This window comes from Schistocerca gregaria, chromosome 8 (assembly GCF_023897955.1).
Source record: "Schistocerca gregaria isolate iqSchGreg1 chromosome 8, iqSchGreg1.2, whole genome shotgun sequence".
NCBI lineage: Eukaryota > Metazoa > Arthropoda > Insecta > Orthoptera > Acrididae > Schistocerca > Schistocerca gregaria.
This window is the reverse complement of record NC_064927.1, coordinates 325,453,163-325,575,961: the sequence shown is the minus strand read 5'-3', so window position 1 is coordinate 325,575,961 and position 122,799 is coordinate 325,453,163. Positions and strand designations below refer to the sequence as shown.

At 41.9% G+C, this 122,799-nt stretch overlaps 1 protein-coding gene across 1 annotated transcript; it reads left to right on the top strand.

Annotated features, from left to right (window-relative positions):
• The first annotated feature begins 40,963 nt into the window (after positions 1-40,963).
• LOC126285168 (odorant receptor Or2-like) lies at positions 40,964-110,452 on the top strand. Its single transcript, XM_049984478.1, has 5 exons — positions 40,964-41,793; positions 59,801-59,900; positions 78,428-78,529; positions 81,697-81,852; positions 110,387-110,452. Exons 1-5 carry the CDS (start codon positions 40,964-40,966, stop codon positions 110,450-110,452), a joined length of 1,254 nt encoding a protein of 417 aa, XP_049840435.1.
• Positions 110,453-122,799: the final 12,347 nt, after the last annotated feature.

The following is a 122,799-nucleotide window of genomic DNA, read 5'->3' as shown; positions in this document are numbered from 1 at the left end:
TTGCTGTCTCTGACAGAATTACGATGTCATCGGCGAACCTCAAAATTCTTATTTCTTTCCATGGATTTTAATACCTACTCCGAATTTTTCCGTTGTTTCCTTCACTGCTTGCTCAATATACAGATTGAATAACATTGAGAACAGACTACAGCCCTGTCTCACTCCCTTCCCCACCACTGCTTGCCTTTCATGTCCCTCGACTCTTATAACTGGTTTCTGTACATGTTATAAATATCCTTTCGCTCCCTGTATATTATCCCTGCCACCTTCAGAATTTGAAAGAGAGTATTCCAGTCAACATTGTCAAAAGCTTTCTCTAAGTCTACAAATGCTAGAAACGTAGGTTTGCCTTTCTTTAATCTAGCTTCTAAGATAAGTCGTAGGGTCAGTATTGCCTCAGGTGTTCCAACATTTCTACGGAATCCAAACTGATCTTCCCTGAGGTCGGCTTCTGCTAGTTTTTCCATTCGTCTGTAAAGAACTCGCGTTAGTATTTTGCAGCTGTGACTTACTAAACTGATAGTTCGGTAATTTTCACATCTGTCAACACCTGCTTTGTTTGGGATTGGAATTATTATATTCTTCTTGAAGTCTGAGGGTATTTCGCCTGTCTCATACATCTTGCTCACCAGATGGTAGAGTTTTGTCAGGACTGGCTCTCCCAAGGCCGTCAGTAGTTCCAATGGAATGTTGTCGACTCCGGGGGCCTTGTTTCGACTCAGGTCTTTCAGTGCTCTGTCAAACTCTTCACGCAGTATCGTATCTCCCATTTCATCTTAATCTACATCCTCTTCCATTTCCATAATATTGTCCTCAAGTTCATCGCCCTTGTATAGACCCTCTATATACTCCTTCCACCTTTCGGCTTTCCCTTCTTTGCTTAGAACTGGGTTTCCATCTGAGCTCTTAATATTCATACAAGTGGTCCTTTTTTCTCCAAAGGTCTCTTTAATTTTCATGTAGGCAGTATCTATCTTACCTCTAGTGAGATAAGACTCTACATCCTTACATTTGCCCTCTAGCCACCCCTGCTTGGCCATTTTGCACTTCCTGTCGATCTCATTTTTGAGAAGTTTGTATTCCTTTTTGCCTGCTTCATTTACTGCATCTTTATGTTTTCTCCTTTCATCAATTAAATTCAATATTTCTTCTGTTACCCAAGGATTTCTACTAGCCCTCGTCTTTTTACCTACTTGATCCTCTGCTGCCTTCACTACTTCATCCCTCAAAGCTACCCATTCTTCTTCTTTTGTATTTCTTTCCCCCATTCCTGTCCATTGCTCCCTTATGCTCTCCTTGAAACTCCGTACAACCTCTGGTTCTTTTAGTTTATCCAGGTCCCATCTCCTTAAATTCCCATATTTTTGCAGTTTCTTCAGTTTTAATCTACTGGTCATAACCAACAGATTGTGGTCAGAGTCCACATCTGCCCCTGGAAATGTCTTACAATTTAAAACCTGGTTCCTAAATCTCTGTCGTACCATTATATAATCTATCTGAAACCTGTCAGTATCTCCATGCTTCTTCCATGTATACAGCCTTCTTTTATGACTCTTGAACCAAGTGTTACCTATGATTAAGTGGTGATCTGTGCAAAATTCTACCAGGCGGCTTCCTCTTTCATTTCTTTGCCCCAGTCCATATTCACCTTCTACGTTTCATTCTCTCCCTTTTCCTACTACCGAATTCCAGTCACCTACGACTATTAAATTTTCGTCACCCTTCACTATCTGAATAATTTCTTTTATTTGACCATACATTTCTTCAATTTCTTCGTCATCTGCAGAGCTAGTTGGCATATAAACTTGTACTTCTGTAGTAGGTGTGGGCTTCGTATCTATCTTGGCCACAATAACGCTTTCACTATGTTGCTTGTAGTAGCTTACCCGCATTCCTATATTCCTATTCATTATTAAACCCTCTCCTGCGTTACCCCTATTTGATTTTGTGTTTATAACCCTGTAGTCACCTGACCAGAAGTCTTGTTCCTCCTGCCACCGAACTTCACTAATTCCCACTATATCTAACTTTAACCTATCCATTTCCCTTTTTAAATTTTCTAACCTACCCGCCCAATTAAGGGATCTGACATTCCATGCTCCGACCCGTAGAACGCCAGTTTTCTTTCTCCTGATAACGACATCCTCTTGAGTAGTCGCCGCCCGGAGATCCGAATGTGGGACTATTTTACCTCCCGAATATTTTACCCAAGAGGATGCCATCATCATTTAATCATACAGTAAAGCTGTATGCCCTCGGGAAAAATTACGGCTGTAGTTTCCCCTTGCTTTCAGCCGTTCGCAGTACCAGCACAGCAAGGCTGTTTTGGTTACTGTTACAAGGCCAGATCAGTCAGTCATCCAGACCGTTGACCCTGCAACTACTGAAAAGGCTGCTGCCCGTCTTCAGGAACCACACGTTTGTCTGGCCTCTCAACAGATACCCCTCCGTTGTGGTTGCACCTACGGTACGGCTATCTGTATCGCTGAGGCACGCAAGCCTCCCCACCAGCGGCAAGGTCCATGGTTCATGGACAGAATAATCTGTTTGATTGCAGCTGTAATTGTGAAATCTAGACACAGTAGAAGCTTGAGAAAATTGTAAAACACATAAAAATTATACACGCACTTATCTGTATACATTGGTAGTTTTTATTTTAAGATACACGAAACTATTAAACTACACTGTTTAAAATATCACGGGATGGAGAATATCAATAGGCCTTCTAACAGAATCAGTAACTCCTCCTCACTGTAAGACAAGACGCTAAATGAACATAGACACATGTGTTTTATAGTTTTCACCCCTGAACAGAAAAAATACTACGAATTATTGCAGTATCCCTACTTATAAATTGTTCTCGTTTCGCCCAACCTGACTCATAGTTGGTTCGGCTTCACCATGGACCACTCTGAATTACCTAACTTTCGTAAATCTTTCGGAAATTTCGTTTCTCACTGCCGTCTGAGAAAACGGCAGCGGGAACTGTCCAGCCACCTTGCTAATTTTCGAATTTTACTTTTTGATAACCAACAACTAAACAATAACGAACTAACCATAAACCATCATAGCCTAATAAAATTTTAATCGATCACAATTGTATCATGCAGAGCAGTGGAGACACAATGAACATGATATAGTTCTGCCATTATCTAGGTTTCATCGTTACTCCCACTATGTTTACAAATCATGTTTTTGCATAGTGACAGGTTGAAAGCTATGTAAATAAATAAAAATATGTCTGAAAGGTATCTAAATAACTAAAAATTTGTTGGAAGTACTCTGTTTCTGATCGTAAGCGAGCGCTGTGGTAATAAATGAACTGTCGTAATGTGAAAGACAAGCTTCACTGTACAAGTAATTAATTGTCATAATGAAAAGGGAAGTATTTCATACTGTAAAAGTTAGCAGTCTGACGGCAAGAATTTTGAACAATATAAATTGCCTGAAAAATTAACTTGGACATGAAACCTAGAGTAATTGGTTTTGCAAAATTGATCAGAAAAACTGTCCCTTAATAAGCTAAGCTAGCCCTGATTGAGTAAAGAAAAAAATCATATTATCTTCCCCTTACCTCTATTCTGAGCCAATATGGATAACGCATTGCATTACTGATCTGTCTTGTGCACCTCTATGCTAAAGCTACAGATTACTGTATCTACACAGAGACACTCGAGAGGTGCCTTGAGTTCTCTGTTAATTGCAAATCGAACAGTTGCTGGGCTGGATGATTCATTGAAAAGAATTGTAAGAGAAAGATTGGTAAGAAAATGAAATATGGGCAAAAATTACATCTCTGTGTTTCTTTATTCTTTGTCTACACCGACATCTATTTCTTCACGGTTACTCAACAGTTCACACTTAAGTGCCTGGCAGAGGGTTCATCGAACCATTTTCATACTACTTCTCTACCATTCCACTCTCAAATGGCGCGTGGGAAGAAGGAACATCTAAGCCTTTCCGTTTGTGCACTGATTCCTCCTATTTTATGGTGATCATTTCTCCCTACGTAAGTGGGTGTCAACAAAATATTTTCGGGTTCGGAAGAGAAAGTTGGTGATAGAAATTTCGTAAATAGATATCGCCGTGAAGAAAATCGTCTTTGTTTCAATGACTGCCACCCCAACTCGCGTACCATATCTGTGACAGTCTCAACCCTATGGCTCGATAACACGAAACGGGGTGCCCTTCTTTGCACTTTTTCGATGTCCTCCATCAATCCTACCTGGTAAGGATACCACACAGCGTAGCAATATTCCAGCAGAGGACGGACAAGTGTAATGTAGAGGGTATGTCGCATCTTCTAAGTGTTCTGTCAACAAAGCGCAGAATTTGTTTCGCCTTCCCCACAATATTATCTATGTGGTCTTTCCAATTTAAGTTGTTCGTAATTGTAATTCCTACGTATTTAATCGAATTGACAGCCCTTAGTTTTGTGTGATTTATCAAATACCCAAAATTTATCGGATTTCTTTTAGTACCCATGTGGATTACCTCCCAATCTTCTTCGTTTAGTGCCACTTGCCACTTTTCGCAGCATACATACATTATGTCTAGATCATTTTTTTAATTGGAACCGATCGACTGATGATTTCACTAGATGGTAAATTACAGCATCATCTGCAAACAATCTAAGGGGGCTGCCCAGATTACCCCCTAGATCATTTATGTAAATCAGGAACAGCAGAGGGCCTGTGGCACTACCTTGAGAAAATGGGCTCAATGCAGATTTTAAGTTTGATGAACATCTCAATATCCAAACGATACACTTTCCTATCTCTCAAATCTAACAACTTTCATAAAAATAATCAAGTTAGTTCGGTGGTGAAGCAACAGTGATAAGAACCATAACATGATTATTGTATTTACATGACATTCCATTAGTTTTCTTTCTTCACAAATCAGTCTCATAATCAGGTCGACTGAATCATCATAATATTGCCATAGCTTCCTCACTTGCATATCACAGATGAACTTCGACAGCATCCTCTACCAAAGCTAAACATTGTCTGCTCCCCATTCCGCCCTCGCACTGCTCAAAGATACTTAACTTCTGCGATACAGCTTCCAAGATCGCTGCTCATCACAGTAGATTCAGTTACCAAAAATTCAGATACAAAATTATACATAACACTTATCATTACCTCGTGGTGCGGCGACCAAAATTTCACATGCGAAGTGTTTTCAGTGGCATTACTGAGACTGGGAAATTTTACTTTACAAAAACATAATTCTGATAGAGAGTTGTAGAAGTGTGAATAAAAAAGTTTACAGATACAGTACGAGTACACAATTAACAATAAAACTATACATGACAGAAAGTAAGTAAACATTATTGCTGGTCATAAACAGCTGCATATCTGGAAATAAGTACAAAACATTACTTGACATTAATAGCTGACTGAATATAGGCACAGATCATTGCTTGACAAAAACAGCTGCATGAATGAAAATAGGTAAGAATCATTACTTGTCATAAACAGTTGCATAATTGAAAATAGGTACAAATCATTACTTGACATAAACAATTGCATAACTGAAAATAGGTACAGATCATTGCTTGTCATAAACATATTGTTGAAGTATATTATTTGCTAAATATTATTTTACACTCAATGTAGTGCACACTGCATCACATGTGTGGACTCTTACTATAGGGAGCTAATAGTATACTGTACATAGCAGTGTCCAAAGCGCAAAGAAAACGTTTATCACCATCCTAGGTGGCTGCACAGTACAGTGTCCTAAGAGCAGTAAAACTTGTAACTGCCAACGGTAAGTATGTAGGCAAACTACATGACACGCCGAGGGAAAATCTTGCAGTCCCACTGACAATGACAGTGTTGAAAGTAAACGTCTACGTTATTTGACACTAAAACAGCTGAGTAAAACTGAACGTACGCAGACAGTTTTCTCTTTACTTATTCTGATCATTGCTAAACTGACAGACCATAATTTAGGGCAACGCAATCTGACTTTTAATAATCCTTACAGAAGAATAGCCGTGAATAACAATAACCTACCCTTCATGAATCACTTACCTCACCAAAATCTACGTTACTCGAACTACTGCAATACAGCGAGCGCCAATAAGCTAAATAAAAGGTTCTAACTACTGAAGGCACTAACTACTGACAGGCATACAGTTAGCAAATGAAAGATTTTGATAGAGAACAAACAATGTATTTACCATTTAACTTAATAATGTTCAAAAGCCATTATATTCATGACATCCAGTTTGACAAATTTCCTTTTCCTCACGGACACACGTCCAGATCGTCTGCTCATATTAACATAACAATTCTCTGCCATCTCTCTCCCCACATCCATCACTGCTGGCGGCTCACCTCCACCTGCCCAACGCTACAGGCTGTTCACATCCAACTGCCCAACAATACACTAGCGAATAATCCAACAGTGAGTCCAACCAGCGACAGATGCAGTCAGCGATTTTAATACAGAGTACTACGAGGCGTCACCAACACAAAAACCTAAACAGCCTATTTACATGCTCCCCACAAAAAATTACAATTTTTTTTTGCAGTGGCCAATACTGCTTTGCTAAAACTTTTCATATTAACAATAACAAATATATCAAACCCACACACTTATTCGTTTGCTTTTGGTCAAAAGTAAAAATTATCCTCACAGTCCATAAAGACAGTCCTGATCACTCATCAGAGTAGTAACTACAGTTTCATGCACAAAGTCTGAGCAGTAAAAGAAAATGCACATGGAAGTAGTGTTTTCCACACAGTCTTGAAAAAGTAGTGGTGTCCTTCCAACGGAAAGACAGTGCTGACTCTTGACATGCAGACCGGTAATGGGCCGCAACAGAGCAAACCCACAGCAGACTCAGTCGAAGTTTTGAAGAATATTGGAAGGTAGATCATCACAGAGAGATAATGGTATTACTGAGCCATCATAGGTGCAGACCCACTGTAGTCCTGCTAGAGACTATGGTACTGTGGGCCCCCACAGGTGTAGACCCACGTTAGTCCTTGTAGACATAATGGTGTTGGACGGCCACCAAAGGTGCAGAGCCACTGTAGTCCTTGTAGGTATGGCTATCAGCCATTCATTGTAACTGCGCGGGTGCACAATCACCAACGAAGAGTCTTGCGGATAATATAGCAAGTCCATGAACCACCACTTCAAAATTCCCAAAAAATTTTTTGAAATGTTGTTAGAACCAGCAATGCTGTTAACGAGTCCCTTGCTGAATTATCAACACACGTGCAAGAACTAACAGTCCTTTTTCTTTTCTTTTAGCTTCTCACATATTGTGCATATAGGCTACTATGACCAACAGAAATGTGTGCAGTCAAATGAAACCCTACGATACACTTAACTTGAAGAACTGGTGTATAATTTTATAAGATGAGAATACAATTACATAGGCACAAAAGAAACTTCGTTAAAAATATAAAGATAACATTAGTAGTAATCCAGGCGTTACAGAAGAATATAAATAAGCATATACATGAGTATTATAGGAATTCAGACATAAGTAAGTAAATGAAAAACATGAGAATATTAGTGTGCACATCAAATTGATACATGAAAATAAAAAGGAAAACATAACAGAATAACTAATATCAAAACATTTTTTTCAAACTAAAGAAAATGTTGTATCTAAGGATAACAGTACTCTTCATCATATTAAATGTACCTTAGTATTAGAAAAATCCTACAACATAACTCTTATCAAATATACACATGAAGACAGGAAGAACATAGACACACAAAGGTACACATAAACACATAGTGAAATAACACAAGAGGAAAGGACAGGGTTTGTTATCAGTATAGCATATGGTACTGCAGTATTTATCGTATTTCATTTGCAAATTAAACTTTCTTTACTTCTCAGAGGTCTCCCTTAGTTTATCAATATTCCCAAAAAGTTATATCTACGTATGATTTCTGAATTAGTATTTTCACGTATTTATTACCCCCTGATGCGTTTTCAAGAAAATCCTACCTAACCAAGTTGTCCACAAGCCCTACTTGTCTATTCATATCCTCATTCAAAATAATTATTTCTCATTGTACAATACTCATTTTGGCCCAAATCTTTTTCATATAAATTCTCAATACTTTTATTACCTATTCTTCATAGTTAGTTTCTTATATAGTATCACCCCTCTTAAACTAACTTAAATTTACTGAGCTCAGATGCATAAACTAAGGGATGAGGGGTTGCAGCAGCACGGACATTAACATCGGCAAGAATAAGGAAAAAATACAAAGTGGCGAAGCAAGCAGCAATAAATGTAAATTATCAAAGAAAATGCAGCATTGCAATTAATATGAGGCAATGTGCAGCAACAAGAAAATAAATCAGTAGTAAAACTGGCTTAATACATAGTAAAGTTCAGTAGGACAAAGCCTGGCAAACAGCAGCAACAAAAGCAATAAACTATACTTAAACATGACAAAGCTCAACCAGAAAAAATATTACAGTTGAGATAGTAAACGTCTAATACCTTTGTCACATTTTAGCACTAGAGTGATTCATCACAATCACTTACTCTACCAAACAAGTTAACAACTCGTTAAAAATTGTGTATGCAATTCCTGTCATGGGAAATGTTTATTTACATCCAAACATCTATATCAGTTCTCCTTCCTGTACTTATTTTTTTTCCTATTGCCCCTTTTTTATGAAAGTAGATCATAAAACTATTATTATTACGCAAGGTGATACTATAGCAGTAGTTTTTCCTGAGGGCATGAACCTTTACTGTATGGTTAAATAATGATGGCATCCTTTTGGGCAAAATAGTCCCCCAGTCGGATCTCCTTGAGGGGATTACTCAGGAGCACGTCGTCCTAAGGAAAACAAAACTGCCGTTCTATGGATCGGAATGTGGAATGTCAGATCCTTTAATCGGGCAGGTAGGTTAGAAAATTTAAAAAGGGAAATGGATAGGTTAATGCTAGATGTAGTGGGAATTAGTGAAGTTCAGTGGCAGGAGGAACATGAGCTCTGGTCTGGTGAATGCAGGGTTGTAAATACAAAATAAAATTTTGGTAATGCAGGAGTAGGTTTAATAATGAAAAGTAGAAACGCGGATAAGCTACTACGAACAGCATAGTGAACACACTATTGTGGCCAAAATCGACAAGAAAACCCAGTTACCACAGTAGTACATATTTATATAACGAATACTTCCGCAGATGATCAAGCGATTTAAGAAAGGTATGATGAGTTAAAAGAAATTATTGAAACGGAGACGCAAATTTAATACTCATGGGGGACTGGAATTCGATAGTAGGAAAAGTAAGACATGAAAAATTAATAGGTGAATATGGGCTGGGGGTAAGAAATTAAAGAGGAAGCCGCCTGGTAGAATTTTGCACTGAGCATAACTTAATCATCGCTAATACTTGGTCAAAGATTCTTGAAAGAAAATTGTATACATGGAAGAGATTGGCAGACAATGGAAGGTTTCAGACTAGTTATATTATGGTAAGACAGATATTACCAAAAACAGGTTTTAAATTCTGATTGTGACAGGGGTAAAACACAAGGATCGGAAGGGTCTTTTGTATTTTAACAGAAACCAGAAGAGTCGAGGGGCACGAAAGGGAGGTAATGGTTGAGAAGGGAGAGAGATAGGATTTTAGCCTATTCTAGATGTTATACAATCTGTACATTTAACAAGTAGTAAAGGTAACCAAAGAAAAATTTGTAGTAGGAATTAACATCCAGAGAGAAGAAATAAAAACCTTGAGGTTTACCGGCGAAATTGTAATTCTGTCAGAGACAGCAAAGATTTGGAAAAGCAGTTGAACGCAATGAACCGTGCTTAAAAGGAGGATGTAAGGTGAACAACAACAAAAGCAGAACGACGGTAATGAAATGTTCAGGTGATGCTGAGGGAATTTGATTAGGAAATGAGGCACTTAAAGTAGTAGATAAGTTTTGCTTTTTGGGCAGCAAAATAACATACAATGTTCTACCAATACCCAAGACGTAGATTGGATTTATTCCCTTCCTTATTCCTGCCGTGCTCGGTCTCTGGGAGGTTGATTCACTGGTGGGGGCATTGCGGCTATTGCAAGGACGGAATGCACAAAACTCCCAGGAGCAAATGCAGGAGGCATGAAGACATAACTGAATGATGAAGGCAGCAGCCAACGGAAAAGGACTGAACTTGAAACAATGTAAGAAAAGACAAGATACCTACATAAACAAAAAATATCCCCATAGCCGTACTACCATACAGCGCGTTTACGAATACATATCTGCTTAAGTGAGTTAAGAAGAAATTCAGCATTCCGAGATTCCGAGGTGTGTTTATGCGGAAATCATTACGAAGACTATGAGGAAATCAGGAGAATGCGGAACTGTGAATCCAGATGTAGCAAGAGGACATGGAACCCACTGGGTAGCATTTGTTAAAGAAATACAAATAACGTTTACAGCATCGACTCATTTGTCGACCTGGAACTTCCAGAAGATTTAAACGATACTTTACCAGAAGGAGATATATTTTCTACAATTGTCGACGCTACTTAAACTTTAATTAATTCTTGTGTGGTCATCCTAAGCATAATGTTCCTCCAGACATTTGGATGAATGATATATACTGAAGCGCCAGTGAAAGTAGTATAGGCATGCGTATTGGAGTACAGAGGTATGTTAAACAGGCAGAATACTGCACTGTGGCAGGAAACGCCTATATAAGACAACAAGTGTCTGGCAAAGTTACTAGATCGGTTACTGCTGCTACAACGGCAAGTTATCAAGATTTAAGTGTGTTTCAATGTGGTGTTATAGTTGGTGCACCAGCGATGGGACGCAGCATCTCCGAGGTAGCGATGAAATGGGGATTTCCCTCACGACCATTTCACGAGTATGCCGTGAATATCAGGAATCTGAGAGGACAACGCATCTCTGACATCGCTGCGGCCGGAAAAGATCCTGCAGAAACGGCACCAACGACGACTGAAGAGGAAGAGAAGTGCATCCTTCGGCACATGCTTGGCCATCAGCAAGTGTCAGTTAGTGACCGATTCAACAATCATCGATAGGGTCATTCTGAGCAAGAAGGCCCACTCCTGTACTCTTTATGTGTGCACGGTACAAAACTTCACACCTCGCCTAGTCCCGTCAACACCTACATTGGACTGTTGATGACTGGTAACATGTTGCCTGGTTGGACGAGTCTCGTTTCAAACTCTATCAAGCGAGTGGAACCAACTTTATGAATCCATGGATCTCGCATGTCAGCAGGGGACTGTTAAAGCTGGTGTAGGTTTTGTAATGGTGTAGGGTGTAGGCCATTTGGGTGATATGAGACCCCCTTGCGTCCAGATACGACTCTGATAGATGAGACATGCGTGAGGGTCCTGTCTGGTTGCCTGCAAACATTCGTGTGCATTGTGCATTCCGACCGACTTGGGCAATTCCAGCGTTGCAATGATACGCCCTACAAGTCCCGAATTGCTATATAGTGGCTCCAGGAACACTCTTCTGAGTGTAAACACTTCCCCAGATATGGACATTATTGAGCATATCTGGGATGCATTGCTATGTGCTGTTCAGAAGAGTTATCCACCCTCTCGTAATCTTAAGGATCTATGGACAGCCCTGCAGGATTCACGGTATCCATTCCGCACTACTTCAGGAATTAGTCGGAAACATTCCACGTCGCATTGCGGCACTTCTGCATGCTCAGTGGTCCCCTACACGACATTATACAGGTGTACCAGTTTCTTTGGATCTTCAGTGCATAAGGAGGGGCATTAAGCATCCATTCAGCAATTAATGATTAGATGCAATGTCGTACACTGTTGCTGTCGTTGTGGTGGTCTTCAGTCAAATTACTGTTTTGATACAGCTGTCCATGCTACTTCATCCTGTGCAAGCCTCTTCATCTCCGAGCAAATATTGCTGCCTACATCCTTCTAAATCTGCTTAGTGTATTCATCTTGTGGTCTACCTCTCCGATTTTTATCCTCCACGCTTCATTCCAGTGCTAAATTGGTGCTCCCTTGGTGTCTCAGAACGTGTCCTACCAACCAATCCCTCCTTCTAGTTGTGCCACAAATCCCCCTTCTCCCCAGTTCTATGAAGACCTCCTCATTGATTACGTGATTTACCCATCAAATCTTCAGCATTCTTCGGTAGCAACACATTCCAAAACTTCTCTTCTTGTCTAAAACGTTTATCGTCCAAGTTTCAGATCCATACTTTCGTAAACGGTTTCCTGATATTTGAATCTATACTCGATGTTAACAGATATCTCTTCTTTAGAAATCTTTTGTTGTCATCACCAGTCTATATTTTATATCCTCTCTACTTCGACGATCCTCAGTTATTTTCCTGCCCAAAAAGCAAAACTCATCTACTACTTAAAGTGTCCCATTTCTTAATCAAATTCTCTCAGCATCACCTGAACATTTCATTACCCTCGTTCTGCTTTTGTTGACTTTCACCTTATATCCTCCTTTCGAGACACTGTTCATTGCGTTCAACTACTTCTCCAAATCTTTGCTGTCTCTGACAGAATTACAATGTCGTCCAAAAACCTCAATGTTTCTATTTCTTCTCTCTGGATGTTAATTCCTACTACAAATTTTTCTTTGGTTTCCTTTACCGCTTGTTAAATGAACAGATTGAATAACATCTAGGATAGGCTACAATTCTATTTCACTCCTTTCTCAACCATTGTCTCCATTTCGTACCCCTCGACTCTTATAACTGCCCTGTGGTTTCTGTATTTTACCCCTGCCACCTTCAGAATTTGAAACCTATTTTTGGAATATCTGTCAAACCATAACATAATCAGTCTGTAACCTTCCATTGTCTGTCAGTCTTCGATGTATACAATCTTCTTTCATGAATCTTAAACCAAGTATTAGCGATGATTAAGATACGCTCAGTGCAAAATTCTACCAGGTGGCTTCCTCTTCAATTTCTTACCCCCAGCCCACATTCACCTATTAATTTTTCTTGTCTTCCTTTTCCTACTATCGAATTCCAGTCCCCCATGAGTATTAAATTCGCGTCCCCATTTGAATTATTTCTTTTATCTCATCGTACATTTCTTCAGTCTCTTCATTATCTGCGGTACTAGTTGTCATAGAAACATGTACTACTGTGGTAAAGTGTTTTTCTTTGTCTATTTTGGCCACAATAGTGTGTTCACTATGCTGTTCGTAGTAGCTTATCCGCGTTTCTACTTTTCATTATTAAACCTACTCCTGCATTACCAAAATCTGATTTTATATTTATAACCCTGCATTCCCCGGACCAGAGCTCATGTTCCTCTTGTCACTAAACTTCACTAATTCCCTCTACATCTAGCTTTAACCTATCCATTTCCCTTTTCAAATTTTCTAACCTACTTGCCGCAAAAGACATTCCACACTCCGATCAGTAGAACGCCAGTTTTGTTCTTCCTGAGGACGACATATTCCTGAGTATTCCCTACAAGGAGATCCGAATGGGGGACTATGTTACCTCCTGAGTAATTTATACAATAGGACGCCATCATCATTTAACCATATTGTAAAGCTCCATATCCTTGGGAAAAATTACAGCTGTAGTATCACCTTGGGTTCGGCCTACGCAGTACCAGCACAGCAATGCAGATTTGGTTGATGTTACAAGGCCAGTTCAGTCAACCATCCAATCAGTTGCTGCTGTAATTACGGAAAAATTGCTGCTCCACTACGGAAACTACACGTCTGGCCTCTGAACAGAAACCCCTCCGTTGTGAGTGTCTGCATCACTGGGACACGAAACCCTTCCCACCAACATCAAGGTCCATGGTTTATGGTTCACGTGGTCCCATGGTTCAAGTTATTTACGTACATTCTAACTTTACAACACGATCGTCTTATTAGGTGCGAATTACTTTCCACCAATTGATTTAAGAGTTGGAGATATCAGACTGATTGGACTGGAGAGGAGCAACACCATACCAAATACCACAGAGGCTAACGATAAACAACATTTGGAAATTTATCGAAAAAGCAAAATTGTGTAAACTGAATCTGTTGCATACGATATTGACGATTTAAACGAAGTGTTAAAACAGTCTGGAAATGGCATTAAGCTCTGCGGAAACATCAATACACATAAATGTCAAATGAGGACCTTCAATGCATCCATTGACTTTAAGCTTAAAGGCTTTAGGCTCACTGCTGGATATCCCAAAGAGACGGATTTTGAACACAGATTCCTGTACATTTTACAAATGTTATCAGGCTGTGGATACTCTCCCTGTCAGTTCAATCGTGGTTGAGTTTAACTGTGCAACGAACGCATATCTCATTGGTAAAATGATTCGTTCAAATTACGCATTCATCCCATTAGCTGGAACAGGGTATAAGTTGTTGAGACTTCTGCAAACGCTACGTAATTTCCAGTGACAGTTCAGACATTCGACTAACTGCAGCTGCGCGCTGTGCGCCAGAATAACCAACTGGTTGACTTTCGTGGTGAGGAAACCATCGTACGACTACATCTTACACCCTACGGGCGTAAGGCATAAAACCAGCGCACACTGAGCGCAGCCCTGTATTTCACAGCAGAACCGCACGGTGGTAACACGCGAGAAATAGTAATTTCTTAAATCAGTAGACTTGAAACCTCCCAATGACGTCGTTGCACAGTATTATAACTCATCCAGTGCAATATGATGAGCGAATGATACGAGAGGAATACTTCTCTCATAAGCCTTATGCTACAATGAAATTTAACAAGAACGATGAAATTAAGATTTTCATCCAGCTCCATGATGTTTATATGTTCCATGTACGAGTTTAAAGACTGGATGAATCGTAGAAGGAAAATGATGGTAGTCATACTGAGGGATCAAAGCTTACTGGTAATGCCTTAGCATTTCTGTTCGAGGAAATATGATGTGAACTGAATGTGGCTCGTATTGATTGTACATGTAATGTGGGCATAGCATCAACCCTTAAAAATATGTCCCATCATCACCATCGGATTATAATTGTTCTGAAAATGCATGTTTGTTCGTAGCTGAACCTCTGAAAGAGAGGCAGAAGAGTACCGCCCATTTACTGACACATACCTCTAAGAGTCGAGGGGCATGAAAGAGAAGGAACCATTGTGAAGAGAGTGAGGCACGGTTGTAGCCTATCCCCAATGTTACTAATTCTGTATATTGAGTTATCAGTATAGGAAACAAAAGAAAAATTTGGAGTAGGAATTAAAATAGAGAAGAAATAAAAACTTTGAGGTTCGCCAATGACATTGTAATTCTGTCAGAGATAGTAAACGACAGATTAGACAATGTCTTGAAAGGAGGATATAAGATGAACATCAACAAAAGCCAAACAAGGATAATGAAATGTAATCGAAGTCGGGTGATGTTGAGGGAATTAGATTAGAAAATGAGATACTTAGAGTAGTAAAGGAGTTTTGCTATTGGAGGAGCAAAATAACTGATGATGGTAGAACTAGAGAGTATATAAAATGTAGACTGGCAGTGGCAAGGAAAGTGTTTCTGAAAAAGAGAAATTTGTTAACATCGAGTATACATTTAAGGGTCAGGAAGTAGTTTATGAAAGTATTAGTATGGAGTGTAGCCACGTAAAGAAGTGAAACGTGGACGATAAATAGTTTAGACAAGAAGAGAATAGAAGCTTTCGAAATGTGATGCTACAGAAGAATGCTGAAGATTACATGGGTAGATCACATAACTAATGAGAATGTATTGAATAAAACTGTGGAGGAGGGAAATTTGTGGTACAACTTGACTAGAACTAGGGATTGGTTGGTAGAACATGTTCTGAGGCATCCATGAGTCACTAATTTTGTACTGGAGGTCAGCGTGGAGGGTAAAAATCGTAGAGGAAGCCAAATAGATGAATATACTAAGCAAATTCAGAAGGATGTGGGTTGCAGTAGGTACAGGGAGATGAAGTAGCTTGCACAGGATAGAGTAGCATGGAGAGGTGCATCGAACCAGTCTTTGGACTGAAGACCACAACAATAACAACCCTCTAAAAATGCTTGTGGAGTACCTTGAGGACGGGCAGCATATTGTTATGAATATTAAACCCGAATTTACAGCAGTACAGAGGGCAAGGGACAGGAACTCATGCATTAAAGGAGCTCAAGAAGAGAACCAGATCATCATCAATAAAACTATATGGAAAATGCCACATAATACTATGGCAGACAAGAAGCTTTGGACCTTCCAAAAGTTCTAAATATTGGTACACATCTGCTATTAACTTTCCGCTCATGGGAGCTTTTTAAGCATCCAGTGCTACTGACAGCGAGCAGACAGACATCGGCTATTAAAACCTCATTGCCCCAGGTGACAAGCACATTCATCATCCTTGAATTTCAGACGTATAGAAGGTGGAATTTAGCAGATGATTCCACTGTATTTGGCAACTGTAATTAAACTAATGCCAGAGTGAACTTGAAGAACAATTCCACCTGCGTGACAACTTACTGCTGCACTGTGACTTGAATGTATACAGTCTAGCATTTGACATGTATGCAAGATTCCATGCTTCTTACCGAGAAGGTGTTGAAGAGGAAGGATGTCTACTCAGTCCACGGAAATTCAAGGTGATGGCATCAGTCTTTGTAACAGACTGTTCTAAGCAGAATAAGATAGTTAAATCAGTACCAATAGATGTACGAATCGAATTTGAATCCTCATTAAATTCTCCAAAAAACATTATAATGTATGCTCTAGTTCTATATGACAATGTGATTTACTATTGCCAGCCTACTGGTGTTGTGCAGTGTGCTTCATAAACGACCCAAGTTCTGTGTCACAGCATTTCACAATGTAACTTGGAGTGTGAACATCGTTGATCACATTCAACATTTCAAAGATGATGATTTCAGATAGTTGATATTTAATATTCATAGCATATACAGAAGATGCCTGTATAACAGAAGCAGCAAGCATTGTATCGCCGAGCCATTTCAGGGATGTGAATTATGCTGAAACACGGAGTCCAAAATGGTCAACGTGTTTCCCCCATGGACTCCACTAGCACGTTTCCAGAATGCCTTATGAAGGTAGGATGATATCGCTTCGAATATTGGATCATCCTGATACTATCACCTACATAATAACAAAAGAGATCACATGGATGCATCAAATCTTCAAGTTTGCATCTATTCAACACCTGGAATTCTTCAGGTGCCCTGTTATCCACCAGCTCATGAAGAAGAACATGTGTGAAACTAGTGTTGTGTCGGCTTATGAAAATTTAAAACTACTTTTAAGTTTGACTAATGAAAATAAAAGATTTTTTTAACCTCACATTCTGTGTTTCTCTTCCTTTCTACATAGCTCCCACTTAGCTTTGTCCGTATCCTACGTCTGTGCTTTCATTCTAGTACAGGTGATATAATACCATACATATGTGTTACACGCATTACGAAGCAGACATGATTACGCACTGCCTCTTCCCTGAAACCTATACATGCAGCACTATAGGCGAAATCCCATACAATAATTACATAAATTTTACTTTCCTCCACCTCAAATAGCACCGAGTTCATGTTGCAAACTAATACCTTGTAAGTCTAGTGCAACCTTTATATACTGTACATTTTTAATGGCAGAGATTTGTTAAATAACAACAAACATGTATGGTAGTGAATAACAACTTTTTTATTCAGACATAAATAATTGCAATAGTAACACAGCTTATCATTCATAAATCGTGTTGTTTTTACAATTCATGAATATATATATTGCTTTTGTATTCATAGTTCTTGTTAGTGCCTGAAATATTTTTACAGTTTTTGCAGTTCTTGGTTTTACAAATAGTAGTACAGGTTGAGAATTTTTTTTCCTTTACATTGCAGTGCTGGTTGCATATTCCTACATCACTAACAGTACTGGGTGAAAATTTCTACATTACATTGCAGTACTGATTACAGCTATTTCTCAGGTACAGTTTCTCTTACACTTATACTGTTAGTATTACTAGTGCAGTTCCTACCAAACAGAAGACGCAAATTATGATTTGAGGTGGGTGGCTCTAAATATTTACCACCTCAAGCAGCTAAAATAATTTAATAATACAGTTAAGTGGTGGGCTCCAAAATGTTCAATTCCAATAGCAGCACTAAAATGAATTGGGTGGAACTCACACTTAAACTAGTATGATTTGGACGGTAGGCATAGGTGAAACTTAAAAACTATTCTACTTACACATGCATTGCCACAATCGCACATGCATGTGAGATGCAAAAAATAGAAATATTGTGAAACACCCACAGTCGCCAGAGGATATGTGATGGTGTGGGGTCCAGCACTGCAGAGGCTGTAGCTGCTTCCACCTCTGTCACGGCCACGAGTGGTGCCTTTAATGGCGATGCACACTGCTTGGGTACATGTTTAACACATGCCCCCACAACCACAGCAGTAGACATCGATGCCGCAGGGAGCTGTTGTGGTGGTGTTGTTGACAACTCTGTAAAAGATTAACAATGAAAAAACACAACACTCGATATTTTTAATATATTCTGTAATAAAATAACAATAACGGAGTAGCTCATCATTCCAGAATAAAAACTATATGCTGTAATGGCAATGGTTGCATTATTATCACCTTCTCCACTCTGGGTCCGTGGACTGAGGAGTTCAAATAGGCTTTCAGGTATTTCCTCCACCCACTCAGGTATGTCCTCCTCATCTAAACGGACCAAGTCAAAACGCCTTTGCGCCTATTCCTCAGAAATTAATTCCTTGGTCCACTCAGGCTTTTCACCCTCGCCATAATTGCGGTGGAGTCATCTATCCATCTTACTGAAGGCTTCTACAACAAGTTATTATAAGAAACAACAAGAAGGAACCAGTCCTGAAACAGCCTACAACGAGATACTGAGTATACATAACAATGAAGAAAAGATTCATACCAGATGGAAGTCATGGCATCACCCTCGCTACAGACTCCTGTAAGATTCATTCTCCCTAATAACATCTACAACAATGAAGAATATATTTCTCATACAACAGTATACGATGAAAAAAGAATTGTCTAACAGCAATATGTTACAAATGTACTTACATTCTCGCTGCCACAGGCTTTTGGCCTCCAGCAACTCCTCATGTTCGGTCAGATGCCGCTCTAATGTTGCAACAGTAGGATCAAAACTTTTATAAACAGTTGTTGCGATTTAAAAACATCAAGAACTGCTTTTTGAACATGTAAACTTCACACACACACAGAACTTGAAGAAGTTATTACATGATGGTAGCATAATCTCTTTGGCTTCGACTTTCAGCATCCAGCTGCCACTTTAACGCTAGAATAACAGAGGAAATGTGATAAGTACTTGTTATTATTTGATTACTTCATGCTACGTTTCCTGAACATATCAACTATCACACCAAATTTGGAAATGTACCTACATGACTGCTTCTCAGCTTCCAGCTGACACTTTAGGGGAGCCAGAATTTCTAGAATGAATGCCACAACACTAAGAAATAGACCTCTTATAACTTATTACGAAAATGTATCAAAATCTTGAAAAATTTGAATACTTTGCTATGAAATTTAAAAGCTGTCACCATTTGAACTCATAATTTTCTTTTTTTAAACACATGCACCTGTTGAGGAAAACCCATGATATCATCATGGAGTTGGGGGAGAAATTTAATAAATATCCAAAATTAGTTTGATATCTAGATTGGGGTCAGAGCCCCACTGCCCCACTACTGACAATATCTCTTTAGTTTCAATAAAGTTATTTTGTTAATGTTATCTGGTGGAGAGCTCTGGCCCTTGCACACCTTCAGCATATGTAGTAGTTTGCTTCTCACATATAAACATTGTTTGTGTTGGTTAAAATCCAAAGGAGATATAACTTCTAATGTTATTCTCAGTTAACTTAAATGATGAATGAATAATAAAAACAGACAAAGAAAAATTCTTACTTAAAGAAAAAAATAAATATAAGAAAAATGATACACTGTGAAGCAAAAGCAAAGTTATATTCACACTCAGTTCATGATTTAATGTTATTTAGAAAGGCTAGAATTTAAAGATTTAAAAAGACTTTGATAAAAAATCGTTCTAAGACAATAGCATTCCAAAGATTTTAAAGAGTTGATAAGAGTGGTAACAGTGCATCACCAATCTGATATTGAGAGTTGTGAGGCAAGATATCTATGGATATTTAGCTTTTGTTAAAGTCATCATAGTTCGATAAGTATAAGCAACTGAAAAGAAAAATTAAACACAAGCAGCAAAAGAAAGAGAAAATCGAGAAGAACACAGTTTCATATGATAAGTCAATAATATTATAATAATTCATATCACTGATACTAGTCATGTAAAATCTTTGTTCGACTGTGTTAGTAAAGAAACCATATATCATCAACAAAGACTGGAAAATATTTTACTTGGATACAAATATGTTGGATTCTTAGAGGAAATAGCTGATTATTATTATGTAGTATTCTTTCTAGTGGCATGCTCATGACTTCCTACAGAGAATTTCTGATGGAAATGTTGTCTTTCTCCATATTCTTCTTTTAGTCTGCTATATCTCCTTCCATCTTTATTGTCATTCAGGTAAATTCATTTTCTTCCTTGTCCTGTAATTTGATCTTTCTTTATGCACTACGTCGATGTCGTAGAGTATGAGTTCCAGGTGTCTAATTATGAGCCCTATCCAGCTGACCTTCCTCTGAAAAATTGCATTCATAGTAATTTTCTTCTAGTCTCCTCAGTAGATGGTCATCAAAAAAGTTGTTCAAATGGCTCTGAGCACTATGGGACTTAACATCTGTGGTCATCAGTCCCCTATAACTTAGAACTACTTAAACATAACTAACCTAAGGACATCACACACATCCACGCCCAGGCAGGATTCGAACCTGCGACCATAACAGTCACGCTGTTCTGGACTGAGCGCCTTAACCGCGTGACCATGGAGGCCGCAATGGTCATCTATCTATACGATTTTCTCTATTCTTCACCATCACCACAATGCAAAACTTTCGAGGTATTTTTCTCCATTTTTCTTGCGGCCCACGTCTATGCTGTATTGAGTGCAATGCTCAGATACAACATCTCGCTATTTTTTTTCTTAGTGACAAACTCACCTTGCTCGCCAGCAGAGACCTCTTGTTGCTGAATGCTGCTTTGAACGTGGCTATTCTTGCTGTAACTTCACTGTCTCGTTTTGACGTTAGCAATAGTAGTAGGGTAATCTCAGTGTGAGGACAACTTTGATATGAAATTGATATAAAACTGATAAGCAAATTAATTAAATTGATTAATTAATTACCCCCATCAACCCCCCATATTGCGTCATGTGTTTTCCTCAGCTGCCACATTTGTGATAGGACGACTTCCACTGTCTCCAACTCCCATTCACCCCTCCCCCCCTTCACCTGTGTACCCTATTGACTAAACTTTCGAACTTTGGCAGGAATTTCGAATTTTGTCAGGAATTCTTTTGTCCCAGAGCTATGCTGAAGTCTCATTCTGCCTCCTATTCTAGGACTGGAGGCAAACTGGAGAGGGTGGCGCCCTTTCTGGGACACAGACCCTGGTCCTTCTGGGCAGAAAGCCCAAGTGCAGTCACCAACACATGGAAACTGTCCAGATGCAGTAGAGGAAGGTAAGGTTAGTGTACTTTATTTATCTTTATAGGAAACTGAAGTAAACATTAGTCATGATTATGTAATTAATCAGAAAGATCTGTCCTAATAACGCAACTATATGCATAGTGCTTAGACATGAAGCCCATGCCTACTACAGTAGTACAAGTTTATATGCAAACTAGCTCTGCAGATGACGAAGAAATTGAAGAAATGTATGATGAGATAAAATAAATTATTCAGGTAGTGAAGGGACACCAAAATTTAATAGTCATCGGTGACTGGAATTCGACAGTAGGAAAAGGGAGAGAAGGAAACATAGTAGGTGGATATGGATTGGGGGTAAGAAATGAAAGAGGAAGCCGTCTGGTAGAATTTTGCGCAGAGCATAAGTTAATCATAACTGACACTTGGTTCAAGAATCATAAAAGAAGGTTGTATACATGGAAGAATCCTGGAGATACTAAAAAGTATCAGATATAATAGTAAGACAGAGATTTAGAAACCAGGTTTAAAATTGTAGGACATTTCCAGGGGCAGATGTGGACTGTGACAACAATTTTTTTGGTTATGAACTGTGGATTAAAACTGAAGACATTGCAAAAAGGTGGGAATTTAAGGAGATGGGACCTGGATAAATTGACTAAACCAGAGGTTGTACAGAGTTTCAGGGCGAGCATAAGGAAAAATTTGACAGGAATGGGGGAAAGATATACAGTAGAAGACGAATGGGTAGCTCTAAGGGATCAAGTAGTGATGACAGCAGAGGATCAAGTAGGTAAATGACGATGCCTAGTAGAAATCCTAGGGCAACAGAAGAAATATTGAATTTAATTGATGAAAGGAGAAAATATAAAAATATAGTAAATGAGGCAGGCAAAAAGGAATACAATCGTGTCAAAAATGAGATCGACAGGAAGTGCAAAATGGCTAAGCAGGGAGGGCTAGAGGACAAATGTAAGGATGTAGAGGCTAATCTCAGTAGGGGGAAGATAGATACAGCCTACAGGAAAATTAAAGAGACTTTTGGAGAAAAGAGAGCCACTTGTATGAATATCAACAGCACAGATGGAAACCCAGTTCTAAGCAAAGAGGGGAAAGCAGAAAGGTGGAAGGAGTATATAGAGGGTCTACACAAGGGCGATGTACTTGACGACAATTTTATGGAAATGGAAGAGGATGTAGATGAAGATGAAATGGGATATATGATACTGCGTGAAGAATTTGACAGAGCACTGAAAGACCTGAGTCGAAACAAGGCCCCGGGAGTAGACAACATTCCATTAGAATCTTGACGGCCTTGGGAGAGCCAGTCCTGACAAAACTCTACCATCTAGTGAGCAAGATGTACGAGACAGGCGAAATACCCTCAGACTTCAAGAAGACTATAATAATTCCAATCCCAAAGTAAGCAGATGTGAAAATTACCGAACTATCAGTTTCATAAGTCACAGCTGCAAAATAATAAGGCGAATTATTTACATACGAATGGGAAAACTGGTAGAAGCCGACCTCAGGGAAGATCAGTTGGGATTCTGTAGAAGTATTGGAACACGTGAGGCGATACTGACCTTACGACTTGTCTTAAAAGAAAGAGTAAGGAAAAGGAAACTTACGCCTCTAGCATTTGTAGACTTAGAGATAGCTTTTGACAATGTTGACTCGAATAATTTTCTTTCAAATTCTAAAGGTGGCAGCGGTAAAATACAGGGAACGAAAGGCTATTTACAATTTGTACAGAAACCAGATGGCAGTTATAAGAGTCGAGGGACATGAAAGGGAAGCAGTGGTTTGGAAGGGAGTGAGACAGGGTTATAACCTCTACCCGATGTTATTTATTTATTTAGTTATTTATTTATTTATGCATTTATTTTACCTGGCAAGATTAGGGCCTCCAGGCCCTCTCTTACACCTAACCAGGCATACTCAGATTGAACGAGTTACAGTTTCTACATAATATTAATGACATATAGCCTATTATGCAGTATTGATGATAAAGAAAAAAATAGATATTATAACAGTAGTACAATGATAATTATAACAATAAAAATAATAACAACAATCAATAATAATAATAATAGTAATAATAATAATAATAATAATGACTATGTATATGAAAGTAAACATACTTTTCTTTTCTGAATGTCAGTCCCATTGTTAGTTGGGAATTTTCTCGTTATATTCTTGCAGCTTGTGAGTTATTCTCATCGAGCAGACACATAAGAGGTGAAAGAGATATATAAGAGGTAGATAGGTTAGAGGAAGAGAAATAGAACGGTAAAATTCGAAGCTGTGATGGAGAGGAGAAAGAAAGAGATGGGAGGGGCACAAGAATGGTGGCTATACCGTCCCTAATATGTAAGTTTTGAGTTCCCTCTTGAATGTTGAGTAGTTCTGGATAAGACGCAGATCACAGGGGAGCGCGTTCCATAGTCATATGGCTGAGATGGAGAATGACACGGAGAAAGATTTTGTGTTATGTAAAGGTACAGCCAAGATGATAGACGTATCCGATCTGGTGTTGCGATTGTGGAATGATGATAGGTGTTTAATGTGAGAAGATAAGTATTGGGGGCACCAGTGGCTAAGAAATCGATGAAGTAAGCACATCGTGTGGAGATCGCCTGCCGTATGTGGGCGTATCCAACCTAGCTGGGAGTATGAAGGTCTGATATGATCATACAACCGAATATTGCACACGAATCTAACGCAAGCATTCATCACTAGCTTGAGGCATCTAGAATTTTCACTATTTGTGCCGTAAAGATTAGGCAAGACTAGTGTTAGGACTAATTTTTGTTTAACATGGGTTGGAAATATTTTTCTAAATTTTTGAATTGCATGTAGGGAGGAGAGCGATTTCCGGCAAGCTGTGACTGTTTGTTCTTCCCAGTTTAGGTGTTCATCCAAGATTATTCCAAGGTCTTTTACTGTTTTTTGGTATGGTAGTTGGGTACCATTGAGGAGTATTTTAGGTACTGTTTCGCGAAAGTACCGGCTGATTAACTTTGGATGAGATATAAGTATGACCTGGGATATCTTGGGGTTTAGTTTCAGACCTAGGTTCTGTGCCCATCGATAAACAGAGCAAAGATCTGCGTTCATACTCGCTACTGCGCCAGCAATGTTTTTGGGGCTTGCACTTATGTACAGTTGGATGTCGTCGGCATAAAGATTGTAGTTGCATGAGTGAATCACTGAAGAAATATCATTAATGTACAGTGAGAAGAGTAGTGGACCAAGGACGGAGCCTTGGGGAACTCCAGAGCGCACGCTTTTCCATGATGACTTTTCCGACCCACAAATGACTTGTTGACTTCTGTTTCTGAGGTAGCTGTCGAACCAGTGTATTGTGCTGTTTGAGAAATTCAGCTGTTTCATTTTAATTAGTAATATATCGAAGTCAACTGTGTCAAAAGCCTTGCTAAAGTCAAGCAGTGTTAGGATAGTAGCTTCACGTCTGTCCATAGCATGTTTAATGTCATCAGTTACTTTGATTAATGTGGTTGCTGTACTATGGTGCTTTCGAAAGCCTGACTGATATTCGTCATGGATGTTATGAGTTTTGAGGTAATCCGTCAGTTGTTCATGGACGATGTACTCTAGGGCTTTAGAAATTGCAGGTAGTATGCTGATCGGCCTGTAGTCACCTGGCGACTTAGGGTTGTCAGTCTTGGGTATAGGCTTAATTAAACTTTGCTTCCACTCAGTAGGATATGTACTACTGACAAGAGACAGGTTGAAGATGTCTGTGATAACTGGAATAATTGTGTCTACGACGTTCTTAATCATGTCAATGCTCACTCCATCATTTGCTACTGCCTCGGAAGAGATTCTCATAATTGCCTTGTGCACTGTGCCGGTAGTGACATGTTTTAGGAAAAACTTGTCTCTCGAGAGATTGATATCTTGGGGCTGGTAATTTGTCGCTGCGTGGTAGTTTGCAGCTGTTGAGAAGAAATCGTTTAATTCTTCTGCAGACGCTTGATAAACAGCATCAGATCTTCGCTTCCCTATACCGAAACTGCGCAGCTTTTTCCACAGTGCAGCAGGTTTTGATATGCCGCATACGACAGAGCGGGCATGTCTGATTTTGGCATTCCTCACGCTTTGCTTGGTTCTGTTTCGGAGTTTCTTATAAGCTTCGTACGCCTCGGGAGTTGGGTTACGCTTGAAGGCCCTATGTGCAGCATCACGTTTATTCATTAACTGGCGTAATGCAGTGGTGAGCCACGGAGCGGGAGCCCTCTTTACCTTAACAGTGCGTTGAGGAGCATGTTTATCATACAGTGCAATAATTTTGCGACATAATTGCCGAATTTTTTCCTCTAAAGTCGGTTCATTGCTTATATCATGCCAAGGGATGTCTGAGCAATCCTTTTGAAGAGCGTCATGGTTAACATTTTTTAAGTTTCTGTAGGTTACCAGGTGAGATTTTTCTTTGGTAGTATGCATTGAGTAATTTAAGAATATCACGTCATGAGCAGAGAGTCCCGGAGCGGATGTCTGATTGGCGCGTATTATTTTATCTGGTCGCTTTTATATCTATGATTGTGTGGCTGTGTGGCGTGTGATGAGTTGGGTCCAGCGGTGTTAAACTCATATCATTGGAGTGGAACAGTCGCCTTAGTTTTTCGGCAGAGGGAGATTTTAACTATAAGTCGATGTTTGTGTCGCCCATAATGATTATGTGTTCATACTGTGTCACGAGTGAGGACAGGGCAGACTGAAAGGAGGACATGGCACCGACGTTTGGAGGTTTATAGATTACTCCAATTAGCAGTTTCTGCTTCTCCTTCGGGCTTTGCATCTGATGTGCATAGCACAGTAGGTGTCATATCAGAGCGAACATAGGCACCCACACCACCCCCACGTCGTGTTTCACGATCTGCCCTTAGGAGAGAGTAACAAGCGATTCGGATAGCGTCGGAAGAAATGTTTGGTTTCAACCAAGTTTCAGAGACGAGGATAATGTGGAACAGCGATTGGCAGAACAGGTCACAGAACTCGTCGAAGTGAGCCGTTAGCGACTGCGCGTTAGCGTGGGCCACAAAGAGCCCGCCGCCGGAACCGGTCCGTCCCATTGTGGCCGCCTGTAGGATCGAGCGCGCTCCGTTTACCTGCTGGCCGGAAGAGGGACAAAAGCTGGATTTCGCGGGGCAAGACATATTTACAGGTGTGTCCAAGGTCGTGACTGACTCAAACGTCTGTGGACTAAAGGTGAAAAACACGCTAGAAGTATCGAAGAAGGGAGTGAAAAGAAAGATGGAAAGTGGCAGTAGCAGTTACGAAAAAGATAGTAGTAGTAGTAGTGGTAGTGGCGAAGATGAAAATAACAGATATAGAAAGGCGGTTGTAAGGAGATTCCTGTTAATGGAGAATGTTAATTCCCATTTGACTGACAATATGAATATACATGAGCACTTATCATAGACAAATAAAGAAACAATATTTTTGTGAAACAATTGACTGATTTTAAATAGAGTACTCATGGTACTTATAGAAATAACGGAGCAGTATTTAAGCTAAAAAAATGAAAAGAAAGAATAAAAATTAACTTATATTAGACCGATTACAATATGATACTTTGTGTCTCTCGAGATTTCGCTCAGTCTTTCAGTTCGAACATGTTTGTCACCGTTTTCCTCCCTCCTTCCGTCTTGATTACGATCCTGCCATCCTGGGTCCATACATTTTGAAGGCCAAACTGTGTGATCGCAGCGTTCAAAACTTTTAGTCTTTCGCGCGTCAGATCTTCCCTCAGGGTAACCCCACTCTTGGCGAGTTTTCTTTTCTGAGCAAACATTTCAGCTCTTTTCCGGTAAGACACAAATTTAATTGTTATGGGCCTGGGTTTCATGGCACCTGGTATCCTGCGCCCAACACGGTGGCTTCTGTCAATATCGCCCACGTCGATCTGCACGCCAAGTTTCTCACGCACGAGGCTAATGCCCAGGTCGTCGGTGTTTTCGCGATCGTTTTCAGCTACCCCGAACAAGCGCAAGCTGTTCCTTCGCTGATACTGCTCAATTTCATCGGTGGCAGCAGACAGTTTAGCCTCTAGGTCGGCAGCTTTTTTCTCTTGTGCGGCCAGGGACTTTCTAAGAGACTGGATTTCGGTGCTGTTGCGCCCGACAGACTCTTGCAGTTTCTCCATGACCGCGGCCGTCACGGTGTCCGTGATGGATTGGACGATTACGTCTAGCGTGTCTTTGCTGTGCAGCGCCGCACTCACCTGGGACCGGAAGAGCTCCCCGATGTCGGGAAGCGGGGCCTCACCTGCCGCCGGAGACCGGGCGCCCGCGCTGCCTGCGCCCCTGTAGCCTCGCCTGCTGCCGCTTACTCGTGCTCTTCCCATTTTTCACTCACTTATCACTTTCACAATCAACGGAGAACAATACACCACGGCAAGTAACACTTGTTTAGTCAGATGCACACGTTGTGGACTGCCGCACTTCTCTGTAACACCTTCAATGAGCGGAAAAACTCGTACATTGAGCAAGAAGTGAAGGAAACAAAAGAAAAATTCGGAGTAGGAATTAAAATCCATGGAGAAGAAATAAAAACTATGAGGTTCGCAGATGATATTGTAATTCTGTCAGAGACAGCACAGGATTTGGAAGAGTAGTTGAACGGAATGGATAGTGTCTTGAAAGGAGGATATAAGATGAACATCAAGAAAAGCAAAGAGAGGATAATGTATTGTAGTCGAAGTCGGGTGATGCTGAGGGAATGAAATTAGAAAATGAGACACGCAGAGTAGTAAATGAGTTTGGCTATTGGAGGAGCAAAATAACTGATGATGGTCGAAGTAGAGAGGATATAAAATGTAGACTGGCAATGGCAAGAAAAGCGTTTCTGAAGAAGAGAAATTTGTTAACATCGAGCATAGATTTAAGTGTCAGGAAGTCGTTTTTTAAAGTATTTGTATGGAGTGTAGCCAGGTATGGAAGTGAAACGTGGACAATAAATAGTTAGGACAAGAAGAGAATAGAAACTTTCGAAATGTGGTGCTACAGAAGAATGTTGAAGATTAGGTGGGTAGATCACGTAACTAATGAAGAGGTATTGAATACGATTGGGGAGAAGAGAAGTTTCTGGAACAACTTGAATAGAAGAAGGGATCGGTTGTTAGGACATGTTCTGAGACATTGAGGGATCACCAGTTTAGTATTGGAGGGAAGCGTGGGGGGAAAATCGTAGAGGGAAACCCAGAGATGAATACACTAAGCAGATTCAGAAGGATGTAGGTTGCAGTAGGTACTGGGAGATGAAGGAGCTTGCACAGGATAGACTAGCATGGAGAGCTGCATCAAACCAGTCTCAGGGCTGAAGACCACAACAACAACAACAACAACAACAACATGCATAGTGCTGCACTAGGAGTGCCTAAAATCATAGTACATCTAAAAAATTGTCGATGCCATACAACAGGTGTTAGCTTGCTGGGAAAAACTTTGTCATACGACTCGACTTAACCTGCAAGCTGGCGGGGAAAAAAGGTAGAGTAAGAGGTATTGTATTAGCTTTCTTTTGAGGGAATTGTGTTCAACTGATGAGATGCTGGTGTTGGACCAAGAGGAATTTAACAAGTGTATTATCTGTATGCATACAGCTGAGGACTGTCTCTGTTGCTGTCTGAATGCCGGCTCAACAATCACCCTGCAGCCCTGGTAAGTGAATCCAATACACTCTACACCAACTGATGGAAGACGCATCGCTGCTCTAATTACACATCGAAATTGTCGTGAAAAAAAAACACTCCTACAGGTCATAATGCAACATATGTTGTGGGGATAATAGTAATCCCAAAAGACTGCAGAGGGGCAACAGTTGACCATGGATTCTCCTCGAAGTACAATCAAAAACTGCAGAAGTTAGTTGCCCTCTTACCCCACCCCCCTCATCCCTTCCCTGCCCTCCCTATCTCCCCCTCCACTTATGGTGGGGACACAGACCTTTACAAATGGTCAACTGCTACCAAGCACCTCGAAGTTTTTCTGCAGCCTACCCCCTGAATACCCACATGGGAACAGCAGTGTAACAATTGTATTTAACGCCAACACAATTGAATTTAACGCCATCACACCTCATATAATCGAGCAGCTATTGAAATGGAAAACACAATCGTGACGATGATAAATGTCCTCTTTCCACAATAATAGGAACAGATCATTTTCTTTCAGTTTTATAAGCAAGATCGGTGTAGTATTCATGTTTGACTGCAGGATACAATTAGCATCTCATTATTTTGTGACATCTAACGAAATGCACCACCACTGATTGCAGATGACCAAATTTCAGATGTTTGGCTATACATCCCTTATACATGTCCCCCTGTGTATGAGTGGAAAAGATACTTCCACTATTTTACTGCAAAAATTACCAATCACTGCAGAATGTCCTCACTCCACTGAATCCGTCATCAGAGTAAATAAAAAGATAAATCCAAAGAAAAATCGTTTATGTTAAGCAATTTCTTTCAAATTAATGGGCAAATTACACGCAGCGGGAGTGTCTCTCACATTCAAATCAGTGTCTGTAAATCATCTGTCATGCACGTATGTGTTACAAACATTTCAGATACTTGAAATAACATTAGAGAATACAATCTTCCATGCAAGTTACTCACATGTCGCCAAAATCATTTTATGTTCAACATCAACACGTTATAATTCAGGAGGATGTTGCTGTTTTGTACATTACAGAAAGTCCTGTTTTACCAAAGCAAAGGTACATCACACTGGCGTTCATGAAACAAATCGTGAGAACCTGTCTTTTAATAGAATATCCCATAAAATTTTCTTCTCTCTCTTTTCTGATACATCGAAAGCATTAATTATTGCGCTCTAGTGTTGTAAGCAATTTCATCATCACAGCGTGTTTCACTCAATCTACTCACATGTGGGGTAAAACACTATCATTTTCAAGTCCCACAACAACCTATAATTCAGGTGGTGTCTACTTTATAATTAGAAATTATGTACCATGAGAAAACGTAGGACTTACGGTATCATCTATTTTTAAACACACGGTCATGTTGATAATAATAAAAACAGTCATGATTCCATGAGAATAGATACAGCTGCTTTCTGTCAGTTTTAGGAGCAAAATCTGCTTAGTTTTGACAGAACTACATGCATCCAAACTCTAACCAATTATACCACTCTTTGTAATAGAGCCTCTTACAACATTTTCTTCTTGTATATCAAAAACCAAATACTGTCTGCATGTTGACATCGAGCATATTACATATACACTTATCACTCCAATGGAGCTGGAGGCTAGTGGTCAAAGTTGTTTGCAGTCTGCATAAAATTTTGTCTATTTTACTGGAGGAAGACCATATCCAACAGATTAAGAATCGCAAGAGCGGGTTCCTGTATTGGTCTTTCATAAACAGGTTAATACATTGCTTTTTCGCCTGTAACATAACCAAGCAGTGTATGACTACATCTTTGTATACCGCCATAGACTTTGCTTCTTTACCATGACTGAACGTCACATGGTGTAATCTATGCAGCTCCCCCACTCACAGGTTGCTAACAATAAAACACAGAGACGATGTTTCTCATTGATAAAATTTGTAAGACTTTGCTACAAATATAAACTGTGAGAGTTTGTGGCATTGTAGAGCGTTTCAAACTGCTACCCCCAGAAGACAACCTATGCAGTTTTTCTTATCTTCCACAGCGATGGGGTGGCAGATGTCTCAGTGTTCCGTTTACTCATTTTGCCGTCATGTACATGATTATTGTTCCAGTGCTGACCATTGAAAGAAGGATACTGAGGTAGTAGAAATAACAAGAGATACGGTTATCTTATGGGTAAAGAAAAACAGACATGTCGAGTGGGTTGCAGCACATGGATATAGGACAAGTATGCAGCATTGAGGAACACTTCCAATCAACTGTCTGAAGGCAGTGATCTCTACTTTTAATCCCATGCTCCACAGGGACAAGTAGCAGATATCCTCCAAGTTTCTCTCCATCTCAACCAAGTGGTGTCAGTTATTCACTATGTGGTTGTCAACAGCTTACCAGTGGATGGATGGGATAGGAAAGCCACAATTTATATGGAACTGTGCACTGAAATATGCACTTCAGTTGTTAGGATGATCAGTTTCAGTAATTTTACCAGCTGTTCCGTAATGTCCACGCGGCCATGACATAGCAGAATGCTTCCAAATTTCTGTATCATCGCTAAATCAGCCCTCCACTACTAATTTTCAGTTACCATATACTAGACCGCAAATGAAGATAGATGACTGTGCAGTATGTCCATTAAATCGTACACATCGAAGTATATCGGTGGTTTCGTAATTTCAGCACCAGCCAGTAACATGGCAGGATACTTTCCAATTTCAGAATCATTCCTAAATCACCTATCCACTACTTTGCAAATACAACATACTAGATTGGGAACACACACAAAAGTGTACCAGAAAGGGTCCTATACTGATACAATTAGGTTATCAACATATTTCCACCGCAGTGAAGAATTAACAAGTACGACTGGTCATCCTTCCCTGTGTGGATGGCAGCCACTGAGTACTCTCGCATACATACGATAAAGTCGCAGATTGACAGATCTCTCCCACATTGTCCTTGACCAGTCTCTCTTGCAACACCAATCTTACTCGTGGCACCCATTAAAACGCACAAGATCTATCCAGATGTGTGTGCCGATGATGGTAGCACCACTTATTAGTGTATAGTAGACATGAGAGTATCTAACATCTATTTTTGACCTATTTTGTATGTGTATCGATATTTCTGTGTCAATTTGTAGTATTGATTACATATGATGATGTATCTATCACTGAAATTCTTTGACTGTGTATACATGTTTCAGTGAATTTTTGAACGATTTTTTTTAATGCTTGTGAATTTCAATGACTATTGAAATGATTACTATGTAACGTACTACAAATGACTTGGTCTATAATTAGGGAATGTAGGTTTAAATGTAAAAGATGTGGGTAAGCTCCACAGCAAGTGAAGTAGCCTGGCAGTGTGGAAAAGGTGTGGTTGGCGGGCAAGCGACAACTCGTCCTTTGTGACGGGTAAGGATTCTAGGTAGAGCAGTGAAGTGCTTAACACCTCGCTAGCATCAGCGGATCATAGTGGCTCATATTCCTAGAGTTTTGAGACCAGAAGCGATTAAGGGCCATATTTATGCGCCTAGGATGCTGCATCTGGTAATACCATATCATAGCATGGTTTTTTGGCCCTATAAATATAACTGCAACGCCAAGATGATATCTAACAGGGCGAGGCAAACGGTATTGCTATGATTGCATCGCCGCCAGGTTGATAGCCACTGCAAACTGCGCCACCAGTCCCACCAGCCTTCCACTAAATTGTTTAACTTTGGCGCTCTGTAAATTGACCAGGTATTTGTGGATTTTGGTCGATTTTGTAATAATTATTGTGGTGTTGCTAAGGTCTCTATCTAACACCTGTGATTATCCCAAATCACAAACGTGGACAGGAATCCTATCCTAGTGAACTTAGTTCCAAGTGTCCTAATTTCTTATGTTGGAATTGTATATAATATTGTGTTTTATTTGCACGCCCAATTATAAATTTGAGTAATCAAAAGACAGCTTATGAAAGCACATTTGTTAATTGAAGAGTTATAGTTTGTTACGCTTTACTTAACCATTAATTAATTATACAAATGCTTACCATTTCTCATACATACTGCTGTACTTCTGGTTAATGAGCACCGTTCTTCAGACCATGGAAGTTAAGGTTCCTCATCAACTAGGCTAATTAGTTAATGAAGCAATGCAAATGCTCCTTCAGAGTCTCTGTTGTTAGATTTGCATTCTGTTTAGTTGCTTCAAACCGAGTTTCAGAAAGACCTATTTACTGTGTTATTTATTCTAATGCCAGTTGGTTAATGCACAGGCATGGAGTCCCTGTACGAAGCAGTGAAGTAGCAAAGTATGATCATTAGCCTACCCCCTGATTTAAATTCAGAATCATTTCAAGCTTTTTCCTATTCAGTATTCCTACTAGTTTCATGTTTGTCGGTAATTAGTTTTATAAGCTGTTTCAACTAGTTCACTTGAGATATGTGTTGTTGAGAGGCAGATGTTACTGTTTACCATATCACTGGCCATTTGTTCATCTGACTTAATTGTTGGTAGCATATTTATCTGTAAAGTTAGGATACTGTGTTGTAGTGTAAACAGATATAAGGAAAGAGCCAAGTGTGTTTGTGTATGTGTGTGTGTGTCAAGAAAGGTTAGGTTAGCCTTAGCACTGCCTTCTGCTTTGTGATTTTGCCTAATTAGGCTGTCGATCGATTCTAATATGTAATGTTACAACTTGCTTTCGTGCTGGGAGAACGTCTGTTCCTGACCCAACAGGTTACTGTTAGTGATACTCTGCTGGAGTGTTTTGGAGATGAATCTCAATTTGATTGTTCTCTTTCCATTAGGCTACTTCACGGTCACAACTATCAAAAATTCTACGCAGAGGTATAACGTTAACCCTGATTGCTGTTTATGGTGGTCGGTGGTACCGTTTCAGGTGTTGCAGCGATATAACAAACGGTTAAGAAGAAATGTGTGGTTTATACCCGATAGAGCTCCAGAAAATGTAGTTTCAAACAGTTTACTTAAGTCCACAATGCTATCAATTATGAAGCATTATTAAAATGTATGAATTAAGTACCGGGAAGGTAGCGGCATCACGGAAATTATCGTAGAGCATAAATACACACTCCTACGGTTACATGGTACTGCACCTAAAAATGCTATGCTGTTCAAGCCATTTGGTTTCCGAAGTACTGCATCGGTAGAGGACACTGCGTGGTACACATTTGTGTGTATTCTCAACCTAGAATATTGTACTTGTAAAGTAGTTGATGGATGATTTAACAATGATCCAGGAATTGGAATGTATTCTGCTTTGTTACTGGCTGGCGTTAAAATTGCGGAACCGCTGGTATAGTTCGAAGTATATGACTGAATGGATGTACTGCACAGTCATCTATCTACATTCACAACCTAGTATATGGTACGTGAAAAGTAGTTGTGGAGGAGTGATTTAACGATGATATAGCAATTGGGAAGCATTCTGCCATGTCATTGGCTGGGGTTGAAATAATGGAACAACTGTTAAAATTGCTGAAATTGATCATTGCGACAGGTGAGTTCGGTTCCTGTACGAACTGACCGAAAATTCCAAAGATGAGTTTTACTGTTCTCTCAATACCAGTACGAGAGTGTGTATCGTCCGACAGCTCAATATGGTAAGACGGACACACTTTTACGTCTTCCGATTGGCCCTGATACAGACTTCGACGCTTCTGCTGCTTCTTATTATCACTCCGATGCTCACTATTCTGAATTTAAGTTGAACTATAGGAAAATTGCCACGGAAGCTATTTCAGATTTTAACATTCTACTGAAATGCATTCCCCCATCTTGGCCTCACTCATTGAATAGCGTAAAGAACTCTTTAGTGCGCTAATACTTTCCCCGTCGGCATAGCCTCGCTGTACAGAAAGGTGTAATTCTTATTCAGAATGACTGTGGACAGTCACGTGTGTTGATCCATAGAGCTTTGCAAAAAGAAAAGCTGCAGTTACTTCACCAAGGACACTGGAGGACTGTTTGTAAGAAATAGTTAGTGCGTCGATACTGTACTTGACACGGTATGGACACCCGAATAGAGCAGATGCCTTCACAGTGTTACACATGAGCGGAAAACTCATTAGTTGATTGCGGTTGACTCGTATACCAAATTTCGTGTCACTATGTCAATGAACTCGACAGCGTCACGTAGCAAAATTCAGATGTTGTCCTCATTTTTTGGCTCCGAGCACTATGGGACTTAACATCTTAGGCCATCAGTCCCCTAGAACTTAGAACTACTTAAACCTAACTAACCTAAAGACATCACACAACACCCAGCCATCACGAGGCAGAGAAAATCCTGACCCCGCCGGGAATCGAACCCGGGATCCATTTTTTTGCCCAGAAGGTTTAAATGAAGTAATAGTGTCAAACAACTGCCTTCAGTTCACGTCAAATGAATCTGAAACATTGTGTGAACGCAATGGCATACACATCTGATTAGTGCACCGTTCCACCCACAGTCAAATGGCGAAGCAAAACGTTTTTCAGAACGTTCAAGCAACAGATGGCCGCACATAGTACGGATCAAGCAATGCAACTGTTACTCGCTTCCTATCTTTCGCATCCCCGAGATGGGCCATAGCCGGTGGAATTGCTTCACGGCCGCCGCCATCGTACACCGCTCCACCTGTTCCATCCACCTCAGCATCCGGCGCCGAAGTAAGGCCGCAACAATGGCTTCGCGCCGCATGACATTCTCTTCTAGAATGTTTTAGCGGCAGCAGACGGTGGGCGCGAGGCGAGATCGTCCGTTGACTTGACGCTTACTCGCATCTTATTTCAGGTCTAGATGGCTTGCAGCGCCGCCAACAAGATCAGCTTCACCTCTGTCTTGTGCACGATGATCTTTCAGTGTCTTCCCCAGATTCACAGATCCAGAGGACAGCGCGGCCACAGCAGCCGCCAGAGGGTCCTCACGACATCGCGGGACGACCCCATGGAGACTTCGCCTCCTCCGCCCCCTATCGTCCTACCGATGAAGCTGCACCCGCCCACACAGCAGCAGTCACCGCTTTCATCATTGTTTTCCGGAGGACGTTTCCGCCAGAGTGAAGGTCAGATGGCGGGGTACGACCGGATACATGACGTCCCCTGTACCCACAGCCTCCGGTCCAGCGATGCACCCAAAGTCCTGCCTCCCCCGCCGTGGTCCAACTCCCTACACGACGGACATTGTAATATAGAGAAAGGCCGTTGATTTTTTGGATGTTGCCCATTGCTTGCTACCCCATTCTATACCAAAGTTAAGTATTACCAATCTACTGTATTGTAATAACAGCTATTAATGAGATCTGCTTGAACTGTTGTATAGTCGATCGCTGTTGGCAAGCGGGGTGCACTCAGACCTTCTAAGGCAAATTGAGGAGCTACTTGATTGAAAAGTAGCGTCTCCAGTCTCGTAAACTGACATACGGCCGGGAGAGCGGTGTGCTGGCCACAGGCCCTCCATTTCTACATCCGGTGACTCCTGGGGGGTGAGGTTGACATGGCGGCTGGTAGGTACATTTGGGCCTTCGTGGCTTGTTAGGCCGGAGTGTAGTTTTAGTAGAAAATGGCATAACTACATACAACATCTGGAACGAACACTTACAAAGAATGAACTATAGACTACCTCCCAAACTAGTTTTGACTTACGAACTAGCAACTAGAAGATATGTTGAATGATCTAAGAAGAGAAGGACAGGCGGTATGTGTAGACGGAACAGTCTCATGGTCCAGTCCACGATATGTATAAGAAGAAGAAAAATACAACTACAGCAAAGATTAGATTACTATTTTGAGTATAGTCATCAGTAGACTTTCCTAAAAAAATGACATTCATTTTCATAAGTGCTGTTATTACTTTTGGTGAGGGTGACAGCAAATTATATTCGGGGTGGAAGGGAGTAAGAGGGTCGCAACACCAGTCACAATCTGTAGCCTCTCTCCCCACTCAGTACCGAACCCGGGAATCGATCCTGAGGCGGACTGCAGGTGGTAGACTGACATAGAAAGCTGCAGCAGACCAGTCTTATGACTGAAGACCACGGCAACATTGCCGCTGTGTGAATGAACGTATGTGCAGACGACTCGACCTAATAAATGATTGATCATTTAAAAGAAAATGATAATGAATGTAGCTTAACAACTTTTCTGATAGAACGTCCAAAATGAGCAAACAGTGCGGTATTGTTTGTTGGCATCGACAAAGTCAACTGCTGAGTAAAGTGTTAGTAGTGTGAAAGCAATAGAACTAAAGACATAAATAGTCCTTCACTTTTACTACTGCTGTAATCACTAGTACTGCTACTACTGCATTGTAGTAAAAGTAGTATAGCAGTATCAGTAGTAGAAAGACACTACTACTACTACACGTATATCTGAAGTGATTTTATCAAACCCAAAACTGTTGACGACGTAGCTCCTAATTAGTAGCGTTTGTGATAACCAGGGGTACTGTTTGTCGTTCGTTGTCTTACTTGTATTTGCTTGCACTCAGTGGGCAGTGGGGAAGTCCTCGACTGTTCCAATTCCAAGAAATATGCTCACTCTAATTTTACAAGTTTTTCTGTATGAAACTGTTTCCTGAATGAGAATTGATTTAGTATTGTGACGTTGTTTGACAAAGTAAAGGGAAAAATTAATTGTGACATTTATGGAAATGAATGTTATTGTAAGGCTATTACTATGAGTTTAGAAAGAGATACAATACTAGAATAGGATTTTTCTCGATGTATATTGTCTTTTTCTTGTCTTCATTCAGCACAGTAAAAATACTACGCTGTAACATGTCTCCCCACAAATAAAAAGTTGTTAATACGACGGGCAATAAATTAATTTGAACAACGCTTTTTGTAATGCATACCAGAATAATTGTCTTCAATATTTGTACTCAAAATGCAGACCTGATTGCACAGTATAGTAATTCGCGTCTTGCTAGGACAGTTTCTGATGATACAACGTCCATTCAATTAGTCTTCCTCTAAGATACTGAAATCAGAGAGCAAAACTATATGTGATGGCAGAGATTTAAATTTCCCGCGCTGTGTCTCTGGTCTAGCACACACAACATAATCTACTTTATGTTAATGTAACGTATTTTCATTATCATTTTATTGAGACAGTAAATCCGTGAACCAACAGACATTTTGGAAAACGATTGCTAGCCGTAATAGATGGAGTAATTTCATTTCTGTTGCTTCTTTACCACGTTGCTAATGGGTAAGATATAAAGACGGTAGTAGCAATACGTATATTAGCATCTGGAAGAAAAATTCACTAAATGAGAAAACGTTATTTTAAGTTCTAAGCAAAAATTCTTTGAAAAAACTGACACGCTGCATGGAAACATAAAGGCATCATAAACATACTTCTTGACCAAATTGGTCGAAGGTTGAGAGATTTTATACTGATAGACAAAAGTCTGTATCAGGAGCGAATGCTATCAATGAAAGGAGTCGCTGTGATTTTTTTAAAATTGTAAATACAGGTATTCGTGTTACAGAAAAGAAAAGACTCGTTTTAAAAATTCCCTGTATTTGATGAGAATGATTTTTTAAAAACATTTCACCCCTAGTCCATTGTAACATTGGTAGCACAACACCGGTATTTTCAATAGCCTTTCGAAACGCTAAGTCTCTCATGACAACAATACATGACTAACGAAAATTATGAATATGAAAACAACACTCACACACATCGCAACGGAGCACACGGCCGATGAAATTCATAAACAATAAAATGAATATGACTGCACCTGTAAACGGAATATACACGCAACAGCGCTTCATTAATCCCAGTGGCTACAATTCGTACGTACACTGCTATCTAGAAGGAAATATCTAGATGATAACGAGATTTGCTATTAACACTATCAGTTAGGTTGAAAAAGCTACACGATCCAAGCTAGCAAGAGAACGAATATTCATGTTCCGAGCACGTCCTAGCTAATGTAGAAATAAAAGTGCAGCGGGAAAATTGAACAGGGTTCTACCACAGATGAAAGATGCTATAAGAGGTGGAAAGTAAGTTCTTGTCTATAAAAAATAGATATCGTTGCTGAATATCAATTTTTTACTATTTTTCTTTTGTAGCTATTGTGGAGGAATATAAGTCAGGTGCTAACCTTAGCTAACAAGTAATTTTATTTGCATGGCACCTGATGTGTATGATAAATCGGAAACCGCTTTTTTAGTGGTTTAGCGCCAACGTAAATTCATGTGAAAATGGTGAAATTTACAAAAGATATGGTCCATTATCTTAACAATTAATGGATGACTGAATTTTAATTTCTCTGTTCGGCCATTTACTTTTAAGATGTTCACAACAAGCACGTTTAAAACTGCAGCCGCAGGCGAAAACATAAAGGAAGATCAAATTTTGCTTCCAGGTGATGGACGGTGAAAGTTTATGGCTTAGGTGACGGCACAGGATACCAAAACAGAGATAACGGTATATTTTACTCGAATAATTAATAGTGATGAAGCTTTGAGAGCAACATTTTGTTTAATGCAGAGAATGAATAAATGCCGTAACTAATTTCCCAGCAACATTTGAAGCTATTTGAAAACAATGTTTGTTTTGTATTCACAGTTTTGCTGCCGTGGATTTGGCCTGGGTCCACAGCCTAATGATAGATAACAAACTGTAAAAGAGTAGTCAGTAATAGGCAGTGACGTCGCAGGTAACACACTTAATTCCTTTCCATTATTTCCTTGGAAACCAAAAGCAGCAAAGTCTATACATGATTTCTGTACTAAGTTCGAAAAATATTAAATAATTTATCTTATTAGAAAAGTACAATACCACATGAAAAACCGAGGTGTTAGAAGATAGTAGTTACTTATTTCTTTTCCCATCGAAAGAAACGGTGACTGAAAATGTTTTGGATCTAGTGACGCTACGGACGCCGTAGATGAGTATCTCGTCTTCCATACTCATATCTGAGGAATGGAATCTCCTCACCAAAAAAAAAAAAAGACGCTGGACGAGTGAAATTTAAAGCCGCTACGAAGATGAACGTATACGTAGTGTTAATAGAACTTTTGTGCAATGGCGATATTCAGTTCTCCAGACAGCCAAGTACTCGAGCAGTTTCGCTTGTTGCTTTCTCAGAAGTAATCAGTAATCATGCTTTCTCATCGCCATGGGCAGTGGCTACTGCCGTGTACACATACATATTGTCATATAGCAGCAATTCCTTCACATAGTATTCTGTATTCCCTTTTGAACAAAATTGTTAAGTATTTTATTTTGTTTGTTTTCTTTTTTGTGGAGATGTGCTTCAATTCAGCAGCTTTTTGCCTTCCATCCCGTAACATAAAACAGACGGAGATAAGTGTAACCGAATAAGGGACATGCAGTTTTTAAATATGTCGATTTATAGCTTTATAAATGCAGTAACTGATACCTCGGAACTACTATTACTTATTGATACTGTCGTACTACGACGGTTTGCATTATGCAACTGAGGAGAGGGTAAAAGTCGAAGAAATTAAATAATTCAGATATAGATGCTATTGTGCTGCTGGATAATTTAAATCTCATCTCTAACTCAGTAATTTCTGTGACCAGCCTGCTATGAATATGTATACACAGGCTACTTACAATTCGAGTGGATTAGGACAATGAGTGATCTGAAGTTTTCAACAGTATTTCACACTCCCCACTCCTCCGTCTAGCGTTGGGAAGGAAGCAGTTCACTACAAGGCTGGCTGGCTCCGAGCCCAGGCAAATACAAGAGGCAATGGTAGCAGACCATACGGTTAATTCAATAGGCAGTGGACGACGAGCGGGTGAGCCACTCTCCTGGCCCTCCAGCGGACGATCGGTCCTCAAGCTCAACATACGTCATCTATGGCTCTTCGGAGTGTGGCCGTTGAGCAATTCCCGTCTTTTCAATCTCTACGTCGTCTTCGTTTTCGCGCTGGGAGTCTGGAACTTCGTGGAAGCTTCGGTGGCTGTCTCCTTCAGCTGGGGAGATTTCGAGGCCACAACGTTGGTGCTGACCAATACCTTTACCATGTGCAGCGGCACTTTCAAGTTGGTCTTCTTCACACGAGACCGACAGCGGTACAACAGTATGGCTCGTTGCGTCGATTCGCTGATGTTGGCCCAGAGGGAGCAGTACTCCAGCGATCCCACGCTGGAGAATATCGTCCAGAGGTCCCGCAGGAGAGCGACTCGCCTCACGGTGGGCCTGCTGCTCTTCTTAGCTTCGCAATGCCTCCTGTGGTTCCCAATGCCACTAATCGCTCACCCCGGTGAGCGGCGCCTGCCCTTCGCACAGCACCCCTGGGACAACACCACCAACTTCTACCAGCTGTCGTACGTCGTCCAGTGCGTGACGGGCACGTGGGTGGCCGATGTCAGCATCGGCGTGGACTGCCTGTTCGCGACCATCATGATACTGGTAGCTTCGCAGCTAGAGGTACTCGCGCTGAGGATCAGGCAGCTGAGGGTGGACGAGAGTGGAGCAGGTGAAGTTCGCCGAATGCAGAGCGCATCTCCCGTCGTTCGCGACAAAATGTACAGCGACCTGTGCCTTTGCATCGAAAGTCATCAGGAAATACTCAGGTACGTTACGCTCAGATGTATTCGTCCCACGCGTGAAGTGGACGCTTTCGTAGTTTCAATATTGTGTGCTATGTCGGACTGCGCTAGAAACTAACTAAAGTGGAAACAACCACTCTGATTACAATCAACAACAACAGAAATCTGACTGGAGTAGCAAGAGAAAGAGAGACATATTAGTAGGTAATCTTAAAATTCAGCTTCGATTATAAACTAGTCGATTTTTTTTAAAAAAATGGAGAGATCACGTTAATCTTTCACGACCTGATTCATATGAGCGCTTTCAAACTAACAGAAATATAAATAGTAATTATGTTCGTCTCTGTGGACAAAAGATTTTTGAAACTCACAGAGTATGTGTCTGCCACAGCTATGTTGAACCTCCATTCTACATATTGTGCAAGGATCTGAATTTAAATGCAGACTCTCATACGTAGATACTACGCAAGTCTAGAGATGATAACAGAAAAAACTGAGCAGGAACAAATCTGTACGCCATAAACAGTCTATAAAATGGCGTGTATAAGTTGTGTATTTGCAGTTACTAACACAAAACGTTATTGATCACTAATTGTTCTGAGTAAAAAACTTGATTATCTGAGTGATTTACTCGTTTCCTTTGGTGTGGTCGTAGAGGAAATGGTAACAAACCCGAAGCATCTGGATTTATGACACTGGACATCTTGTAAAGTGGAAAGCTCAGATCCCAGTCACGCCGTCCTTATTTACGCATTCACATTTTCCACCTCACTTCGAGCAGATGAAACAATGTTTCCTTCGATCTCAGTAGCCTGTTCCTTCTTACATACCCATCCAACAGCTGTGGCGCTCTGTCTGTATCGAACTCAACGTCTAACCATACTGTTATATCTAACTTTCTATTTTTAGCAAAAGAACTGGCCCAACTCACTTCCATAGAAGCCAGATCTAGCAAAAGAAGAGGAGGGACTAGATATTAAAGTATGGGGTGTAATTCGTATTACTCAGAACCTTACAGTTTTTCACGTGCAAAAACCATTGAAACAAGTGAATGTAATTAGAGGACCCAGAAATATGTTCACGAACAAGAAAGTAATAAAATCATAAGTTTCTGGAATTCTAATTTCCTAAGCAACCACCGCAGTTTTGCAGCTAACGTAACAGCTTTTTGTACGGCACTCAGCGACTCGTAATTAACCTACAACGGAGCTCAAGACAAGAAAGCTTACATAATAATATTTGGCCAACGTTTGTCTTATGCGTAGATTACCTCTTCATCATACAAATGCTTCACTGCGTATGCGGAGCCTGAGGGAAGAGTCTTCTCGCATCGCCGTGAATTTGTTTTTCGCACCTTGTTAGTACGCAGCTGCAGTCTGAATTTGAACTGTTTCAATATGCTCGATCAACGCAGCGGCAGTGGGCATGAGGTTTTCTGCATATTCGTTCCTGTTTCTCATCGAAAGAGAAAGTCGGCTGAGCTACGATACAGCCTCACGGGAAACTGAGTACTAAAACGTTTTCAGAAACGAATGAAAAATTTTGTGAATTCAAATGTGCCCTACGTAGCAGGTCACACCCACTAACTGAGCAAGTAGATGCATTTGCAGCATAAGTCTCAAATATTTTGTTTCAGGTGCAGTAGTCGATAATTTGCAACAAAAGTTGTGAGCATTTACGTGGTAAACCACTGAGTTGATTGACTAGACCACTGTGTTAGCACACGCTGCAAGGACTTAACACAAGTGGACAATAATGCTGAACGACAAATGATTTGTCTTGTAGGTAATCATTCACCTGAGGGCCGTACTACCTGAGGCTTATTCATTTATTTATGTGGGTTTTCTCAGTTACCAATTAATGTGGCGCAGTAATATGTCACTGGACTCGCAATAGAGAGGAGGTCGATTCTTATTGCTGTTCGGACATTCAGATTTAAGTTGTTCTGGTTTCCCTAAACGGCTTAAGCCCAATACTGGGAGGAAATGTTTGGGAAATATGTGCCTCAGTACCTTCTCTTCTTTTCCCGAACCATTCTTCTGCACTGACTTCAATGGCTTCGTCATTAACAGGCCTTTACACAAAATGCTCCTTCTCTCAGTGTCCTGTACATTTTTTGTTCCAACCGTGGGTACTTAACTGTTACACACGGAGCCTTTGTTTATCAATTGACATTTTTGTGCCTTAGAAACACAAGCGCAATCTACGGTGAAGCTGAGGGAGAAGGCCGGTCGGTGTGGCCATGCGGTTCTAAGCGCTTCTGTTGGGAACCGCGTGATCGCTACGGTCGCAGGCTCGAATCCTGTCTCGGGCATGGATGTGTGTGATGTCCTTAGGTTAGTTAGGTTTAAGTAGTTCTGAGTTCTAGGGGACTGATGTCCTCAGAAGTTAAGTCCCATAGTGCTCAGAGCCATTTGAACCATTTTTTTAGGGAGAAGGAGATTAGGCTTGTTATTTTTTAAACTGAACAACCGCAAGATTTACTTTATGTAATGGGATGGGTAGGTGGTGTGGGAAGGAAGTGATAAGGTGCTGGGCCAAAATTACGTTACCCATTTTGCTGTAAATAATGTATTACGCATAAATTCAAATACCAATATTAAAACCGGAGAACCTTGTTGTAACTGCCATAAAGTGAACAAAACTTTTATGATATCGTGTTACAAAAAGTAACAGTTTAACACAATGTGATGGTGATCCACAAGAAACTAGAAATTTTACAAATGACCTACAGATCAGGAAAAGAGGGTTTCAAAACAGACATCAGATTCGTAGAGTTTAGGTTACATTTATATAAGTTAAAGCCTGAGACAAAACATTTAGCTGCGCTTTCGTGACTAGACGTAACTCAATTGCAAAAGAATGAACTTGCAATTATTATACAAATTATTAAAATTTGTGAAGGTGTTACACCCTAGTTAATTGCAGTGAACAGACATTGAAAGGAACAACAATAATTACATGACTTCCGCTAGTGAACCCTTTCAATTATAAAAATTAAATGCACAAATGCCAAATAACGTAAATCGTAGGTTCAAGACGGTTCAAATGGCTGTGACCACTATGAGCCTTGGTCGGCTAAATCGTAGGCACACAGTCTTTTCAAGCAGTATCTACCTATGGGAACTGATGCATCTCATTAGAAACATTGATAGTTCAAAAAAAAAAAAAAAAAAGGTAGTGAAAGCTTATAAGGACATAACCATTCTTTGTGACTAACTGAAAAAAAATTATCATTTGCAGCATGACAAATTACAACACTGTCTAGCTTACAATACGAAAAATAAAGCCCAGATTACTTAACTTAAAAGCCTGGTTTCCAATAACAACACTCAAGTACAAGCCTCACTGTCAATTGGTTGCTCCGTGTGCTTTTAACAAAATATCAGTCATCAAGGTGGCCTTTGCAATGCATTAACAAAGAACAACATTTGGGTAGAACATATATTTGTTACAACAAACAAACAACGTAACTAAAGCACAAGGGATAGCACTTATACACTTGTTACTGGCAGTAACAATCGATCTGAACGGTAACAAAACACGACCGTCTTGAGGTCACGACACTGCTCAGACTTTGACGTCAGACTAAACATAGCTCGGCTCTAAGATGCAACCAGGACGCGGAAACGCAGTACAAAACTTCTCACCACATTCTGGAGGACTCTGTAGAAGGAAATCACCGACGTAGAGCTTAGCTCTCTAGATCATCTAGAATTATTACGGTGGCGACAGGATACCAGAGTAAAAACAACTGACAAGGATCTCTGCAATAGTCTGCCAGAATCTCAGCAATTCATGCAGAATTCGTAAGAGACCACTACACAGAATTCCAAAATAGCACAGGGCCTACTGATCTGCTCTTCAGGATACTAATGAGCCCTTCGAGAAACACGTGGCTGTAGCAGTGGCAACGCAGACCGCCCCACTACACAAGTAGCAGTCGCCTATAGCCTGATGCCCCGGCACCTGTGGTCGCACACCGCACACCGTGTCAGTCGCAACACCTCGCGGAGGGCAACCACACAACCCACGCGCTCTTCTCGAAGAGAACCCACAGCAACTTGCGCGAACCCAGATTGCCTCGCACTCGCTGCACGAGACATCTGACGAGAAAATTTGCAGAGAACAATCGAGTTATCCAAGAAATAGAAGACGCAGCAAAACCATCGCAAAAGATTGTGATAAAAGCAAGCCGGACGGCTCACTCTAAATGATTTAGGATAACAATGGAAAGCCTAAATCTGGATGACTGAATACGGATCTATGATTTACTCTACTCCAGTCCCTGTATAGTTCCTTCACCACTATCACTGCATCACTCGATTCCTGTCTCGAAGGCATGATGCAGAGTATGGAGAATTAAGCTCCATCTCAGCCTGCTTGTCGTACGAGATCCGATACAGAGTGGAGGACAAACTCGAGGTATATCACAAAGTGACGTCTGCAGCAGCACTAGGGTTGTAAAAGTCTTTCGAAATAATACTAAAATCTTCTATGTCTTTACTTCCTGTAAGTTCTTCTTCTGCTTCCTATACAAATCAGTGTTTCAGTTCTTACGCTGGGATGATTTTCAGAAATACTTCACGAGGCTAATCCTTAAATTAGCAAAAATTAGGCTTAATTTAAATGGTTTCTGTGAACCATCTCTCAAGACTGAGCATTAGCTTTGTTGGTTCTCTAGCATTCACCAAATTACTAGCACCGAAAGATCCAAACACTTTCCGACATCAAAATCGAAGAGGGCGGAATCCTGGGAATTGGGAAAGTTAATAATGTGGGATGGCACTTATGGAAGATTTACAAATGAAAGAAGTTACTGGCAAGAAATTCTAAAAATGCGCAACATTGTGAGCATTAAAAAAATCTACAAAGTCAATGATGGTACAGGTTTTCTTTGGGCCCCTCCTCTGCCCTCTCCACTCTCCAGTCAGAACCTGGTATCCTACTTGTTACTGGTACATTGAAGAGCCAAAGAAATTGGTACACTTGCCTAATATCGCGTAGGGCCCTCGCGAGCATTCAGAACTGCAGAAACATGATGTGGAATGGGCTCGGCTAATGTCTGAAGTAGTGCTGGAGGGAACTGACTCCATGAATCCTGCCAGGCGGTCCATAAATTCGTAAGATTAATAGGGTGTGGATTTTCCTTCTGAACAGCACGTTGCAAGGCTTTCCAGATATGCTCAATAATGTCCATGTCTGGGGAGTTCGTTGGACAGCGGAAGTGTTTAAACTCAGAAGAGTGTTCCTGGAGCCACTGTGCAGCAATGAAGGACGCGAGGGTTATCGCATGGTCCTCCTGGAATTGACCAAGTCCGTCGGAATGCACAATGGACATGAATGGATGCAGGTGATCGGACAGGATGTTTACGTATGAGTCACGATGGGTGCCGCATCATTACAACTCCACATGCCCCACACCATTACACACCCTCCACCAACTTGCACATTCCCCTTCTGACATTCAGGGTCCACGTATTCATGATGTTGTCTCCATACCCATGCATGTCCATCCACTTGACACAATTTGAAACGAGACTCGCCCGATCAAACAACATGTTTCCAGTTATGAACAGTCTAGTGTCGGTGTTGATGGGCCCTGGCGAGGCGTAAAGCTTTGCGTCCTGCAGTTATCAAGGGTACACGAGTGAGCTTTCGGCTCCGAAAGCCCATGTCGATGACGTTTCTTTGAATTTTTCGTACGCTTACACTTGTTGGTGGCGCAGCATTGAAATCTGAAGCAGTTTTCGGAAGGGTTGCACTACTGTCCCGTTGAACGATTCTCTTCAGTCGTCATTGGTCTCGTTCTTGCAGGATCTTTCTCCAGCCGCAGCAATGTCGGAGATTTGATGTTTTACCTGATTCCTTATATTCATGGTTCATTCGTGAAATGATCGTACCACGAAATCCCCACTTCTTCGCAACCTTGGAGATATTGTGTCCCATCACTCGTGCGGACCACGCTCAAACTCACTTAAATCATGGTGACTTGCCATTGTAACAATAATAAGCGATCTAACAACTCGCCGTATTCTGCCTGTTTACATATCTCTGTATTTCAATACACGTGCCTATAACAGTTCTTTTGGCGCTTCATTGTGGGAAAAAGCCACTTACAGTCAGGTAATTTGAACACATTCAAATAAAAACCATATTTGTTGCTAATATGCTAGTACAAAAGCTAGCACTGTGGTATTGGCCATTTGCAAGTTTTCTCATTTCATTTTGTCCTATTTAACTGGAATGATGCACAGCGACAGATGGCTAACTTTTGCTAATTTTGTATAAAGTAATTGAGTGAATATTTTTTTAAATTTTTGGTCATCCACAAGTAATGTAGCGAATCAATATACGAAACGCAATATTCATTGCGCCTCTTACCATGACTTAGTGAAGATATAAGCTTATTATTCTCAATTTCAAACTTTAATCCAGTTGTGCCTAGTGTTGTTTACAACTAACCCTGCCAGGAATTGTCAGAAGACGAGAAGATGCACTTCAGCTCCCCATCAAAATCAATGTATAAAAGTGTAAAACAATAATATATATATTCCTATCATTGCTTTATACAGGTATTAATGAGACATTGTTCTCAGTTTCAGATGAAATTCACGCTGTCGCTAATGTTGGGTGCAAAAAAGACTCATCAGGCTTTGTCACAGGAGAGATACATGTGGTTCAAGAGGAATTTACTGTACTTTAACTTGCAGCAGACCCACTTCTCACAGACTGGGACTACTTCTCCGAAAGGATGCAAATGAATACATTAGAAACAACTTATTCATGAAAATAGGAGCTGGAGAAGAAGATAGTGATTATGATGAAGAATATGAAGAGTAAATAGAAGAAGGAGAAGGTGGTGATGATGATGATGACAACGATGACGATAATGGTTTCAATGAAGAAGAAGAAGAAGGAGAAGACGAAGAGGATTGCGTTGGTAAAATGGTCTCCAACCAATTTTCAGCAGATATCAACCTGGTAGAGGGATTCGTATTCTTGCTAACTTCAGAAGTGGTAGGCAGTAATGCAATGGTAATGAAGTACTATCTGTTGAAGAGGAACTTCGAGTATGGTGGTCAGTAATACAATGATAATGAAGTACTATTTGTTGAAGAGGAACTTCGAGAACAGTCGATTATCAGAAGAGGTCGTAAAAAATAAAGTGTGATACTTGTCCTTTTCATATTAGAGCAATGTATCCTACCTAGATTGGAATGATGACGGAACCATGTGATGTTCTCAGTGTGCTGCACTTTAGGCTGCTGAGTTCCAGCTCACTTTAATGTTAGGTGTGTGTAACTGAGTTATATACAGACAAATTAGGGGTGGAAATACTTGTTTTGCTTCCATCGTTTGCCGAGCTTACGCTGATTCTTGCATGTGGTACATTTAAAGCTGTAAGCTAGGACAGCAGCAGAGCCCATATGTAACCAACTACTATCTACTTAGATGAATTTAGTGCCTCGATCTACTGTCATCTGCTAATCTGTTCTTCATTAAAGTAGTACCATGAAGTGAACTGTGTGTACTGCAATAAGCAATACAGACAATTTATGTGTGAAGTATTTAATTTGAAGAACCACTGAGCTGGCAAAGTGTGCTAAATGTTACTTATGGCAAAACTTTATTTCTGCTCGAATTTTCCTAGAGGTCCTGGCACATCATGATAATCTTCCCTGTTGCATATATCTTAGTAGATTACACAGACACTTCTGAAATATTTGGTTTGAAGGTCCATATAGCTTGACAGTGTGGTACACCTGTCGAACTTGTAGCAAAAACGATTGCTGCTGAACCTAATAATTGTTATCAGTATTGCCGATATGCAAGCTACATGCATTTTAATATATGGTACAGACAGTTTAGATGAAGAGATATTCAGTTTACAAAGTGTGTAAAATCCTACATAATCCACAATTAATAATTATATATATTCTCTAGAAGTCCCCTGTGAAACCGTCTTTGGAGATGTCCCATCTCTCTGTTGCTGTATTGGGTCGTCGCACGAGTGTTTATAAAGAAAACACCTTCTTTCTTCTTGATCTCCAGAAACTGTGATGTCCAAGTTGTTGTTATTTTATTAGATATTCGAATACTTAATTACAGTTTACACAAGCCATATTTCTGAATGCAGGTGTTTTCTCAGTCAGTAGTAACTTTTGCCTTCGACTGTACTTTTTCTAGTGATGCATTATCTTTCCTTCTAAGCTGGTGATTAAAAGCATTTTTTGATGTAAGTACCCACGTCAGACTGAATATACTTCGCATATTTAGACATAGTTGAAACGGAAACATTACCTTGTATTGCTGATACATTTCTGCAGACATTTGTGGCCTTCGGCGAAAGTCATAGATGAGGTAAAATAATTAATACAATTGTAAGTCTATAGTACTGCTATTTGTACATAAACTCAGTCAGGCCTCAATCATTTGCAATAATATTTTTCGATTATAAACTCCTGGAAATGGAAAAAAGAACACATTGACACCGGTGTGTCAGACCCACCATACTTGCTCCGGACACTGTGATCACACGCACGGCACAGCGGACACACCAGGAACCGCGGTGTTGGCCGTCGAATGGCGCTAGCTGCGCAGCATTTGTGCAACGCCGCCGTCAGTGTCAGCCAGTTTGCCGTGGCATACGGAGCTCCATCGCAGTCTTTAACACTGATAGCATGCCGCGACAGCGTGGACGTGAACCGTATGTGCAGCTGACGGACTTTTGAGCGAGGGCGTATAGTGGGCATGCGGGAGGCCGGGTGGACGTACCGCCGAATTGCTCAACACGTGGGGCGTGAGGTCTCCACAGCACATCGATGTTGTCGCCAGTGGTCGGCGGAAGATGCACGTGCCCGTCGACCTGGGGCCGGACCGCAGCGACTCACGGATGCACGCCAAGACCGTAGGATCCTACGCAGTGCCGTAGGGGACCGCACCACCACTTCCCAGCAAATTAGGGACACTGTTGCTCCTGGGGTATCGGCGAGGACCATTCGCAACCATCTCCATGAAGCTGGGCTACGGTCCCGCACACCGTTAGGCCGTCTTCCGCTCACGCCCCAACATCGTGCAGCCCGCCTCCAGCGGTGTCGCGACAGGCGTGAATGGAGGGACGAATGGAGACGTGTCGTCTTCAGCGATGAGAGTCGCTTCTGCCTTGGTGCCAATGATGGTCGTATGCGTGTTTGGCGCCGTGCAGGTGAGCGCCACAATCAGGACTGCATACGACCGAGGCACACAGGGCCAACACCCGGCATCATGGTGTGGGGAGCGATCTCCTAGACTGGCCGTACACCTCTGGTGATCGTCGAGGGGACACTGAATAGTGCACGGTACATCCAAACCGTCATCGAACCCATCGTTCTACCATTCCTAGACCGGCAAGGGAACTTGTTGTTCCAACAGGACAATGCACGTCCGCATGTATCCCGTGCCACCCAACGTGCTCTAGAAGGTGTAAGTCAACTACCCTGGCCAGCAAGATCTCCGGATCTGTCCCGCATTGAGCATGTTTGGGACTGGATGAAGCGTCGTCTCACGCGGTCTGCACGTCCAGCACGAACGCTGGTCCAACTGAGGCGCCAGGTGGAAATGGCATGGCAAGACGTTCCACAGGACTACATCCAGCATCTCTACGATCGTCTCCATGGGAGAATAGCAGCCTGCATTGCTGCGAAAGGTGGATATACACTGTACTAGTGCCGACATTGTGCAAGCTCTGTTGCCTGTGTCTATGTGCCTGTGGTTCTGTCAGTGTGATCATGAGATGTATCTGACCCCAGGAATGTGTCAATAAAGTTTCCCCTTCCTGGGACAATGAATTCACGGTGTTCTTATTTCAGTTTCCAACAGTGTATTTTCGTAGTGTTGCATTACCTTCACTCTCTAATCCATCAACACGTATTTAATAGTTCACAATATGTTTCATAAATATCAAATTTATAGAGATATGTGGAAATAACATTATGATGCCTTATATCGACATTGTGATCATTGACATAAACATTGCTATTTTTCATTGTTGATGTATCTTGAAAACATTTTAGAGTATTGCGATATTTGGTAAGCATCATAGATGTGGAGAGTAATCATTTAGACCGAACGGCTTTTACAAGTGCAACCACCTGTGATTTCATTTGGAGTTTTCAGGTGTTGCAAGATAGTATTTAAAGTAAACTCATGCTTGACAATAATTCATTATTGATTACATATTACTTATTCCTGTATTAAATCTTAGAAGCGAATATTCGTTTTCAGTTGTTTCCTAATGAAAATTTCCCATGCGACAGGTATGTCAGTCCATAAAAGTTTATTTACAGACAGTAAAGCAAACATTGTTCATCATTTATTACGTTAATTCAGATAATTTTATGTAGTGTTGATAAGTAGTTCAGGTATTTTTGAAGATGGAGCTACCCCTAATTAACTTTTTCATTGTAATGATTGCAAAAACAGTAGGCTCTGATTGGCCGATGGGAAAGGGAGTCTTTTAAAAAATAAACCATGTCGTTCAGATGCTTATGAGCACAGCCTCGATGGAACCCAATTTTAATTTGCTCTTTTATTTTCTTTGTTTAAAATGCTAGAGTCTGAAGGGGAGGAAAGTGAGGTGTGACGAAGAGAGAAAAAAGAGATGGTACACTGTAAAGTTCGCGTGTGTGTACCTTTATGTAACTAATTCTTTACGTTGGAATTATTTAAATATTACGCCAGCCATCTTTCACTTTCACAGACAATATCATATCTTCCACCATTATCATACACTAAAATAACAGCACTTCAGTGATTAAATACAGAGGTAGGAAAATATCTTTTAGAAGCAATGAATATTATATTTCAATCTCAGTTTAGTGTCAGGATCACAAAAAATATCTATAATCATTGATAACAAGTTGCGGCAAAACAACGAGCCTTCTTCAGATTGAATGAGACTAATGTTACTGTGTCTAGGTTGCTATGAGAAAATTGCGATCGTTTTTATATTTTATGTGAAGATGGCTCGCTGTTTTGGCCAAAACTAGTTATCAATGATTGTAAACAATTTTTGTGATTTTAACTAATATAGGAAGTTATAAGAGTCCAGAAACTTTTAAACTTCATAGATAGATTAACTCTATTATGGGTATTTCAGGATAATGGGGAATATCTTTCAAGGTAAAAATGTAAGTCTTTGACTTTCTAATTGAGGTTACGAACTATTTACTGCGTAGCTGAGGCATCATTTTAATGCTGCATTATAACCGAAGGGGAGAGGACAGGATGTGGGGCATAAAGCATCTATCATCTTGGATATTGTTTCACTGGTTGGTTCATTTTGATACTCCACCCTGATTTATAGGAGGCAGGTGAGAGAAGAGGGGAGGGTTTTTAATTTCCAAATGACACATGTGGAGTAGTGGCATCATCTTGACTTTTTCACTGATTGTTGCATTTTAATGTTGTGCTACGATTGGCTGAGGCAGTGGATAGGGGGGGTTTTCAATTTACCATTAGTACAATTCTCCTATTTATAGCATCATCGGATTTTCATTGGTTATTTTATTTTGAATAGTCCAGTGCGATTAGTTGGCTATACGGAGAGAAGGGAGGTAGCATGACTTCCTACTGACAAAGATGATATCATTAATTATTTCACTGGTGATATTACTAATTTGCTCACTGATAATAGTGTATCCTTATGATCTTAGCTTATTCAAGGTCTGTCCTGATTCAGAAATTTCGTCACCTTCATATTCACTTCCTTTAAAGAATTCCTCTTTGATCTACTTAGAGAGCTCCTGCACCTAGCTTCACACCTGAAATGGTGTTGATACACTATGAGATCGAAAGTATCATGGCCGCTATATAATTTAGAGTCGAACATTAGATGTCACAACAGGTGGATGAAGTGGTCCCAAAAGTATAAAATGATGTGCAGAGTATTGTGTTATCGGTAGAGAAGGAGTAACAGCTGAATGGGTTGGTCAGGAGAGCACAGCGACTTCGAACATGCAGGAGTCATTGGATATCATCTGATTAACCTGTACATTACAACCATTTCAGTCCCTGTAAGGTTTCCCAAACGATTGCTGTGGATGTGACTGGGAAGTGGAAATGCAAAGTAACGACCACAGTTAAATCAAGATTGAGCAGATTTAATTCTTTATTTTAACATCGCACTCACCAACGATGGATGATCACCTTCATTAGTCAGAGACGATCTAGCATTACTGTGTGCTTTTAAAAATCGCAATAAAGTGACAGAATAAATCACTCATGAGTTCCAAGTGCTACGAGCAATCCATCTAGCACAATGACTGTACATAGGAGCGGTTCTCCAAAATACACACATGTCTTTAGTTAATGCTAAACAACACATTAGGTGGAGTAAAGAGCGATGCCACTGGGCAGTGAATGACTCGACACCTGTGTTTGGGAGTAATGAATCCCATGGAATAGTTTGGATTTATCGAAAGCCAGGAGAACGCTTCTTGCCACGATGTGCAACTCTAATAGTGAAGCGTGAAAGAGATGGGGTAATTGGAGTAGAGTATTTTTCAAGGTTAGTATGACGCCCACTTATTGCACATAAGAAAACGCTAAATGCGAAGATATGAACAGGTTTTACAGCAGAATGTACTGCATACAGTCGAGAAACAGGTCAGAGGTGATGACTGTTTCTATCAGAATGACCATGTACCCGTCACAAAGTAGCATCAGTGAGGTGATGGTCTGAGGACAACATCAATCCTGAAGTGAAATGGCCGACCTGAACCCAATGTAACACCTTAGGAATGAGATTGAAAGTAGCCTTCACTCCAGTCTTGAAGATCAGTATCTTTTCTGGATTGGCCTTTTCAAGAAGAAACGGCTGTCATTCCTCCAAAGACATTCAAACAACACATTGAAAATGTCGTGAGCTGTGACCAAGACGACATAGACGAACGGGGACACACACCTCATATAAATGTCCACTAATAGGCGTCTAAATACTTTTGATAACGTATTGTATGCGTCAGGTAATCCACATTTTGTCCAACATGGAGCACTACAGTGAACTGCATTTAGCCTTTTACACAACCTCAAAAGCCTAGAGCTCGTAGCTCTACACTCATGTCAAGTCTTATAAAGTTGCTGTCGCTTATTTCCAGAGTCCATCGTGAAATTTTAATTCTTTATTTGCTGTGTACTTTGGATGAGCCAATGACATTTCACTGCAAAACCATGACAGTTAAACTCCTCAATATACAAATACCCTTTCTGAGCGCATTTTTGTTCCGTCGTTACAACTACAAGTAAATGCGTTGCTTTCACAACCAGACGCGTTTCGCTTTACTGAAGTATAGCATCATCAGTCGTCTGTTATTAGAGGTATTTGCAATGTAATTTATTTTCTAGCTCTAGATCAGTTCATTAATAAATATTTGGTCTTTACGTGCGGTAATTTCTACTTCTTTTTTCGCCTACATCAGGTAGTCCGGTCTGCTAGCAAATTTTTGCTTCCTTTCTTCGTTCTAATTTTACGCTTCTTAGCGAAACTAAGCACTTTTTAAGTTTAATACAGCACAATTTCGTACACCATTGCTCACTGTTTATTGGTATACTTCTAAGTGTATATCACGTTTTCTAAAGTTGCCGACATTTCCACTAATTACTCTTTGATCTATTTTATTCTCTCTCTCTGTTTTTCATTATAAATGTGTTATCCAATTTAATTTTTTTTACAGTGTGTTTTTATGCAGTGTAAGATAAATGAAGAAGTAGTGACGAAATTTAAATCTTGTATAGTGTATTGCTGGGGCAGAGAGGACGAGCAAAGATGAGTGGGCAGTGAGTGTACCGTAGTGTGATGGACAGGGGGTTTCATGACTCAGGTTTCAGCTTCCTGCTTTTGTTGAATCAAACCTACATGTCGACATGATTCTTTGTGTAGCACGTGAGGATATCTGCCGTAACCAGTCAACGACAAAGAATTGCGGCAATGGTTCTCAACAATGCATTACAGTGGGTACTGCGATTCATAAGAGGTGTTCTGTAAAACGACCTAAATATGTTTTAGCAAGAACTTTTTTTTAATGCCACCTCAGCCACCGCCGGTACATACTGAATCACACCCACTCACTCTCACACACCCATAGACACACAGACACACACACACAAACACACACACACACTCGTTTCGCAAATATTGTTTACAATGGTCATAAATCTATTTCTTACACCACGATGTGGTTCCATCATTGCCCTTAGATATTACTCCAAATGCCAGTTCTACACCGAAGCGCCAAAGAAACTCGTATGAGCATGCGTATTCAAATACAGAGATATGTATACTGGTAGAACACGGTACTGCGGCCGGCAGCGCCTATAGAAGACAACAAGTGTCTAGTGCAGTTGCCAGATCGTTTACAGCTGCTACAGTGACACGTTATAATGTTTAAGTGAGTTTGAACGTGTTGTTATTGTCGGCGCACAAGCGATGGGACACGGCATCTCCGAGGTAGCGATGAAGTGGGGATTTTCCCGTAAGATCTTTTCACGGGTGTACCAAAAAGAAAATGTTCAAATGTGTGTGAAATCTTATGGGACTTAATTGCTAAGGTCATCAGTCCCTAAGCTTACACACTCCGTAACCTAAATTATCCCAAGGACAAACACACACACCCATGCCCTAGGGAGGACTCGAACCTCCGCCGGGACCAGCCACACAGTCTCCGACTGCAGCGCCTGAGACCGCTAGACCAATCCCGCGCGGCATGAGTGTACCGTGGTATCAGGAATTAGGTAAAACAACAAATCTCCGACATAGCTGAGGCAGGAAAAAGAATATAATTGAAGATTGAAGATAATCGTTCAACATGACAGAAGTGCGACCCTTACCCAAATTGCTGCAGATTTCAATGCTGGGCCATCAGCAAGTGTCAACGATCGAACCATTCAACAGAACATCATCGAATGGGCTTTTGGGGCCGAAGGCCCACTCGTTTACCCTTGATGACTGCACGAAACAGTGCCTTCCGCCTCGCCTGAACCCTTCAGCCCTGACATAGGCCTGTTGATGACTGGAGACATGTTGGTTGCACCAGGAACACTCTTCTGAGTGCAAACACTTCCGTTGGTCACCAAATTCTCCAAACATGAACATTACTGAACATATCTGCGAGGCCTTGCAACGTGCTGTTTAGAAGAGACCTTCGTCCCCTCGTACACCTACGGATTTATGGACATCCCTGCGGGATTCATGGTGTCACTTCCGTCCAGCACTACGTCAGACATTAGTCGAGTCCATGCCACATCGTGTTGCGGCCTTCTACGTGCTCGTAGGGGGCCTACACTGCATTAGGCTGGTGTACTAGTTTCTTTGGCTTTTTAAGTGTATGTAGAACACATAACCTTCATGCCTCTTCAACTTATTTGTCATGCAATGTTTACATCGATTAAGCTATATAAAAGTGTTGATATACACTTACTTATTCTGAATTTCATTTTTTGCCCACAGAAGGGTAGCCATCCATCCCGATATATCGGGACCATCACCGTTATGCGCTTTCTTGTCCCAACGTCCATACAAGATCCACTTTTGTCTCGATTTTGCAAATACCGTTTCGAACTTCTCTCAAGTAGTGGATTCCATCTAAGTGCAGCCTCATTTAGTTTTAGTCATGTCAACTAGTTTATGTTGATAAGGTGGAGTCACAGGTGGCGCTGCATATTGCATATCCTGTATCGATCGTGCAAGCACCTTCTTGATCTAGAGCCATCATTCCAGAAAATACCAGACTTCTCCAGTATTACGCGGCTGGGACTATTTAAGCGGCGCCATGCGGAAGAATCGGGCGGTTCTCATTTGACGAGCGAGCTGATACGACGATTCTTTCTAACCGTAATACGGACAACGAGTGCAAGTTAGCAATGTCGAAAGTCTTTACTGCCGGTATATAGGGCGTGAGGTGTATAGTGACACTTCGAGGACTAAGGTGTTATTGTTGACTGTTTACATTCCTATAAACTTATCATAAGTTACGAAACTGCGGAAGAACGGAAAATGTGACGTTTCGGGTGATTACACAAGAGAGTCGTCATTTGTAAAGAAAAGACGTAAGGATCAGGAAGTGTTACGTAAGATTTGTACTGTTTCTTCTCAGTATGCCAGGGACGGTGTAATCAGTCTTACAGTGCCATTTTAACTAGGAGATAACTTTTAAAAAGGAGAAAAGACTTGCTTAAAGAGGTGAGTTCTTCCGAAAGGTGTGGGTATCAACTACTTCTGCCGTAATAAGTTCCACGTAGTTGTGTTCTAAATAAAAAGTAATTACATCAAATAAAGTTTTTACTTCAGTTCTACACCCCCACATCAGAGTGTCCCGATGATGTCCCAGCTAGGGATGGCAACCCTACCCGCAATCAAAGTACGCTACGCCAGTCAAGTCGTCTGGCTGTACATACTGCAACCCGTCCGAAGTTGGGCCGGTTCGCTAATACGGACACAAATATAAAATTTCTATCATGTTTAGACTTATCTTACTTTTTATAACTACTGCAAAAGCGAGAAATACTGATGCATCGCTCCAGATTTGCATTTTTTGAGCACCGTAAAGACAAATACGACAACTGACCATCCTGGAAGTAGCCGACAGCTTTCGAAGATATTACAGAAAATTGGGTCATAGCTAGGGATGAGGTCTTCCTTATTGGTATGTTGTGAAGAGACCTCCGCTTATTTAATCAGATTTTCAATGCGACGGGAGGATCAACACAGTGTACTCGTGATTGACACTTAAGAATACTGTCACGGTGGCAGACCTAAATCTGCAATAATTTTGCCATAATAAAGTTTCTTTGTTAATGTTCCGTAAAACGCATTCGACTCACGGAAAATATTTTCGCTCTGTGGAATGGAGTACAATCTTAAGTTTTTGTACGTACCAATCGATGTTAAATCGAAATACATCTGATAACGATTCATAATTTTTATAACTTAACCCAGCAAGTGGAAAGAGAAGACATTTGCTATTACTAAGTGGAAGAAAAGCTTAGAGGGTACAATTTTTTCAGAATCTGGTGTACCTACGCAAGACCTTCTGTACAGAACATGGCCCTTTCCACACGTTGTGCCAAAGTTTCCAGTCGATTCTTGAAGAAACAGAAATAACATAGGTAGCAATGAACTACCATCATCGACCATGGGCTTTATTTTCTATGGATGTGTGGGTAGAGACGTGGTCCCCGAAGTCCTGTTTGTATGTTATAAACATTTGAGTGAAGGTATTGTTTTACGCTTTTATTCATTTTCCAACATTACACTGCTCTGCAATGTACAATTCACTAAAACCAGCGATCTTATTCTTTGTATCTGTAACAGCCACCTTAATTCATCTAACACCCAACCACTTTATCTTTCGTCTAATATAGTAATTTTACTTTCCGACTTAAGTTTGGGGATAACCGTTAATCAAAGGTGCCAATACCACTCACAAATTCTTCAGAAATGTAACTGTAGATTCTTCACACCCAGTAAATTTTTAGTCTATAGCAGTGAGTGCTTCAAAATTCTTAACGATATGTCTACATTATTTAAACGTTCGTCTACAATTGTGAGCACCATTTCACACATCACCTTATAAAACGGCTTTGCGCTAATAATAAGACGGCAGAATTTGTTTGATCATGCGAGGAAAGCACTGTAACAACAGCTAGCGACATGGAGGGGTACCCATAAGTTAATTGTAAGTGCTAGAAAATATCAGTTTTCGCGGATGTTTGTACGTAACGTGCCCTGCATCGGCGGTTGATGTATGGGTTCTGCTCTTCAAGTGGCTTTAACTGATAGTGGCAAAAAAGTTATTGCTAATGAAAGTTAATTGGAAGCTTGCAAGTCTATTCTGGATGAACTGACTAAAACTTACTAAAAAAGTGAAACTCATTATTTCGGACTGAGTAAGAGTGTCTCCGTGCTTAAAAGTTCAAGTGTTTCACATAAAGGTCTGTATCTGATGACGATTCTATCATTGCGGCTAGCTGTTTCACTGTTCTCATGTTGCAGGTTCGTCAGGCACTTAAATGTTACCATGAGCCCAATGGTAATGACGCAGTTTGTCTCCAGCGTTCTCGTCGCCTGTCTGTCGTTGTTCCAGGCAACATACGTAAGGCTTTTCGTGAACTTGGTTTATGTATATTATATATAAAGCTACATTCATGAGTAACTAACATAGGGTTATTTGTAACTCCTAGCGCCCTCTTTCTCCCTGATAACGGCTGTAGCACATTGTCCGACGTGCTCCAAGGGACGCCTTAATCCTTGGAGAGTCACTCTGACCTACGACAGCCCAACCCATCCCACTACACACACGTACAATTTACAGAGGTATCTACGTATATTGCCTGCCGGAGTGGCCGAGCGGTTCTAGGCGCTATAGCCTACGCATATTGTTGATTGACTGAGCGTGTTTCAACGCTTACGTCAGTTCCTTTAGCCCAATATACACTACTGGCCATTATAATTGCTACACGAAGAAGAAATGCAGATGATAAACAGGTATTCATTGGTCAGATATATTATACTAGAACTGACATGTGATTACATTTCCACGCAATTTCCGTGCATAGTTCCTGAGAAATCAGTACCCAGAACAACAATCTCTGATCGTAATAACGGCCTTGATACGCCTGGGCATTGAGTCAGACAGAGCTTGGATGGCGTTTACAGGTATAGTTGCCCAAGCAACTTCAACACGATACCACAGCTCATCATGAGTAGTGACTGGCGTATTGTGACGAGCCAGTTGCTCGGCCCCCATTGACCAGAGAGTGAGAGATCTGTAGAAGCGCTGGCCAGGGCAGCAGTCGACAATTTTCAGTATGCAGAAAAACCCGTACAGGACCTGCAACATATGGTCGTTCATTGTCCTGCTGAAATGAAGGGTATCGCAGGGTTCGAATGAAGGGTAGAGCCACGGATCGTAACACATCTTAAATGTAACGTCCACTGTTCAAAGTGCCGTCATTGAGAGCAAGAGGTGACCGAGACGTGTAACCAATGGCACCCCATACCATTACGCCGGGTGATACGCCAGTATGGCATGACGATACACGCTTCCAATGTGCGTTCACCGCGATGTCGCCAAACACGGATGTGACCATCATGTTGCTGTAAACAGACCTGGAGTCTTCCGAAAAAATGGCGTTTTGCAAATTTGTGCCAATTTTTGCCATTAATGCACCCAGGTACGTGGTTGAGTACACCATCGCAGCCGCTCCTGTGTATGATGCAGCGTCAAGGGTAATCGCAGCCATGGTTTCCGAAATGATAGTCCATGCTGCTGCAAACGTCGTCGAACTGTACGTGCAGATGGTTGTTGTCTTGCATACGTCCCCATCTGTTGACTCAGGGATCGAGACGTGGCTGCCATGTAGATAAGACGTCTCTCATCTCGACTGCTAGTGATACGAGGCCATTGGGATCCAGCACGGCGTGCCGTATTACCCTTCTGAACCCACCGATTCCATATTCTGCTAACAGTCAATGAATCTCTCCCAACTGGAGCAGCAATGTCACGATACGATAAACCGCAGTCGTGATAGGTTACAATCCGACCTTTATCCAAGTCTTAAACGTGATGGTACGCATTTCTCGTCCTTACACGAGGCATCACAACAACATTTCACCAGGCAACGCTAGTCAACTGCTGTTTGTGTATGTAAAATCGGTTGGAAACTTTCCTCATGTCACCACGTTGTAGGTGTCGCCACCGGTGCCAATCTTGTGTGAATGCTCTGAAAAGCTAACCATTTGCATGGCACAGCATCTTCTTCCTGTCGGTTAAATTTCACGTCTGTAACACGTCACCTTCGTGATGTATAGTTTTAATTGCCAGTAGTGTACGTCTTAGGCGATGGCATTGTCAGTGTGTAGTAGGAGCGTTAATAGGAGACCTGAGGTAATGCTCATGCCTACTGCATATTACCGCAGCCATCGCCTATGAAGTAGGTAAAAGCTTCATAAATTGTCCCACTTTCAAATGTTTTCTGATTTTAATGAAATTTAATAAACGTTATCTAAATATAATACTATTAATGTGCAGCTTATTATATCAAACACTTAAGTCCAAAGTTTCGTAAATAAATTTTCTACGATTTGAATGATGCAACACAGTATACTGAGGTGGCAAAAGTCATCGGATGCCTCCCGTATCGCTTCGCACCTCCTTCTGCTCGGCTTAGTGCAACAGCTCAGGCTGACATGGACTCAAGAAGTTCCTGGCAAAAGTATTGAAACATGTCGCCTCTTTAGCAGTCCATAAACGCGAAACTGTTCCCGGTGCAAAATTTTGTGTACGGACTGACCTCTCGATTATGTCCCATAAATGTTCGATGGGATTCATGTTGGGCGATCCGGGTGAACGAATCATTCACCCAAGTTGTCCAGAGCTTTCTTCAATCTAGTCGCGTATAGTTGTGGTCCAGTAAGATGGTACCTTTTCATCCATAAAAGGTCAATCGTTGTTTTGGTATATGAAGTCCATGAACAGCTGTAAATGGAAATCCAAGCAGCCCCAACATAACTATTTTCAGACAATGATCGGTTCAGTTAAACCAGAGGACCCAGTCAATTTATGTGAATACAGCCCACACCATTATAACCGAGCGAGGTGGCGCAGTGGTTAGCACACTGGACTCGCATTCGGGAGGACGACGGTTCAATCCCGTCTCCGGCCATCCTGATTTAGGCTTTCCGTGATTTCCCTAAATCGTTACAGGCAAACGCCGGGATGGTTCCTTTGAAAGGGCACGGCCGATTTCCTTCCCTAACCCGAGCTTGCGCTCCGTCTCTAATGATCTCGTTGTCGACGGGACGTTAAACACTAACAACCACCACACCATTATAGGGCCACTACCAGCGTTGTTGATAATTTGGGTCTGTGGCTTTGTGGGATCTGCGCCACACTCGAAACAACTGAAATCGGGACTCATTTGACCAGGACTTGGCTTTTCGGTCGTCTAGGGTACAAACCATATGGTCACAAGCACCAGGAGAGGCGCTGTAGGCGATGCCTTGCTGTTGGCAAAGGCACTCGCGACTGTCGTCTGCTGCCATAGCCCACGAATCCAAAATTTCGGCGCATTGTCCTAATGGATACGTTCACCGTACGTCTCATATTGATTTCTGGGGCGTTTATTTCACGCAGTGTTGCTTGTCTGTTAGCACTGACAACTCTACGCAAACGCCGCATATCACGGTCGTTAAGTGAAGGTGTCGGCCCCTGCGTTTTCGTGGTGAGAGGGAATGCCAGAAATTTGGTATTCTCAGCACTCTCTTGACACTGTGGACCACGCCATACTGAAGTCCCAAACGATTTCCGAAATGGAATACCCCATGCTCCACCTACCATATGCGTTCAAATCCTGTTAATTTCCTTCGTGCGATCATAATTAGGTCGGAAACCTTTTCATATGAATCACCGAAGTGCAGATGGCATCTCCATCAGTGCACCCCCATTTCATACGTTCGGCACGCAATAACACCCCCATTGTTATAAGTGCTTATCGTTATCCCATGACATGTGCCACCGCGGTCTAAGAGGAGAGGGACAAAGTGGTATAATTTACAAGCAGGTCTTCTAAACAGTGTCATTGGTATTATAAGGTGCACGACTAATTCTTTTTTTTAAATACAGCAAGAAGGAAAGAAATTGGGTAAGTATGACCAATATATATTTTAATTTCGAAGACATGAGCAAACTAATCTGAGCCGTTAATATTTTTTCGTTACTTCTAATATTAGTCTACTTTTGTACTTACACTAAACAATTTTAGATACTCGTTCCGGTGTCCAACTACACAATAAAATAATTTGTTCTTTACGAGAAAATTGGTTCAAATGGCTCTGAGCACTATGGGACTTAACATCTGAGGTCATCAGTCCCCTAGAACTTAGAACTACTTAAACCTAACTAATCTAATGACATCGCACACATCCATGCCCGAGGCAGGATTCGAACCTGAGACCGTAGTGGTTGCGCGGTTCCAGACTGAAGCGCCTAGAACCGCTCGGCCACACCGGCCGGCTATTCTTTACATTTATTATCGCACACCTGGTATGGATCGATACTCAACGTTTGAGAACTTAATCATTTTTTGGTCCTGGTAAACTTCACAGCTCTTGCAGTGTCAGTTTGAAGACGTATTAGCACGTTTGGTATAGCCACTTTTGATTTTATCTGTTTTAGTCTGGTCAGGCCTACTTTTGCTTTTCTCAGATTCTTTTTCAATGAGGTTTCTCTTGTAAGTACTACCTGCTACCTCAACAGCAAAAGTCGTTGCTGTCCTTCTTATTCTTCTTCGTACAGTTTAGGTAGTGGAGATATATTCTCGACCTAATAAAACTCTCTCATTAGAGTTCTTTTTGGTTTTTTTTCTCTTTTTGTCGGAGTTCAAGGATTCCAGGATCCACTGTTTCAATTAGTTTGTCCTGATTTGCCTGAGAGTTCCTGACTTGTGTTATCGTGTTATCACTCATTTCCATTTTCTGAGAACCCGCCTTCCTTCCGTTGCCAGGGCTCCTGTCCTCACCACCAACGACATCCTAAGGCTTGGTTCGGAATCTGTCCCACATCAGACTTCCAGTTCCCTGAAACAAACATCCTCCCACATAAAAGGCCCAAGAATCCACAAATCCCGTAATACCGCAGCTGGATAAACACATTAGTTGTTATTTTCCTCCATATAAATAAATCGTACAGTAAAAAAAAAAACCTTTCATCCTTTACCAATTCAGCGTCATTTGTCTTTCATCTTCGTTAAAACACTCACTTTTTAATGCCACTTGCAATATTTTAGTAAGTTTGGAATTTTTAAATTGGTTTGTCAGAAGAGCGATGATATTGTATCCCCTAAAAGCCCAACACCACCCTTGTCGTGACATATAGAGAAATAGTCGGAGCTAGGTCTAAAACAAACACATCTCTCTGAGTGCAGTTTTCAGTGCAGCTTGAGGTGAATTGGCATAGACGATCAAAAAATCACTTGTAAGTTTATGAAGTTTTCTACAAACTCTTCTGGTATAATTCCAGAGCGCATGGAGTGTTGGATACTCTTATTGAAGGTACAGGTTGACAGTGTATTGTTGTAGGTGAACAAATAGACCTACACATTTCTGCGGTATGTTACAGCACAATGCGCCGGGATGAGACGACGGCACACGTATACGGGACCCAGTTTCTATTACATGTGACCATCCTTCACACGAGCACACATCCATCACCTTCTTGAACGGTCCACACTCAACATGTCAGATGAAACACACTGCGTGATTTTTGATGGAGTAGTACTACGCCGAAAGTGTGTATCAACATCGATTCTGACTCACCAATCGAAACTAAAGTTTTTCCGTGCATCGTTCTTTCAATATCTCTATCCCCGCACTCATATGAACCTCTGGGCAACGTTAGGTGTGGCACACAGAAGTACACATGCCGATCATGAAGGAGGGAAGATTATTGTTCGACACCCCGTGCATGACAAGATGGTTACAGACAGAGCACAAGCTCTGTTTTGGGAAGGATGGGGAAGAATATCGATCGACCCTTTGCCAAGGAACCATCCCAGCATTCGGCTTTAGTGATTTAGTGAAAAAAGTGGGAAACCTGAATCTCTGGGCAGGGTTTGATCCGCTCTCCTCTCGAATACAAGTCCAGTGTAGCACCCCTGTAACTCGTTTCTCATTGACATGTAGAGCAGTGAGTTCTATCCCCTATAGCGTAGATGTATCACTGAATTGTTATGCCCTCTTTGGTGTTGTCCATCATTGGACTTGTGAATAATTTGTGAGCTGTGGTTCGTCTATCCACTGACAGACTTGTTAGCTGTTGACGGTACCTTCTCGTCACCAATACGTTACTTCACACGGCAGTTAACTCATGCAGCGTCAGTTTTCTCCAATTCCAGGTACTTGTGGCACATCATACGCCATAGATAGGGTGGCAGGTTAAATCCCAGTCCGCAGCTCGTGGTCGTGTGGTAGCGTTCCTGAGCCCGGGTTTCCGGGTTCCACTCCCGGCGGGGTCAGGGATTTTCTCTGCCTCGTGGTGACTGGGTGTTGTGTGATGTCCTCAGGTTACTTACGTTTAAGTAGTTCTAAGTTCCAGGGGACTAATGAACATAGATGTTAAGTCCCATAGTGCTCAGAGCCATTTGAACCATTTTGTTAAATCCCAGCTCTTACGTAACCTGGGAAGTGGAGTGTTCCATGAGTCAGGTACCAACAATCAGCTTCTAGAATCTTAAAGCTAGAATGTATACCCCTCGGCCTCAAACAACTTAGGTGAATGCAGCCAGGTGAAGTCTTCAACAATCGCCAGTAATTCGACAGGTGAACATCTCCTCATTTTCAGAGCGTAAGTGCAATGAGAGAGCTTCATGGAAGAAAATTTAAACCCTCAGTAGGTGGCTAATAAGAACCATAATACAGTGTATGCATAAAGGCAATACATACGGTGGAAGCATCTAACGCCACTGCACACCCAAAGATGACTATCACTGCGCAACCAAAGATGACCGACGTCATACGTTATAGTTAGCCAGTATTGTTTACCAGCGGGTAAGCAAACGAAAAGGATTTCTTAATAAAACTGTTACTTATTTTTCTTACCGTGTTTCTGCCTCTTGGTGACATGTGCTGCAAACCACTGCCTTTTTCCTTTTTTGTGGCGGACGTTGAAATCGAAAGAAACTTTATTCTACATGTACACTTGGCAGTTTCTCTTTCTTTTTTCTTTTTGTTTTTTGCCTTTTTGCTTTTTCTGTTATGGTGCACTGGCGTTGTTTCCACTTAATATCACTTTTACAAGTAGAACTGCAGTTGTATGTGCAGTCTTACGGTGTTTATATTTGTTAGTTTTTCTTGTAGGTTGTGAGCGTTTCCAACTTGTCATATACATTTTTTAATAATACATAATTCATATATGAATGTGTGTAATGGATGATAAAGAAAGAAAGCAACGGAAAGATTAGACTGTGGGGAGACTAGAGGGAGAATGTGTATGTGTCTGTGTGTGCGTGTGTGGGTTCGTGTGTATGGATGGAGGTGTGTGACCTGATGCAAATTAGTGAAGATCTCTCAAGATGACTTATATGTTCAGCACAGTTTAAGTGGCGGAGGGGAGGTTGGGAGTTATCTTTCTGATTTTCGGGGGAAAGTGCTAAAAGGAAGGAAACAGGGAGGATGTAGTTGTCGTGAATGGGACCTGTGGTCATATTTTTTAATTTAATATTTCCTTAAGTGGTCAATTAACTTGACGGAGGTGTGGTTAGACAGGTTGGTGTGATCCTGAATGTGTTGTATGTGCTGTTTTTCAAAGTCGTAGCTTTCTTGTAAAGTGTGAAGGTATGGTTTGTTGTTATTAATCCTTATGAAGCGCATATCTGCGTCTCTGACGGTGTTCTTTTGTTGGTGTTGGTCTAAGTGTTCTGCTATAGTTGAATGATTAATTCTATACTTTTATTCTTTGTATTTGGTGTCAAATGTTCTCCTGGTTAAATATATGTATCTTCCATCACATGTGTTAGATTCCAGTGGGTATATTCCTGATTTCTGGTAGAGATCAGCTTTTCCTATGGTTTTTGGAAAGCACTTCTCAATGAAGTTGTTGATTTGGAGGGATATTTTTATGCCTTGTTTCTTGAAAATATTGGATATCATATGCGTGTATTTGTGGTTGTATTTCATTGTGCAGCATCTCTTTTCCTGTTTATTTCTCACTTCGAATTGTTCCTGACTTGTGTTTTGTGTATTTGTTTGTATGAGATACTGTCCATCTGTTGGTGATGGGTGGATGTTTGCTCTTTTCTGTTTCCTAGTTTTATTGCTCAGCATTTTTGATTAAGTTTTCTTCGTATCCTTCGTTGTTGGTTATTTGTACTATGGTATTCATTACTTTTTGGTAGTTGGCTGTGTTTAATGGTACTGTGTTTAGTCTACGGAGGATGTATCTCAATGATGGCTGTTTATGGGATTTCGAGTGCTGTGATGTTCGATGTTTATCTGTGAGAACCACAATGCTTTCTTCATCCGCTCTTGTGATAGTCGTGTTGCGTTCCTATAGCCTTTTTTTAAAGTTTCACTAGTGCTATGGATTCTGTACTGTTTTTGTTTCCCATGTTTCCTTTCACAAGTGTTATTACGTTTTTGAGTTCACTGCTTACTAATCCTCTCGTCAGACCAATGCTTACCTCAATTATTTCGTTTGTATTTTCTTGTAGTAAAATGCTTTCTCCCAAAATTATGAGTCTTTTTATGTATTTTCGTCTATTTACTTACTGACATACACACTGGACTCGCATTCGGGAGGACGAAGGTTCAATCCCGCGTCCGGCCATCCTGATTTAGGTTTTCCGTGATTTCCCTAAATCACTCCAGGCAAATGCCGTGATGGTTCCTCTGATAGGGCACGGCCGGCTTCTCTCCCTATCCTTCCCTAATCCGATGACACCGGTGACCACGCTGTCTGGTCTCCTTCCCCAAAACAACCAACCAACTTACTGACGTTATGTTTCAGACGTTTTTATTGCAGTTTGATTTCTTCTGTATGCAACATAGTGTCAGTGAGATTTACCATCCTCGGATAAAAGTAATGTTTTTCGTTAGCCTTTATGCAATTTGGGGGGTTTCAGGTGTTTGTTTAGCTCTCAAATTTGAAATCTTTCTTGTGTGCGTTTTTTCATTTCTTGTATCACTGTACATGTACGATTATCAATCTTGCTTGCAAACTCGGAGAAAACATTGTTTGTTTTGTTATGAAGCTTTATGTGTTAGACAGTTCTGCGTGGGTTGAGATGTGGCCTTCTAAGCTTCACCTATTTCATTAATTGCAGTGAGTTTAAGACGGACAGCCGGCCGGAGTGGCCGTGCGGTTCTAGGCGCTACAGTCTGAAGCCGAGCGACCGCTACGGTCGCAGGTTCGAATCCTGCCTCGGGCATGGATGTGTGTGATGTCCTTAGGTTAGGTAGGTTTAATAAGTTCTAGGCGACTGATGACCTCAGACGTTAGATCGCATAGTGCTCAGAGCCATTTGAACAATTTTTTTTAATTTTTTTTTTAAAGACGGAGAAACCAATAGTAATTGCCCGTGATGTGTCGCACATATAGTGTTGTCACTGCTGCTGTAGACTCTTCACCTTTCTGTTCCTGAATAACATCGCCCAGGGTGCACCATCTTATTATTTATCTACACGTCATAGTGATAATACTCCCAACGATCTATTGAGTTACCACCAAATAGCAGTACTGAGCATCAAATTTCCGGAACGATTCCTATACAAACATATCTACAAGGCTAGTAACGTGACGCAATCGTTCCAAGCAGACATTCGACTTGAGTTTGTACATAGAAGCGGGTTATTTATTTTCTTAACGTCGCAAGAACATCAAAGACGTCAGAAAACATTATTGCCATTCGCAGAACTAACAGCCACCTACAGTACTGTTTGGTTCTAAGGACGTTTTCTAAAATTGAAGAAAGTGATTCTACGTCTTCAACTTACGATCCCTACAGAAGATGTCTTTAACTGCAATTTTAAAGTGGATAATGGAATGGGTTTCACTCAGTATCAATATTGGACCACTCCAAGGTTCAGTTCTTGAACTTTTACTCTACCTACACATTAGGGGTATACCTTAAAAAGTGACAAAAAATTCGGAAACGCTGATTATCTGACCATAGTGGCGCATATTGAATGTGTTGAGGAAGGGGCAAGGAGTCTGGATGACGATCAAGAAACCCTTAACAGATACTACAGACTGTGGCGTTTGCATCAAAATCCATCTGACTTCAACAATAAGGCGCCAATAAACAGCTGAAGATGTCACTTAACCAGAAGAAGGTGAAATGCAACTTCCAGCGTGTTACGCTGGATAAGTCCTTGACCTCTTAAAAATATCTTAAAAATGTTGGTCTGAAACTAAAGACGGATTATATTCCTAGAAACGTGGTTTTCTGTTCTTGGGAAGCAGATGCCTCTACATTGTGAACAGCAGTAACTTCAACAGTCTTCGCTACTTCGTAATGATGTGCCTCAGCCTGGCAAGAAAGTCACCAACTGGCAAGGTGGGCGTGCAACTCCACGAAACCTTGAGTGAAGTCGCCAGTGCTCTCTATCGTAAGTAACATAGCTCCTTCAAAGCTAAGACGATAAAAAATAACCGTTAAAGAATACAGCAGACAGGGCACATAAAAAATTTATCTATTCAATAGGTAGCAAAGAACTTATCAAATAAATGCTACACATGACGGAAGCCGACATGGAACAACAGCAGTGTAAGGGATAGAAAACCTTCACCCTGCTGTGTACGTAGATAAAGGACTGGGAGAATTCAGTTAGCAATCACCAACTTACAACCGATCCCTCAAAATCACTGCATGTGTTCAACTTCCTCAAAAAAGAATGGATTACCTTTAGCCGTGTCCAAGGTGGCCGCACAAGGTTCAAAGCCATGCTTCTTAAATCGGGATTTGTGGGCAACCCAACTTGTGATTGTGGAGGGCCTAAGAAGGCTATGCATCATGTAATAAAATATGACCTATAAGGAAATACACTCCTGGAAACGGAAAAAAGAACACATGGACACCGGTGTGTCAGACCCACCATACTTGCTCCGGACACTGCAAGAGGGCTGTACAAGCAATGATCACGTGCACGGCACAGCGGACACACCAGGAACCGCGGTGTTGGCCGTCGAATGGCGCTAGCTGCGCAGCATTTGTGCACCGCCGCCGTCAGTGTCAGCCAGTTTGCCGTGGCATACGGAGCTCCATCGCAGTCTTTAACACTGGTAGCATGCCGCGACAGCGTGGACGTGAACCGTATGTGCAGTTGACGGACTTTGAGCGAGGGCGTACAGTGGGCATGCGGGAGGCCGGGTGGACGTACCGCCGAATTGCTCAACACGTGGGGCGTGAGGTCTCCACAGTACATCGATGTTGTCGCCAGTGGTCGGCGGAAGGTGCACGTGTCCGTCGACCTGGGACCGGACCACAGCAACGCACGGATGCACGCCAAGACCGTAGGATCCTACGCAGTGCCGTAGGGGACCGCACCGCCACTTCCCAGCAAATTAGGGACACTGTTGCTCCTGGGGTATCGGCGACGACCATTCGCAACCGTCTCCTTGAAGCTGGGCTACGGTCCCGCACACCGTTAGGCCGTCTTCCGCTCACGCCCCAACATCGTGCAGCCCGCCTCCAGTGGTGTCGCGACAGGCGTGAATGGAGGGACGAATGGAGACGTGTCGTCTTCAGCAATGAGAGTCGCTTCTGCTTTGGTGCCAATGATGGTCGTATGCGTGTTTGGCGCCGTGCAGGTGAGCGCCACAATCAGGACTGCATACGACCGAGTCACACAGGGCCAACACCCGGCATCATGGTGTGGGGAGCGATCTCCTACACTGGCTGTACACCTCTGGTGATCGTCGAGGGGACACTGAATAGTGCACGGTACATCCAAACCGTCATCGAACCCATCGTTCTACCATTCCTAGACCGGCAAGGGAACTTGCTGTTCCAACAGGACAATGCACGTCCGCATGTATCCCGTGCCACCCAACGTGCTCTAGAAGGTGTAAGTCAACTACCCTAGCCAGCAAGATCTCCGGTTCTGTCCCCCATTGAGCATGTTTGGGACTGGATGAAGCGTCGTCTCACGCGGTCTGCACGTCCAGCACGAACGCTGGTCCAACTGAGGCGCCAGGTGGAAATGGCACGGCAAGCCGTTCCACAGGACTACATGCAGCATCTCTACGATCGTCTCCATGGGAGAATAGCAGCCTGCATTGCTGCGAAAGGTGGTTATACACTGTACTAGTGCCGACATTGTGCATGCTCTGTTGCCTGTGTCTATGTGCCTGTGGTTCTGTCAGTGTGATCATGTGATGTATCTGACCCCAGGAATGTATCAATAAAGTTTCCCCTTCCTGGGACAATGAATTCACGGTGTTCTTATTTCAATTTCCAGGAGTGTATTATGGATCTCCTGAGCTCTTTGTAGAAGTCACACCTCATGCCACAAAGTGGATATAAGATCTCTATATGGATGTGTAGTCAGCAACTAGTCTTATAGGCTAAACGTCATAAGAGTGGTTGGTTCTTTTGTGACACTATTTATGTCCTTTATATTGTGTTATTTGCGTTGCACACTTGTGTTCTTGTCTGGTGTTGTACTTATGTCTATACATGTGCTGATTTCATGTATCATACTATAGATAAATAAAATAAAACATAAGTGGTATTTTGCAATAACAGATCTGCTCAATTGTGGTAAACGTGTGAGACACGCGTGCTCCATACACCGCTCTTTATAATCCTGATCATCCAACCCACGTATGACATGCCACAACTGCATGAGATACCGCATATCCCCATCTTACGTAAGCGACATACAGACTCTAACTCACCCCTAATCTTAGATGGTGTATGAAACACACGTTGTACTCCGTGTTGACGTAGAATACGACCAATCCTGTTGGAAGCTTCACTTTTTAGTATGTACTCAAAACCAAATATTATCCACATTTTGCAATTAAAATTGTGTATTGTTTTTACAAGCCTGTTTCATAAAATCTTATAATGGATCTTTAAGAGATAAACGAGATGTGCACACAAAAGGAATAGGACGCAAATCCCTAGCTTGTAATTGCATATTGTTCAGAAACTGAGATAAGCTAAAATTTCTGCTGGGAAACACTCTGTACCTCACGACAGTTTTTTGGAATTGAACAGTTATCTATTTTATCCCTTTTTAGAATCCTGAAACCTCCTAATCTGATTAGGTGAAACATACCTGGAAAAAATCAAGTTGCTAAAGACAGGTAACAGTTATTATTATCACCATGATAAACATAGCAGATACAATTGTAGCTTTAAAATTACAAAATTGTCTAACAACCCCAAATTTATGATCAAACTGTTAATGATAGTTATAGTTACCAAGTGTCATTAATGAAAAAACTACTGCTGTCACACAAGGCGTGTTTTAAAACTTCGCTTATCAAACCATCACCATAACCATTCGCACAGGGTCCTGTTTGTCACAGAGCCATATCACCTAAGTATTTATTTCATGTGATTCAAGAAATGAAAATCACAGTGTGAAAGTTATATCCTGCTCAATGGCAATTAAAGGTGTCTCTCAGTATCCTCTCTCATGTAAATGGCCACACACTAAATGTGACCTTAGCGAGAGCTGGTCTGTTACGTAATTCAGCACGTGTACTACATATCAGAATTTTCAGTTTGTTACTCCAGGACTCCACATTTTAATACCTGTGAACACCATTATGCAGTTAATGTGGGCTTACAAATCCGTTTCAGTGGGGTAGGACGTCAAGCGGCCCGACTTGGAGCAAGACAGGCACCACAGGTCATTTTAATTCCCACTGTCTATACTTTTACAAATAAATTCGTAAAAATTTGTCAGCATGACCAGGAAGGATTCAGGATTCACACTCATAACAGTGGAAGTTCAAACACATAACAGATTTTTTTTTTTTTTGCTTGCGAAATTTCATCATTTCTTCACTTACTATGGGCTGCATTCGTTGCTATAGGTACACGTTTCTTCATAAATAAGAGAGATTGTTCGATGACTTTTGCCCAGCATACAAACCTTACTTACATGTGTATGAAACTCTGGATTTTTCCAAATGTATTAAAAACTGGGGTACAAATTGATGTAATTAACTATAAAAGTTGAGTTTTTTTCTAAACATGAAGTTTAAAATGCAACAGCTCATTTATTTTTCCGTAAGTTAAATAAATTTTAGAGTTTCATGTACCTGTAAGTTTGGTTTGTGTGGTGGTGGTGGGGATTAGTGTTTAACGTCCCGTCGACAACGAGGTCATTAGAGACGGGGCACAAGCTCGGGTTACGGAAGGATTGGGAAGGAAATCGGCCGTGTCATGTCAAAGGAACCATCCCGCCATTTGCCTGAAACGATTTAGGGAAATCACGGAAAACCTAAATCAGGATGGCTGGAGACGGGATTGAACCTAGTATTTGTGTGCTGTGCAAAATTCATGGAAAAATCTCTCTTACTTACGAAGAAATGTGTACCTATAGCAACAAATGCAGCCAGTAGTAAACGAAAAATGATGAAAATTCACATGTAAAAAATTATTTTGTAATGTTTTTGAACTTCCACTACTATGAGTGTCAATCCTGAATCCCTGCTGGTCTTGCTGACAAAGTTTTACGAATTTATTTGAAAAGGTATAGACAGTGGTAATTAGAATGTCCTGTTGTGCCTGCCTTGCTCCAAGTCATGCCGCTCGACGTCCTACCCACCCTTAAGATTGTGATTACTTCAGGAGCCTAAAGGCTGACGTGATGGGGGCTGAAATCCACAGTGCAACGCAAGCTATTTTTATTCCAAATGTTAGGTAAAGTTCCCTTTAGAATTCTCTTCACATACGAGATATGAAAAGACCTCAGAGTGTATGAACTTAAGTTATCGAATCAATATTTTCGACTATTGACAGTGTGGGACGGATATTTTGCTATACCGAAAATAAATCTGATTTTTAATGGAGCGGTGTACTTCTTTCAAACAATTCTCTAAACTACAAAAAAGGAGTATTGCTATGGACATTCCAGAGAACAGAGTTTAAATCGCTGCTCAGAGCTGTTCAGAGCTGTGACTTCATCAAAATGTCGCTCGTGGGAAAATCTGAAATCCAAGAAGGCAAATTCCTGGACCGTTACCAATTAAAAGTGGTGGATAGCAGGATATTTAAAAAGTGCAAGAGGGCACTACTGGCCATTAAAATTGCTACACCAAGAATAAATGGAGGTGATAAACGGATATTGATTGGACAAATACATTATACTAGAACTGACATGTGATTACATTGACATGCAGCTTGGGTGCACAGATCCTGAGAAATCAGTTCCCAGAACAACCTCCTCTAGCCGTAATAACCCCCTTGTTACGCCTGGGCGTTGAGTCAAACAGAGCTTGGATGGCGTGTACAGGTACAGCTGCCCATGCAGCTTCAACACGATACTACAGTTCATTAAGAGTAGTGACTGGCGTATTTTGACGAGCCAGTTGCTCGGCCCTATAGACCATACGTTTTCAATTGGTGAGAGATCTGGAGAATGTGCTGGCCTGGGCAGCAGTCGAACATTTCCTGTACCCAGAAATGCCTTTACAGGACCTGCAACATGTGGTCGTGCATCTGAAATGGAACGTCCACTGTTCAAAGTGTCGTCGTTGCGAACAAGAGGTGACCGAGACGTGTAACCAATGGCACCCCATACCATCACGCCGGGTGATACGCCAGTATGGCATGACGATACACGCTTCCAATGTGAGTTCACAGCAATGTCACCAAACACGGATGCTACCGTCGTGATCCTATAAACACAACCTGGATTCATCCGAAATAATCACGTTTTGCCATCAATGCACCCAGATTCGTCGTTGAGTACACCATCGCAGGCGCTCCTGTGTGTGATGCAGCGTCAAGGATAACCGCAGCCGTGATCTCCGAGCTGATAGTCCATGCTGCTGCAAACGTCGTCGAACTGTACGTGCAGATGGTTGTTGTCTTGCAAACGTCCTCATCTGTTGATTCAGGGATCGAGACGTGGCTGCACGATCCGTTACAGCCATGCGGATAAGATGCCTGTCATTTCGACTGCTAGTGATATGAGGCCGTTGGCATCCAGCATGGCGTTCCGTATTACCCTCCTGAACCCACCGATTCCATATTCTGCTAACAGTCATTGGGTCTCGACCAACGTAAACACCAATGTCGCTATATGCTACAATCCGACCTTTACACGAAGCATCACAACAACGTTTCACCAGGCAACGCCAGCGAACTGCTGTTTGTGTATAAGAAATCGGTTGGAAACTTTCCTCATGTCAGCACGTTGTAGGTGTCGCCACCGGCGCCAACCTTGTGTGAATGGTCTGAAAAGCTAATCATTTGGATATAACAGCACCTTCTTCCTGCCGGTTAAATTTCGCGTTTGTAGCACGGCATCTTCGCGGTGTAGCAATTTTAACGGCCAGTAGTATATATATATATATATATATATATATATATATATATATATATATATATATATATATATATATATTGTAAATGTCCATTATGTTTAAAAGTATCGAATTTATTACACGAATTTCTCAAATTGCTATTTGCCGAAAAAAACTGTAGGAACACATACACACAGAAAAGATATGCAATTTTCTCCACCTAAACTTCAGAAGTTCAAAAGTATCTGGATACTCAAAATTTATTATTTCAGACAATTCCAAAAGTATTTACCCAAAAACTTATAGAAACGTAGTACCTTGCAGTACTTTTTCTAAGCTCAAAACTATCTTAATGCTCTGATTTGTTTTCCATATGTTCAAAAGTATTTAACCCAACTTTAATGAAGGGTGTACCGGCCAGTATTTTTTACCATGATCAAAAGTATCCTAAAGTACAGATTTTTTGTCGCACATTAAAAAATTCAGAGTATACACATGTTTTTGAACCTTTGAACGTTGCACTATTTCAGATGAGAAAGCTTGTGTGTGTGTATGTGTGTGTGTGTGTGTGTGTGTGTGTGTGTGTGTGTTTTGAGAGAGAGAGAGAGAGAGAGAGAGAGAGAGAGAGAGACCTTACAAAATTTTTAAGTAAGTTTCGGTGTGGGAAGTTACTGTAATACAACTAGATACATCTGACTGTGGCAGGATTTGCCAAAAAAATGTACTGCACTCTGCACTGCTGCAAAAGTTTTCCTGTCTGCAGTATCTTGCTTTGTAAATGGCAGAAAAAAATATTTCCTGTCATCACAATATGGAATTTTTTTAAAATTACCGCCTTGGATATCCTTTAATTTTAACTACCGCGCCTCCTGGCATCTTTAATTTTTAAATTTCTCACCATCCGTCATATTAAAATTTTTAATTTGCCCTCATTGGCCATCTTTTCACAGGGGTGTCCGGAAAAGTAATGTCCCAAATTATTATTGTGAAGTTCTGAAAAACTTTTTAAATAAAACAACCGTAATCAACATCTACATCTTTGATTTATGTCTACAGATTTATTTCTTAACATCGTAACGCTGCCGACGAACACGTTTCACCGAACGAAAAACCAGTTCGTTGATATCGTCACTGTAGAACGTTTGGTTTCGTCGGCGGTGCCAAAAACTCACCTCTATTTGCACTATTTCTCTACTATCAAAACGAAATCCTAAAAAATGTTCTTTAATATTTGCAAATCGATGACAATTTATTGGGACCACGTAGGGAGTATATGGAGTATGATCGATGGCAGTGAATCCATGGCGTCGGATTGTTGCAGATGTTGGCCGGCCGGTGTGGCCGAGCGGTTCTAGGCGTTTCAGTCTGGAACCGCAGGACCACTACGATCGCACGTTTGAATCCTGCCTCGGGCATGAATGTGTGTGACGTCCTTAGGTTAGTTAGGTTTAAGTAGTTCTCAGTTCTAGGGGACTGGTGACCTCAGACGTTAAGTCCCATAGTGCTCAGAGCCATTTGAACCATTCGTTGTAATTGTTGTTCTGCTCATGTGTGTTCTGGCATTGTTAGGCCATAGGACGGAGTGCAACATGTGTGGACAAACGCTTCGAATTCTAAACTCCATTATAGCCCTCTGTATCTCATGCACCGACATAGTTATACTACATGCCGCCATGTTACACAGTTGAATTCGGACCGGACGACTGCAAATATGTTGACATGTAGGATGAAGATGTAGAATGTTAATAACGTCTGTTTTATTTAAAAAGCTTTCAGAGTTGTCACATAAAATATTAGGAGGCAAAAATTTCCCACCGTCTGCCACCTTTAATTTTTCAATTTCCATCCATCCCCAATCAACAAATTTTATGTTAACCACCGTCCTCCATCTCTGATTTTAGAATTTCCTGCCAACACAATATTGAATGTTCGTGACTGATGCACTGACTGGCAGTGGAAAACTGAACTGTGCATTGGAATGCCTATACTTACGTACTAACACTATATTAATTTTGTAAAGTTACTGTAACAATTGGACCAGAGAAATTAAGCGCAGCATTTTGTTACCTCGTCTCTCAATTCGCATGGCGTACGGATGTTGAACTTTTCTGCTAGTACCACTGCCGTTCACTTAGTGCACATCACTAAGTTATTTCTCCGATAATATTTTCTATTTTCTCCAGACATTGAAAGGTGAAATTTTCCTTTCTTCGTTTCAGGAGTTACGAAATGTCATTGAAGTATACAGAACTACAACTCTTTAAACTTCCAAAACATAAAAACAATCGCTTGTTCCTAGAAAATAAAAGTTATGGTCGATTACTTCCCTTCTTATTGCCACTTTCAGAATTTTTTTTTTTTTTTTATATAGCGCTACAAACACGTTATGTTAATGGTATTCACCTTACTTGGGATCTTGTGTATGCTGAAAGTTTCTGCTTTAATAGCCCTAAAAGAATTCCCATGCTAACTTTTGGCACCTCGAGATTGCTTCCTCAAACATCTTGGACTCTTTCGTGTGAGTACGTACTCTTACTACGGAGTCACGTTTTTTACTGAACCGCATCTGGCTCTAGTAGCTAGCAATATTATGGATTTTTTTTCTGATTCGAAATTCTCGTGATTTCTTTTCACAGAGCACTGACGTCACTGCAGTTATTAAATGTGTCGCGTTTCTCCCCATTCCCGGAGGCCAGGTGTATCTCTATTGTTGGGCTGCTCACCATATAACAGAACAGGTGAGTATTACGCATTTTATTGATAAATTTCACAAAAGCCAAAATGTAGTAATTTCGTAACTCACCTACTAGCCCAAGAAACATACTGCTAAGAAAGGCATAGTATGAGAGATTCGATTAGGCTGATGCATAAGTAGTTTTATTTACTGGAACCCCGCTCACGTATCCCTCGGTTAAATATCTACATTTATAACACAATAGTAATCGTAAGGCCTGAATAAATACTACTGCATGTCTCACAAGTATATTTGAGTAAATAAAATCATACAGAGAATTTGGAGCTACAATTACGTCACGCATTGTCAGGAAGCATTTCCACAAGTCAACAAACTAAACAAATGATTTTCTTTTTGTAAACATTCAACAAAAGCATAACATGGATAAGTATACATACAAGTTATCATCAGTATTTACTTACCACATGTGATCAAAATTATTCGTATACCTGCTGAAAATGACTTACAAATTCGTGGCGCCCTCTAATGGTCATGCTAGAATTCATTATGGTGTTGGCCCACCCTTAGCCTTGATGGCAGCTTCCACTCTCTCAAAAATACATTCAGTCAGGTGCTGGAAGGTTTCTCGGGGAATGGTAGCCCATACTTCACGGATTGCTTCAATGAACACAGATATCAATGTCGGTCGGTGAGGCCTGGCACGAAATCGGAGTTCCAAAACATCCCAAACGTGTTCTATAGCATTCAGGTCAGGACTGTGTGCAGGCCAGTCCATTACAGGAAATTATTGTCGCGTAATCACTTCGCCACATGCCGTGCTTTATGAACAGGTGCTCTATCGTGTTGAAAGATACAGTCACCATCCCCGAATTACTCGTCAACAGGGGGAAGCAAAAACTTGCTTAAGACATCAACGTAGGCACCTGCTGTGATAGTACCAAGCAAAACAACAAGGAGTGCAAGGCCCCTCCAAGAGAAACACGACCACACCGTAACACCACCGCCACCGAATTTTTCTGTTGGCACTGTACACGATGGCAGATGATGTTCACCGGGCATTCACCACACTCACACTCTGCCATGCGATCGCTGCACACCATTTTTCCAGCGTTTATGCTTCTTACACTAAGCGAGGCGTCGTGTGGCATTTACAGACGTGATGTGTGGCTTATGACCAGCCGCTCGACCATGAAAGCTACGTTTTCTCACCTTCCGCCTAACTGTCACAATACTTGCAGTTTGGAATTCCTATTCGATGGTCTGAATAGATGTCTGCCTATTACGCATTACGACCCTTTTCAACTGCAGGCGGTCTCTGTCAATCAACAGACGAGGTCGGCCTCTACGCTTCTGTGCTGTACGTGACCCTTCATCTTTCACTTTACTATCACATCGGGAACGGTGGACCTAACGACGTTAAGCAGTGTGGAAATTTCGCGTACAGACGTATGACACAAGTGACACCCGCAGTACATTCGCAGTCCGTGAGTTCCGCAGAGTGCCTCATTCTGCTCTCTCGGGATGTCTAAAGACTACTGAAGTCGCTGATATGGAGTACCTGGCAGTAGGGGGCAGCACAATGTACCTAATATGAAAAAAGTATGCTTTTGGGTGTCTCCAGATACTTTTGATCACTTAGTGTATGTTTGATGGCAAAATGAAGGGAAATCGTCTGACAATTGTGTGAGGGAAGCGAAAAGTGTATGAATGTCGAGAGAAAAAGAGAATCTATGCTTTCTCAAAGCACAATCTTTAGAACGAATCTTCTGTTCAAGTAGGGGAGAGCTGGAAAAAGTTGCCAGACAAAGATATGCCTATTTTTTATGTTCAGCAGCCACACTCGGAAACGCATAAATATGAGTTGTAACATTCTGCTATTACTGAAGTTTATATCGAACAATTTAATTATACCGTGGCCAAATTAAGTACTTCAAACAATTCCATTTTCATAAAGTGGCAAGATAGACCAGCAAGAGCGTGCAGAGCGACCACATAGATTTAAATTCAAAAATAGGCATTGAAAACCTATTAAAACAAGAAAGTAAATATATTTCGTAATAAAACATGATTCGAATTAAATTATTTGGATTTACACAATTAAATGTCAAATTTTCTTCAACTCCTGTACAGAGTTCGTAGGCACAGTGGGAACAGAACTGGCTACAAAATTCACGCTCTTCTGGCCCTGGATCTCTAAATTTTTCGTTTCAATACTTGCACTTACAGTCTGCATCGTTGTAGTCATGACGAGCCCTTCGTAGGGTTTGGTTTCCTGCTCTTCGCATACTTCTTTTTAAGACTGGTTTGAGTTTCTCCATATTCTTACTTTCCTTATGTCCTCTTCCTTTATTTGTTGCTACTAGGTCACTGCCGGCCGCGGTGGTCTCGCGGTTCTGGGCGCTCAGTCCGGAACCGCGCGACTGCTACGGTCGCAGGTTCGAATCCTGCCTCGGGCATGGATGTGTGTGATGTCTTTAGGATAGTTAGGTTTAATTAGTTCTAAGTTCTAGGCGACTGATGACCACAGATGTTAAGTCGCAAAGTGCTCAGAGCCATTTGAACCATTCTTAAACTAGGTCACTGTTATAAGTTCTGGCTGTAAGTATCGCTCTTCTTTCTGCAACTGTTGTTACGTTTCTCCTCTACACAAAGTGGCCAGAAGCCATCACCGAGGTGGCTACTTTCCAGCACTGACGCATGACATCTAAGCTACATTACCCTGCAACTGCAATTACATCTGGAATCCAGATATCACACTTTCAAGGCAACTTCATTAAAACGAAGTAAGTTAGTTTCCCTCTCCACAGTAAATACACAAAGTAACCGTTTACCTTCCATCCGGATAACTAAAATAAAAAAAGAAGTTGTAGCTTTGATGAGAGGTACAGCAAACAGGTTAGACTTCGTGGGGTGACTGGACCCTCAAGGGAGAATCAGTTTAATCATTTCCCTCACCATGCGAGTACCTTATATTCAGACAGCCTCTAGGGCGAACATACTCGGCTCTCTCCTACACACAGACGAATAGTGAGCTTTGCTAAACAAGACTCACTCAAGATATGGCTATTTAACCTGAAGAGAAGTACACTCCGTATCTCCAGAGTTGATTAACTTCACTGCTGGGCGCCGTCTATCGCACGATGAAAGAAACTTTTCCTAACAGTGTAACTAGCGCGGAACATAAAATTTTCAGTTTTCCGATGTCGACAGGCGGAGGCGGTCTCAACTGCAGCGTACTGCTGTTCTTGGGTGGACGCGAGTGCACGCTTCAAGCGTGCCCTAAGGATCCTCATCTGCCGCGCCCAGAAACCGCTCATTCTCACCGCCGGATACATCTACCCGATCAACAGGGAATCCTTTCTTTCGGTCAGTACTTATACATGCATCTGTCTGGCTTTGCACAACTGCCTCTTGTAACAATTGAGTTTACCGGCACGAGTTTCCGTTTATTTGGTTGTTATTACTGGCCAGCAGACTTCTGCCTAAATGCCAATTTCAAGTTATCGGTATAACCTAATAACTCTGAATATTGCAAGTAAGGTCCAAATTCTATCAACATTTGTACATAAATTTACCAGCTACCCATACGTATTCTGACATTCACTTGGTAGGTAAAAGTACGTTCCGATACTCAATAGTGCTGCATTCGCAATATCTGTATATTGAGTGGCTGAGTATGGAAATGCGTTGTTCGCACTTAAATTAGTTTCAGAATAGAGGTGCTACATTATGTACTTACGTAGTTTGCATAAACCGTTTAGACAGTTGTCTATTAATCTAACAAATAAATGAAAATTGACTTCTCTTCATAATTGTGGATGCTGTGTTAAAGAATTTGAAATCTATCTTACTGGCAATTTAAAAACAAATTTCATCTCGACATGCCGATAACGTTTACTAAAGTTTTCTGTTGTGTTTGTGTGTGTGTGTGTGTGTGTGTGTGTGTGTGTGTGTGTGTGTGTGTGTGTGTGTCTGTCTGTCTGTCTTTCCATTTCCATGACTGGACACCAGGACAAAGTAAAATTGTTTCAGCTTACTAGTGAGTGACTACATCTTTATTTCGAAATCCATTTATTTTTCTACATAATTCGTTTTTAGATGAATGGATTTTGGCGATCATTTTATTTCAACAGATATGTTTTATCGTTGATGTGCTGTTGGAAAATGTCTGTAAAATGCACGACCGCGATCTTCATAACATACTCTGTAGATAGAAAAGTTACCGAGATGCAAATTTATTTAGATTTAGAAGTAATTGATTATATTTCGGCGAAGTTGAGAAACTTAGGAAATATCGTTGATAACCCATAAGTCGTACTTAAAATCCTCAGTTTCCCTATACTGAAAGGGTACAGAGACTTTAAGAACACAGAAACTTTAAATTATATGCGGCTGTTACCAGTGCTGAAACTTCTGCTCTCATGATGCCGGATGTGATAATGTTAGGTAATATGCTGCTTTGTAAACCCATGTTTTACACGGCATTGTTTCGTCCTGGCTTTGAACTACTTGTGTCTGAGGTGTTCGTTGCGCTACGGGCGGCGTTGCAGTGCAGGAGCCGATATTACGGCTCAGAGCAGTAGAGAGGCCTTATCGCCACCCGTAGCTCCAAGGAAAACGCCAGACTGACTTCATGAACACAAAATTAACAATTGTGAAGGAGAGAGTATTACAAGCAGTTTCTTATCTGAAGCCTCTGGATAGATCTCTTACGATAGCGCCGTATATATCATGCTGTGTATAACCAAGTCTGGGAATCAAGCAATTTTTCAGCAAGAACTCCAGTCCAGTGATTTAAGTAGGCTGAGTAAACAACTCTTTCGTGGTGTATTAAGATTCAAGAACTGTACGGGAGTATTGCTCGATCAGCACGGTCACAGTACAATGCAGTATAACTAACACGAATGCCTGGTGCACACCGAAATATACACTCCTGGAAATTGAAATAAGAACATCGTGAATTCATTGTCCCAGGAAGGGGAAACTTTATTGACACACTCCTGGGGTCAGATACATCACATGATCACACTGACAGAACCACAGGCACAAAGACACAAGCAACAGAGTATCCACAATGTCGGCACTAGTACAGTGTATATCCACCTTTCGCAGCAATGCACGCTGCTATTCTCCCATGGAGACCATCGTAGAGATGCTGGATGTAGTCCTGTGGAACGGCTTGCCATGCCATTTCCACCTGGCGCCTCAGTTGGACCAGCGTTCGTGCTGGACGTGCAGACCGCGTGAGACGACGCTTCATCCAGTCCCAAACATGCTCAATGGGGGACAGATCCGGAGATCTTGCTGGCCAGGGTAGTTGACTTACACCTTCTAGAGCACGTTGCGTGGCACAGGATACATGCGGACGTGCATTTTCCTGTTGGAACAGCAAGTTCCCTTGCCGGTCTAGGAATGGTAGAACGATGGGTTCGATGACGGTTTGGATGTACCGTGCACTATTCAGTGTCCCCTCGACGATCACCAGAGGTGTACGGCCAGTGTAGGAGATCGCTCCCCACACCATGATGCCGAGTGTTGGCCCTGTGTGCCTCGGTCGTATGCAGTCCAGATTGTGGCGCTCACCTGCACGGCGCCAAACACGCATACGACCATCATTGGCACCAAGGCAGAAGCGACTCTCATCGCTGAAGACGACACGTCTCCATTCGTCCCTCGATTCACGCCTGTCGCGACACAACTGGAGGCGGGCTGCACGATGTTGGGGCGTGAGCGGAAGACGGCCTAACGGTGTGCGGGACCGTAGCCGAGCTTCATGGAGACGGTTGCGAATGGTCCTCGCCGATACCCCAGGAGCAACAGTGTCCCTAATTTGCTGGGAAGTGGCGGTGCGGTCCCCTACGGCACTACGTAGGATCCTACGCTCTTGGCGTGCATCCGTGCGTCGCTGCGGTCCGGTCCCAGGTCGACGGGCACGTGCACCTTCCGCCGACCACTGGCGACAACATCGATGTACTGTGGAGACCTCACGCCCCACGTGTTGAGCAATTCGGCGGTACGTCCACCCGGCCACCCGCATGCACACTATACGCCCTCGCTCAAAGTCCGTCAACTGCACATACGGTTCACGTCCACTCTGTCGCGGCATGCTACCAGTGTTGAAGACTGCGATGGAGCTCCGTATGCCACGGCAAACTGGCTGACACTGACGGCGGCGGTGCACAAATGCTGCGCAGCTAGCGCCATTCGACGGCCAACACCGCGGTTCCTGGTGTGTCCGCTGTGCCGTGCGTGTGATCATTTCTTGTACAGCCCTCTCGCAGTGTCCGGAGCAAGTATGGTGGGTCTGACACACCGGTGTCAATGTGTTCTTTTTTCCATTTCCAGGAGTATATGTTATGAAAAGGTGTACATTCTTGCTAAAAAACATACTTCTATTTTGTGTCAAGTTTGTTTCTGTGACTTTATTTTTCATCCAGCTGTACAAGAAAATGATCATAGTATTATGTTATGTAAATTCACTAATGTAGAAAAGCCCTTTTGCAAATTTGAAAAGAATGGTCGATGCCTCAACGGTAGATGGATTGGACAAGGTTCCCATTTGATACTGGGTATTTTGCGTGAAGTCGTGGATGTCTAATCCACAGTAAGAAACCACTGAATAAAGTCAACTAGATTCCTATTACAATGACCCAACAAATATTTCCCCGTGTACAAAAAAATGTGGCAACCATTTTACACAGCAGGATGCCACGGCCAGTTCTACACGTAAAATGTAACATACACTTAATTACTATATGCGAACAGCCTCAAAATTTTGAAACAGTCTTAATCACTCAGCGCACAGTAAAATATTTTACAGTTTATCAATGCATAGTTTGAGTTTCGAGACAAGTTATACGTTGATCTTCTAGAGTACAAACGCGTTTGAACTGCAGCATCCACTACTTAACATTGGATATGAAGAGCCAGAGTCATCAACGTTCAGCAGCTGGCAGACACGTCTTTTGGTGATAAACAGTACAAAACGCACATACACTCTAAAATTAATAAAAAAATTATACAGCATACTGCGAAGGAGTCATCCAAATGGAACGGAAATCGGTAAATGTGATGTTCATGTACAAACAAACAAACGATCACAGTTACGGAAAAATTACATGATTCATTCAACAGTAAGAGTTTCATAGTAATGAGCTGGTCCACCTGTGGCCCTTATGCATGTAGTTATTCGGCTAGGCACTGACTGATAGAGTCGTCGGATGTATTCCTGAGGTATATAATGCCAAATTCTGTTAGCCCGTAAAAATTCCGAGCTGGTCCAGGGCCTTGGGCATAACGCTTCAAACTTTAACCTTTGGGGAGAGATCCACCTACCTTGCTGGTTAATGCTGGGTTTGACAAGTACATACAAACTCTCACCATATGAGGAAGGAGTATTATCTTGCTTAAATGTAAGCTCAGTGTGGCTTCCGACGTACCGCACTGTTGCAAGGTTGCCTCGGATGACAACCAAAGGGTCCCTGCCATGAAAAGAAATGGCACCCCAGACCATCCCTCCTGGTTGTCGGGCCGCATGGCAGGCGACATTCAGGTTGGTATCCCACCGATGTCCAGGGCGTCTCCAGACACTGTCTTCAATGGTCATCGGAGCTGAGCAAATGACCTGTTTCTCGTGTCTTTTCCTTTTAGAAGTGATTTTTCGTCAGTAATTAGTATGTTTTCTTCAAGTCACAGTGGGTAACTAGGGTGCAATGAGATTTATTGTCATTGCTTGATTTCTTAACCTAAATTTATGTGATAAACAATGTGAATACATTGCACTTCATCCTCTATAGCAACGTAAGTACATTGCTCATTTGGAAGCCCATGTACGGATACTGATCTAAACTGATATTTAAGGTACTGCATTAGATTCAAACTAACAAAATTCGCTCATTTTAGAAGCTAAACCGAGTGGAAGCTTCCAATGCTGGTGTCAGCAAAGCCTACAGTGGTGCCTAATTGATATTACACAGATTTGGCACAAAGGAACAATAATCACTTCAAAACTATTCATTGGCACATAGGTCCTATGTGATGAGCAAAATCAAATTCGTTTCCATGACGGTTGCGTTGAAGTTCTGCAGGGACGTTTGTCTCTGATATTCACACAGCATATGTCTATGTCTATGATCGTTAATACAGCTTACTGAATTGAGCTTGTGAAAAGAGCTAATGTGTATATGTTTTCTCAGATTTTGTCAAGGAATTTCTTCTAACGATTTGTAATTTCATTAAATAAAACGGAAAATTGGAATCTAGAGTGCAGTGCTCTGCACGGCGATGAGAACTGAGGATTCACACAGCCATTGTATCACAAGACATGTGTGGGACGCCTTTTTTTCGTCAACATTTTCAATGGAACCTTTCTGTCGTCCAAAGAGACTTGTGGGTGCAAAGTGGGAAGGATCGCAATACGAGTCCAGGCCACCATGTCCCGTTTGCTCCCCTGAAGCCAAGGAAAACGCTGAGAACGTGGAGTAGAAGTACAAAGCATTTCACTGAGACAACCTCAACTTTATTAACATTAGTACGCCAACCTACGTCGCACGGAGGAGGGAGAGACAGTTCGTCAAACTCGGTTGGACTACCGAACCAATAGACACCCGGTGACGAACTTTCCCATGACCACATAATAACCGGCACTACTAGTGGAAACTGCGTAGCTCAAATGTTCATTGCAGGAATACCCCAACTCCGAGATGCGTTAGGGAAGGCACTAAATAGAAAATTAGAGAAAAACTGTCTTTTTTGTAATTGTAGACAAATGCACAGTGTTGCTCATTAAGTGCCAAAAGTCAAGAATATTTGCCACGGCCTCAGCTAACAATCAGCGAGCTTTATGTCCAAAAATTCAATTTACAGAGTTCTTTCCTTGTGGAAAGTATTCCGACGACGGGAAGAGAAGCAGGTGAGGAGCAGGTAATTAAGGCCAGTATCTGTCCCACCAAGAACTAGACATCTATCGCGGATCCGCATACCAGGCGATGCTCGGCCGTGTCCAGAGCATTGCAGGTGACACACCACGAATTGTCTCTGAAGTGAATCCCATCAAGGCAAGAGTGGCATACTTGCTTCCAATGGACCATAAAAACCGCACTTGGTGCCCTGTTCTGCTGAAGAAATCCAGAGGTCGCCTTCGTGGACATCAAGCTAGTGTCGCAGTTCAAGGAAAAATGGCTTAAGTAAAAGTAGGATGGGGGGGGGGGGGGGGGAGGAACATCCGAAAGTTAGATAGCGACTGAGAGAGAGCTTGGTGGAAGGTCTCCAGCAACAGGCTGGTAAGACAGCTGGGAGAACGGCGCTACAGCACCATTTGAGAGCCGGTGAAGAGGACTGTCGCTCTATCAATGTCATGATAGAGTCCTACACTGCCCCTGCACAGTTTAAGTTTGGGACTCTTGTACCTCAAACAGCAAACGGTGGCAAATATAAGAAGCCAAGCCATGCAGCGGGCCATGGAAGGCGAAATGTGGAGTATCTCTGTCACATACAGGCTACTTGACATTTACATATTGTGTTCTTCGCAGTAGATCGAGGGCCCATAAACATTGACCGAAGAGCCCAGCTCGTAATTGGGTAAGTAGGTGCCGGCAGCTGAGGACACTGATGCGCATAAATCACTTGCAGAGTCCCAAGCATCGGGTAGAAACAGCTACACTCAGTGGAGCAGTTCTTGCCTTCAGGAGGCCCTGCACTTATGTCCACAGCGCTCGATTTGCAAACGTTAAGGCAGCTATCAGAAGCTTTGCCGTAGGTGATAACGTATACCAGTGACTATCGATGTTAGCACCACTACGAAGAACGAGGACGACATCGTCCGCATCAGCAGTGCAGCAAAATAGAAGGCATCAAGAGACATCTCAGACAGGTGTATTAAGTAAGAGCAGCCGTTCCGTGGCGAAAGCATACAATAGCGCTAAGATTGGGCAGCCTTGACAAACGATGTATCATCCATCTCACCTTGGAGCTATGAGGGGGCCATTGCGAAGTACATGGGAGGTCGCTCCGCGAAAGAAGCGTATTATGATGTCGATGACAATATCAGGGTATCCCAAATAATGGAGCACCTCTTCCAGGTAGTCGTGATCGTCTTGATCACGCGCCTGACTGAAGTCAATAGCTGCACATGAGTGTGAGAAGTAGTGAGTATACTCTGACAGCAACAGAGGGCAGTGCTTATGTTACTGAGACCTTCCAAAGAGATTTGATAAGGGGAAACCTCGTACTGGGCCATCTGTCTAACATTTGCAGCCAGCAGCGAGAAGTCAAGGGGCTATACTCGCATAATGGTGATGTTCTCTAAGGTATGTGGATAGGAATGAAGAGACTGTCGAGGACACTGTCTGGAATCTGCACGACAGGCGACATAAGGACCCAATAAATTTCCTTTTCACACAGGCGCCAATAGAGGACGAAACATCCGATTAAGCTCCACAGGGAGGCAGTCAGGGCCCGTCAGTTTGCTTGTAGTGCCTGTCTGGATAGCATCCCGGACATCATCAACCATGACGTCAGTTATCAGTTTCATTGTTGCATCCACAAGAAACGAGCCATAGGGGAGTAGGGAGACCGTCACAATGTTGGCAAAATAGAGTGCATGGATGATAGATCCTGTATCTCAGTGGGTATCTTCACTGTAGAGCCAAAGGAACTGGTACACCTGCATAATATTGTGTAGGGTAGAAGTGCTGCAACACGACGTGACATGGACTCTACTAGTGTGTGGAGTAGTGCTGGAGGGAATTGACACCATGAATCCTGCAGGGCTGTTCATAACTCCATAAGAGTACGAGGAGAAGGAGATTTCTTCTGAACAGCACATTGCAAGACGTCCGAGATATGCTCAATAATGTTCGTGTCTGGGGACTTTGGTGTCCACCGGAGGTGTTCAGGCTCAGAAGACTGTTCCTTTAGCTACTGTGTAGGAATTCTGCACTAGTGAGTGTCGAATTGCCCTGCTGGAATTCCCAAGTCCGTCGAATGCACAATGGACATGAATGGATGCAGGTGATCAGAAAGAATGCTTACGTACGTGTCACCTATCAGAGTCGTATCTAGACGTATCAGGGTTATCATATCACTACAACTGCACACGCCCAAAATCATTACAGGGCCTCCAAGAGCTTGAACAGTCCCCTGCTAACATGCAGAGTCCATGGATTCATGAGGTTGTCTCCATACCCGTACACGTTCATTCGCTCGATACAACTTGAAACGAGACTTGTCCGATCAAGCAACACGTTTCCAGTTATCAACATACCAACGTTCATGGTCCCAAGCGAGGACTTAAGCCTTTTGTCGTGCAGTCATCAAGCGTACACAAGTGAGCCTTCTGCTCCTAAAGCCCATATCGATGATATTTCGTTGATTGGTTTGCAGGCTGACACATGTTGATAGCCCAGAATTGAAATCTGCACCAATTTTCGGAAGGGTGGCACATCTGTCACATTGAATGATTCTCTTTAATTGTCGTTGGTCTCGTGCTTTCAGGATCTTTTTGCCGACCGCAGCAATGTCACAGATTTGATGTTTTACTGGATTCCTGATATTCACGGTACACCCCTGATATGGTGGTACGGGTAGTGTGTCCCATCGCTCGTGCGCCAACTATAACACCACCTTTAAACTCACTTAAATCTTGATAATGTGGGCTGTAGCTGCAGTAACCGACCTAACAACTGCGCCAGATATTAACTGTCTTACGTAGGCATTGCCGACCGCAGTGCCGCCTTCTGCCTGTTTACATATCTCTGTATTTGCATATGCATGCCTATACCAGTTTCTTCGGCGCTGCGGAGTAAGTATCACCTTTCATCAGTTGTAATAACAGTTATCAAAGTTCTCCGACAGTGGTGCTGTTTGCTATCATGTGGTACATAGATGGACAGGCCTGCGCTAACCCCTCGCGTGTGCATGCTCCGACCATAGCTCCGTCAGGGTCATATGGAGTGTGGGGTGTGAGCTGTGCCGTCGTACAATTTACTACCACCTGACGCTCTTAACTTTGTTCATCGTGACCACAATGTGATATCCCTTCCATAACCAATCAAAGCCTTGCACAGCAGAGGAGCCACCATAATAGGGCAGACTGATCTACATGGTTGCGTGGACGAAAGGTTGTCCAAGTGGTCTCAAGGAGCTGTGGACAGTCGGTGAAGAAAGATGTAACTTGTTCACCTTCCATGGTTCCCAGCTGCGCCACACCCTTCCACGCCAGAGATCGACGAATCTGATATAGACGTCATGATCAGAGAAAGCAATGGGCCAGACTTAAGCAGCCTGCGGGAGATATAAACATGACTGAGGCGACAAGAAGAAAGGCTAGCGAAATACATGAGCCCAGTACGTCCGCCATGAACATTCTCCCAAGAGGCAACATGGTTTAAGTGTTGCTCAGTTGCAGGTGAGTGATGTGGCAAATGGTCTTTGGGTGTCTGGGTTTAGTGAATGTCTCCTCTCATTATCAAGGTATCCTGCTGACTTACAAAGAGATACACGGCCCCCTTACAGAAGGGAGTCGGACAAACACAGCAGCAAGACGAACCATATGGCGATTAGACTTTGATGATCGTGAAAACATACAATGTGAGTGCCTTACCTTTAGACAGGCAACTGCATCCGCTACGATATAGTCAAGTAAGAGAAGCGCGAGTTGTGTAAAACTGCCATCGCCACAAGGGCAGATGACGGAAACATGTAGGAAGCTCCTCATTAGGCCCTCGTGGAAGGGTGCATCGCTGTGACAGAGAGGTAGCTGACCTCACCAAGAGGGCTCCATCGTCCTGTACACCGCCTCTACCCAGGAGACAAACATCTCACCGTGTCAGTTCGGTGGAGCACTACCACAGGTGTAACTACAGGTAGTGTAAGACACAGAAAGGAGGGCCACCTCACCAGATGCAGGAGGGTGAAGGTCGGTGTTCGTAGGTGGGTGCCGACCGGAGATGGCGGCGAGGAGCGACATCACATCATCAGGTGCCATGTCATTAGATAACATCGCATCTTCAATTGAAGAGTCGTCATGCTGGGCGCATATCAGATGGAGGTAGTCATCAGAAGGGGTACAGCTCTGCCTCCTCCGTTTCCTTGGTGACCGTTGCTTCCAAACACGTTTTTATGCTCGATAGTAGACAGCTGTGGTCCACCATGGGGCAAGACGGCTGAAAAGTGGACGGTACAGCTCCGAGATAAGCAACCAATGGATTGGGGCAGATGTCTTGTCACTCCTGACGGCCGTCGTCCTTTGGTTCTGCCTCTGCCGACAGTGTAGAAGATAAAGGTAAAACATCCATTGCGTCGTTAAGAGAAGTCGACCCTAGTGCCGAGTGATTCAGACTTGGTGCAGCTGAAGGCAGCCTCGCCATGGACGGGTAAGATAGAGGTAACACAGGGAGAGCGGCGTCCCTGACCGGCGGCTGAACATGTCTAGGTCGGGCGTTCAGGAGGGACAAAGCCCTCCTGGCCAAAATCTGAGAAAGTATGCAGCTGGCCATCATACATGAAGACACCACTGCATCCATCAGTAACCAAGTTAGATGGCACCTGTTGCCACAGTTCAGATTTTATCTGATGAATGCCACTGAGGACACAGTGGATTTGAACGTCTTCCGCGTTTCAGCAACGTGGCTGACAAGTTTGCCATATGATTCAAATGTGTCCACCACAAACTCAGACGGCACCTGAAACGGGAGTTTGAAAACCCTCAAAATTCGGAGGCCACAATCAGCGTTATGGACGACAATAGCCGTGTTTCACAGTGGGAGTGTCGGAACTTGAGATCGTTACCATGCCGCTGTACAACGCTGGCGCGCCACTGATCATTTGCCAGTGTTGCACACAGTGGTACTAAGAACCGAAAAATGAATCCCGAGAACATCATGCAGCGGGAGACGCATTTCGTCCAGTATAAACCTCTGTACCTCATTCGCTTTTGGTCGTTGATGATCCAAAGGAAAAGTTAATTTAATCGTGGCTTGGGGATGGGGAAACTCTATGATGGTTGATGAATACGGACACGAAGAAAAGCAGTCACGCAGAAGTAAACGAACGCGCTCTCTCGCAAGGAGCACAACAGGGAAACGCAAACAAGATGTACTTTCCTCTCAACTGCCGAAGGCGCGTTTGATTCTTATACAGCGTTATCTCCTGACTTTTTTTCTAACGTTGCTTTCCAGGCTATATATATTTACGGCATCCAATTAGATAATCTAGAGTTCCACTTTTATTTATTTATTTATTTATTTTGAGCTTTCCTACCTGGGCAGGGGTCTGCTAACGCTGTCTATTATGTAATTTGAATGCAGGCATAGCAAAGTTAGTGGTACTACTTTCTACTCATGCAGCATACGACATGTGTAATATTGAGATATATAATTTTGCATCGCAGTTACAATGGATGCAAAGTTCAAACGCATGAAACATTTACTTTGATAATTTTCAGCGAAAAGTTATCTCAGTGGAACAAAAAGTAACTGAAAACTACCTAGCTGAATATGTAATTAAAGAGAGGTTGACCAATGATCCCTTCAGTGCCAATGCACACCACACTCAAACTCTTACGTGAATCGGTGAAACGCCGCGAGCAATGACGGCTTACCCGTCACAGCGCCTGCCTAATGGATAGGTCTGGCACAGGTTTTTAACTTTCCCCATTGATGTAGATCAATGGCCACAAGCAGATAAATGTCATTCATTCCTTTATTTCTTGAAAACCTACCTTTCCCCATATGTGAGAAAACAGTAAAACATCAAACACTTTGCAGCTCGAAATCTTCTGTGTCTGCATGATGTCTTGAGCTACATACAAGTAGAATTTCCTGAATATCTCGAGAATACAGAGGTATGTTGGTCAGGATAGCAGAATAAAGAAACGCTGTTACTAAATTATTTGATGCAAATCAATAATGAATTCATTTGATGATTCAGAAGAGATGAAAGTGAAAATTAATTTCCTTAACACAGAATCTAAGCTGTAAAAGTGTGCGCTGTGTAGTTCTACACCTTTGTTTGGTTTTGACCGTGGGATCTATACAAAATGTATACATAATAGCCTGTTCATTGCTTTCGTAATGTTCCCTTCTTGTTTGGTTCTCAACGCTGAGAAGAATCCAAATCCGTGTCACTGATGTTTTCTTAGGCTCTTTCCAGAGACTTTTTGTGTAATTTTGCTTGATAATCGTAAAGTAGACCATTATGACTTCTCACACAACGGCTTGAGATTGTCAGACGGCTTGAGAATTGTATTAAAAATCGAATGTCACAAGTAAAATCCTCACCTAATTATTCGGAATTCCACTTTGAATTGCGTAACTGCGTAAATTAAAGCAGGAGGAAACCGTAATTTACCCATTGGCTTAACTCATTTGAACAGAGTCCATACAATGTGACCGCCGCTCCAGGTTCGAGTCCCCTTCCGCAGGATACCAGGCCGTACTCAGCTGCAATACACTGCGCCACCAAAACATTTCTATGCAGTATATGATGTGTGACTGAGCACCGTCAGTAGCAACGGTGCCGCTATGTAAGCACGGCAGTGGCGTCTACACGACTCTCACCCACTTGGCGATGAAAGAGCGTACCACTGTCTAAAGCTAGTGGGCAGTTAATCACTTAACGCGGCTTGAAACCCGAGAATACACTATCAACGAACACTGTCACTGGAGTATGCATTCGTACTAAACGTACCTCTACAGGGAGCAGATGTGGTGCAGCAGCGAACAGCTGGGGAAGCTGCGCCTGAAGAAGGCCAATTTGTTAAGTTCGCTAGCCTTCCTATGACGTTGCTGTGACGATGCCACGATTTGCCGTTATGAAACGTCACATGGACACTGCAACAACGAGAATGATACACTCCTGCAAATTGAAATAAGAACACCGTGAATTCATTGTCCCAGGAAGGGGAAACCTTATTGACACGTTCCTGGGGTCAGATGCGAGGGTCAGTCAAAAAGTAATGCCTCCTATTTTTTTTTCTACGTTTAATTGTCAGGAAATTTAAATGCAATTACATAGGTTGAAAACCACAATATTGAGGATCATTTTGTCATTTTTCAATGTAATCTCCGCCCATCTCTACAGTTTTGGTCCATCTTTGAACAAGGGCATGTATCCCAGCACGGTAAAAATCACAGCTCTGCTTCCTAAGCCATTGACGCACGGATGTTTTGACGGCCTCTTCATCTTCAAAATGAATCCCACGATGAGCTTCTTTTAGTGGCCCGAACAGATGGAAGTCTGATGGTGCCAGGTCAGGGCTGTATGGGGGATGAGGCAAAACTTCCCATCCAATTTTGACAATCTCGTCAGAGGTGTGACGACTGGTGTGTGGTCTTGCATTGTCATGCAAAAGAAGAACATCTGCCATTGATTTTGTTGGGCGAACTCGCTGAAGACGTGCTTTAAGTTTTTTGAGGGTTGTGACGTATTGAACAGAATTTATTGTGCATCCCTGCTCCAAAAAATCAACCAGAATCACACCCTCTGTATCCCAGAAAACTGTTGCCATAACTTTCCCTGCCGATCGCACAGTTTTGAATTTTTTCTTCCTCGGTGAGCTTGTGTGACGCCACTCCATTGACTGCCTCTTTGATTCGGGTTCAAAAAATGCACCCATGTTTCGTCCCCGGTCACAATTTTTTTCAGAAACTCATCTCCCTCCAAACGGAAGCGCTGCAAGTGTTGGGAGGCTATTGTTTTCCTTGCCTCTTTATTCTGATCGGTTAACATTTTTGGAACCCGCCGTGCACAAACTTTTGAGTACCCCAATTGTTTAATAATCATGATCACACTGCCTTTACTAAGAGAAATAATGCGACACACTTCATCTGCAGTCACCCGACGGTCACCACGAATGATGTCATCAACTTGCTGAATGTTGTGTGGAGTCACTGCACTCACCGGCCTGCCGCTCCGCTTTTCGTCAGTCAACGGTGTTTGCCCTTCAGCTTCCTTACAACGACGAACCCATCGTCTAACAGTGCTGACATCCACTGTCACAACACCATACACCTTCTTCAGTCTTTCATGAATGCGTATGGGCGTTTCACCTTCTGCATTCAAGAATTCAATCACACAACGCTGTCTCAAACGAACATCGATGTCGGCCATCTTACAAACTTCTGCTGTGCTGCCACCTGTTGACACAGAAAGTTACTACTGCAGTGGATTGCAGAAGAAGGTTTGAGGAATGGCGCCAAATTCAAATTTTTCACTTAACTTAATTTTTTTAAGTAGAAAAAAATGGGAGGCATTACTTTTTGACCGACCCTCGTACATCACATGATCACACTGACAGAGCCACAGGCACATAAACACAGACAACAGAGCATGCACAATGTCGGCACTAGTACAGTGTATATCCACCTTTCGCAGTAATGCAGGCTGCTATTCTCCCATGGAGACGATCGTAGAGATACTGGAAGTAGTCCTGTGGAACGGCTTGCCATGCCATTTCCACCTGGCGCCTCAGTTGGACCAGCGTTCGTGCTGGACGTGCAGACCGCGTGAGACGACGCTTCATCCAGTCCCAAACATGCTCAATTGGGAACAGATCCGGGGATCTCGCTGGCCAGGGTAATTGACTTACACCTTCTAGAGCACGTTGGGTGGCACGGGATACATGCGGACGTGCATTGTCCTGTTGGAACAGCAAGTTCCCTTGCCGGTCTAAGAATGGTAAAACGATGGGTTCGATGATGGTTTGGATGTACCGTGCACTATTCAGTGTCCCGTCGACGATCACCAGAGGTGTATGGCCAGTGTAGGAGATCGCTGCCTACACCATGATGCCGGGTGTTGGCCCTGTGTGCCTCGGTCGTATGCAGTCCTGATTGTGGCGCTCACCTGCACGGCGCCAAACACGCATACGACCATCATTGGCACCAAGGCAGAAGCGACTCTCATCGCTGAAGACGACACATCTCCATTCGTCCCTCCATTCACGCCTGCCGCGACACCACTGGAGGCGGGCTGCACAATGTTGGGGCGTGAGCGGAAGACGGCCTAACGGTGTTCGGGACCGTAGCCCAGCTTCATGGAGACGGTTGCGAATGGTCCTCGCCGATACCCCAGGAGCAACAGTGTCCCTAATTTGCTGGGAAGTGGCGGTGCGCTCCCCTACGGCACTGCGTAGGATCCTACGGTCTTGGCGTGCATCCGTGCGTCGCTGCGGTCCGGTCCCAGGTCGACGGGCACGTGCACCTTCCGCCGACCACTGGCGACAACATCGATGTACTGTGGAGACCTCACGCCCCACGTGTTGAGCAATTCGGCGGTACGTCCACCCGGCCTCCCGCATGCCCACTATACGCCCTCCCTCAAAGTCCGTCAATTGCACATACGGTTCACGTCCACGCTGTCGCGGCATGCTACCAGTGTTAAAGACTGTGATGGAGCTCCGTATGCCACGGCAAACTGGCTGACACTGACGGCGGCGGTGCACAAATGCTGCGCAGCTAGCGCCATTCGACGGCCAACACCGCGGTTCCTGGTGTGTCCGCTGTGCCGTGCGTGTGATCATTGCTTGTACAGCCCTCTCGCAGTGTCCGGAGCAAGTATGGTGGGTCTGACACACCGGTGTCAATGTGTTCTTTTTTCCATTTCCAGGAGTGTATTTAGCCGTATCAGGTTTGGCCCTGCTGGAGGACGCCATACTCGTCACAAGAAAACAGGTGCATGCAGACGACCGTGACCTTTTGGCCGTTCTGCTGCTGACGAAGTGGTCACTTTTGCACTGAGATTGGGACTAGATCGACCCAGCAATGGTGGAACAAGTAACATCATCAAGGCGGAGAGCCACTTAGAAGCAGTCAGGAAAATTCAGTCGTCTTTCACCCAACAAATGGGGCAGAGGGAAAAACTGCGGATCGTGCCGTGATTAACATGACAGCAAGAAACTTCTACGCGGCTCCCATCTCTGCAGTTAAGGAGGACCATGCTCCTTCGCCACGAAGTATCCCTTTCGCTGGTGTATTAAAGGTGCTGAACAAGCAGTGTACAAGTTTTCCTGTGAAAAGGCAGAAGAAATTCTTAGACGAACTAACAGCATTCCTTTACAGTCCAAGCTGCCAGCAACAAACACGTCTAGAGTTGAACGCGATGGCCTCCATGATCTCCGCAACGATCTTCATTACCATGGTTCTGTCATTTGACAAGCGCAAGCTGCCGACTATGGCGCGAAAATCAGACGGATGCAGGAGGAAGATACGTATCAAAAACTGCCTTGGCACCCAACAACCAGAATAGTGAGGAAGACCTCTGAACTACTACAACCGGTAATCGCTAGAAGAGAGTGTTATTAAGAACCTCCTGCGTCACGCACACAGACCACATACGTTCTGCTGTCTGTCAAAAGCACATAAGAATAGGTATATAAGGAACACACCTTTAAGGACTGTAGTGAACACCATCGGATCGCCGACCTGTAGAAGTTCAAAGAAGGCAGCACGTTTTGCATTATCGTGAAATATGGGAGAGAGTGGCACTGAAACGATACGGGATTTGGGCTGGACATCATTAAAATAAATGCGAGTTTCGTTGCGACGGAGTCTTATCAAGAAATTCTAGTCACCAACTTACTCCTCCAAATGCCAAAATATTTTGTTGACACCGACCTACACGGGGAGAAAGGATAATCACGAAAAAAGGAGGGAAATCAGAGCTTGTACGGAAAGATAATAGGTCTTCGTTCTTTCCGCGAGCTATGCGAGATTGGAGCAACAGAGAATTGTGAAGGTGTTCCGATGAACCTTCTTCCAGACACATAAATGTAATTTGCAAAATATCCATGTAAATGTAGATGTAGCTGTACCAGGGAAGGGAAGTGACGGGGCGTGTAGGTGGGCAGAGACAGGCAGCATATTGGCGAGGTCGCGAAGTCCTCTATGCGCAGACTGCGTGACGCAGCCGCCATCTTACTTGCTCTCCACTATAAGTGCTGTCTAACACGGGATCAACAGAAGAGTATCAAATATTAATTTTACTTGAAGTATGAAGCCTATACACAGTTTCACAAGAATCGTTTTAGAGATAGCTTCTCGTTGATTCGTCACAGTAATATTGATACCAAATGTTCTCTCACCATCATAAGTTTCACAACCTTCCTTATTTCCCAACACACTTTTCAAAACCTGTGTTATGGAGTTATAAGTAAACCTGCATTCTGATATGTTCAGTAGGCAGGACTGTGTCTCCTATCGTTAATGCATCAGCGAGGCTTGCTAACACTACTCCATCTGTCAACATACCTAGAAGGGCTATTACATGCACAGGCCATTCTCATTGCCTTGGTTGTTTGCGACTGCCCGTAAACAAGACTTTAGTATATCTTTACGCATTACGTAGCATATAGTGCTCATAGATTTGTTCTGACGAGCTGATGGCACATTTTCGGAGGCTGATGTTTTGCGCTGTAATCGATTTGTAATACTAGAAGATGATGAGATAATATTTCGTGTACATGTATCATACTCTAAATAAAATCGCTCGTTGACTTAGTTTTTAAAAGTAGATTTTGTGCTTCAAGAGACCTACACCCATTCTACTTGTAATTTTACTGCTTGCATCTGAAATGATCCTGTATAGTCCCCTTTCATGTAATTGCGGTCAGGAGTACTCAATTCGCTTTCAGTTTGTCTAGGAGATTACCCTTCTACTGTTTATGTCGTATACGAGTAAATAATAGCTGGGAGAAGGATTGTGCACGGAATCACCGTTTACTGATTTCATTTTTCTGCATTTCACATCAGTAAACTATGTTATCCTCCATTCCTAGTCCCCACCAAGGATATTTTCTATACTGTGTGGATGTGCGAGTACTCGGAGTGCTTTTGTAACTGAAGGATCAAGTTACTTTCGTATAACTGTCTCTATGCAGAGGCTACATTACTTACATTTGAATTTCTTTTCAAAACCTGGTATGTGGCCTGAGGTGGCCATGGGCTATTTGCGTCGCTCTGTTTACAAGTGGCGACGGCTTTACCACAGTGGTAACACAGGTTGCCATCAGATCACCGATGCTGAACTCTGTCAGGCTTGGCTAGCACTCAGATGCAGGCCTGCTGAGAGGTGTTGACAAAGGGGGGGGGGGGGGGATTGGGGGGCGGAGGGGAGTCTCAGCGCTTGTGAGGCACTGGGCGAGTTGCTTGACTGAGATGCAGTGGCTCTGGTCACGAAAACTGACAACGGTCGGAGTAGCGGTCTGCTGACCACACGCCCCTCCATATCGGTATCCAGTGGCGCCTGTCGGCTGAGGATGAAACGGCGGCCGGTACTGTCGGGCATTCCGAGGCCTGTACGGACGCAGAGTAGTCTTTGGACGATTGTTTACAAGCTAATAAATGTTTATTTCACGGGACATAATCGATTTTCGTTTGCCCCCATGTGTACATCCTTCATATCACGTTGCATCATTGACAGTAACATTCCCAGTTTTGTCAGTTGATTACTGAAGCTCTGATATATTCTGATCGCATTACTGTTGTGTTTATATCAAGATATGAAAGTCCGTCACGCACTTGATACAATTTAATGGGCCAACTTTTTTTAACGATTTAATTCGACATTGGACTCAATGGAATCAGGATACAGTGAGTCTTTGCTGACTCTTAACAGCTCAAAATTAGTAACTCTTCACCTTTTAAAACTGTTAACCACAAGAGAAGTAAATCCTACTAGAAACAAAACGAAAAAATTAAATTAACTAGCTGACCACATATTCTATTTGAAACACCTGAAAACCAAGAAAACTTAGAAACCAAGACAAATGAAATTATTTTTCCGTGGCAGTAAATTTGGTTACTCAATGACTTTTTGCCCCATTACTGATAAATAAAATGTCTTCATGCACTTACAAGCTCATTAGATTACGAGAATAAAATGGTTGTGGAAAAGTAATCAGGATGTAAAAAACCTAAATATGAAAAACAAAACACAGCTCACCAGTTGTGAACTCCGAATACTTCAGTTCTTAGCCACTGAAGGTCAACTTAGGATTTCAGTAATAACTACAACCATGTTCCGTCACTTTAAATTTACAATAATACTACATGGAAAACTACAATCTGAAACTTTGGGAACTGTATTACATGATTTATTGCTCCTGTCTACATGCTATCCATATTAATGTCATTGACGCTTTGTTTCTACTGCAAGTGAGCAGTTTTTGTCTTAAGCAGTCACAAAACTGTCTTTATTTTTTTTTATTTCTCAGTTCACCGGCTATTTATCGTTAGTCCTTGTAAACTTGCTGATCGTATTGGTCCAATTGACACAAAAAGATACTATATTTTTTCCGAAACGAACCACTGATGAAACATGAGAAGCTACACACCTACCGTCACGCCAGCCGGGTAAACTCCAACTTCCCGCTATCGATTGTCCATCTCAACTCATCAGAAGCTCTCGTTGCAAAGGATACATACCCACATGTCAAAACTCTATGGTTTATACATATATTAGCTCCTAATAAGAGACAATGTTCAAATAGCTACACATTATAAAACAACAGACTGGGAACTGTGACACACGAATGATATGACCGAGGTCCAACACTCGTGATCAATGGAAGGCGTTGGAAATTTCTAAAACGGAGTTCATTCAGCCTCGTGAGGTCAGAAGTCTTTCAAATAAAATAAACGCTGACTTTGAAACCTGAGAAACTGAAGTGGCAAAAACACGGAGGGCTTGCACTAAAATGACAGTGAGACGCATCGCATGTGTTTTCATCGCACAACAGATCCGGTGACATTCGTACACCACATGAGTAATACGTATTTTGAAGCTCGTCTCCTCTTCACGTATATCCTTGGGATTGATTTGGGCAACGTTCAGACTCCTAGACGAGGAAGCGTTAACACATGATAATTGGGGATGGGGAAAAAGAGAGCAAACTTTCCTGTTTTAAATTTCACTGGTATTGAGGGGACCTCGAACACCCGAACACTGAAGCCTATGTAAAGTCTACGATCACCACTCTTTCCCTTTCCGCTGTTTCCTCTCTGTTATGCTCCCATAGCTACTAACTCCATCCATCCCTTATTGTTTTTACTGCCACTGTCTGTCACTGATCGTCGCTATCTCCTCTCTCTTTAGCTCTCACCACTATCATCTTCATCCACCTGTCTTTCTCTTTCACTGCCACTTCCTCTCTCCCACCATCACTGTCTCCTCTCTCTTTCTCTCCCACTGTCACTCTCTCCTGTCTTTTCTACTGTCACTGTCTCTCTGCTAACGTGTTTCACTACAAAAAGTACTAATATGTTCGCATGCCTAAATTTTTGGCGAGTAAGGCAGAATGAGTTTTGAGGCAGCTGGTTTCCCACTTTTCTCTCAGAGTCTTTTCAAGATGTGTGGTGCATTTATAAAACGAAACCTATAGATCAATAAAGATTGTACCCATGTAAACAATCAGTCTGCAAAATATAAGGTTAACAGAAAATTGTCTACCATGCAACTCAAGTTCACTGTGTATTACTTATGTAAAAATGGACAATACTTATAGCTACATCTGCAGTTTACCAAACAATGCGGTATTTGATTTGCAAGTACAAACAATTTCGTATGACAAAACAACATTTTGGAAGGTGATTGTGCCACCAGATGACACCGTCGAATATTTTCAGTACAACATGTATAGGAGTGAAGTGCCCACTACATCTTCATCCACATCCACACTCCGCAATCCATCTCACGGTATGTGGCGGACTGTACCTCTGGTAGTGCTAATTAATCTCACCTACCCTGTTCCAGTCACGAACGACCCGTGGGAAGTATGATTGTCGATAAGCCTCTGTATTAACGTCAGTTACACGAAATTTTTCATTGGGGTCGCTTTACGAGATGTATGTGTAAAGGAAGTTATATGCTGACCGAATTTTCCCAGAGCGCACTCTCTCGAAATTTCAGCACTTAAACACTCTGTGATGCGCAACGAATCTCTTGGAGGGTACGTAACTAGAGGTTGTTGGCAATCTCTTTGACGTTCTGGCATCGTGACGAAACGCAACTCTCTACGCTGAATTTTCTCAAACTCCTACCTCTTAAGGTTTCCAGAGTGCCGGACAATATAGAAGAATCTATGAGGCAAGCGCCTTGTAAACGATTTATTTCGTCGATGAATTAAATTTCCTCAAGATTCTTCCTATGAATGTTAGTCTGGCGTCTGAATATTCTATAATTTGTTTTGTGTTGTCATTTCATTTACGGTCACAAGGGATAGTTGATCCATAGTATTTTATTCTATGTATGATATCCAGATATGGCCGCTAAATTAACCAATTTTCCATGCACGGGTTTTTTAGAATATATTTGTAAAGATGCTGACTGGTAAGTTAAAACATTTACAATGCTGTGATAAGCTAATCATATTAAATTCTATGTTCCGGGGACACATTACGGCTCAACTTTATCTATGCTAAAGAATACAGGCAAAAAAAATAGTATAATTGCTGGAATTTGAACCCAGGTCTCCTTCTCGTCAGACAGATATGCTAATCACAGCATTGTTCTGACACAGCGCCTAACACAGCAACACAGCTGTGTAGATTACCCTACTAAATCTCCCTCCTTAACACAAACCCCAACTCATCCCTCAACCCATCTTAATAATTCCTTTCTCAATTCATATCAGTGGGCCTTGTGAGCAGGAGACTTTAGTTCCAACCGCAGCTTTTGTAAAAACTTTAGTTATTGCTTCAGCCTTTATTCATTATCATAGTGATGATAAACATTCATGGGCGCAGAAGCATGCATGTAATACTGCTTATTGTACAGAAGGTGCACAACATGAGTTCCATATACATCAAAATTCCACTGATATATTACAAACTGCACCGCAGATCTGGGTTTATGTTCTGTAACCGATTTTTAATACTTGTCTGGTAATCTTATTAATGATTACAAGAATTTCTTAAACTCAGACAATGATATTCATAAATTTTATACACTCCTGGAAATTGAAATAAGAACACCGTGAATTCATTGTCCCAGGAAGGGGAAACTTTATTGATACATTCCTGGGGTCAGATACATCACATGATCACACTGACAGAACCACAGGCACATAGACACAGGCAACAGAGCATGCACAATGTCGGCACTAGTACAGTGTATAACCACCTTTCGCAGCAATGCAGGCTGCTATTCTCCCATGGAGACGATCGTAGAGATTCTGCATGTAGTCCTGTGGAACGGCTTGCCATGCCATTTCCACCTGGCGCCTCAGTTGGACCAGCGTTCGTGCTGGACGTGCAGACCGCTTGAGACGACGCTTCATCCAGTCCCAAACATGCTCAATGGGGGACAGATCCGGAGATCTTGCTGGCCAGGGTAGTTGACTTACACCTTCTAGAGCACGTTGGGTGGCACGGGATACATGCGGACGTGCATTGTCCTGTTGGAACAGCAAGTTCCCTTGCCGGTCTAGGAATGGTAGAACGATGGGTTCGATGACGGTTTGGATATACCGTGCAATATTCAGTGTCCCCTCGACGATCACCAGAGGTGTACGGCCAGTGTAGGAGATCGCTCCCCACACCATGATGCCGGGTGTTGGCCCTGTGTGCCTCGGTCGTATGCAGTCCTGATTGTGGCGCTCACCTGCACGGCGCCAAACACGCATACGACCATCATTGGCACCAAGGCAGAAGCGACTCTCATCGCTGAAGACGACACTGCTCCATTCGTCCCTCAGTTCACGCCTGTCGCGACACCACTGGAGGCGGGCTGCACGATGTTGGGGCGTGAGCGGAAGACGGCCTAACGGTGTGCAGGACCGTAGCCCAGCTTGATGGAGACGGTTGCGAATGGTCCTCGCCGATACCCCAGGAGCAACAGTGTCCCTAATTTGCTGGTCCCCTACGGCACTACGGTCCGTGAGTCGCTGCGGTCCGGTCCCAGGTCGACTTGCACGTGCACCTTCCGCCGACCACTGGCGACAACATCGATGTACTGTGGAGACCTCACGCCCCACGTGTTGAGCAATTCGGCGGTACGTCCACCCGGCCTCCCGCATGCCCACTATACGCCCTCGCTCAAAGTCCGTCAACTGCACACACGGTTCACGTCCACGCTGTCGCAGCATGCTACCAGTGTTAAAGACTGCGATGGAGCTCCGTATGCCACGGCAAACTGGCTGACACACGGCGGCGGTGCACAAATGCTGCGTAGCTAGCACCATTCGACGGCCAACACCGCGGTTCCTGGTGTGTCCGCTGTGCCGTGCGTGTGATCATTGCTTGTACAGCCCTCTCGCAGTGTCCAGTGCAAGTATGGTGGGTCTGACACACCGGTGTCAATGTGTTCTTTTTTCCATTTCCAGGAGTGTATATAGCTGGAAAAATTTTAAAAATTTATATATCCTGTTAGAGGTTTCGAGTCCTCTCAAGATTTATAGTTGCCACAGTGCGTATGAAATACATGAAATGACTGCGCCTCCTCGATGTGCTCATGTACTTCTGCAACAGTAGTGATTGACAACTCGCATGAGTATTTTCTGATCACATTATACCCCACATGTGCTCATCTGGAGACAAGTCTGGAGAATCTGCTGGCCAGGTACATTTTTGAACGTCTTGCACAGCATGTTGAGTTTGACAGGCAGTGTGTGGGCCTGCGTTATTCTGCTGGAACAACACAACAGCTTGCTGTTACAAAAATGGCAAAAGAACGTCTCTAACAATTTTGTGCATGTACCGAGCACTGGTTAGCACCCGCTCCTGAAAGACCAAAGGCGTACAAGAGTTGTAGCTTATCACATCCCAAATTACAAGGTCTAGTGTGGGGACAGTGTGTTTTTGCATAAGTGCACGCATGCTATGAGACTGCACTCGCCAAGTCTACTTCATATTGGCAAATGACGATCAGTTGCACGCAGAGAGAATCTTACTCCATCACTCAACACCACAGTGCACAATTCAACCGTCCAAGTGATCATCTGACGGCACAAGTCGAGCCGTGCACATCGATCCTGTGGCGTGTGTGGAAGAAAGGTTAGAGGAGTGTGTGTCCATAGTACCACTGCTAATAAAATATTTGCAAGCAGTTCGCGTTGACACGTCTGGGCACACAAGCACTCTTATCTGTGATGTGGTTGCTGTACGATCTGCCACTGCTGCCCTTGCAATATGACAGTTATCACACTTCTATGTCCAAGAGTTGTATCATCGCTGTATGTTGTGACATACAGCGATGATACAACTCTTAGAAAAGTATTACATGTTGCCTCCAAAGAGTTGTATGGATGAAGTGACTAATACACATGTTCAAATGTTGCAATGTGTAATTAAAAGGTGACATTGGCAGCATGATTGCTGCTTTCAGTGTCTGCATATCCGGAAAGGCCTCTGTGTACACCACTTCTCTGAAGTGACTCAAAAAGTACATATCTAAAAGAAAAGGCCTGGTTACCAGATGGACCCTGCAAGTGGACTAGCTCGTCTAATCCATTGGCTGGGATAGATGTGGCTGAGAGGTTGCTGCACAGAAATGCAGACTGAGCTGTCGTACCATCGTGCTGTAGCTACTTTACCGTTCCTACCAACTATGTCAGAGCAACCAACAGTGGAGAGAGGGTCAACTTCACAAAGTACATACATGCCTTGCTGTGAGACGTTGTGGAAGTCTGGGTATGCCAGGCAGTTTTCTATAACCCCCATACACAATTCTGGAGGGAAATGATGATGATGAATTGCTACCACGATACCACAGTAATTCTCACCAGCCCACTGGGGGTGTTATGAAGTGTGATGTTGTGATGGCTTGTGAAGGTAGCCGCTCCTGTAAACAGGACGGATGACAGATATCACAACACTCCAGTGATAAAATAGTTGCTGTGAAGGCAAGTCTGTAGGTTGTAATTGATATGGATAGTAGCAGTTGTCCTGGAGAAAGTACCCCACACTCGTGAACCACCTGCCTTTTGCTGAGATTGGGACCATATACTACACTGTTCAACACCTATTCCTCCAAGGCCAGTAGATATACTGCAACATCTGCCTTTTATGGCCACCCTTTCTTGTACACTAGCCTGTCTCACAAGAATGATGGAACACTAACGATAGGAGAGTAGCCCGCATCTCGTGGTCGTGCGGTAGCGTTCTCGCTTTCCACGCCCGGGTTCCCGGGTTCGCTTCCCGGCGGAGTCAGGGATTTTCTCTGTCTCGTGAGGGCTGGGTGTTGTGTGCTGTCCTTAGGTTAGTTAGGTTTAAGTAGTTCTAAGTTCTAGGGGACTGATGACCATAGATGTTAAGTCCCATAGTGCTCAGAGCCATTTTTTTTCGATAGGAGAGTATGGTGTGGCTGCTGTCGGCAAGGATACTTTTTGAGTCACAGTCTTGCTGCCATTTGCCCATTTCTATTTGCCTCCTTCCGGTTACCATATGAAGCTATCATCTCTCGGCACTGCACTACACACCATGAGTCGACCAAGAGCGAGTCCACAGCAGCACTGAAGCAGATGCCTCCTAGTATTTACGAATGATTGCACGTCTGCCATGGACATTACCACCCTCTTAGCTGAGTGGTCAGCGTGGTGGACAGAGGTGTGCAGGACACAGGCTCGAGTCCCAGTACTGGCAGGGAGTTTTCGTTAGTTGGAGGTCTCAAACGATATCCACTTGGCCACCTGAGGAGGTATTTGACCGAAGAGCAGCAGCTCCAGGTCACGAAAACTGACAACAGCTGGAAGAGCAGTATACTGAATCCACTGTCCTTCACAATGCATCCTGTGATACCATTGGCTGTATGTTAGTACCGATTGACCCAATGGGAGCTAAAATACTAGTATGGACAGTAACCACTTGCCCGGTGTGTCCTCATTGAAATCTACACTGATAAGCCAGAATATTATGACCACCGACCTACTACCGACAAAAACAGATCTGGACAATAACAGTGTCATCTGGCAGGAAATGACTGCTAGTCAGATACACAGGCATGGAGAATGTAGTACCAGTGAGTGTGCTGTCCGTGTGTAGAATGGGAAAGGAACATGATCTATTTCAGTTTGATCGATGGCAAATTAAGATGGACTGGAGGCTTGGCACGATCATTTCTGAGACTTCACGACTTGATGGCAGTTCAAGGAGTACTGTGGTGAGTGTCTTCAATATGCGGCAAATGCAAGATGAAACCATGTTCTGAGTTCAGGGATTAGGCAGCCACCCCTCATTACAGTTGTCAGATTTAACAGGAAAGACAGCTAAGTGTGGCGTAACTAACATGAGACTTTAATGCTACGCAGAGTGCAAGTGGGTCTCAACTCATAGTGCTCCAAACATTCCTAATGATGGGCTTTTGCAGCTGACGACCCATGCATGTGCCAATGTTAACAGCACAACATCGGCAACTAAGACTGTAACGGCCACATGGCCATTGACACCGGATATTGGCGCAGTGGCCGAGTGTTGCATGGCCTGATAAATACCGATACTTTCTTCATCATACCGATGGGAGGACTCGAGTCGGTCGTCTTCCAGGAAACAGCTGTTTAACGCTTGCACTGCGGGATGGAGACAAGCTGGCGGCAGTTCCATTATATTGTGGGGACATCGAAGTGAGCATCCAAGAGTCCAATGGCCCTCGTGTTAGGAACCGTGATGGCCAAGGAGTGGTTACAGACCACATGCACTTCTTCATGGTGACCATGTTTCCTGATGGCAGTGGTATTTTTCACTAAGATAGCGCCTCATGTCACAAGGCCTGGAGTCTGATGGAGTGGTTCGAGGAACGTAGTGGAGAGTTCCAATTGATGTGCTCCCCCCCCTCCCATCCCCCACCCCCCGGCTTGCCATATTTGACCTCAATCAAACAAATCTGCGATGTGATTGAACTTGGTGTCTGAGCTCATAGACCCTCTCCCCAGAATATACAGGAATTAGGTGACCTGTATTTGCTGGTGTGATGCCACTTCCCGGCAGAGACCTACCACGGCCTCATTGCTTTCATGTCACGATGCGTCACTACTGTTGTCCACGCCAAAGGTGGGCTTTCCGACTATAATGTAGGTGATCATAATGCTTTGATTAATTGGTGTACACTGTCAAATATCTTTTATCTCCGCTTTCAAGTGGATTTACCTCCCTCCGAAAGCATTTCTGGTCGTACTTCCAGGGACCTCATTTTTGCTCCTCATCCTCTGAGGATTGTACACGTTTTACAAACTCATCATTTATACAGGGTGTTACAAAAAGGTACGGCCAAACTTTCAGAAAATATTCCTCACAAACAAAGAAAGAAAATATGTTATGTGGACATGTGCCCAGAAACTCATGTTAGAGCTCATTTTATTACCTCTCTTCAAATCACATTAATCATGGAATGGGAACACATAGCAACAGAACGTACCAGCGTGACTTCAAACACTTTGTTACAGGAAATGTTCAAAATGTCCTCCGATAGCGAGGATACACGCATCCACCTTCCGTCGCATGGAACCCCTGATGCGGTGATGCAGCCCTGGAGAATGGCGTATTGTATCACAACCGTCCACAATAAGAGCATGAAGAGTCTCTACATTTGGTACCGGTTTTGCGTAGACAAGAGCTTTCAGATGCCCCCATAAATGGAAGTCAAGAGGGTTGAGGTCAGGAGAGCGTGGAGGCCATGGTATTGGTCCGCCTCTACCAATCCATCGGTCTCCGAATCTGTTGTTGAGAAGCGTACGAACACTTCGACTGAAATGTGCAGTAGCTCCATCGTGCATGAAGCACATGTCGTGTCGTACTTGTAAAGGCACATGTTCTAGCAGCACAGGTAAAGTATCCCGTATGAAATCATGATAACGTGCTCCATTGAGCGTAGGTGAAAGAACATGGGGCCCAATCAAGACATCACCAACAATGCCTGCCCAAACGTTCACAGAAAATCTGTATTGATGACGTGATTGCACAATTGCGTGCGGATTCTAGTCAGCCCAACCATGTTGATTGTGAAAATTTACAATTTGATTACGTTGGAATGAAGCCTCATCCGTAAAGAGAACATTTGCATTGAAATGAGGATTGACACATTCCTGGATGAACCATTCGCAGAAGTGTACCCGTGGAGGCCAATCAGGTGCTGATAGTGCCTGCACACGCTGTACATGGTACGGAAACAACTGGTTCTCCCGTAGCACTCTCCATACAGTTACATGGTCAACGTTACCTTGTACAGCTGCAACTTCTCTGACGCTGACATTGGGGTTATCGTCAACTGCACGAAGAATTGCCTCGTCCATTGCAGGTGTCCTCGTCGTTCTAGGTCTTCCCCAGTCGCGAGTCATAGGCTGGAATATTCCGTGCTCCCTAAGACGCCGATCAATTGCTTCGAACGTCTTCCTGTCCGGAGACCTTCGTTCTGGAAATCTGTCTCGATACAAACGTACCGCGCCACGGCTATTGCCCCGTCCTAATCCATACATCAAATGGGCATCTGCCAACTCCGCATTTGTAAACATTGCACTGACTACAAAACCATGTTCGGGATTAACACTAACCTGTTGATGATACGTACTGATGTGCGTGATGCTAGTACTGTAGAGCAATGAGTCGCATGTCAACACAAGCACCGAAGTCAACATTACCTTCCTTCAATTGGGCCAACTGGAGGTGAATCGAGGAAGTACAATACATACTGACGTAACTAAAATGAGCTCCAACATGGAAATTAAGCGTTTCCGGATACATGTCCACATAACATATTTTCTTCCTTTGTGTGTGAGGAATGCTTCCTGAAATTTTGGCCGTACCTTTTTGTAACACCCTGTATATTGTGTAGTAATAACAGTAGTTTCCTTGTGTTCTCTGATTTTGTGAAATCAATGATTTATGTATATAAAGCACGTTAACTATATGAGAATCATTTTAAGATTGTTATTGATTATATTTGAAAGTTTTCTCATTTCTGGCCTCTTTCCTTGCAGCTGGTGAATGCCTCCTACACATATTATGCGCTACTGGGTCAAATAAACAACCGCTCTGCAAACTGAAGAGCATTGGGCATTAATATGAAGTTTATTAGCATTGTTACAAGTATTATGGACCGGTTTTTCGATACATGTCTGTATCAAAAATGCACTGACAAAATAATACGCTTACATTACTGTAATGTGGAGAATCTGCGTGTAAAGTAAGATAAACACAAAATAATTTTAGCTTGTACAATGTAACAAAGGAATTGGTCTGTATATGTAGTGTTTATAGTGTATATGTAGTATCATCATACTGGTATGATACTACAGATATATACACTAAACTTTTTTTGATGATAAACGTTAGTTATGTTACATTAAAGGTTAATTTTCAAATAATTTTGTACTTAAATGTTTCCATATGTTTAAGACGGAGAATTAAATGCACTTAGAAATCAATACAGATATTTTATGAGGTTATAGTACATCAGAAATGAATGTGTATTTTGCTGCCTGGAGAAAAACTCAAGTTCCTTCTTTTGAGTATCTTTTACAGTTCTTACCTTTTTAGTACTGGCTCTGTAAGCATTACTTTACAACATGTTCAGACTTAGACAGTATCATGTGAATCAGTATATTTCAAACTGAGTAGCATTTTGATGATTTCACTAGCTTTATTTTGTTATTTTCAATCAAACGCTTTCAATGTTACACTTAAATTTGATTGTTGAGTCGAGGTTAAAGTGCTGTGCAGATCACAGAGTTTGTACTCAACCATGGCAGTGCTGCTTCTCTGTAGAAAATAATGTATTTGCCTGGAAATAATAGTTCCACAGTTACACTTTATGTTTTTTTTATATTTGTTTCCTTCATCATATACAAAATAAAAAGTGAAGTGTAACCATGAAACTGTTATTTCTAGAAAATACTTAATTTGCTCTGAACCCACATTTAAAATTATTTTCCTATGATAATGGAAAAATCATGAAAAATGTGTCATATTGGGATTGATTGAGTCTGGCTCTGTAAGCTGAAACTATGAGCAAATAAACAGATGTAAAACAGGTAAATAAAATGTTGCTGTGGAACTGATGTTTCCTGGAAAAATTGTTTTCATGTCTTCATAGATATGTAATAATTTTCAGAAACGAAGGCTGTAAGAGCATTGCAAATGTTCATTATTGTCAAATATCGATGAATGATCAGAAAAGAAAGCAGCGACTTCATAGATTGCTGTGAATAATTTGGGATTGTGTTCTGGTAAAAATGAGTAGCCCTACACAAATTGTTTTATTTGTTAATATGAAAGTAGCTAGTATCTTTCAAGATACAAATGATATCAGTATGAGTCTATGAAACAGCAAATACATATTTGCATAAATGTTAAGCTGACCCTTTGTCATCTGTTTAAAACAGACTTTTCTTCGTTTGCTTCTATAGGTACTTCAGTCCTACTGTATTCAGTAACGTCCTTAGTTCGTGTGTCGTAGGCTACATGCATGGCAGGATACATGTATCCTTGTTACAAAATATTAAAATCAGGCAACATACATATACGTGGAGATATTTTTGTATTTTGCTTTTTAACAAAATTTTCGCATTTCTCTGGTAATGAATAATGGAAATACACTGTGGTCTGTCGCCAAAATTTTTAAATTGATTTGTGAGGATGATAACAATTTGCTACGTTACACACCTCATATGACCCGAAAACTATTTTCAAGTGCATTTGAGGTTCATATAATGGTAGAATTATAACTAGACGTAATTTTGACCAAACAAACCAAAACTAATTATCCACGGCTTCTTCATCTAATTTTTATTGCCCAAAAGCTAATTGGAAAAATGAAAATATACGAAACATTTAAGTCTCGTCACATTTTTATGGCTTGGACTTGATAGCAATACATTAAAATTATTGCAACACTTGTTACAAAAAATGTTTCCTACAAAATTCCGTTTCATAGTAAAACGAAATTTTAGTAATGAAAAAAACTCACTTCACTGTAACCTTGAGAAGACTTTTAGAACTTTACGTAATCTTCACTACGTATGGGTAGTATGGAGGGCGTCTCTCTTTTAATTATGTACGCTTTTTCAGAAACTTCTCACAAAAAGCGCTTTTGTTCGCGTCCTGGTCCTGTTTGCCAATAGTGTGAAGAGGGAACTGTTTCCTATCTTTAATGTTTTTTTTCTTACAGTGCTTAGCGTCTACAAAAATTATACATTATCAGCACAAACTTCCTGATGAAATACCATGGGTACTGCTTCTCACATTTATTCTTACGTCAGTTCCAGACGTGGGTACTACACAAACATCAACGTCCACTCATCTTTCGGGTATAGGTGAGTCTCGTACCCAGTTTCCACAATGAGCGTGCCTACAAAACACAATACTTCTAAGCCAAACAATCATTACTTTGATTCCTGCAAAGATGAATATTATTGATATTTTTTCCACTTATGTACACTATTTGTTTCTAGTCATTTACAAAGAAAATTTTCAGGATTTCCATGACTTGATATATCCAGTAATAATATTACTCCACTAAAGTTTCAGCTAGTAATAGCAACTACCCTGTTCAAGAATCACAAGAGGAGGAAGTATACTTGGAAAAGGCTGGGAGATATGAGAAGATTTCAATTAGATTACATCATGCTCAGACAGAGATTCCGAAATCAGATACTGGATTGTAAGGCGTACCCAGGAGCAGATATAGACTCATATCACAATATAGTAGTGATGAAGAGTAGGCTGCAGTTCAAGACATTAGTCAGGAAGAATCAATACGCAAAGAAGTGGGATACGGAAGTTCTAAGGAATGACGAGATACGTTTGAAGTTCTCTAAAGCTATAGATACAGCAATAAGGAATAGCGCAGTAGGCAACACAGTTGAAGAGGAATGGACGTCTCTAAAAAGGGCCATCACAGAAGTTGGGAAGGAAAACATAGGTACAAAGAAGGTAGCTGCGAGAAACCATGGGTAACAGAAGAAATACTTCAGTTGATTGATGAAAGGAGAAAGTAAAAACATGTTCCGGGGAAATCAGGAACACAGAAATACAAGTCGCTGAGGAATTAAATAAATAGGAAGTGCAGGGAAACTAAGACGAAATGGTTGCAGGAAAAACGTGAAGATATCGAAAAAGATATGATTGTCGGAAGGACAGACTCAGCGTACAGGAAAGTCAAAACAACCTTTGGTGACATTAAAAGCAACGGTGGTAACACTAAGAGTGCAACGGGAATTCCACTGTTAAATGCAGAGGAGAGAGCAGATAGGTGCAAAGAATACATTGAAAGCCGCTATGAGGATGAAGATTTGTCTGATGTGATAGAAGAAGAAACAGGAGTCGATTTAGAAGAGATAGGGGATCCAGTATTAGAATCGGAATTTAAAAGAGCTTTGGAGGCCTTACGGTCAAATAAGGCAGAAGAGATAGATAACATTCGATCAGAATTTCTAAAATCGTTAGGGGAAGTGGCAACAAAACGACTGTTGGTGTGTAGAATATATGAGTCTGGCGACATACCATCTGACTTTCGGAAAAGCATCATCCACACAATTCCGAAGACGGCAAGAGCTGACAAGTGCGAGAATTATCGCACCATCAGCTTAACAGCTCATGCATCGAAGCTGCTTACAAGAATAATATACAGAAGAATGGAAAAGAAAATTGAGAATGCGCTAGGTGACGATCAGTTTGGCTTTGGGAAAAGTAAAGGCACGAGAGAGAGGCAATTCTGACGTTACGGCTAATAATGGAAGCAAGGCTAAAGAAAAATCAAGACACGTTCATAGGATTTGTCGACCTGGAAAAAGTGTTCGACAATATAAAATGGTGCAAGCTGTTCGAGATTCTGAAAAAAGTAGGGATAAGCTGTAGGGAGAGACGGGTCATATGCAATATGTACAACAACCAAGAGGGAATAATGAGTGGATGATCAAGAACGAAGTGCTCGTATTAAGAAGGGTGGAAGACAAGGCTATAGCCTTTCGCCTCTACTCTTCAATCTGTACATCGAGGAAGCAATGATGGAAATAAAAGAAAGGTTCAGGAGTGGAATTAAAATACAAGGTGAAAGGATATCAATGATACGATTCGCTGATGATATTGCTATCCTGAGTGAAAGTGAAGAAGAATTAAATGATCTGCTGAACGCAATGAACAGTCTAATGAGTACACAGTATGGTTTGAGAATAAATCGGAGAATGACGAAGGTAATGAGAAGTAGTAGAAATGAGAACAGCGAGAAACTTAACATCAGGATTGATGGTCACGAAGTCAATGAAGTTAAGGAATTTTGCTACCTAGGCAGTAAAATAACCGATGACGGATGGAGCAAGGAGGACATCAAAAGCAGACTCGCTATGACAAAAAAGGCATTTCAGGCCAAGAGAACTCTACTAATATCAAATACCGGCCTTCATTTGAGGAAGAAATTTCTGAGGATGTACATCTGGAGTACAGCATTCTATGGTAGTGAAACATGGACTGTGGGAAAACCGGAACAGAAGAGAATCGAAGCATTTGAGATGTGGTGCTATAGACGAATGTTGAAAATTAGGTGTACTGATAAGGTAAGGAATGAGGAGGTTCTACGCAGAATCGGAGAAGAAAGGAATATGTGGGAAACACTGATAAGGAGAAGGGACAGGATGATAGGCCATCTGCTAAGACATGAGGGAATGACTTCCATGGTACTGGAGGGAACTGTAGAGGGCAAAAACAGTAGAGGAAGACAGAGATTGGAATACGTCAAGCAAATAATTGAGGACGTAAGTTGCAAGTTCTACTCTGAGATGAACAGGTTAGCACAGGAAAGGAATTCGTGGAGGGCCGCATCAAACCAGTCAGTAGACAGATGACAAAAAAATGTATAATTTGACATACATTCTTCTTCAGAGAAAACTTTTTTAAGTTAGCAGTGAACTAACATATCCCGATCAAAAGTAAATGGTCCTCTAATTGTCCCTATCTTACTCAACACAAATTCTAAAACAGCAGTCTTTAAAAGGCACTTCAGACTCCAATTCACTCAAGCGAGTTACTACTGAAAAACGTAATATCTTTTCTATGCAGATTCTTGGCTTCTGGTCAGAAATTTTTTCAACTTTGCTCTCAAATACTAGTGAACACATTTTATAACTTCAAGAAAATCTTTATATATAAATGCTAACATCTGTTGTTTCACAGGCTTTACATAATATATTTAATACGTAAGGAATTAAAAATTACAATAAGTGCCTCAATTGGCCATAGTCACAAAAGGAACTTGTTCGCCTTCATTTCTGTACAAAATCTGTTGACTTTGTATTTTGTTAATCATAACAGTAATGCCTCTGTTGTGGAGCTCTTACATAAACAGGTACAGGTACATTTCATCACAGTTACATTTGACATTATCTTATTCTACCAAATATTTACATATTCTCCCCATACTCATTCCTCTTCCATTATATAGTATGTTAGTCTCCTACAAAGCCCAGTATAAACTATACACACAAGATATTGAGAAAAAAACAGACAATAGCAAAAGTTCTGAATGAAGAATAGGTAGGTTCACAAAACGGAAACAAAAAGAAAAAAACATTGCCAACAACTAGGAATGCCAGGTATGGTCAAACAGCTGACATCGCAAACATGCACGTCCCCTAAGGCCAGTTAGTTAGTACCGCCCCCATCCTCTAACTGTACATACTTATTTAGGTCAATAAAGTTGGGTAGTCCTAACAGTTTGTGGGCTTATAATACTCTATCCCAGATGACCACTATTTTAAAGAGACCCACATATTCATCTATGAATTTCTTGGTTTCTGAGAACAGTCTTTTTGTTTTTGTTTTACTTTTCCTTAGTTTTAAAGTGTAGAAAGACTCCAATCTGAAAACTTGCGGGAGGGGCCCTAGCATCGTGTCTTCCTTTTCTTTCCAAGGCCTCCCTCCTAATATTTGCTCTTACTATTTTCTTTTTTCGCTCCATAGCCAACCTGTTAATTTAGGGAATTCTATTACCTCGAATAATAAATTATGAGGTCTTATCGCACATATAAGTTCTACAGGCCCAAACTCAGTAGCTTCAAGCTTTAAATGATTAATCATTTCTTCAAAATATCCAAGATAATTGGCCCAAGCTGAGTGTTCTTATGACAATATGTCCTCCAAAGTCGATTCAGTTCTTTCATTATTCGTTCACATATATTGCTTTGTGGGTATTACGCAGAAATCTTTATATGTTCAGTATTTCTATTTCTCAGACACTCTTCAAACCTCTTAGATACAAAGTGTGACCCATTATTTGACTATTGTCTTTGGTACACCTATGGTCACAAAATAGTCCATTTCGAGCTTACTGTCTGTTACTCTGGAATTCGCCTTTTCAACGGGGTTAAATCTAATATACTTTGTGAAGCCATCGACTGGTACAAAAACAGACCGACAACCCTTCTTGAAGCAGGCAACAAGCCAAACACGTAGACTGCCACTAAATCTAGTCTTTTCTAAGGTTCTACTGAAAACATCTGCCCCTGTTCTATTCTGTTGTTAGCTCTAATCTTTTGCCATCTATCACAGAACTCTAAACGCTTTTGAACTCTTCTCCACATGTTGTTAAAAATTCAACTTTCATTCAATTTCTGAATGCATTTTCTGGCCGCGTGTTGGCCATATTGTCGATGCATATAGGCTATTAATAAATCAATATGTGGCACTGTAAAGCAAAGTCACCAGTCCTACCTAACCTGCTTCCTTCGTCTTGAAACGTAAGGGGACGTTTCATATGTCGACCCTTAGCCACGGATACCTCACTGGGATCTTCTGATTTTTTCTTGTAGTTTATGTAATTAATGTAGATTTTTTTTATTGCTAGCGCGTAATCATAGAGGGAATTTCCTTTGTAGTTGTAGTCTTTCATTTTTGTACAGTACAACAGTTGTGGCATGCATGTAGAGTTGCACCAAGTATTTCGCAGCTGCGCTTGCAATTAACTAGATATTATTTTCAGTGCTATGTTAATGTATTCTCTTATTTTTGCTCTTCAAATTGTGCTTTTCTGTGTTATCGTGTGAAATATTGTGACAATAATGGCGTGTGAAAAACGTAATACTAGGCTACAAAGTAAACTGAGAAATGACAGTGAAGACGAAGGCAATGTGTTAGCGCCACCATGTAATGAATTCACAAATGTTCAAAGTAGTAATTTGGTAATAGTGCATAGGGAAATGGAGCGGGCTGCAAATAATGGTGTAGGAAGTGAAACAGTTAGTGAACAGGGAAGCATTATCGATCGATTGGTCGGCAACAGCTCGCGTCAGGAATCCGATATGACAGGACACAATCTTGCAAATACTGTACATTCGGTTTTGCGTCCTCACCGTTTTCTCAAATAAGCCGAGACACATTTTCTGCTTGTCAAACTGTGAATGTTGCCGGTGCAAATGCACTGCCGAAAAGCATAGATGATCAGATTCAAGACACTAATACATTATTATTGCAATTAATGCAACAAATGAAACAAAACCAGAGACAAACACAGCAACAGTTAGACACAATGGAACAAAATCAGAGACAAACACAGCAACAGTTGGACACAATGGAACATAATCTTCGGAAATTAGACACCACACTTGAACAAACACGTGAAGATTTAACTACTGAGTTACATAACATTGAATCGAAATGTCAAAAAATCTGTAATGACGTAAAAACACAAATTTGTGAGCATTTCCAACCTATTTTTTCGTGGCATGAAAGCTCATTACAGAAATACGAAGCAGCCATCAAAGAATTGCAAACTGTTGTTCGTGAAAATCACGACACCTTGCAAGCTAAAATGGACTCAGTTGCATCCACCGATCCGGTTACGCAACTTGCAAGAACTCAGGAAAACTTAAAGGACACAGTAGATTCGATTTCAACACAAATGGACACTCTGAAACTTGGTTCAGAAAAACACACTGAGGAAATGTGTTCACTATCGGAGAAAGTAGCCGAACTTTCAGATCAGTTCACTAATTTATCTACGAAGGTAATGATAATTTGAATGACACAAAACCAGTAGTCTTTAATGACACAGAAGAGTGCGAACAAATTAGGAAATTCAAACAAAGTCTGAATCAAATTAGTACGCAACACCAAAGAGAAATCCGGGAAGTACAAGATCAGCTGACACAGGTAATACAACAATTACGTATTTCAGAGGACACTCGCGCTCCAATACGGGAAGAGGGACATAGAAATACGGAACAGCCACAAAATAATAACACAGGGCACTTCGGAAATTATGAAAGAAATTGGCAAGGTACACCGAATTCTGAGATGGAACCGCCGTCACGACGTAACAATGACCGATATGCTACCCGCCGAGACGATGATTTTGACTATAAGCTGTTCATTACTACACGTAAATTCAAAACATTTAAGAATTCTGGCAACGACATTCATCCACAAGCGTGGCTCCATCAATTCTCTCATTGTTTTCCTCCCAACTGGTCACTAGAGCACAGATTAGAATTTATGTGTGGCTACTTAGAGAATGAACCAGCTGTAGGAATGCGATCGGTCATTCACGATTGCCACAGTGAAGGAGAATTTTACCATGCCTTCCTCTCAGCATATTGGTCCCAAGCCACACAAGACCGAGTAAAACATGGCATCATGATGATGAAACATTTCGAACAATCTGAATTTTCCAGTCTTGTGAAATATTTTGAAGACATGTTGCACAAGAATCAGTACCTGTCAAACCCATACAGCCCGTCAGAACTCATCCGCATTTGCTTAATCAAATTGCCTGAACATTTACGGCATATTATTTTGGCAGGCCGTTGCAAAGACGACATTGAAGCTTTTCAGGGACTCTTACAAGAATTAGAAATTGACACTGACAATCGCTGAACGCGAAAACAGGAACACAACAATTACAGGTCACATCCGTCGCAATTCCGCGATGAAAGAAATAATAACTGGACACGACAAGGCTATTCTCACAATACAAATCGTGACCAAAACAGACACCACCCGTATGACAACCGTTGGCAGAGTAGTAATAATTACAGGGAAAGGTCACCTCTCCGCGGTAATGACTATCACAGAGACAATCAGAGAAACAGACAATATGGGAACCAAAATAATTACTATCAAGGGAGACAGAATAACTTTAGACGCAACGGTACAGCGCGCAGTTACGATTCAGAGAGAAATTCTCCACCACATGACCGACAAGAAAGAAACTATGGAATCTACCGACATGACGACAGACGATATGATCGTAACGACAGACCTGAATTACAGCAGAACTGGCGGGAATCAAACAGAGCAGGGCCCTCTCGACAAGGTGAATTTGTAGAAGTTAGGTCTCCAAATCCCATTAACGACTCGCGCCAAGAAAGACACAATAGGCAATGACTCATACCGCTGGCAGCCACAAAACGTACGCATGAAACTGACGACGCAGCTGCCGTAGCTAGTAATTACGTAAAAATGGAAGACATTAGGGACATCTTACTCCAGGAACAGGACGTAAAACATAACAACATTGCAAATCCTATAATTCACATTACAGTAAATGACGTAAAATTTACGGCAGTACTTGACTCAGGCAGTCCCATTTCAGTAATTAGTGAAACAGCTTTTAGTAAATGCAGCAAATCGAAAGATTGCCCCACACTTCCGTTACGCAAGATTAAATTACAAGGTGCAGTCATTGGAAAAAGTGTAGATGTACGCCAACAAACCAACTTAGAATTATTTTGTCAAAGCCGAAGCTTCTCTATGAATTTTCTTATTGTTTCATTATTGTCGACGGAAATTATACTGGGAGTAGACTTTTTGAATGAAAACAAAGCAATCTTAAACTTTCACGATGCTGAAATAAGTTTAGAGAAAGAAGGTAAGTCAATAGCTTTGAAATTTGAAGATTGGCTCTCAAACCATGACGAGGAAATTAATCGGCTTTACCTTCTGTTAGACAACAGTTCGGAATTTTCTACGGAACTAGACACTAACAGTCGCTCTGCAAGTACTGACAGGGATGATATCGACAGCACATTTGAAACTAATGAGTTAATTCAGAATAAAATTCAAACAATTGAGAATTGTAATGACACTGATAGGCAGGACCTTTTTCAGATTTTACAAGCACATTCCACAGTTTTTACTCACAAAACAGGAACAATCAAGGGATTTCAATACCAATTTCGTGTTCGTGAGCATACTAAATTTTGTGTTAGACCATACGTAATTCCAGCACATTATAGGGACCGTGTTAGAACAGAAATACAATCTATGCTTGACGACGGCATTATTGAGCCTGCAGTAAGCTCATACAACAATCCATTACATGTTGTTGAGAAGAAAAATGGATCGATCAGGCTTGTATTAGATTCGAGACAAATCAATACTATCATTATTCCTGAAACAGACAGGCCGCAAACGTTGGAAGAACTTCTTCAAAATTTTAATGGTGTAAAAGTGTTGTCTTCCATTGATCTCAGATCCAGCTTTTATCAGATCTAACTTCATCCAGAATGTAGAAAATATACAGCTTTCCTTTGTTTCGGCGTTTGTTATCAGTTTCGGAAACTTCCTTTTGGTTTGAACATTTCCTCGGCAGCATTCATTCGCGGGCTGAATTCCATATTACCTGAGCTCTTAAAACGTCACATCACCTTATATGTGGACGATATTCTGATAGCAGAAGCCTCATGGGAACAACATAATCGCATCCTCAACAGCGTGTTACATATTTTTGCAGAATCTGGAATTACAGTTAACTTGGAAAAGTCTGAATTCGGTAGGACAAAAGTGAAGTTTTTGGGACATATTATTTCTTCTGAAGGCATCCAGCCGGATCCTGAAAAGTTAGAAGCAATCAGAGCCATTCCAGTTCCATCCACAAAAAAACAAGTCCGCAATTTTCTAGGTCTCGTAAATTTTTACCGTCGTTTTCTGAATATGCAAATTCTAGTTACACCAAAACTTTGTTCTCTCACTGGAAAAAATACTATTTGGAACTGGGACGAACAAGCACAGTTGGAATTCAATTCTTTGAAAGAATCGTTACTTAACGCGGCAATACTAGCTCATCCAGATCTCTCACAAGATTTTTGCCTTAGCACGGATTCTTCTAAAGTCGGTCTTGGTGCCCATTTATTTCAAGAAGCCACAGAAAATGACATTACTGTTCAGAAAACCATTGCTTTTGCTAGCCGAGTGCTAACAAAATCTGAAAAAAATTATTCCGTTACTGAATTAGAAGCTTTAGCTATCCTTTGGGCATTTAACAAATTCCGTTTCTTTCTTTATGGTAAGCACGCAAAAGTATACAGTGACCATCGTGCATTACAATTTCTTATGTCTTCAAAATTAAATCATGACAGGTTAAAACGTTGGGCATTGTTTCTGCAAGAATTCCACTTCACAATAGTCTACATTCCCGTCAAGGAGAACATTGTTGCGGACGCACTGTCACGCGCACCGGCTGGGCTTGAGAAAAGTAACATAGAAAGCAACCTCGAGAGAAATTTCAGTATTCTTTACATCCAGAAAGTCGCCTTTGAAAACTTCATCACCACATCTTTAAAGGACATTGCTCATGAACAAGATAAAGATCCGATTTCGAAAGACATCAAAAGTAAATGGCATGAAAAGACACACACACAGATTCGTCATTATTATCTGGTTAGAAACAACATACTGTTCAAACGATGCACTGTTGATGACAAGCTGTGGGTACTTTGCATTCCAGACGATTTTGTTAATAAGCTCATTTGGTACATTCATTTCAGCTATGCACATTTTGGTCCACGAAAATGTTATCATATTCTTCGAACGACTTGTTATTTTAACAATATGGAAAAGAGAATTCGAAGAGTCTTGTCTATTTGTAAACTTTGTCAAAAGGCGAAACCATCTACTGTCACTCATCGTGCTCCATTGTTTCCTATCATTCCTTCGAAATTAAAAGAATTTGCTGCTGTTGATCTGTTGGGACCGCTTGTCAGAACATCTAATGGATTTTCGTAAGTTCTAGTCGCTGTTGAACTTACTTCAAAATTTGTTTCTTTCACTCCGTTACGTAAAGCCAGTGGACGGTCTGTATCAAACGCCTTTGTTAGAAATTTCTTACGTGAAGTTGGACACGTTAGTAAAGTAATTTCAGATAACGGACCGCAATTCAGATCTGCTGTTTGGTCACGCATGCTTCGTAACCATAAAATCAAATCTGTTTTTATTTCATTGTACTCACCACATTGTAACCCGTCTGAACGGATTATGAAAGAAATCAATAAGCTTTGCAGACTTTATTGTCACAGAAAGCATCAGCATTGGGACAGATATTTACACTTATTCCAAAACGTGCTGAATGAAATGCCTCATGACTCCACTGCTTTACCACCTGTTCTTGTACTGAAGAATAAAGAAC

Coding starts and splice junctions, on each gene's coding strand:
- LOC126285168 (XM_049984478.1), top strand. CDS start 40,964: ATGGTAGCAGACCATACGGTTAATTCAATAGGCAGTGGACGACGAGCG. Junction 41,794..59,800: donor AGTCATCAGGAAATACTCAG/GTACGTTACGCT, acceptor CTCATGTTGCAG/GTTCGTCAGGCACTTAAATG. Junction 78,530..81,696: donor CTCACCATATAACAGAACAG/GTGAGTATTACG, acceptor CGATGTCGACAG/GCGGAGGCGGTCTCAACTGC.